The following is a 143,556-nucleotide window of genomic DNA, read 5'->3' as shown; positions in this document are numbered from 1 at the left end:
TTTGTCTTGTAGCCTAAGTTTCCATCAACACACTCACTCATCACACATCCCACTGGGCACAGACGTCAGTTCAACGTCTAGTTTTGATTGACATTTGGTTGAGTTGACAACTATCGTAAATTCAACGTGAAATCAACAACACTTGTCACAATGTCATAGGATTTAGTTTAAAAGTTGGATGAAAGTAATATCAAATGCCTTTACGTTATTGACTTTTAGATTTTGGGGGGGTTGAAATGAATTGGAAACAACATTGATTGAACCAGTTTTTGTCCAGTGGGATTGTAGGCTAAGCAAGCTAGAACCACAGATGAAAGGGAGTCAATTAAAAGTATATTTTCTTCTTTGCTATCACTGTTGCAACCTGGTCTCAGGGCAATTCGTAGGATTTGGTCCATAAACCTGTTCCATTCTATTAGTATGATATATTATGTTACGTTAGGTTATATTATGAATGGAATAGCAGTCATACAATGTCATATTAATTAGAGGGTGTATAGTATCATACATTTTACCCGGTCGTATAACAGCATAGGAATTGGATGAAGTAACCATGCAGGATGAGTGGAGCAGTGCACTAGTGCTGGCGGTGGCAGAAGGGCGGGGGAGGGGACTTTAAAAAAAGATTCCTTCATTCTGAGAGATTATGTAGTTTGAAGGACAATTCGTTGCATTTAAATGTACAAGAGAGAAACGAGACCAACAATTATATACAAAATACTTTGTTAAAAAACCCCACTACCAATCAAAAGGGCACTTTTTTCATAGGAGGGCAAAAAGTTTAAGAAATACATACACACAGCACAAAACTAGACAGAGATAATACAATAAAGTCAATTACTTATTTCCCTTGTGGTCCCTTGCTGTCATTTCCATTCTGGTCCATGTGGATTTGATATGTTTTTTATGACATAGGTGCTCCCCTGCTGCAAAGCAACTATTGCCCTCTCTGGGACAAACAATGCAGAAAGTTTAAACTTGAACTTGAGGCCCATTGAGTGTCATTAGATACAGTATTTTGCATGTCATGCATGTATCCACCTGACACCAACAAACACCCCATAATATCTGGCCCTCTGCCCTCCCTAAATCATGGCATTGAACGGTTCAGCAGACTTTTAGCCCTCTGCCCTCCCTAAATCATGGCATTGAACGGTTCAGCAGACTTTTAGCCCTCCATAACTGGCTACAAGACTATTGCAGCTCTGTGGGTGTAACATTTATTGACCATTTTGACACCTTCTGGAAACAAAGCTTGTATTATAAGGAGGATGGGATCCACACAAATTATTTGGATTCCTGGATCCTTTCACAGCATGATAAGGCTGCGTTGACAATGACTTACCAATGTCCAAGTCTAGCTCATTTAATCCCTACCATTGTGTCGCTGAGTTGTCATAATGATTCAGCAAATGTACACTATCCTAGGGGCGTTGAAAGACACAATGTAAATAACCTAATTTATGTCCCTCTTACTGCCCGGAATGCCTTTGCTGATCCTACAGCTATTGTATGCAGTACTCATATGCCATGAACAAGAGTAATACTGTTAGCACTGAGGTGGTGTGCCCTTGTAGGAAGTCCACTGTGTGCAGCTCACCCTGCACTAATAAAAATAACCCAAGTATGTCTACGTCTGCTAAGCTTCCCAGTAAAGCAAGAAAAATAATCAAGCATCCCAGAAAAGTGTTAAAAATAGCCCACGATAACATATGAAGCTTAAGAAACAAGGTTCATGAAATCAATAATTTGCTAGTAACAGATTACATTCATATTCTGACAATCTCTGAAACTCACTTAGATAATACCTTTGATGATACAGTGGTAGCAATACAAGGTTATAACATTTACAGAAAAGACAGAAATGCCAACGGGGGCGGTGTTGCGGTCTATATTCAGAACCACATTCCTGTAAAGCTTAGAGAGGATCTCATGTTAAATACTGTCGAAGTAATATGGCTACAGGTTCACTTGCCTCACCTAAAGCCCATTCTGGTGGGAAGCTGCTATAGACAACCAAGTACTAACAGTCAGAGTCTGGATAACATGTGTGAAATGCTTGATAAAATATGTGATATCAATAGAGAGGTATACTTTCTGGGTGATTTAAATATTGACTGGCTTTCATCAGGCTGCCCACTCAAAAGAAAGCTTCAAACTGTAACTAGTGCATGCAACCTGGTTCAGGTTATCAATCAACCTACCAGGGTAGTTACAAACAGTACAGGAATGAAATCATCAACATGTATTGATCATATCTTTACTAATGCTGCAGAAATTTGTTTGAAAGCAGTATCCAAATCCATCGGATGTATTGATCACAATATAGTAGCCATATCTAGGAAAACCAAAGTCCCAAAGGCTGGGCCTAATATTGTGTATAAGAGGTCATACAATACGTTTTGTAGGGATTCCTATGTTGTTGATGTAAAGAATATTTGTTGGTCTGTGGTGTGTAATGACGTGCAACCAGACGCTGCACTTGACACATTTATGCAATTGCTTATCCCAGTTACTAATAAGCATGCACCCATTAAGAAAATAACTGTAAAAACTGTTAAATCCCTGTGGATTGATGAGGAATTGAAAAATTGTATGGTTGAGAGGGATGAGGCAAAAGAGATGGCAAATAGGTCTGACTGTACAACCGATTAGCAAACGTAATGCAAATTGAGAAATCATGTGACTAAACTGAATAAAAATAAGAAGAAATGACACTATGAAACAAAGATAAATAACATAAAGAATTATAGAAAAAAGCTTTGGAGCACCTTAAATGAAATTTTGGGCAGAAAGGCAAACTCCGCTCCATCATTCATTGAATCAGATGGGTCATTCAGCACAAAACCCACAGATATTGCGAACTACTTGAGTATTTGTTTTGTCATTGGCAAGATTAGCAAACTTAGGCATGACATGCCAGCAACAAATGCTGACACTACACATCCATGTATATCTGACCAAATTATGAAAGACAAACATTGTAATTTGGATTCCGTAAAGTAAGTGTGGAAGAGGTGAAAAAATAATTATTGTCGATCAACAATGACAAGCCACCGGGGTCTGACTGAGGATAATAGCGGACGATATTGGCACTCCTATTTGCCATATCTTCGATTTAAGCCTACTAGAATGTGTGTGCCCTCGGGCCTGGAGGGAAGCAAAAGTTATTCCCCTACCTAAGAATAGTAAAGCCCCCTTAAGTGGCTCAAATAGCCGACCAATCAGCCTGTTACCAACCCTTAGTAAACTTTTGGAAAAAAGTGTGTTTGACCAGATAAAATGCTATTTTACAGTAAACAAATTGACAACAGACTTTCAGCACGCTTATAGGGAAGGACATTCAACAAGCACTGCACTGACACAAATAACTGATGATTGGCTGAGAGAAATTGATGATAAAAAGATTGTGGGGGCTGTTTTGTGAGACTTCAGTGCGGCTTTTGACATTATCGATCATAGTCTGTTGCTGGAAAACATATGTGTTATGGCTTCACACCCCTGCTATATTGTGGATGAAGAGTTACCTGTCTAACAGAACACAGAGGGTGTTCTTTAATGTAAGCCTCTCCAACAAAATACAGGTAGAATCAGGAATTCCCCAGGGCAGCTGTCTAGGCCCCTTACTTTTTCAATCTTTACTAATGACATGCCACTGGCTTTGAGTAAAGCCAGTGTGTCTATGTATGCGGATGACTCAACACTATACATGTCAGCTAGTTTTGTTTGATAAAATCCATTGTTATATTCAAATGTAGGAACTGGGTTCTACAGTTTGAACCCTTGCTGTCTCTGGCTCCACACCCACCCCACCCGGCCATCTAGATGTGTGAAAGTTAGTGTATAAGCTAATGATCCATCATGTATGACATTCCTGGGAGTGTGTAAACTTACATTTTGCATTACCGTATCATTTTTGTATGTTCTCTATAGTTATGTACTTGAAAATGTATCAATTGACCAATTCAGCACATTTGGGCAGACTTGATACAAAATAGTCCAGTATTGCAATGTCTCACTGGATCAGTCCCGTGTAGCTCAGTTGGTAGAGCATGGCGTTTGCAACACCAGGGTTGTAGGTTCGTTTCCCACGGGGGGCCAGTATGAAAATGTATGCACTCACTAACTGTAAGTCGCTCTGGATAAGAGTGTCTGCTAAATGACTGAAATGTAAAATCAGTCTGAAACTTTGCACACACACTGTTGCCATCTACTGGCCAACATCTATATTGTGCCTAAACTGCAATATTATATTGTGGCCTTTCTATTGCATTTCAAAGATGATGGAACAAAAAAAAAAAAAAAAAATGTTTTTTTTGTTTGTATTATCTTTTACCAGATCTAATGTGTTATACCTCCTACAAAGCTATTCGCTCCTCTGGCACCCCAATGGTGGAACAAGCTCCTCCACGACGCCAGGACAGCGGAGTCACTGACCACCTTCCGGAGACACTTGAAACCCTACCTCTTTAAGGAATACCTGGAATAGTCTAACAGTAATCCTTCTACACATTTACATTTTACATTTACGTCATTTAGCAGACGCTCTTATCCAGAGCGACTTACAAATAGGTGCATTCACCTTATAGCCAGTGGGATAACCACTTTACAATTATTATTATTTATTTTTTTTTGGGGGGGGGGGGGGGGGGGGGTTGGGGTAGAAGGATTACTTTATCCTATCCCAGGTATTCCTTAAAGAGGTGGGGTTTCAAATGTCTCCGGAAGGTGGTGAGTGACTCCGCTGTCCTGGCGTCGTGAGGGAGCTTGTTCCACCATTGGGGTGCCAGAGCAGCGAACAGTTTTGACTGGGCTGAGCGGGAACTATGCTTCCGCAGAGGTAGGGGAGCCAGCAGGCCAGAGGTGGATGAACGCAGTGCCCTCGTTTGGGTGTAGGGACTGATCAGAGCCTGAAGGTACGGAGGTGCCGTTCCCCTCACAGTTCCGTAGGCAAGCACCATGGTCTTGTAGCAGATGTGAGCTTCAACTGGAAGCCAGTGGAGTGTGCGGAGGAGCGGGGTGACGTGAGAGAACTTGGGAAGGTTGAACACCAGACGGGCTGCGGCATTCTGGATGAGTTGTAGGGGTTTAATGGCACAGGCAGGGAGCCCAGCCAACAGCGAGTTGCAGTAATCCAGACGGGAGATGACAAGTGCCTGGATTAGGACCTGTGCCGCTTCCTGTGTAAGGCAGGGTCGTACTCTCCGAATGTTGTAGAGCATGAACCTACAGGATCGGGTCACCGCCTTGATGTTAGCGGAGAACGACAGGGTGTTGTCCAGGGTCACGCCAAGGCTCTTCGCACTCTGGGAGGAGGACACAACGGAGTTGTCAACCGTGATGGCGAGATCATGGAACAGGTAGTCCTTCCCCGGGAGGAAGAGCAGCTCCGTCTTGCCAAGGTTCAGCTTGAGGTGGTGATCCGTCATCCATACTGATATGTCTGCCAGACATGCAGAGATGCGATTCGCCACCTGGTTATCAGAAGGGGAAAAGGAGAAGATTAGTTGTGTGTCGTCAGCGTAGCAATGATAGGAGAGGCCATGTGAGGATATGACAGAGCCAAGTGACTTGGTGTATAGCGAGAATAGGACAGGGCCTAGAACTGAGCCCTGGGGGACACCAGTGGTGAGAGCACGTGGTGCAGAGACAGCTTCTCGCCACGCCACTTGGTAGGAGCGACCGGTCAGGTAGGACGCAATCCAAGAGTGAGCCGCGCCGGAGATGCCCAGCTCTGAGAGGGTGGAGAGAAGGATCTGATGGTTCACAGTATCAAAGGCAGCAGACAGGTCTAGAAGGACAAGAGCAGAGGAGAGAGAGTTAGCTTTAGCAGTGCGGAGATCCTCCGTGACACAGAGAAGAGCAGTCTCAGTTGAATGACCAGTCTTGAAACCTGACTGGTTTGGATCAAGAAGGTCATTCTGAGAGAGATAGCAAGAGAGTTGGCTAAAGATGGTACGCTCAATAGTTTTGGAGAGAAAAGAAAGAAGGGATACTGGTCTGTAGTTGTTGACATCAGAGGGATCGAGTGTTGGTTTTTTGAGAAGGGGTGCAACTCTCGCTCTCTTGAAGACGGAAGGGACATAGCCAGCGGTCAAGGATGAGTTGATCAGCGAGGTGAGGTAAGGGAGAAGGTCACCGGAGATGGTCTGGAGAAGAGAGGAGGGGATAGGGTCAAGCGGGCAGGTTGTTGGGCGGCCTGTCGTCACAAGTCGCAAGATTTTATCTGGAGAGAGAGGGGAGAAAGAAGTCAAACTATAGGGTAGGGCAGTGTGAGCAGGACCAGCAGTGTCATTTGACTTAACAAACGAGGATCGGATGTCGTCAACCTTCTTTTCAAAATGGTTGACGAAGTCATCCACAGAGGGGAGGGGGGGGGGGGGGATTCAGCAGGGAGGAGAATGTGGCAAAGAGCTTCCTAGGGTTAGAGGCAGATGCTTGGAATTTAGAGTGGTAGAAAGTGGCCTTAGCAGCAGAAACAGATGAAGAAAATGTAGAGAGGAGGGAGTGAAAAGATGCCAGGTCCGCAGGGAGTCTAGTTTTCTTCCATTTCCGCTCAGCTGCCCGGAGCTCTGTTCTGTGAGCTCGCAATGAGTCATCAAGCCACGGAGCTGGAGGGGAGGACCGAGCCGGCCGGGAGGATAGGGGACATAGAGAGTCAAAGGATGCAGAAAGGGAGGAGAGGAGGGTTGAGGAGGCAGAATCAGGAGATTGGAGGGAGAAGGATTGAGCAGATGGAAGAGATGATAGGATGGAAGAGGAGAGAGTAGCGGGAGAGAGAGAGCGAAGGTTGCGACGGCGCATTACCATCTGTGTAGGGGCAGAGTGAGTAGTGTTGGAGGAGAGGGAGAGAGAAAAGGATACAAAGTAGTGGTCGGAGACTTGGAGGGGAGTTGCAGTGAGATTAGTAGAAGAACAGCATCTAGTAAAGATGAGGTCAAGCGTATTGCCTGCCTTGTGAGTAGGGGGGGACGGTGAGAGGGTGAGGTCAAAAGAGGAGAGGAGTGGAAAGAAGGAGGCAGAGAGAAATGAGTCAAATGTAGACGTAGGGAGGTTGAAATCCCCCAGAACTGTGAGGGGTGAGCCATCCTCAGGAAAGGAACTTATCAAGGCGTCAAGCTCATTGATGCACTCTCCAAGGGAACCTGGAGGGCGATAGATGACAAGGATATTAAGCTTAAATGGGCTAGTGACTGTGACAGCATGGAATTCAAATGAGGAAATAGACAGATGGGTCAGGGGAAAAATTGAGAATGTCCACTTGGGAGAGATGAGGATTCCTGTGCCACCACCCCTCCCCCAGTGGTGGTTGTCCCACTGGCTATCCTAAGTTGAATGCACCAATTTGTAAGTCACTCTGGATAAGAGCGTCTGCTAAATGACTTAAATGTAAATGTACATTAATTTACTTCAAAGTGTTTCCTTTCAAATGGTATCAAGAATATGCATATCCTTCCTTCAGGTCCTGAGCTACAGGCAGTTAGATTTTGGTATGTCATTTTAAGCGAAAATTGAAAAAAAGGGTCCGATCCTTAAGAGGTTAAACAGGCAGCCCAATTCTGAATTTTTGCCCAATTATGGGCAAAAGAGTTGACCTGATTGGTCAAAAGACCAATTTGTGGGAAAAAAGGATCAGAATTGGGCTGCCTGTGTAAACGCAGCCAGAGAGCAAGTGCGACTACATTATTAACTTTCCCTTCTCTTCAAAGGTCACCTCACTCTTCACCTTCCATAAACTACCGTACCAGGTCTGGCTCATGATGGTGAAGAGGCGTATGTTTCCTCTACTGATAGCTTCTGCTCTGGCAGTCATGGTCTACATCATCTTCACATTGTCCAGGTACCGTGAAGACTGCCGTACGATCAAGAAACTAAATAAAAGTGGTAAAAGGAAAAAATTGTCTTGGACACACATTTCTGCTGTAGAAATACAACATCTGTCCATGATTCCTCAGGTCACAGCCAGGCAACCACCAGCACCTCTATCCGCGCCACATCTCTGACCAGTCCATCACGCCTGTCAACGACACCAAACACTTCATGGTGGGGGCCTACAAGGAACATCGTGTGACGGGATGCTCCGTACGCATCATCAGTATCTTCAGACGAGACTCTGTCCAGCCTCTGTACTGTGTGTTCTACTGTGGGACTCACTGGGCTAATGGAACGAAGGCTGAAGTCCAGATGCACTCTGACCACTTTGGTACCTGCAATTTGCTATTTGGTTTTAGCCCTGCACTGACACACCTGAATCAACACCTGAATTAATGAAATAAGGGGCTTGGTGATTCGCTGATTAGTTTGTTGATTTAGTTTTCCCTATACTGTAAATATATGTGTCCCTGTTCTGTATTGGGATAAAGGTTTCCCCTTCGTGACGACCGACGTCCTTTGTCCGAATCTTCCCGACTGCAACCCGTCACACGTGACCCTCGCCACACAAGCTGACGCCAAGCTCGCTCAGAACCAATCCTTTCTCCGCATCCAGAACCTTGTGAAAATGGAGGAAGAGGAGTTTCAATTCAACTTCACTGTCTGTTGGTCCAATTTATTTGGTGATTATAACAACGTGCTTCAGGTCACCCAGACTCTGGAGATGTACAAGTGGGTATTGATTGAGTGATTGTTTGGTTGGTTGATTGATTGATCGATTAATCAACTGGTTGATTGATTGATTAATTAATTGCTATATTGCAGGTTGTTGGGAGTGCAGCATGTTGTGGTGTATAACACCAGCTGTGGACCAGACCTGGAGAGACTGCTACAGAGTTATACACAGGAGGGCTTTGTGGAGGTAGGAATTGATTGATTTGATGGATGGATTGATAGATAGATAGGATTAATTAATTGACTAATTGATTGACTGCAGGTGGTGCCCTGGCCTATCGACCAACACATGAGCCCGTCCCGTGGGTGGCAACCCATTGAACATGGAGGGGACATCCACTACTACGGCCAGTTGACCACTCTGAATGACTGTGTCTACAGACATATGTATCAGTCACGCTATGTACTGCTGAACGACATAGATGAGATTATAACTCCATACCAGCATCAAACCCTGCCCCAGATGATGGATGTACTTCAGAGGCAACACCCAAAGGTAGGGGGAGGACTCAGGGAAGTAGTGTGTATGTGTGTTAAGGAAGATCATTATGTGTGTAGTGTGCATGTTAGGCTGTGTTTACACAGGCATCCCAATTCAGAATTTTTTGCCAATTATTTGGCATATCTGATACAAATCCGATAATGTGTAAACAGGAATTTCTGATCTTTGGTGTTTTTGGTTTTTAATAGTTTTTTGGGCCAATCACATCAGATCTTCTCACAGCAGATATTTTTTTGCACTGAACTGATTGGTCAAAAGACCAATTAGTGAAAAAAGATCCGAATTGGGCTGACTGTAAACGCAGCCATGGAATCTTATCTTTTGAGTTCTGATACCACATTCGTCTGTGGTTCTCATCCTCAGTCTGGATGTTCAGATCAGAATTGTTGTGCTCTGAAGTGTTTGTTTTTGCACATGACCTGCCGTTACCAAGATAACCACCCCAACATTTAAAGAAACAGTGACAAGAAATTTGACATTTTAGTCATTTAGCATACGCTGTTATCCAGAGCGACATACAATTAGTGAGTGCATACATTTTTCATACATTGAATGAGGATTGTGTTTGCGTGCTATTTCGTATGCTACATCAGTGTGAATGTGCAAATCTGATATGGGTCAAAACACAATAAAAGTGTGGACAGTGAGAAAAATAGATTGGATATGAAGGAAAAAAATCTGAATTCATTCTCTCTCTTTCGCCTTCTCTCACTCCACCCGCATCTCCCCAGGCCGAAGTGTTCCTCATAGAGAACCACATCTTCCCTAAGTCCCAGTTTGAGCCCAGTGGAAAGTTTGAACGGCCCCGCTGGAGGGATGTTCCAGGGATCAACATCATGGAGCACATCTACAGAGAGGAGCCAGACTATCGCATCTACCACCCTTCCAAGATGATAGTACGGCCCAGGTTAGAATCTACCACTCCTCCAAGATGATAGTACGGCCCAGGTTAGAATCTACCACTCCTCCAAGATGATAGTACGGCCCAGGTTAGAATCTACCACCCCTCCAAGATGATAGTACGGCCCAGGTTAGAATCTACCACTCCTCCAAGATGATAGTACGGCCCAGGTTAGAATCTACCACCCCTCCAAGATGATAGTATGGCCCAGAGTAGTATACTAAGAAGCTAGCTAGATATACTCAGGGTTTTCTAAAGCTAGCCAGCTTCAGTTAGCTTCACCTTCCAGCTCAGGCTTCATCAGTATTACAGACTTGTAACTGCGCATGCATGTCACACGTGGCTAGTCGAACGCCAAACTCTTCATAAACCCCTTTCTGTGTTTGCAAGCAATGTCCTGCTTAACATAATGTTTGTGTCATCATCGCAAATCAACTGCATTACACTTAAAAAACACTTCAACTTCAACCAGTTAAATGGCTATTTTTCTAGCTTTTGCTACAGCCTATGTAAATGAGCGTTAGCATTCTAGCTAACAACTGCTGCATCCAAAATAGTTATTTTGCAAAGATCACAACCAAATATAATCTTAGCGGCTGTTCAAGCAATAATCAAACATCATTGTAACCCCAAAAAGTTATTTTGTTTAGAAGTAATAAAAACGTACTATGATGAATGGGCGCAGATGGCGATGGCTTTCTTACTGCAGCCAAGAGTCGTGCGCATCTGTGCGTGACGTCAGTGTGTCGTATAAAGGTGTATATTAAGACAATGCTGAAACATAAATCCATGGGCGAGTCAGTGTCACATTTTCATTATTTCCTAAATCAACATGAAAGAAAAGCTATCTTGCAAATTCAGCAGGTGATGTTGTGAAAAAGGTCATTAGAAGTTCTCTCTTTGTTTTATTACGTATCGTTAATGCCGTCTTTGGTGTGCTTATCAATGCACACGCACCTTTTTTCTCACTCTTATCGATAAAATAATTGTATAAAGTCATACAAAAGTTATACTGTGTGTGAAGTTTCAAATGCAGCCAGTCATTACTTAATGTGTAATGTGATAAGTATTTAATATTACGATTATTTTACACACAAAAAATACATTTGATTAATACAATATTTAATCAGTGGTCTTCTTCAAATGAAAGGGATGATGGGAACCTGATTTCATTGGTCCTCAACTCACGACTCAGACATTTCATTCAGGATAAGTAGAGTTAGCCCTGAGTTTGCCTGCCCCAGAGCAGGTTAGTTCTGAAGGATTCGTTGCCATAGAAATGTACCTGGCTAAAAGGTGAGCCACATTTGTGTTAGTGGTTATCTCAAGTTGAACTCAGAGTTCGTAGTATAGGGCTCTGGTTAGAATCTACCACCCCTACAAGATGAAAGTACGACCCAGGTTAGAATAGAATAGAACCTCTGTCTAACAACCCCGTTGTGTCTCTGACCCCAGGGCAGTGGAGCAGACATCGGTCCACTCTGTCTAACAACCCTTCTGTGTCTCTGACCCCAGGGCAGTGGAGCAGACGTCGGTCCACTTTGTCTAACAACCCTTCTGTGTCTCTGACCCCAGGGCAGTGGAGCAGACGTCGTTCCACTCTGTCTAACAACCCTTCTGTGTCTCTGACCCCAGGGCAGTGGAGCAGACGTCAGTCCACTCTGTCTAACAACCCTTCTGTGTCTCTGACCCCAGGGCAGTGGAGCAGACGTCGGTCCACTCTGTCTAACAACCCTTCTGTGTCTCTGATCCCAGGGCAGTGGAGCAGACGTCAGTCCACTCTGTCTAACAACCCTTCTGTGTCTCTGACCCCAGGGCAGTGGAGCAGACGTCGGTCCACTCTGTCTAACAACCCTTCTGTGTCTCTGATCCCAGGGCAGTGGAGCAGACGTCAGTCCACTCTGTCTAACAACCCCTTTGTGTCTCTGACCCCAGGGCAGTGGAGCAGACGTCGGTCCACTCTGTCTAACAACCCTTCTGTGTCTCTGACCCCAGGGCAGTGGAGCAGACGTCGTTCCACTCTGTCTAACAACCCTTCTGTGTCTCTGACCCCAGGGCAGTGGAGCAGACGTCAGTCCACTCTGTCTAACAACCCTTCTGTGTCTCTGACCCCAGGGCAGTGGAGCAGACGTCAGTCCACTCTGTCTAACAACCCCTTTGTGTCTCTGACCTCAGGGCAGTGGAGCAGACATCGGTCCACTCTGTCTAACAACCCTTCTGTGTCTCTGACCCCAGGGCAGTGGAGCAGACGTCGGTCCACTTTGTCTAACAACCCTTCTGTGTCTCTGACCCCAGGGCAGTGGAGCAGACGTCGTTCCACTCTGTCTAACAACCCTTCTGTGTCTCTGACCCCAGGGCAGTGGAGCAGACGTCAGTCCACTCTGTCTAACAACCCCTTTGTGTCTCTGACCTCAGGGCAGTGGAGCAGACATCGGTCCACTCTGTCTAACAACCCTTCTGTGTCTCTGACCCCAGGGCAGTGGAGCAGACGTCGGTCCACTTTGTCTAACAACCCTTCTGTGTCTCTGACCCCAGGGCAGTGGAGCAGACGTCGTTCCACTCTGTCTAACAACCCTTCTGTGTCTCTGACCCCAGGGCAGTGGAGCAGACGTCAGTCCACTCTGTCTAACAACCCTTCTGTGTCTCTGACCCCAGGGCAGTGGAGCAGACGTCGGTCCACTCTGTCTAACAACCCTTCTGTGTCTCTGATCCCAGGGCAGTGGAGCAGACGTCGGTCCACTCTGTCTAACAACCCTTCTGTGTCTCTGACCCCAGGGCAGTGGAGCAGACGTCGGTCCACTCTGTCTAACAACCCTTCTGTGTCTCTGATCCCAGGGCAGTGGAGCAGACGTCAGTCCACTCTGTCTAACAACCCCTTTGTGTCTCTGACCCCAGGGCAGTGGAGCAGACGTCGGTCCACTCTGTCTAACAACCCTTCTGTGTCTGACCCCAGGGCAGTGGAGCAGACGTCGTTCCACTCTGTCTAACAACCCTTCTGTGTCTCTGACCCCAGGGCAGTGGAGCAGACGTCGTTCCACTCTGTCTAACAACCCTTCTGTGTCTCTGACCCCAGGGCAGTGGAGCAGACGTCAGTCCACTCTGTCTAACAACCCTTATGTGTCTCTGACCCCAGGGCAGTGGAGCAGACGTCAGTCCACTCTGTCTAACAACCCCTTTGTGTCTCTGACCTCAGGGCAGTGGAGCAGACGTCGGTCCACTCTGTGCTGCGTAACTTCGGGCAGACAGTGAAGGTTCCTCCTGATGTGTGTCATATCATCCATGTCAGAGTTCCCCTACGAGGACGACTGACCAAGAAAGAGCTGCATGAAGACAAGAGGGTCTGGGACTATGAGAGACAACTGGTGCCTAATGTTGATAAAGCACTAGATCAAGCAGGACTACTAATCTGAGGGTAGGAAGGAAGGAAGGAAGGAAGGAAGGAAGGAAGGAAGGAAGGAAGGAAGGAAGGAAGGAAGGAAGGAAGGAAGGAAGGAAGGAAGGAAGGAAGGAAGGAAGGAAGGAAGGAAGGAAGGAAGGAAGGAAGGAGTAGTCAGAAATGGAAGACAAAGTGATACATCCCACTCAGTAATTTTTTCTGGTTCATATACATTCAATGAACTAATCAGACAAGACCCAGCTGCTATCACATTGGTGCCTATTGGTGCCTATTCTTGAGTAGACCAGAACTGTGACATTATTTTTCAATGGTAAACAGCCGGATAGGGTGACCAGATGTCCCCGATTTCTGGGGACAGTACCAGAGTCTGGTGTCCTGGGCTTGAGCTGTCCTGAAAATGTCCCCGATTAGCCCTTAGAAATAAAAAATCAACTCTGAAGTTTAAAAATACATGTCATCTATGCACTTAAATAGCGAATGGAGGACGCTTTTCCCGTGGTTCATTTTTGTGCCAGCCAGGTAGGCTATACTCCTGTTTTAAAGAGAAGCAATGTGCTTAATATAAGGAAGGTTGAGAAATAGATATAGTAGGCCTAGCCTATAGAATGCTGATGGGATCCTCCTCTTTTTAATAGAGGCCATCACTCTGTTTTCTCACGCAATCGCATAGCCTAAAGAAATGTTGCGCAACATGAGATCATGGGCTCTCATTAAGTGTTTGATTAGATTTGCGATCACATTTGCATTGATGTCAGAGTGATTAGAGGGACAATAGAATTCTGAGTACCAGGCAATTAGCAAGTTTGGTAGGCTTCTAATGACCATCAGCAGCATCAGAGTTTGGAGAAGCCTAATTACCGTGACTAAATGGTCACATAGAATTTGACTGCCATTTTGTATTTAGGTGATAGTCATTTACTCTGTGTAATTCTGTAATGTCACATGTATTTCATGTACACTGTAATTGAGTGTTAATCCTTTAGTCACTAATAAATCTTATTAGTTGAATTGAGTAAATGCATTCCACGTTTTACAGTCATTATTTGATTGACTATTTAGTAGGTCTATTGGTAGTTATTAGGGTCTTTCTATAAATAATGGGGCCAATGTGTGACTTTGGGATCAACACTTCAAAATGGGTTGAAACAAAAATAAAAATGATTTTCATGCAGATCCAGATGTGTACTTAGAGAAATAAAAGGGAATACATGCAAATTGGCCCATAACTCCACCTACAGTGCCTTCGGAAAGTATTCAGACCCCTTGACTTTTTCCACATTTTGTTACGTTACAGTCTTATTCTAAAATTGATTAAATAAATAAAAATCCTCAGCAATCTACACACAATATCCCATAATGACAAAGCGAAAACAGGTTTTTAGACATTTTTGCAAATGTATTCTAAATCCAAAACAGAAATACCATATTTACATAAGTATTCAGACCCTTTGCTATGAGACTTGAAAGTGAGCTCAGGTGCATCCTGTTTCCATTAATTATCCTTGAGATGTTTCTACAACTTCATTGGAGTCCACCTGTGGTAAATTCAATTGGTTGGACATGATTTGGAAAGGCACACACCTGTCTATATAAGGTCCCGCAGTTGAAAGTGCATGTCAGAGCAAAAACCACTCCTCAGTAAAAGGCACATGACAGACCGCTTGGAGTTTGCCAAAAGGCACCTAAAGACTCTCAGACCATGAGAAACAAGATTGAACTCTTTGGCCTGAATGCCAAGTGTCACGTCTGGATGAAACCTGACACCATCCCTACGTTGAAGCATGGTGGTGGCAGCATCATGCTGTGGGGAGGTTTTTCAGCGGCAGACCCATTTACACTATACACATAGCTTATGCTTCGGTTCCACCTTGACATCCCTGGTCTACTTGCCTCAATAAATGAATGCTAGAACATTGGTCACCAGGATTAGCTATTTGTAACAAGCCTCTTAATAATTGCATAATGGTGCAAGATAGACACGTTCATTATAGTCATACTGAGTTGTGATGCAAGGGTCGCTGCCTTGACTAAGATCCTCCAGAGAAGTACAGGGCCTGTTGCATTTATTCACATAATAATGAAGTCAGATTGATGAATGCAGTTTATTATATTCATCATCATTTTCATTAAATTACAGTATATACAGTATATCCTCTATTTTCATGTTGTGAAAAGTGTACTGCAATATACTTCATGAGCATATACTTGATTTTCATATCTCAATAAGTGTACTTCAGTATACATACAAAAAGTATACTTTCTTTTCATGTCTTCAAAACTTTTATTTAGTATACTTACAATAAATATACTAGAATATCATGTACTTCAAATTGTACTTCAGTGTACTAGATTTTCATGTAATGAGTGTGTTTACTAAAAGCAAGACCACCCTAGAAATCTGGAGAAGAATGGCATTTGTTGGTTCTTCAATGAGGAAATGCTTTCCAATATTCAACTACTTGTCTTTTCAAATAAAAAATATATATCTGAATACTTACTTCGAAATGTATGTGAAAGTAATTGAGATATTTTAAATAGTATTTGAACCCAGGTCTGGTTCCACCTATACAATGCTTTCAGATATACAAAAGTGCTTAGGGGCTAGGGGTTAGGGGCTAGGACCTAGGGGCTAAGCACTAGACCTCTGGAACAGAAAACATAACAAGTTTAGTTTTTATGCTGAGGCAAATGTCTGTGTAAACAGACAATAAAACGCTATCTTATCTGAAGTACTCCATTCATGGAAAATCCCATTGGGGTAAATCCCAGTAGCCTTAAAATAAATCTCTACTTGTCTGCGTTCAATCAGAGATGAGAGGTTTTTAGAGTAAACAGTGGAAGGGCTGCACCACACTGCCATCAAGTGGCTAAAGCCTGTGTGTGTCTTCCCGTCATCGTTTGCCCAAATCACCCATCTCACCACTCTTCCTCAAGTACTCCTTTTTATGCATTCTATCCAACCCTCACCAATTCCATCTCCGCTCGCCCACACTCTCCCATCTTCCCTAAAAACTACTCAATTTCAAAAACAAACTGCATCATTAGGAAACGATTTATTGAACATTTGCCACCAGACAAACAGTATCAGTTAAACACAGAGACAGCTTCAACCTGGAGCTGTTTCTATCCCTTCATCTTTAAACATCAGGGACAGACTCCTTTTACAAACCCTCCTCTCTCCTCAGTCATGCTCTCTGTAGCTACACACACACAGTGTGGGAATGTTACTTTTTGAATCCCAAACCGATCCCTCCCTAGTCCATCCGTTCCTACCCCCACGTCCAGGAGTCTATTTGGGATTCAGCAACTCTGTGCTTGAAGTTTTTTGTTGTTTTCTGTCTTCTAATAGAGAGTAGAATAGGGGTGCATCTCAATAATCTAACAAGGTTTCCTCTCCTCGCACAGCTCCCTTCCCTCCCTCTGCACTCATCTGTAAAGACTGGACAGGTGAAAGGACATACCCAGTAGGGTTAGAACATCATATTGCTTTCTCTTAAGAGAGGGAGACATTTGAGATGCACAGTAGGTAGTGAAAGCAGTCTCCGTTCTGAAAGCATGATTAAGAAGCTATAGTAGATGTAGGAGGAAGTTGCCCCTAAGCACTGGCACAGGGTCAGATACAGTGAGCTCCAAAAGTATTGGGACAGTGAATTTGTGTGTTGTTTGTTTTGGCTCTGTACTCCAGCACTTTGGATTTGAAATTATACAATGACTATGAGGTTAAAGTGCAGACTGTCATATAATAGAATATGGTTCTAAACACTTCTACATAAATGTGGATGCTACCATGATTACGGATAATCCTGAATGCATTGTGAATAAGGATGAGTGAGAAAGTTACAATGCACAAATATCAAACCCCTAAAACATGCTAACCTCTCACCATTACAATAACAGGGGAGGTTAGCATTTGGGGGGTATAATATTTGTGCGTCTAACTTTCTCACATCATTATTCACAATTTATTCAGGATTATCCATAATCATGGTAGCATCCACATTAATGTACATTAAAACATTATATTCTTATTTACAATAGAAGTCACTCCAAAATGAAAATACATTATTTACCATTCATTTCTATTGGGCACAAAATAATCTGAAACACAACCAAAACAAACAGCAAATGCATCCAACAAATATGTAGTCACAAGCTTGATGTAGTCATTGTGTGCTATGAATATGGGACCAAATACTTAACTTTTTACTACACATACGTGAATTTGTATCAAATACTTTTGGTCCCCTAAAATGGGGGGGGACTATGTACAAAAAGTGCTGTAATTTCTAAACGGTTCACCCGGTATGGATGAAAATACCCTCAAACTAAAGCTGACAGTCTGCACTTCAACCTCATAGTAATTGTATCATTTCAAATCCAAAGTGCTGGATTAGAGAGCCAAAACAACAACAAAAATGCAATACTTTTGGAGCTAACTATATTCTTCATCCCAGTAATAGTTAACATTAATATTGGGGAAAGGTAATCTGATCCTAGATATGTGGTTAGGGGCAACTTCTACCTTGAGCCTAATGTAAAGTAATCACATGAATATATATTATCAAAAATGGCAATTAGTCTGATAAACACCTCGTCTCCTCTACTTCTAACAAGACCAGGTGTGCGTTCAACAAGTAGGGCCGGGAAGATACCAGTATCACGATACTCGTTAGTATCGTGGTAAGGAAACAAAACACGAAGCGGATTTAACCTCTTTAGGAAAACAGCCCTAATGTTGGAAACAAATATCATTATGTTGTCACCTTTATTTATTTTCCAAGATATTGCACAGAATATTTTACATACAGCAGGTTTTTAAGGACCAGAGTTCTGTATGCTTCATGTTTCCATTTTTGCCATGGAAAATATATTGTCATACTGGTATTGTCACAGCCCGATCAACAAGATGGTCCCAAAACGTTAAATGTTGATTCAAACAATTAAACAGTACATAGGGATAACTAAAAAAGCTATCACATATTCAAATGTTTTTCAGCTTTTCGCCATTAAACATTCACTAACGTTAGCTAACATTTTAAAAGCTTACGTATTTCACTGCTAACATCAGCCTTGTTGAACGCACCTCAGGCGTATAAATTAAAACTGTCCGATAAAATCAAGCCTATATTTTACATTTCAATCTGGTAAAAGGTGCTCTACGATCATATGCCTTTTTGAATGTTGCTTCGTTGGAAGATCGGATGGCCTCTCCAAGGCATCCCTACACACACACGTGCAGACAAAAACACAGGAGAGAGGAGGCTGTCAGTGGACATAGACACCAGCACCAGCATCATAAACAATCTCACACCATAGGGTTAGTTAGAGATCTAATCTTTGTATCTGTCCCATTTTGGCTTCTGTGACAGCACGGGCAGTGCCATTGAGGCTATCTACATTTTGAAGTAGTCAATTTTCTTCTTCTTATTTTGTGTTTAAAAAAAGCATAAACCTTATAATGGTGATTTACCGCCACCTGCAGTGCTGGAGTCTTGAACCAAATCTTGTGTGTCATTCATTTATTGTGGACACTAGATGGCAGTGATACAGCTTAAAGCCATTTACAAACCAGGTGACCCAATTTGATGAAGAAGTCATTGCTCTGATCATTGGCTGATCCCTCCAAACCCATAGGGATCGCCACCCTGTTGTCGATTTGAAAATGGTGGAAGCTCTCAATGGCAATGTCCATGCAAAAACAGGTTATATCCAACTACAACTCTCTAACTATCTCTATGTCTCACACTGACACACACACACACACACCACTAGTGTACCTATCTGACGGTCTTGAAGGTCTGCAGAATGAGGTTGGTTTGGTGGATCAGTCTGTTCGCACTGATGAACACGTTGATCGCCCTGGAAACAAGGATGGTTCATTTATATTATTATTTAACAACTGCAAATAAAACAAAAATACACTGTCAGCAAAAAAGTTGTTTCAAAATAGCCCTGATATTTTAAACCTGCTTAAATAATTGGTTTCTCGTGGACATAGTAAAATAAACAGTTAGTAAGAACATTCCCACTACTAATATTCATAGATTTAATGCACACTGAACAAAATATAAACTCAACATCGAATCAGAAATAAAATAAAATCAAATGTTTTTTCTCACATGCGCCGAATACAACAGGTGTAGACCTTACGGTGAAATGCTTACTTACAAGCCCTTAACCAACAATGCAGTTCAAAAAATAGAGTTAAGAAAATACTTACTAAATAAACTAAAGTAAAAAATAAAATAAAATAAAAAGTAACACAATAAAATAATAACGAGGCTATATACAGGGCGTACCGGTACCGAGTCAATGTGCAGGGGTACAGGTTAGTCGAGGTAATTTTTACATGTAGGTAGGGGTAAAGTAACTATGCATAGATAATAAACAGCGAGTAGCAGCAGTGTAAAAACAAAGGGGGGAGGTGTCAATGTAAATAGTCCTTGTGGCCATTTGATTAATTGTTCAGCAGTCTTATGGCTTGGGGGTAGAAGCTGTTAAGGAGACTTTTGGACCTAGACTTGGCGCTCCGGTACCACTTGCTGTGCGGTAGCAGAGAGAACAGTCTATGACTTGGGTGACTGGAGTCTTTGACAATTTTTTGGGCCTTCTACTGACATGCCTAGTATATAGGTCCTGGACGGTAGGAAGCTTGGCCCCTGTGATGTACTGGGCCGTACGCACTACCCTCTGTAGCACCTTACGGTCAGATGCCGAGCAGTTGCCATACCAGGTGGTGATGCAACCGGTCAGGATGCTCTCGATGGTGCAGCTGTATAACTTTTTGAGGATCTGGGGACACATGCCAAATCTTTTCAGTCTCCTGAGGGGGAAATGGTGTTGTCGTGTCCTCTTCACGACTGTCTTGGTGTGTTTGGACCATGATAGATTGTTGGTGATGTGGACACCAAGGAACTTGAAACTCTCGACCCGCTCCACTACAGCCCCGTCGATTTTAATGGGGGCCTGTTCGGCCCTCCTTTTCCTGTAGTCCACGATCAGCTCCTTTGTCTTGCTCACATTGAGGGAGAGGTTGTTGTCCTGGCACCACACTGCCAGGTCTCTGACCTCCTCCCTATAGGCTGTCTCATCGTTGTCGGTGATCAGGCCTACCACTGTTGTGTCGCCAGCAAACTTAAAGATGGTGTTGGAGTTGTGCTTGGCCGCGCAGTCGTGGGTGAACAGGGAGTACAGGAGGGGACTAAGCACGCACCCCTGAGGGGGCCCAGTGTTGAGGATCAGTGTTGCAGATGTGTTGTTGCCTACCCTTACCACCTGGGGGCGGCACGTCAGGAAGTCCAGGATCCAGTTGCAGAGGGAGGTTTTTAGTCCCAGGATCATTAGCTTAGTGATGGGCTTTGTGGGCACTATAGTGTTGAACGCTGAGTTGTAGTCAATGAACAGCTTTCTCACATACAGTTGAAGTCGGAAGTTTACATACACTTAGGTTGGAGTCATTAAAACTCGTTTTTCAACCACTCCACAAATTTCTTGTTAACAAACTATAGTTTTGGCAAGTCGGTTAGGACTTTACAGCTTCCAGCAAAGTTTGATACTAGCCTACATGAGATTTCATAACTTTTAAAAACCATGATCAGAGAGCGACTGTCAAAGAATACAGCAAAGAGCTGCTGTTTTTATGAGTGAATTCATGTTAAAGTTTTTATTCAGCACTGTCAACACAGTTTTTATTCAGCACTATTACAAAACATAAAACGTACTCTGTACTACCACTCGCGCTGCAGCTGCAATGAATTAGTAGCCAAGTGTATCGATAGCCCTGCGTTTTTATTGTTATTAGCAGCTCGTCATGTCTATTTTAATATAGAGGAATATTTCACTTTCTCTGGTCATAGGAACAACATGAATTTGTGCATGAGGCAGATGAGCTGCGACTGGTTTTGCCATCAGGTGGAAGACGGTGTTCCCTCTCTCTGGTCAGTCTCACCTGAGGCAAGGAAGGAGAGAGCATGGACCGTGAGAGGCGGACCCGCTGCTGCTCTCTCCCTCCCTCCGCTGAGACTAATGCTGTGTTCAAAACAACAGGGAACTCTGAAAAAAACTAGATCCGACTGGGAAGAATCGTTTTGAACTGGGAATTACAAATCGGAAACTCGGGTATCTTTCTAGAGCTCAGAATTTCCGACCTGAATATCATGGACGTCATAATTGTACCTCGTTTTTTTCAGAGTTCCCAGTTGTCTTGAAAGCGCCATTGACCATCAGACGCAGGTACCATCAGTCCAGTAAAATAAAAACGCTAATTATTTCAATTTATGCTCAGCTGTGCCTCGCAAGTGCTACACCAACTGATCCATTCTGTTATCAAAGTTTGAGTTTTGAAATATAATATGGTCTGAGAAGAACAATATTGTCAGGCCAAGCATATCGCCAATATGCTGTGATAATGTATTAGGCCTACTGCACAAACCTCATTCCTACAGAACTGTTTTTATTAGGTTGTTACATTTTAAGTAATGTTTAAAACAAATCTGAGCTTGCTTTTGACTGCAAAAATGATCTTGACTCAGAAAAGGTTGGTGACCACTGATATAAGGAAATCAGTCAATTGAAATAAATTCATTAGGCCCTAATCTATGGATTTCACATGACTGGGAATAGATATATGCATCTGTTGGTCACAGATACCTTAAAAAAACAGGTAGGGGTGTGGATCAGAAAACCAGTCAGTATCCTGTGTGACCACCATTTGCCTCATGCAGCGCAACACATCTCCTTCGAATAGAGTTGATCAGGCTGTTGATTGTGGCCTGTGGAATGTTGTCCGACTCCTCTTCAATGGCTGTGGAAAGTTGCTGGATATTGGCGAGAACTGGAACATGCTGTCATACAAGTTGTTCCTGAGCATCCCAAACAGGCTCAATGGGTGACATGTCTCGTGAGTATGCAGGCCATTTTCAATTTCCAGGAATTGTGTACAGATCCTTGTGACATCGGTCCGTGCATTATCATGCCGAAACATGAGGTGATAGCGGCAGATGAATGGCATGACAATGGGCCAAGGTCTTGCCACCGTATGTCTGTGCATTCAAATTGCCATCGATAAAATGCAATTGTGTTCGTTGTCCGTAGCTTATGCCTGCCCATACCATAACCCAACCGCCACCATGGGGCACTCTGTTCACAACGTTGACATCAGCAAACCGCTCGCCCACACAACATCTGCCATCTGCCCGGTACAGTTGAAACCTGGGATTCATCCGTGAAGAGCACACTTCTCCAGCGTGCCAGTGGCCATCGAAGTTAAGCATTTGCCCACTGAAGTCGATTACGACGCCAAACTGCAGTCAGATCAAGGCCCTGATGGAGGACAACGAGCACGCAGATGAGCTTCCCTGAGACAGTTTCTGTTTGTGCAGAAATTATTCGGTTGTGCAAGCCCACCGTTTCATCAGTTGTCCGGGTGGCTGGTCTCAGACGATCCCGCAGGTGAAGAAGCCGGATGTGGAGGTCATGGGCTGGCGTGGTTACACATGGTCTGCGGTTGGACGTACTGCCAAATTCTTTAAAACGACATTGGAGGCGGCTTATGGTAGAGAAATTATCATTACATTCTCTGGCAACAGCTCTGGTGGAAATTCCTGCAGTCAGCATGCCAATTGCACGCTCCCTCAAAACATGACATCTGTGGCATTGTGTTGTGTGACAAAACTGCACATTTTAGAGTGGCCTTTTTTGTCCCAGCACAAGGTGCACCTGTGTAATGATCATGCTATTTAATCAGGTTATTAATATGCCACACCTGTCAGATGGATGGATTATCTTGGCAAAGGAGAAATGCTCACTAACAGGGATGTAAACAAATTTGAGAGAAATAAGCTTTTTGTGCGTATGGAACATTTCTGGGATCTTTTACTTTAGCTCATGAAACATGGGACCAACACTTTATGTTGCGTTTATATTTTTGTTCAGTGTATTTTTGCAATGGGATGAGTAACTTCTGTTTTGTGAAGAAGGAAAAAATCCCCCAATCACAATTCACTGCTTTCGATTTGCATCTATATATTCAGCGTCCTTATGAATCTACTCTACACGACTCACTTTCCATCTTTGAAGTATGTTTTGAGGGTGTCGCTGAAGCTTTTGGAGTATTTGACAAACTCCTTCTTCTGGTGCTCAAGAGCCTGAACACACAGAAAAGAGACAGACAGATGTGAACATAGCCTTCACAATGATATCAGCTCTCCTTGCAGCCATTGATCACATTACAGATAAGGAAGAAATACTCTGAGTGTACAAAACATTAGGAACACCTTCCTAATATTGAGTTGCAACCCCTTTTGCCCTCAGAACAGCCTCAATACGTCAGGGCATGGACTCTACAAGGTGTCGAAAGTGTTCCACAGGGATGCTGGCCCATGTTGACTCCAATGCTTCCCACAGTTGTGTCAAGTTGACTGGATGTCCTTCGGGTGCTGGACCATTCTTGATACAAAAACTGTTGAGCGTGAAAAACCCAGCAGCGTTGCAGTTCTTGACACACTCAAACCGGTGCGCCTGGCACCTACTACCATACCCAGGTTAAAGGCACGTAAATATTTTGTCTTGCCAATTCACCCTCTGAATGGCACACATTCACAATCCATGTCCTTCTTTAACCTGTCTCCTCCCATTCATCTACATTGATTGAAGTGGATTTAACAAGTGACATCAATAAGGGATCATTGCTTTTCACCTGGTCAGTTTATGTCACGGAAAGAGCAGGGGTTCCTAATGTTTTGTCCACTCAGTGTATATTCCACTTGCACGTCCCTGTGTGTGTCTTACCCTACGGTTCTGGTATTGGTATTTCTTAAAGACGTTATTGACTGTATCCAGGAGCTCCTTTATAGCGCTGGCGATGTCTCTATGGAAACCAACAACCAACACCAATCAAAAGCAGGATTTCAAGGAAATGCTAATGAAGGTGTGTGTGTGTTAGTGTATACTGTGTGCGTGTACTCACTTAATTGTCTGTAGGAAGCGTACCCTGTCGTTGATCTCGTCAGGTATCTTACTGAGGATGTGTTTCAGAGCTCTGGCTTTCTCATTTAGGTCCTGAAACTCCTGCTCTGGCCTGTCCACTAAGAACTCTACACACACAAATAAACACACACACACACACACACACACACACACACACACACACACAGGGGATAGGACATAGGAGTACATTTAATAAACAACTACAAACATGCTGAAGCCCTTGTAAGCAGATGCTTAGTGCTGGTACTTTTATACACACACACCTTCCACCTCATCTGCAGCCATGCGCAGCAGAGACTCTGTGTAGTTTATCTGAACGTTTTTCTTCTCCAGAATTTTCATTATGATGTCCTGAGTTAGGCCTGGGTTCTCCCTCTCCGCCTAGCAACACAAACACACAATTAGATCTGCTGATTATTCAAGCTGTCCATCCTTGATTTAGACTACTGAGATGCAAAAAGAGCCCAGGGGTTACGTAAGAGCAAAGGTCATATATTCATGAGGTAAGGGGTTAGAGGTCATGGGTCCTGTGTGTCTTACCTTGATGAAGGCTGCTCTCAGAGTCTGGGCAGCTGACAAGTTGATCCTCTCCAGCTGCCAAACCAACACACACACACATTGTTATTGGCTGCTGACAAGAACAAACACACTTGTCGAGGGGTCAACTTACAGGAATGCCCACTGGTCCGAGGAGGTTTTGGAAACCCTCCGGGCCAGTCAATCATCCACGTCAGTGGCTATATACACTATATGTACAGAAGTATGTGGACACCCCTTCAAATTAGTGGATTCCGCTATTTCAGCCACACCCGTTGCTGACAGGTGTATAAAATTGAGCACACCGCCATGAAATCTCCATAGACAAACATTGGCAGTAGAATGGCCTTACTGAAGAGCTCAGTGACTTTCAACGTGGCACCGTCATAGGATGCCACCTTTCCAACAAGTCAGTTTGTCAAATTTCTGCCCTGCTAGAGCTTCCCCAGTCAACTGTAAGTGCTGTTATTGTGAAGTGGAAACCTCTAGGAGCAACAACGGCTCAGCCGCGAAGTGGTAGACCCCACAAGCTCACAGAACAGGACCACCGAGTGCTGAAGCACGTAGCGCGGAAAAATTGTCTGTCCTCGCCTGCAACACTCACTACCGAGTTCCAAACTGCCTCTGGAAGCAACTTCAGCACAATAACTGTTCGTCGGGAGCTTCATGAAATGGGTTTCCATGGCCGAGCAGCCACACACATGCCTAAGATCACCATTCGCAATGCCAAGTGTCGGCTGGAGTGGTGTAAAGCTCGCCGCCATTGGACTCTGTAGCAGTGGAAACGCGTTCTCTGGAGTGATGAATCACGCTTCACCATCTGGCAGTCCGACGGACAAATCTGGGTTTGGCGGATGCAAGGAGAACGCTACCTCCCCCAATGCATAGTGCCAACTTTAAAGTTTAGTGGAGGAGGAATAATGGTCTGGGGCTGTTTTTCGTGGTTCGGGCTAGGCCCCTTAGTTCCAGTGAAGAGAAATCTTAACGCTACAGAATACAATGACATTCTAGACGATTCTGTACTTCCAACTTTGTGGCAACAGTTTGGGGAAGGCCCTTTCCGTGCACAAAGCGAGGTCCATACAGAAATGGTTTGTCGAGATCAGTGTGGAAGAACTTGACTGGGCTGCCCAGAGCCCTGACCTCAACCCCATCAAACACCTTTGGGATGAATTGGAACGCCGACTGCGAGCCAGGCCTAATGTCCCAACATCAGTGCCCGACCTCACTAATGCTCTTGTGGCTGAATGGAAGCAAGTCCCCACAGCAATATTCCAACATCTAGTGGAAAGCCTTTCCAGAAGAGTGGAGGATGTTATAGCAGCAAAGGGGGGACCAACTCCATATTAATGTGGTCCTCTGTAGCTCAATTGGTAGAGCACGGTGCTTGTAACGCCAGGGTAGTGGGTTCGATCCCCAGGACCACCCATATGTAAAAATGTATGCGCACATGACTGTAAGTCGCTTTGGATAAAAGCGTCTGCTAAATGCCATATTAATACCCATGATTTTGGAATGAGATGTTTGACGAGCAGGTGTCCACATACTTTTGGTCATCTAGTGTAATTTTACTCGTTTTTGTTATTAGTTATTCACAGTGTATTTATTCCTTGTGTCACTATTTCTATATATTTTTTTTATCTTTAAAGCTGCAATATGTAACTTTTTGGGTGACCTGACCAAATTCACATAGAAATGTGTGTTATAGATCTGTCATTCTCATGAAAGCAAGTCTAAGAAGCGGTAGATCGATTCTATAGGCGCTATTTCTATGCTTCCCGTTCTTAAGTTTCGTTTTTGCTTCTTTTTACTTTCGGTTTTGTACACCACCTTCAAACACTGCACCGGTACCCCCCTTGTATATAGCCTCCCTACTGTTATTTTATTTTACTTCTGCTCTTTTTTTCTCCACACTTTTTTGTTGTTGTTGTTGTTTTATTTTACTTTTTTATTAAAAGATACATGCATTGTTGGTTAAGGGCTGTAAGTAAGCATTTCACGGTAATGTCTACACCTGTTGTATTCGGCGCATGTGGCAAATAAAATTTGATTTGAACAGCTGAAAATACATATTTTTGGTTATGGAAAATATATTTCACAGCGGTTTAGATGGTAAAATGATTCTCTACACTATACTTGCTTGTTTTGTCACAAACTGAAATTAGGCGAACTATTAGAATTTTAGCAATCAGGAAATGCGATTTCTGCATAGTGCATCTTTAACTCTGCGTTGTTGGAAAAGGACCCGTAAGTAAGCATTTCACTTTTAGTCTACACCTGTTGTTTACGAAGCATCTGACAAATAACATTTGATTTGTAGTTTATTTTTATTGTATGGTTTCCACGTGTTGCCATTCCAATCTGAATAGTTTGCGAAGTGTTTGGTCCAAGCCTGCTACGTTAAGTTAAGCACAAGCTGCACATCTATAAATTATAAATGATTTGTGTATGGAGGGTAGGTTATTATAGGTTATAGGCTAGCTTGCTCAGCCCGCAAATTAAAGATAAAATCACCTGATACTTAAATTATGCACGCATTATCCACTATTCTTTGAGATCAATATGTTTTTCATTTGGGCTAGTAGCTTACAGGTCGCACTGGCCCGGTGTGCCACTGGCAAATTTACCTGAATCTATTAGACAAATACACTCACACACATTACCTCGTTAAAAACTGGGTACATGACAGCGTATAGCGTCATGGAGACCATGGAGTTTGTCTCGGTTTCAATCCTCATCTCTTCCATGGTCATCCTCCAAGGAGGAGCAGAGATAGGCAGCAACACACACTCACTTTTTCCTCTCTTTCACGCACTCACACACACAGAGAAGCTCCCAGAGTGACAAGAGCCTAGAGAGAGAGAGAGAGAGAGAGAGAGAGAGATTTGAAATGTCTTTATTCTTTTGAAACTTCTGAGTGTAATGTTTACTGTTAATATTTATTGTTTATTTCACTTTTGTTTACTATCTACTTCACTTGCTTTGGCAATGTTAACACACATTTCCCATGCCAATAAAGCCCTTAAATTGAAATTGAAATTGAATTGAGAGAGAGAGAGAGAGATTTGTGACCTGTTGCCACAAGGGCAACCAGTGAAGAACAAACACCATTGTAAATACAACCCATATTTATGTTTATTTATTTTCCCTTTTGTACTTTAACTATTTGCACATCGTTATAACACTGTACATAGCCATAATATGACATTTGAAATGTCTCTATTGCTTTTAAACTTTTGTGAGTAATGTTTACTGTTCATTTGATTGTTTATTTCACGTTTGTTTCTTATCCATTTCACTTGCTTTGGCAATGTAAACATATGTTTCCCATGCCAATAAAGCCCTTTGAATTGAGAGCGCTTTGTCTATGTTGTCACGTAGACAGACCTAAGGCGTTATTAACTTCCTCTTCTACTATGACATGATTAGCTACTGTACACAAGAACGTTACCATGTAAACATTTTCGGTTCCTAACAAGCTAGCTAGCTTAGCTGTCATACATGCTTGCTAACTTTGGTTACCAAAGTTTGGTAGCTAACTAGCTAGCTAGTTTGCCGATTATATGTGAATTTAGCCGGATCTTTAACTGTGAGAATCACCTAGGCATATGGCTAACTTACATTACCTATCAGTATCAGGCTACTGTAGCTAACATGTTAGTGAGGCTTGAGAAACTCGCAAATATGTGGCTAATGCACTGTGTCATTCAGTAGAGATGTGTCTAACGGTTAAATTGTGGTTATCTTAACTAACCACAGCTAGTTACCTTTCTTTTCACCTTTATAACTGTCTGGTTAGCTGCGCTGTTTTCATTAGCGTCTTGTCAGCGACACTAAAAAAGTACTTCCGGGTCACGGAATTTTGGAAACGTTCTAAATAAAAGTCCCCCACGTAATAGTAGAAAAGTGTCAATAACCTGTATTTATTCATGATATATTAAAAATAATCGTCTAAACATTAACAATGATTCATATTTGTTCATATTTATGCCCATGATTTTGGAATGAGATGTTCGACGAGCAGGTGTCCAATTACTTTTGGTAATTTCATGAGGATCTGAATAATATGGAGCATTGCTGGCCATTTACTGTGGTCAAACTGCTTAAAATGGAAACACTGGACACTATATGGTACAAATATTGCACTGTACAGGCAAAACAATCGACTGTGTGTCCATAAAACCATGGTCCAATCTACTCACTAGAGTGAGTATGAACAAAAACAAAGTCATAGCAAGTGTTGCTGGACTTTTAATGTGGTCAAATAGCTTAAAATGGAGCCACTGGACACTATCCAGTAGAAATATAGCAATGGGCAGGCAAAGCGATCAACAAACCAATCAGATCGCACGACATAAAGACTTGTGTCCAATGAGAGGCTATAGAGAGGCTGTTCAGTGTGTGTGTGTGTGTGTGTGTGTGTATGTGTGTGTGTGTCACTGTGTTACTGTGTGTGTGTTTGTGTGTGTGTGTGTGTGTGTGTGTGTGTGTGTGTGTGTGTGTGTGTGTGAGTGTGTGTGTGTGTGTGTTTGTGTTTGTCTGTTGCTTGGTTGCTCCTCTGGTGTTACATGGGTATGTGTTTTAAATGATTAATGGAACTGTTCTGGAAGCCAGTCTGTTTCTGCTGATTTACTTTCCCTTTTCTCTCTCATCCAGTCCTCTTTGTCCTGGACAGAAGATACTATCCCCACTGCTCCCTCTGCTGAGCCACTTGAAAAAGACCATTGGTCAGTGGTTTCAATAGCATACTCTGCTAGCCTACTCAAAAATGTTTGGCTATTTTTGTATTTTCTCCCAACTTCTGCCCTTCAACTAATTACCAACGGTCATAGGTCGACTTTGACTACACTGTGCTATATTTCCAGTCTGCCCTCCAGCACAGATCTAGGATCAGATAACCTTTCCCAAGTCCTGAACTCAAATCTAGCCATACTGTGAAAAAGCGCTAAACTGACCTTAGACTAAAGGAAAGGAATGGCTTAACATGACTGAACATGTCTCAGTGTCTCTAGAAGGTACCTGGTTAGTCTCCATACAACCTATTAACCCTTCACAACATCAGTCAGCATGTCAGCATTCCAGTTTACTGCCCTATCAGGTCACACAAGTAGGCCACTTGAAATACCATAGCAATCTATGGATCTGAGACTCACATGCACTAGGTCTACCCATGTCCTAACTTAACTAGATTCGTGGTCCTCTGTAGCTCAGCTGGTAGAGCACGGCGCTTGTAACGCCAAGGTAGTGGGTTCGATCCCCGGGACCACCCATACACAAAAATGTATGCACGCATGACTGTAAGTCGCTTTGGATAAAAGCGTCTGCTAAATGGCATATTATTATTGTGTTATCTCAAGCCAATGTGAATGTGATCAGATTTGGTGTATATTCACACTTCAGTGGCTAGGCTACCTAGGCCTTTTTAATCCAAAAATGATTGACTGGAATTAATCAATCAACACAATGGAGATGACATGCTGTATGAGTATCTTTTTAATTACAGATGCAAAGGTCTACACCAGCATTCCCCAACTGGCGGCCCGCGGGCCGAAGGTGCCCGGCGGGTGGTTTTATTTGGCCCCCCATGTTTTCTGAGCAAAAAAATATATATATTTATTTGGGGTTATATTTTCATTGTTGGGTATAAAAAACTGTAAAAACACCAGGAAATCAGCTTTTGGATCAGATTTGGGAAATCTGTTCCCAAGTATTTCCAAGAATAATAGAGAGACGTGATCATAAACAAATGTAAGCAAGGTTTGAAATTGTTATGTTTTATTCCAATATTATATCTGTTTGGGCTTCTTGCGGTTAATTTGCAGTCTACAAATTATTTGTAATTACGTTCCGGCCCCCTGACCATCCCTCAAGAAAAAATCGGCCCACAGCTGAATCTAGTTGATGATCCCTGGCCTACACCATGCAACCCTGCATACAGCTAGATCAGCCCAGTTCATTTTTGTCCAATCACAGTTGTTGTCAGGACAAGAACTGCGAGACCATTAAACCATATGACCTGATTAGAAAAATCATCTGGTTCCATTTTAGCCCATATAAAACCGTTTTTTTTGCAGCTGATTTAATACTATGTCATACACTACAACTAGGGAAGGGAGATAACTAGTCAGTTGTACAACTGAATGCATTCAACCCAAATGTATCTTCCACATTTAACCCAACCCCTCTGGTGCAGGGGGCTGCCTTCATCAACATCCACAGCGCAGTTGTGGGGGTTAACTGCCTTGCTCCAGGGCAGAACAGCAGGTTTTTCCACCTTGCCAGCTCGGGGATTCAAACAAGCAACCTTTCAGTTACTGTCCCAAGGCTCTAACCGCTACTCTACCTGCCGCCGGAGTTGGTCAACTAGTCCGGAGTTGATTAGGTTAGCCTACTACCAGATCAGGAAAAACTCTGGAAAACAATTCCCCCCCACCACCACTCTAGGACCTGTGGGAGGCACCTCTGAAATCACCACACAATCTTACAAATGAGAAAACATATACTACTTGTATGATTTACATTTTACATGTTTTGGGTGGTGGGGATGGGCTTGAATAGTTTTAAGTGACTCAGTGCAGCCGGTGTAGCTACCCAATGAGCATGGGTAAAGATTATGGATATAATGACAAGATACATGTCTCTCTGCCCTAACAATGTGAGTCGTTGTCCACAAAGCGGCATGGGGGGCTGTCTGGCTCCCGCCTATACCTTCTTTGGATTGGTGGATACATCTCATTATTGTAATCCATTTTTAAATGAGGCTTGTTGACATCAACCGCCTGTATTCAATGGAGAGAGATGCTATGCTGCTAGCCTCATGTCATGGATATGCATAGCCATCTCGAGACAACTCCGATATAAAGTGTTTTTTCTCAAAGTTGCCGGGTTGTCACGTGTCCTACTTATATCAGTACACTTGTAACAATTTAAGCATTATGAAACTTTTATTAGATCAAATAAACCTCTTTGCTTGGTGGGCGAAACAACAAAAAAATGCCTCCTGCTGGAGGGAGACAGATTTTCCACTTCCTCTCTGGCACAGGCTCCCCAATATACACAACACAGGAGGTTGGTGGAACCTTAATTGGGGAGGACGGGCTCGTGGTAATGGCTGGAACAGAATAGGTGGAATGGTATCAAATACATCAAACACATGGTTTGATGCCATTCCATTCGCTCCGTTCCAGCCATTATTATGAGCCGTCCTCCCCTCAGCAGCCTCCACTGATGCACAGGGTCCATTGTTAGCAAGGTTCCGTCAACCCTGTAGTGACGAATGACGTTGTTTTGATAGCTACGTTACTCTACGTGGCTATATTAGCTTCAACTATGGGTAGCTACCGCAAGAGTTTGGACTTCTGTTAACGTTACATCCTTGCTAACAATGGACCACATGCAAATTGGGTAGCCCGTTATCATGCTACCCAATTCGCACAGGGTCAATAGTGATGAATGACTTCCTTAAGGCTAAGGAAGCTAGCTGTTATGGAAAACTGTTTGTCAACAACCGGAAAATAACTAGCTGCTTCCGGGGCAGGGCAAAGGACACTGTACCAGTGTCCTAGCTAGCTAGCTACTTCCCTCGTCATAACATTAACAGAAGTCCAAACTCTTGCGGTAGCTACCCATAGTTACTGCTACCGTAGCCACGTAGAGCAATGTAGCTATCAAAACAACTTCATTCGTCACTATGGATCCTGTGCATAATAGGGTAGCCAGTGCTCATTGGGTAGCCACACCGGAAGCTAGTCTACTGCGACAATTTATACAGCTTTTTCAGGTAAAAGTTCAATAAAACAAGTCTCAAATATTAGGAAAATGTCTATGCATTTCAGCTGTTTCAAAAAAGATTACCATTTATACTGTAGGAGTGTTGGCTCAATGATGCAATTCTGTTCACAGTGCCCTGCTTCAAGTGGGGCAACTGTTGAATGACCTGCGCTACTTCCGGAGGTAGTGGTCGAGATGTAGCAAGTACGCACATTTACATTTTAGTAATATGTGTAGCCGACTGTATTTTTATGACATTTGCAGTAAGTGTGAAGAAGCTCTATGTTAGCCCACTGAGCTACAGCCTAGACATTTTTAGGGAGGTTACTCATTATCATATGAGCATGGTTAGCGAAGGTGAGTGAAGGACAGCATGTGTGGTCAGACCACATGTTGTCAGGGTGTGGTTGAGAGGCAGTAGGGAGGTGACTGGTTTGTCTAGTTTGCACACAGGATGGGCTGTGGTGGACGTGGACCTCAGTTGTGTGTGTGTGTGTGTGTGTGTGGAGGTTGGTGGAAATTATGTTTAATATAATAAGAAACTACAGTGAACAAAAATATAAATGCAACATGCAACAATTTAAAAGATTTTACTGAGTTACAGTTCAAAAAAGGAAATCAGTCAATTGAAATTAATTCATTAGGCCCTAATCTATGGATTTCACAGGATGTTGGTCACAGATACCTTAAGAAAAAAGGTAGGGGCATGGATCAGAAAACTAGTCAGTATCTGGTGTGACCACCATTTGCCTCATGCAGCGCGACATCTCCTTTGCATAGAGTTGATCAGGCTGTTGATTGTTGTCCCGCTCCTCTTCAATGGCTGTGCAAGTTGATGAATATTGGCAGGAACTAGTTGCTGAATATTGGCAGGAACTGGAACACGCTGTAACATGTACGCTGGGAGTCGGGAAGCAAGTACAGGGAGTGAATTTAATAATAAATAAAACATGGAACAAAACAAGAAACACGAGTAGCGTACAGACATGACACACAGGAACAGAGTCAATAATGCCTGGGGAAGGAACCAAAGGGAGTGACAGATATAGAGGAGGTAATCAGGAAGGTGATGGAGTCCAGGTGAGTCTCATAATACCGCGCAGGTGCTCGTAACGATGGTGGCAGGTGTGCGTAATGAACAGTCAACTGGCGACCTTGAGCGCCGGAGAGGGGGAGCGGGAGTAGCCATGACAGTACCCCCCCCCCCCCCCCGACGCGCGGCTCAATCCAACGCCGACCAGAGGGACGGTCCCGAGGACCAGGGTTGGATAAGTCGCTTCTCCTGAGACCCGGGAGCCAGTCGCTTATGCTGAGGCGTGGGAACCGGTCAAGCCAGCCGAGGCGAGGGAACCTGTCGAGCCAGCTGAGGCGCGGAAGCCTGTCGAGCCAGCTGAGGAGCCGCAGGATGACGCCGACCAAAGGGATGGTCCCGAGGGCCAGGGGAGGATAAGTCGCTTCTCCTGAGACCTGGGGGCCGGTCGCCTCTGCTGAGAACCGGGAACCTGTAGAGCCAGCTGAGGCATGGGAGCCTGACGAACCGGCTGAGGCACGGGAGCCTGACGAGCCGGCTAAGGCATGGGAGCCTGACGAGCCGACTGTGGCAAGGGAGCCTGACGTGCCGGCTGAGGCATGGGAGCCTGACGAACCGGCTGAGGCACGGGAGCCTGACGAGCCGGCTAAGGCATGGGAGGTTTGTTCGGCTGTGGCCTTCGGACCCGATGTCACCAACAAAAAACAAAACTCCCTGATGCTTCCCATTAGTGAGGCGTTATTCTGTAACATGTACACTCGGAGTCGGGATGCAAGTACAGGGAGTGAATTTAATAATAAATGAAACATGGAACAAAACAAGAAATACGAGTAGCGTACAGACATGAAACAAAGGAACAGAATCAATAACGCCTGGGGAAGAAACCAAAGGGAGTGACATATATAGGGGAGGTAATCAGGAAGGTGATGGAGTCCAGGTGAGTCTCATAATACTGCGCAGGTGCGTGTAACGATGCTGGCAGGTGTGCGTAATGAACAGTCAACTGGCGACCTCGAGCACCGGAGAGGGAGAGCGGGAGTAGACGTGACACACGCTGTCGTAGACATAGATCCAGAGAATCCCAAAAAAGCTCAATGGGTGACATGTCTGGTGAGTATGCAGGCCATGGAAGGACTGGGACATTTTCAGCTTCCAGAAATTGTGTACAGATCCTTGCTGTGCATTATCATGCTGAAACATGAGGTGATCACGGCGGATGAATGGCACAACAATGGCCTCAGGATCTCGTCACGGTATCTCTGTGCATACAAATTGCCATCGATAAAATGCAATCGTGTTCATTGTCCATAACTTATGCTTTGCCATACCATAAGCCCACCCCCACCATGGAGCACTCTGTTCAAAACTTTGACATCAGTAAACCGCTCGCTCACACGACGATGTGAATCTGCCCAGTACAGTTAAAACCGTGATTCATTTGTGAAGAGTTCTCCAGCATGCCAGTAGCCTTTGAAGGTGAGCATTTTCCCACTGAAGTCAGTTACAACATCGAACTGCAGTCAGGTCAAGACCCTGGTGAGGACGACGAGCACGCAGTTGAACTTCCCTGAGATGGTTTCTGACAGTTTGTGTAGAAATTCTTCGGTTGTGCAAACCCACAGTTTCATCAGCTGTCCGGGTGGCTGGTCTCAGACGATCCTGCAGGTGTGGCAGTCCTGTGGCAGTACTGGGCTGACGTACTGCCAAATTCTCTAAAACGGCATTGGGGGCGGTTTATGGTAGAGAAATGAACATTTAATTATCTGGTGGACATTCCTGCAGTCAGCATGCCAATTGCACGCTCCCTCAAAACTTGAGACATCTGTGGCATTGTGTTGTGTGACAAAACGGCACATTTTAGAGTGGCTTTTTATTGTCCCCAGCACAAGGTGCACCTGTGTAATGATCATGCTGTTTAACCAGCTTCTTGATATGCCACACCTGTCAGGTGGATGGATTATCTTGGCAAAGGAGAAATGCTCACTAACAGTGACGTAAACAAATTTGTGCACAAAATTCGAGAGAAATAAGCTTTTTGTGTGTATGGCAAATTTCTGGGATCTTTTATTTCAGCTCATGAAACATGGGACCAACACTTTACATGTTGTGTTTATATTTTTGTTTCAGAGTACATTCATTAATCGGACTTAATTATTATGTGAATGCTATCTAGCCAAGGTAGCGAGCCTTGCGTCACCTCTGAATGCTACTAAGAGGCTAAGAGACAAAAGAGCTAATATCTTGCAGTCAATGTCCTAGCATTAAATGAGTTAACCTTAGCTGCACAGTTAGAGGCCAAGCATTTTGGATGTTTTAATTTACCTTTATTTAACTAGGCAAGTCAGTTAAGAACAAATTCTTATTTACAATGACGGCCTACACCAGCCAAACCCGGACGACGCTGGGCCAATTGTGCACCGCCCTATGGGACTCCCAATCACGGCCGGTTGTGATACAGCCTGGAATCTAACCAGGGGGTCTGTAGTGACGCCTCAAGCACTGAAATGCAGTGCCTTAGACCGCTGCACCACTCGGGAGCCCACTCAGGAGATGTGTTGTGTGAATAACATTTACCATTAGACCATTCACCAAATAATAATACAAAGAATATTAGCTTCTCCGAAATACGAGGACTACGGTTCATATTCATTTAAAAGTAATCAGATTTATTACAGTTATGCAATAAGAATACAATTATTAAATGGTACATACCATACCAAAAGTCTTTAATGTCTTTAAAATATACAAAAATATCTAAAAGTCTATAGGCTAAGTTTAAAAAACAGACTATAGTGTAACAGAATGCTACACCAGGAGTTGGTTTACAATGTTTCAGTTTCAAGTTTTAATGTCACATGCACCAATACAGTAAAATGCCTTTCTTGCAAGCTCTAAACCCAACAATGCAGTAATCAATATCAAAGTAATACTAAAAATAACATAAGGTAGTACAAAAACACACGAGAAATAGAAATAAGAAGAACAGGAGAAAGTAAGTCAGCATACTATATACAGGGTCAGTCAGTTCCAGTACCATATTTACAATGTGCAGGGATACTGGAGTGAAATGGGTAGATATGGGCTGCTCCAGTTTCCACTCTTCTGCCTGCAGCTATGGAACCCTGACCGGTTCACCGGACGTGCTACCTTGTCCCAGACCTTCTGTTTTCAACTCTCTCTCTTTACCGCACCTGCTATTTCAACCTCTAAATGCCCAGCTATGAAAAGCCAAGTGTAATTTACTCCTGATGTACTGACCTGTTGCAACCTCTACAACCACTGTGATTATTATTTGACCCTGCTGGTCATCTATGAACGTTTGAACATCTTGGAGAAAAAGATTGCCTTAATGGCCATGTACTGTTATAATCTCCACCCGGCACAGCCAGAAGGGGACTGGCCACCCCTCAGAGCCTGATTCGTCTCTAGGTTTCTTCCTAGGTTTCTGCCTTTCTAGGGAGTTTTTCCTAGCCACTGTGCTTCTACATCTTCATTGCTTGCTGTTTGGGGTTTTAGGCTGGGTTTCTGTATAGCACTTTGTGACATCTGCTGATGTAAAAAGGGCTTTATAAATAAATGTGATTGATTGAATTTGATTGATATGTATAGGGGTAAGGTGACTAGGCATCAGGACATACAGTGCTGTGAAAAGGTATTTGCCCCCTTTCTGATTTTCTCTGTTCTTGCATATTTTTGATACTGAATGTTATCAGATCTTCAACCAAAACCTAATATTAGATAAAGGGAACCTGAGTTTACAAAAAAAAAAAAAAGGTATACTTATTTTATTTATTTAATTAACAAAGTTATGTGACACCCAATGACCCATACACACAATAACTGGTTGTGCCACCTTTAGCTGCAATGACCGCAACCAAATGCTTCCTGTAGTTGTTGATCAGTCTCTGACATCGCTGTGGAGGAATTTTGGCCCACTCTTGCATGCAGAACTGCTTTAACTCAGCGACATTTGTGGATTTTCAAGCATGAACTGCTCATTTCAAGTCCTGCCGCAACATCTCAATTGGGATTAGGTCTGAACTTTGATTAGGCCATTCCAAAACTTCAAATGTGTTGCTTTTTAGCCATTTTTATGTAGACTTGATTGTGTGTTTTGGATAATTGCCTTGCTGCATGACCCAGCTGCGCTTCAGCTTCCGCTCACAGATGGATGGCCTAACATTATCCTGTATAATTTTCTGATACAGAGCAGAATTCATGGTTCGGTTCCTTCTATTAAGGCAAGTCGTCCAGGTCCTGAGGCAGCAAAGCATCCCCAAACCATCCCACTACCACCACCATGCTTGACCGTTGGTGTGAGGTTCTTACTGTGGATGCAGTGTTTGGTTTTCACCATTCATAATGGGACCCATGTCGTCCAAAAAGTTGACTCAAGTTTGCCAAAAAGCACCTGGAAGCACCTGGATGATCCTCAAGACTCTTGGAAGAATGTTCTATGGACAGATAATTCAAAAGTATAACTTTTGGATGACAAGGGTCCCATTATGCCTACCGAAAATCTAACACTGCGTAGCTCTTTATGAACTTTTGAAACAATTCAAACATGACAATTTAATTCACACAGTAACATTCATTTAGTTGATTTCACGTTTTCATCTGTCTTCACACCTCCAACAGTGTCTGTGCTCCCAGGGTTCTGTGGGAACGTCCCTTCCTAGAGATTACCACAGATAAGGTGTGTTATACCCCTGTGATAGCCCACAGATGGTCAGCCATCCAAACAATGTCATAAATCATGATTGAGTCTTAACTCTAGGCCTCAGCGCTTGCAAGTCGCTAGTTGCGAGTATCACCTTCTCTCATTTTTCACTACGTGTGTATTGTGGTGAACCTCAGTGGAATAAACTAGAACAGGTGAGATGTCAATCTCTAAAGTTGTTCACACTTTAAAAGGGTAATATCCTTCAGCCCATTGTAGGGGATGGAAATTATCCAACCATTATGTAAAATGTATGTTGAATATATAGTAATAAACTACATTCATCAATCTGACTCCAATATTATGTGAATAAATGCAACAGGCCCTGTACATCTAGTCATGGTAGCTAGCCTTACATCACCTCTCAGCATGACTATAATGAACGTGTCTAACTTGCACCGTTATGCAATTATTAAGATAATCAAATCAAGCTTTATTTATACAGCACATTTCAGACATAGAATGCAATGCAATGTGCTTTACAGGAAAAACAAACAATGAAAAAACAATGAAAATAAAAGCTGAAATATTTACTACACAACAAACATAAGTTAAAAAAACAAAAGAATGACACAAACTGAACAACTAAAAATGACCTAAGGAAAAGCAAAGCTACAAAGATGTGTTTTAAGATGTCTTTTAAATATGTCGACAGTTTCGTCCCCCCTCAGGTTCTCTGGCAGGCTATTCCAGAATCTGGGGGTATAATAACTAAAGACTGCCTCTCCATGCCTCTTCGTCCTTGGCTTTGGGATAGTTAAAAGGCCAGTGCCAGAGGACCTGAGGGACCTATGGGTACATAACTTAAAAGCATGTCTGACATGTATTGGGTGCACAATCGTGGATTTAAAAACCAATAGAAGAATAATGAATCTTAAAATTAATTCTAACACTCACAGGCAGCCAGTGCAGATACCTTAAAACAGGTGTAATGTGTGCTCTCCGTCTGGTCTTGGAAAGTACGCATGCTGCAGCATTCTGTATGTTTTGCGGTTTTCTTGGGTAGACCAGACAGGAGAGCATTACAGTAGTCAAACCTGCTTGTATTAAAAGCATGGATGAGTCTCTCTGTATCAGCCTGAGAGAGAAATGGCCCCACCTTGGCAATGTTCCTCAGGTGGTAGAAAGTTAGTTTGGTCACATTCCTAATGTGTGATTCGAAATTTAGTTCAGAATCTAAAATAACACCTAGGTTTTTTACCTGGTGTTTTATCTTTATTGTCTGTGAATTAAAATGTGCAGCTAGATTCTCTCTGTGCTTTGGCTCCAACAATAATTACCTCAGTCTTGTCTTGATTTAGCTGGAGGAAGTTGTGAGCCATCCAAGTATTTAAATCACTAATACAGTATGTAATGTATCTGTGAAGCTGAAATCCTCTGGTGATAGAGAAATGTAAAGTTGTGTATCGTCTGCGTAGCAGTGAAAATGCTGTGCTTTCTGAAAATGCTGCCAAGGGCTAACATATATAAACTGAACAGTACCGGACCCAAAATCGAACCTTGTGGAACGCCATGTGATATGTATTTTCTCTGAGTTACGTTCACCAAGGGTGACAAAAAACTCTTGACCAGTTAAATAGGTCCTAAACCAATTTAGAACTGGACTGGGGAGGCCAAACCACCTCTCCAATCTGTCCAGAATGATATCATTGTCAACAACATTGAATGCAGCACTTAAATCTAAGACTACAAGGACAGAGAGCTGTTTGGCATCTGTGTTGACCGTTGGTGTGAGGTTCTTACTGTGGATGCAGTGTTTGGTTTTCGCCAGGCATAATGGGACCCATGTCGTCCAAAAGGTTGACTCAAGTTTGCCAAAAAGCACCTGGAAGATCATCAAGAGGCCAACCCACCTCTCCAATCTGTCCAGAAGGACAACATTGTCAACAATATTGAATGCAGCACTTAAATCTAAGACTACAAGGACAGAGAGCTGTTTGGCATCTGTGTTGGCTCTAAGATAATTTACCACTTTAGCTAAGGCTGTCTCTGTGCTGTGGTGGGCACGAGACTAGATACAAATAGCTAACCCTGGCCACCAAAGTTCTAGCATTCATTTATTGAGGCAAGCAGATCAGCGATGTCAAGGTGTTACCCAAGCATGTGCTATGTGTACAGTCGTGGTCAAAAGTTTTGAGAATGACACAAACATTAATTTTCACAAAGTCTGCTGCCTCAGTTTTTATGATGGCATTTTGCATATACTCCAGAATGTTATGAAGAGTGATCAGATGAATTGCAATTAATTGCAAAGTCCCTCTTTGCCATGAAAATGAACTTAATCCCCAAAAAACATTTCCACTGCATTTCAGCCCTGCCACAAAAGGACCAGCTGCATCATGTCAGTGATTATCTCGTTAACACAGGTGAGAGTGTTGACGAGGACAAGGCTGGAGATCACTGTCATGCTGATTGAGTTAGAATAACAGACTGGAAGCTTTAAAAGGAGGGTGGTGCTTGAAATCATTGTTCTTCCTCTGTTAACCATGGTTACCTGCAAGGAAACACGTGCCGTCATCATTGCTTTGCACAAAAAGGGTGTCACAGGCAAGGATATTGCTGCTAGTAAGATTGCACCTAAATCAACCATTTATCGGATCATCAAGAACTTCAAGGAGAGAGGTTCAATTGTTGTGAAGAAGGCTTCAGGGCGCCCAAGAAAGTCCAGCAAGCGCCAGGACCGTCTCCTAAAGTTGATTCAGCTGCGGGATCGGGGCACCACCAGTGCAGAGCTTGCTCAGGAATGGCAGCAGGCAGGTGTGAGTGCATCTGCACGCACAGTGAGGCGAAGACTTTTGGAGGATGGCCTGGTGTCAAGAAGGGCAGCGAGGAAGCCACTTCTCTCCAGGAAAAACATCAGGGACAGACTGATATTCTGCAAAAGGTACAGGGATTGGACTGCTGAGGACTGGGGTAAAGTCATTTTCTCTGATTAATCCCCTTTCCGATTGTTTGGGGCATCCGGAAAACACCTTGTCCGGAGAAGACAAGGTGAGCGCTACCATCAGTCCTGTGTCATACCAACAGTAAAGCATCCTGAGACCATTCATGTGTGGGGTTGCTTCTCAGCCAAGGGAGTGGGCTCACTCACAATTTTGCCTAAGGACACAGCCATGAATAAAGAATGGTACCAACACATCCTCCGAGAGCAACTTCTCCCAACCATCCAAGAACAGTTTGGTGACGACCAATGCCTTTTCCAGCATGATGGAGCACCTTGCCATAAGGCAAAAGTGATAACAAAGTGGCTTGGGGAACAAAACATCAACATTTTGGGTCCATGGCCAATAAACTCCCCAGACCTTAATCCCATTGAGAACTAGTGGTCAATCCTCAAGAGGTGGGTGGACAAACAAAAACCCACAAATTTTGACAAACTCCAAGCATTGATTATGCAAGAATGGGCTGCCATAAGTCAGGATGTGGCCCAGAAGTTAATTGACAGCATGCCAGGGCGGATTGCAGAGGTCTTGAAAAAGAAGGGTCAACACTGCAAATATTGACTTTTTGCATAAACTTAATGTAATTGTCAATAAAAGCCTTTGACACTTATGGAATGCTTGTAATTATACTTCAGTATACAATAGTAACATCTGACAAAAATATCTAAAAACACTGAAGCAGCAAACTTTGTGAAGACCAATACTTGTGTCATTCTCAAAACGTTTGACCACGACTGTATAGTGTATATAGCAAATACCAATAGACCTACTAAATTATAAGCTATAGTCATTCAAATAATTATTCAGTAAAACGAGGAATGCAATTACTCAACTCAACAAATAGCATTTTTAGTCATGAAAGAATTAACACTCAAACAATTACAGTCTACTCAAGAGTAAATGACTATCACCAATAGGCTGATTTAACATTACACCTGTCTTCAATTCAGAATAATCTCTTAAAATAAAAAACGATGTGCATCAAATCAAATCAAATCTTGCGACTCACTAACTGTACGTGGCTCTGGATAAGAGTGTCTGCTAAATGACTAAAATGTAAAAATGTAATACACACAGGAGCTTGGTATCAAGTTCTCAAAGTATTAACAAATTCACTGTCCTTTAAATTCAAGCAGAAACTCACCCCCAACCTGAATTAACATTTCTTTGCACTTTGCTAGTAAAAACAAAAGACAGGAAAACACGCCCAGATTCTAATATAATCAACTCAATTTAAATGATAGGAGGGCACCGCTGTGTCGCTCCGTCTGGACTATCTGCCATCCAATGAACAAAATAACATAGTTTCTCTGTAGCAATATATCCATAGCACCTACAGTACAATAAAACATATACAAATTACTAGCTCTTTATGAACTTTTGAAACAATCCAAAAATGACAATTTAATTCACACAGTAACATTAATTTCATCTGTCTTCACGCCTCGCAGGGTTCTGTGAGAACGTCCTTCCCCGGAGAAAGACACAGATAAGCTGTGTTTGACCCCCTGTGATACCCCACAAATGGTCAGCCATCCAAACAATGTCATAAATCGTGATTTAGTCATCAGGCTGGGCCTCCTGCGCCTGCAAGCCACCAGTCGCGAGTATCACAGCTGGAGGAAGTTGTGAGCCATCCAAGTATTTAAATCACTAATACAGTCTCATAATTTATCTGTGAAGCTGAAATCCTCTGGTGACACAGAAATGTAAAGTTGTGTATGGTCTGCGTAGCAGTGAAAAGCAATGCTGTGCTTTCTGATAACGCTGCCAAGGGGTGACATATATAAACTGAACTTTACCGGACTCAAAATCGAACCTCATGGAATGCCACATGTGATAGGTATTTTCTCTGAGTTACGTTCACCAAGGGTGACAAAAAACTCTCGACCGGTTAAATAGGTCCTAACCCAATTTGGAACTGGACCGGAGAGGCCAACCCACCTCTCCAATCTGTCCAGAAGGACATCATGGTCAACAGTATTGAATGCAGCACTTAAATCTAAAAGTACAAGGACAGCGAGCTGTTTGGCATCTGTGTTGGCTCTAAGATAATTTACCACTTTAGCTAAGGCTGTCTCTGTGCTGTGGTGGGCATGAGACTAGATACAAATAGCTAACCCTGGCGACCGAAGTTCTAGCATTAATTTATTGAGGCAAGCAGATCAGCGATGTCAAGGTGTTACCCAAGCATGTGCTATGTGTATAGTGTATATAGCAATTACCAATAGACCTACTCAATTATAAGCTATAGTCAATCAAATAATTACTACGTAAAACGAGGAATGCATTTACTCAACTCAACTAATAGCATTTTTAGTCACGAAAGAATTAACACTCAAACAATTACAGTGTACATGAAATACATGATACATTACAGACTACTCATAGTAAATGACTATCACCAATAGGCTGATTTAACATGGTTACACGTGTCTTCAATTCAGAATAATCTCTTAGAGAAAAAACTATGTGCATCAAATGAAAACTTGCTTTTGATACACACAGGAGCATGGTATCAAGTTCTCAAAGTATTAACAAATTCACTGTCCTTTAAATGCAAGCAGAAACTCACCCCCAACCTGAATTAACATTTCTTTGCACTTTGCTAGTAAAAACAAAAGACAGGAAAACACGCCCAGATTCTAATCTGATCAACTCAATTTAAATGATAGGAGCGCACCGCTGTGTCGCTCCCTCTGGACTATCCGCCATCCAATGAACAAAATAACACAGTTTCTCTGTAACAATATATCCATAGCACCTACAGTACAATAAAACATATACAAATTCGTAGCTCTTTATTAACTTTTAAAACAATCCAAACATCTGTCTTTAAGCCTCCCAGGGTTCTGTGAGAACGTCCCTCCCCGGAGAAAGACACAGATAAGGTGTGTTTGACCACTGTGACACTGCACAAAAGGTCAGCCATCCAAACAATGTCATAAATCGTAATTTAGTCATCAGGCTGGGCCTCCGGCACCTGCAAGTCACCAGTCGCGATTATCACGTGCTTCAAGAGTGACGGTAACAAACTTTTTGATTCACATCAGTTTAACATTATTACGACACCATGATCTGATTGTGAAATACAAAAAAGCACAACATTGTCAGATACACTGATCAATAAAGCCTAGTAATTGTTCTTCTGAATAACAATGTCCGAGAGTGTATTAGCAGTAATAGATATTAGATAATAATAAGATATCCTTTATCAAGTATTATTTTCCATAAAGCACAAGTCAACTGCTGAAACACGTTAGGACTACTTGAATTATATGACATAATAATGTTTTACGTCTATTTTTTTCCTAATAGCAAGACTAGTCTAATTTTACTGGCGTGTACTGGGTGTACAGATATGTAAATGTGGGTATAGAAAATATTCGCCTCCCAAAGGTTATTTTGCATAGACACTCCTCTGCCTACAAGTAGCCAGTCCGGTTCTACAACTAAGCTATCTATATATGAACGGGGCTCTACATGAGATCCTCCTGCACTCGCAACGGCACTACTGGAACGTCACATCTTTATTTCACTTCGGCTTACTTGACGAATTGAAGAGGTCGGGCTGCGCATGAGAACAAGCGATTTACTAGGCTATTAGATTAAATATAACCAAAAATCGAAACAAGCAAGCCATCAAATCAACGAAGAACCGTCCGTAACCCGTTAGTTGTTTAGGAAGGGAAAGTTCCATCTTCATCTCCAGACTAACGCAAGGCCAGAGAGCTGTTTGGCATCTGTGTTGGCTCTAAGATAATTTACCACTTTAGCTAAGGCTGTCTCTGTGCTGTGGTGGGCACGAGACTAGATACAAATAGCTAACCCTGGCGACCGAAGTTCTAGCATTAATTTATTGAGGCAAGCAGATCAGCTATGTCAAGGTGTTACCCAAGCATGTGCTATGTGTATAGTGTATATAGCAATTACCAATAGACCTACTCAATTATAAGCTATAGTCAATCAAATAATTACTACGTAAAACGAGGAATGCATTTACTCAACTCAACTAATAGCATTTTTAGTCACTAAATAATTAACACTCAAACAATTACAGTGTACATGAAATACATGATACATTACAGACTACTCATAGTAAATGACTATCACCAATAGGCTGATTTAACATGGTTACACGTGTCTTCAATTCAGAATAATCTCTTAGAGAAAAAACTATGTGCATCAAATGAAAACGTGCTTCTGATACACACAGGAGCATGGTATCAAGTTCTCAAAGTATTAACAAATTCACTGTCCTTTAAATGCAAGCAGAAACTCACCCCCAACCTGAATTAACATTTCTTTGCACTTTGCTAGTAAAAACAAAAGACAGGAAAACACGCCCAGATTCTAATCTGATCAACTCAATTTAAATGATAGGAGCGCACCGCTGTGTCGCTCCCTCTGGACTATCCGCCATCCAATGAACAAAATAACACAGTTTCTCTGTAACAATATATCCATAGCACCTACAGTACAATAAAACATATACAAATTCGTAGCTCTTTATTAACTTTTAAAACAATCCAAACATCTGTCTTTAAGCCTCCCAGGGTTCTGTGAGAACGTCTCTCCCCGGAGAAAGACACAGATAAGGTGTGTTTGACCACTGTGACACTGCACAAAAGGTCAGCCATCCAAACAATGTCTTAAATCGTAATTTAGTCATCAGGCTGTGCCTCCGGCACCTGCAAGTCACCAGTCGCGATTATCACCTGCTTCAAGAGTGACGGTAACAAACTTTTTGATTCACATCAGTTTAACATTATTACGACACCATGATCTGATTGTGAAATACAAAAAAGCACAACATTGTCAGATACACTGATCAATAAAGCCTAGTAATTGTTCTTCTGAATAACAATGTCCGAGAGTGTATTAGCAGTAATAGATATTAGATAATAATAAGATATCCTTTATCAAGTATTATTTTCCATAAAGCACAAGTCAACTGCTGAAACACGTTAGGACTACTTGAATTATATGACATAATAATGTTTTACGTCTATTTTTTTCCTAATAGCAAGACTAGTCTAATTTTACTGGCGTGTACTGGGTGTACAGATATGTAAATGTGGGTATAGAAAATATTCGCCTCCCAAAGGTTATTTTGCATAGACACTCCTCTGCCTACAAGTAGCCAGTCCGGCTCTACAACTAAGCTATCTATATTTGAACGGGGCTCTACATGATATCCTCCTGCACTCGCAACGGCACTACTGGAACTTCACATCTTTATTTCACTTCGGCTTACTTGACGAATTGAAGAGGTCGGGCTGCGCATGAGAACAAGCGATTTACTAGGCTATTAGATTAAATATAACCGAAAATCGAAACAAGCAAGCCATCAAATCAACGAAGAACCGTCCGTAACCCGTTAGTTGTTTAGGAAGGGAAAGTTCCATCTTCATCTCCAGACTAACGCATTCCACGGTAGGTAGACTAAAGTGCGTAGGCTTTAAGTGCGTACTATCAAAGTTCCGCAGGATCTACGATGCTAATATCTGTGCATACATAGGCTACTCTCCAGAATTGTGTTTTGTAGGTATAGATGTCACCGATTAGGCTGAAACTCCATGTCATGAATTCACAATCTAAAGGTAATGATTTCTAATTTTCAGCCATCAATTTTCTGTTTGTTTCCTGTAGCCTACTTGTCACTGGATCAATTGCTTTCATTTTACGCTGGCGACTCTATCCCAGTCTTGCCTGTGCCATTAGTTTTTCCCCGTTAAACACTCCAGTAATGGCTGACATAGGCTCAATGGAATACAATGTTTGTTTTGCATCTCAGACGATTTTGGGGGTAGCCCATGCCGGCATTCGAACGCGGGCCCAGCGACTGTGAAGCCAACACCTGTAAATCGCTACGCCAAAAGATCCGAACCTCTTGACAAGGTGGCTAGGCATTTACATTTTACTCATTTAGCAGACGCTCTTATCCAGAGCGACTTACAGTTAGTGAGTGCATACATTTATTTATTTATTTTTCATACCCCCCGTGGGAATCGAACCCACAACACTGGCGTTGCAAACGCCATGCTCTACCAACTGAGCTACATCCTTGCCGGCCATTCCCTCCCCTACCCTAGACGACGCTGGGCCAATTGTGCGCCGCCCCATGGGTCTCCCGGTCGCGGCCGGCTACGACAGAGCCTGGATTCGAACCAGGATCTCTAGTGGCACAGCTAGCACTGTGCCCCTCGGGAGGCCCGAGGCATTCGTTAAGGTCGCTACATTACTTTCTTCTGGAGAGCTGTCCCCACGCTTCTCTATACCAGTGGTACCCAACCTTTTTCGGTTATCGGTTACCAATTTAATTTTGCTCCGCCCGGAGTACCCCTGAAGTACCCCCTCGTGCATTTTACCAGTAGGCCTATGTCTCATGAGTCTTCTCAAGTACCCCCTCTAGAAAGGCCAAGTACCCCCAGGGGTCCTAGTGTAACAGTGTTGCTTCCGTCCCTCTCCTCGCCTCTACCTGGGCTTGAACCAGGGACCCTCTGCACACATCGACAACAGTCACCCTCGAAGCACCGTTACCCGTCGCTCCACAAAAGCCGCGGCTGTAGCAGAGCAAGGGAAACAACTACTTCAAGGTGAGTGGCGCAGTGGTCTAAGGCACTGCATCGCAGTGCTAACTGTGCCACTAGAGATCCTGGTTCGAATCCAGGCTCTGTCGAAGCCGGCCGCGACCGGGAGACTCATGGGTGGCGCACAATTGGCCCAGCGTCGTCCAGGGTAGGGGAGGGAATGGCCGGCAGGGATGTAGCTCAGTTGATAGAGCATGGCGTTTGCAACGCCAGGGTTGTGGGTTCGATTCCCACGGGGGGCCAGTATAAAATAAAAAAAATGTATTCACTAACTGTAAGTCGCTCTGGATAAGAGCGTCTGCTAAATGACTAAAATGTAAAAATGTCTCAGAGCGAGTGACGTCACCGATTGAAACGCTGCTAGTGCGCACCGCTAACTAGCTGGTTGGGAACAACACCTCTTTACCAAGTCCCTCCCCATTGGGCAAAAACTGGTTGAATCAACATTGTTTTCACGTCATTTCAACAAAAATAAATAAATGTAAAAGTTGAATCAACGTGGAAAACTGATTGGATTGCATTTGTAAAAAGTCATCAATGTAAGGGAATTTCATATTTTTTTCACGTACTTTTTCACCTAAATCCAAAGTCATGGTGAAATGTTTTGTTGATTTCACGTTAGTTGACAACTCAACCAGATGTTAATAAAAAATAGACATTGAACTGCTGTATGTGCCCAGTGGGTCACGTGTACATGCCTCTGCCAGGGCGCCATCCCACATCTGACACCAACTTTACCCCGGGTACAGTGACTGTCTAACAAACGCTTTAACCGTTAGGACAAGAGATCTGAACCTCTTGATGAGGTTGTGTTGGGTTAAGGTCATTACACATCTATTCAACCAGCTCTTGGTCGGGGATTTAACGCGCCATCTCGACACTTAGGCTAAATCACACACAAAAAAACCAGAAGAAAGATAACTTTATTTTGTATTGCTGTGTATCGATTTTTTTGTGCAATTGAAACAAGTAATACTTTAATACATTTAAAATGTTTACAAATTAGGCTACATGCGCTGAAATGAAAGCACCTTCCGAGAAGGAACACTCGGAATTTAGTGATGATCTGATCTGGCAAACAATAGGCCTATGTAAAGTAGGCCTATGTAGGCTCTAGATAGGTGTAATCTAGAGCCAGGGGGGAAAAGGGATTATAAAGAGAAAAAAGTTAATTTGACAATTTTGACAGTGTTCCGGAAATAACTTGAATACCTGAATTCCACCAAAATGCCTGATCTCCACTCATTATTTGTTCGTGCCAGTAGGCTACAATGTTTTATGATATCTTACTCCATTGTCTTAACTGTTACAGTTGTCAGAATTGTATTTTTAACCTTTCAACGATTTAGACAGCCGTTGCTAATATACAGTAAGTAGGGCCATAAGCCCCAATTCAATTCTGAAGTCTATTAGGCCTACATCCACAGTGCGATTTCAACAGATTTAGCTGTTTATTCTAAAATTAATTAATTATTGTCTTTTGTCGAAATTATAACGACATTCCAACCATGTTCACCATTATCCAGTCCAATTGTGGCATGATTCCACTATTTATATCAGTTTGCATCAGTTTCAATGCAGGACTTTTATTATGAAGGCGAACCGCTAATTCCACAATTGTTGCTAAACGCTACTGTTGTTCACTTTACGGTGGTAGCTTGTGACGCATTACTTTATCTCTACTCCGCCATGATAAATGGTGCGTTCATATCCCGTCGGAGTTATCGGAAGTGCAGTGTTCCGACAGATGTTTCACTTGCACGACCCTCCAAGTCGTAATTATAAGTGGGAAACTGAGAAAATGTTGTTATTCAAGTTGTGACGTTTCACCACTGACCTTTCATATTTTCAACCAAAAGATGACAACAAATCCGCTTTTGACAATTAGCCTCTAAACGTATCAATGTGGATAATGTAGATAGTTTGACCATATTGTCAATGTTAAGCAAGCTAGCTAACTTTTTAATTTGCAACATTGGCTCGCTTATCAAGCTAGCTAAAATCTTGTTGGTTGAAGAATTGGTCTGAATCCTAAAGCACTTGAACACAGTCCTGTTGGATTTACAACTTCTCAGTTTCCCACTTCCCACATGAATGACCAATACAATTTCATGGGTGAAGGAAAATTCCCTAAAATGTGTTGCTTTTCCGATAGACCTATAATCAATTCAGTCTATAGTTATTTTTCATATTTTAATATATTTGCGATATTTAGGGAAATTAAGTTATTCAAATAAATCAATGAAGCCAAAGAACCCCTAGGCTAACCCTAGTGTTCATTTCTCCCCTAACTGTGCTGTTGCACACTCTCTCTCTCTGTCTCTATATCTTTCTCTCTCTCTGTCACTCTCTCTCTCAAGACTGCAGTCATGACTGAGAACATTCGTATCAACAATCCCAATGTGAAGTACACAGACACACACATCGAGGCTCAGTACAGCTACCATACTACAGCTGTACGCAGGGATGAAGACACACTCACAGTAAGTCTCACACACACTTACACAAACACACACTCCACCAACATCACATATCTCCTTTCTAACTGTGTAAATCTCTCCACTCCACCCCTCCAGGTGACCCCGTCCGTTAGTGAGCTGGCGTTCCGTACTGAGCGACGTGTCCCCAGGCTGGGGGTGATGCTAGTTGGCTGGGGAGGAAACAATGGGACCACCGTCACCGCTGCTGTCCTGGCCAACAGACTGGGACTCACCTGGAGAACCAAAACTGGAGAACAGGTAATGTGATGTGTGTGTGTGTGTGTGTGTCTCATTGATCCTGCTTTGTGACAGTTTTATGGCCTATTTTCCAAAGATATGTCTCTCCCCTGATACAGAGCTAGCTAGCAGAGCCTCATTATACCCCTGATACAGTGATGGGTTCACACACACACACACACACACACACACACACACACACACACACACACACACACACACACACACACACTGATATGATGGGTTTAGTGGAGTGTTAAGGGCTTAACATTGACTGAGGTAAAGGCAGTCCTTTACCTTATATGTGCATCATTACTTCCCCGAATGTATCACTTTTTATAAGTAAAAAAAAAATCCCTCAAATCATTCTCCATTTAATGCAGTGATATTCAAAGTTGGAGCCATGACCCGAGTGGGGTCCCGGGGGAATTGCAGTGGGCTCGCCAAAACAAAACATTTATTAGTACAGATTATTGTATTGGATAATATACAAACGTTTTTGAGAAAGATCATTTGAAAAATAACATTTTATTGAGTAAATGTATTTATTGGTTCTCTTAATTTTGATAAGAGAGATGAAAATGTAGTGAATTGAAGGTTATTTGTTGATGTAAAAAATCAAAATGTACCGATTTTAAGGTTGTCGTTACATTTTGGATGGGGTGGGGTTGGCAGAAAATCTGGTGGGAAAAAGGGGTCCCCGCTGAAAACGTTTGAATACCACTGATTTAATGTGTTGTTATTTTTCAAGACTTGTTATTTATTTTTGTTCTGTCTCTGTTTTTTTACCCTCTCCCCTTTTTCAAACCCCTCTCCCCCCTCCCAGAAAGCCAACTACTACGGTTCCCTCTTCCAGTCCTCAACGGTGTGTTTGGGGGCGGGGCCAGATGGAAAGGAAGTTAACGTTCCGTTCCGTGACCTCCTACCCATGGTGCACCCTGATGATATCGTCTTTGATGGTAAAGGAGTGTATGTGTGTCTGTGGGTTTGTGTGTGTCTGTGTGTAATCAGAGAGGGAATGCTGACCCTAGGTCAGTTCTTCAGGGGCCACTCTGTGGAAAAGGAAAAGATAAAAGGCTCCATGTGGAATGTCTTGTCTGCCAGGCTGGGTATTTAACCTCCTGTTTAACTCTGTCAGTCTATCTAGCACCATTACTCAGCACTGCCCTGGAGACAGAGGTGCAGTACACACCTCTGGTCCTCTAGTCTAACTGGTCCTCTGTGTGCACTTGGGCTTGTCTGGAGGGTTTTGTTTTAAGAGCATTAGGTGTGTAAACTTTAGCTAACAAATTCAACAGAGAGTGTGTGTGTGTGTGTGTGTGTCAGGCTGGGACATCTCGTCCATGGATCTGGGCAGTGCGATGGAGAGAGCCGAGGTCCTTGATTGGTCCCTCCAGGAGAAGCTCCGCCCACACATGAGCCACCTCCGACCCCGGGCCTCCATCTATATCCCGGAATTCATAGCTGCCAACCAGGCGGGCCGAGCGGACAACGTTCTGACAGGGACCATGGCCGAACAGGTAGGCCCAATCCAAAGTAGTGTGTGTGCCCCATGCTCCTTGTCCCCCTAACCCCCTATCTCTTACCCCATACACCCTAGACCCTATGTGTCTGAGTAGTGATTCTTCTATCTCCCTCCAGGTGGAGCAGATCAGAGCAGACATTCAGGACTTCAAGCATTCAAGCGGCGTGGACAAGGTCATCGTTTTGTGGACGGCCAACACCGAACGTTTCTGTGACCTCACAGCCGGGGTCAACGACACGGCCAAGAATCTCCTGGCTGCCATACAGGTAGAGATCTGACAGATCTATTAAATCTATATACATCTATACTATTCTGTCTCTCTCTTTTTCTCTATCTCGGCTTCTCTCTCTTACACTCTCTCTCTCTCTCAGTCAGGTGGGGAGGTGTCTCCCTCTACTTTGTTTGCCGTAGCCAGTATCCTGGAGGGCTGTGCCTACATCAACGGTTCTCCTCAGAACACGTTTGTCCCTGGGGCCATAGAGCTGGCTGTGGAGAGAAACGTGTTCATAGCAGGAGACGACTTCAAGTCTGGTCAGACAAAGATCAAGTCAGTCCTGGTCGACTTCCTGATCAGTGCTGGGATCAAGGTGAGAGGTCGACCCAGTCCAGTCCATTTGATGTTTCATTCACTTTAATAGGACTTCTGTTATATGAACAGTCCCAGCTCCACTTGTATAATGTCAATGTACATAATTATACAATTACTAAGTTATTATGAAATTACTATACAACATGTTAAAACACTGTTATTACTAGAGTAATTACAACGTTACTACCCAGGTATAATGGCAATTTCGTGTGTAAATACTAGGTTAATACAAGACTGTACAATAACGTGTTGCTGTCTGTTGCCATGACAGCCCACCTCCATTGTCAGCTACAATCACCTTGGCAACAATGATGGTATGAACCTCTCAGCACCACAGCAGTTCCGCTCCAAGGAGATCTCCAAGAGCAATGTGGTTGATGACATGGTCAACTCCAACCCTATACTGTACCGCAAAGGGGAGAAACCTGACCACTGTGTAAGTATGTGCGTGGGTTCCGCGTGTGTGTGTGTGGTAACACAGAGAAACCTGATCTGGGTTAAGAGTTGAAAATGTGTATGTGTGTTTTTTCATACCTGGTAGCTATCAATTGCATTGCATTTATTTTACTAAGTGGCAGAAAGCATCCATAGTTTTTCTTGAGAAATACTTGACTCAGTTCTCTTGCTGTGTGTGTGTAGGTGGTGATTAAGTATGTTCCGTATGTGGGGGACAGTAAGAGGGCGATGGATGAATACACCTCTGAGATCATGATGGGAGGAACCAACACTATTGCAATGCACAACACCTGTGAGGTGAGTCACACACACACACACACACTTACACCTCAACCTGCTTTTTCTAACAGAGGTGTCTCTCTCCAGGACTCTCTGCTAGCCAGCCCTATCATCCTGGACCTGGTCCTCCTCACAGAGTTGTGTCAGCGTGTGTGTGTCCGGCCCCAGGGATCAGAGACCTTCCAGTCCTTCCACAGTGTCCTGGCTATCCTCTCCTTCCTGTGTAAAGCTCCCCTCGTCCCCCCTGGGGCCCCGCTGGTCAACGCCTTCTTCAGACAGAGAGCCTGCATCGAGAACATCATGAGGTCAGAACACATACCACCCTGTCTTGTTAGGGATTTGTCTTAGTGGTCACCTATCATAATGGTTGTTACTGAGCTTCCTGTCTCTCTTGTCCAATAATAACGTTGTGCCTGTCTCTGTGGTGATATGCATTCAGTTTTGCAACTGACTAGGTATCCCTTTTCCCTTTCAGAGCGTGCCTTGGTCTCCCCCCTCAGAACCACATGCACCTGGAGCACAAGCTGCAGAGGGGCTTCCTGCCTCGCCACGACAACCGTATTTACGAAGATGTGGCTACCAAGACCAAGATGGTCCTAAGCAACGGTTACCACGCCTCCCAACAGAATGGTGTCTGCACACACGTGGTGAAAGAGGCAACGATTGGATAATGGCTGCAGATTAGGTCTCTGTCATCATGGGGAAGATTCTAGGAGTGTCCACAGCTATAGAGAAACAATTACATCCATAGTTTAGTTTACTTACTGTAAGTCGCTCTGGATAAGAGCATCTACTAAATGACTAAAATGTAAATGTATTAGGATCCCCATTAGCTGTTGCACATGCAGCAGCTACTCTTTCTGGGGTCCACATAAAACATAAAATACATGATAGAGCACAGAACAGTTATGGACAAGAACAACCTAAGATATTATTACATTAAAATGTAAAGTAACATATTGTAGAGGCACCAAGAGATAACAATGTTTTACTATTTCCATACTATTCATATATACATATTCAGATACTTATATACAGTGCAGTTAAATTAGATCCATAGAAAGTTAACCAAACTCTTTATACAGCATACTGTATGATGATCATGTTTTATTTAGCCGATTTGTGTAAGATACATACAGTAGGGAAGAAAAAAAAAACTATAGTTGGCTCTAACGATTGTAACTTTTGGATGACCAGTTTAATATTCTGTGGTTTTAGACTCTTATTGCTCATATACATACAAACTGAACCAAACTCTGTTCTTGTATTTGTTCCAATGACATGTAACATGCAATGTTACCCTACCATACCCTACCATCCCTACCCTGATTGGAGTAAACTAACGGACAACACTACTTATACTGCTACCTGCAGCTATTTTCGCTCACATCTACGGTACCTGTATTTAAACAATTATACATATATTCCTAATTTCCTCTTTCTGTAAGTGCTGGATTTTCACCCACAGTGGCCAATCCGCCATTCATTCTGACCTTAACTCCAACCCTCCAATGTCCACAGGTTAACTCATCTTCCCAGTATAACACCATTTTGCTATTTCGTTTTGCAGTACATCCCTCCATTTTACTATGATGTCTTATGAGTGTCCTGAACCTCCCTATTTGTAACATTTCTAACGATATTGCCCCAAAAATAAATACTTTACCTGAGAGTATAAATTATATTTCCCCTTGACTGATCGTGGTTTTTCCAGATCTACCAATACAGTTTGCAGGTCCCTGATATTATGACATAACAACCATGCCTGGACCTGACTCCAAAAGTGACCCACCGATGTACAGTACCAGAAAATATATTCTAGTGATTCTGCTTCCTCGTGGCAGAGTCTGCACAAGGCTGACTGTTCAATGCATCATATATTGAGCATTCATTTTGTAGCAAGTATTTTATGTAATAGCTTAAATTGAAATGAACGGATTGATGTGTCAATTGTTGTTTTATATGTCAGTTCATAGACCTGATGCCAAGGTATTGGGACTTCAAAAACCTGTTAGCAACGTGACTTGAATTATATACGGTATTGCTGTCAAACCTTTTGACTTCATTCAATCATTTTAAGCCATTTATGATTTTTTTATGGGGACAGACCGACTAATTCGTTAATTTCTTGTTTAAGTAATTGTCTCTTCCAATTTTGTATTGAGCATACACCTCCATACACTGTTGTTAGTTGTTTGTGTGACAATTTTATCGTTGTCCTTCATAAATATTATACCCTTGTACATTTCTTCCAAAAAAAAAGTATATATCTCTATCAGTACATTGGAGTTCAGCCATATTATTTGCTGTAATATTAGATCTGCCTTTTCTGGAGGACGAAATTGTAACCAACTCTGTAAGACTTCATTTAAAAAAAGGAGGATACTTTAAACAGGGATCCATTGTCAATCCGACAAAAATGTAAGGTTTTAATATGTAAAAAGACAAAGAGCCCACTCAAAAACATTGGATGGCCCTCTCTTAGTAGCTTGCTAGAAAACCAATTTGGATTTAGATACAATTTCGGTACAATGGAGGCTTTAAGAGAGAGATTTAATGCCGTAATAATTAATAGTTTTAACCCTCCAAACTCATGTTCGTTATACAAATATGCTCATTTAACTATCTGGTTTGCCATTCCAAATAATGTAGGAAAAAAGTTTTTACTCATGGTTTGAAAAAGTATTCTCCTGGAGTCGGTAGAGCCATGAATAAATATGTAAACTGCAATATCACTAGATAATTAAATCAGGGTAATCTTCCCTTAAATGGATAAGTGATTCCCTTTCCACGGTTTCAAGATTCTATCTATTTTGCTTTCGATCGAAGTTAATAGTTGCAAGATCGCTCAACCTTTCCAGGATATGTACATGAAGCACATAAACTTCACCATCTGCCAATTTAATCGGGAGACCACATGGCAATTTAAAGTTTGTATCTTTTAGAGACCCAATCTGTCTTGCTCAACCTTTCCAGGATATGTACATGAAGCACATAAACTTCACCATCCGCCAATTTAATCGGGAGACCACATGGCAATTTAAAGTTTGTATCTTTTAGAGACCCAATCTGTAATGTCTGGGAAGGAAATCTGACGCAGGGGACGAAGAAGGAGTGAAACTGTTTCTGTTGCTGGAAGGACTTGTATTTTTCTATTGCAACTTAGTTTTTCCCTTTTCCTCTCCTTTCCTTTCCACCGCCCTAACGGATCGCATTCCGCGGAGCAGCTGCGCTTTAATGCCCCTACGCACTCGAGGAGGAGTGGAAGGAGAGAAGAGCGAGGAAGAAGGAGAAGAGAGGGAGGGAGAAGGAGAGCAGAGGCCTGACTTCTCGGAAACCCCGCCGCCGCCCCTCACGCCTCTCCCCCGTGGCTGACTGTCCCCTCTTCCCACCTGGCCCTGCATGGACGGGGATGGGGAGAGCCGGATGTTGTTACCGCGGGGCTGAGCGCCTCGCATCCCCGCCGAGGGTGCCCCGCCTGCGACCGTTGCTGCTGCTGCTCCTTGCTCTCTGCTACGGGGCTCACAGAGGTGGTAACTAGATAACTTCGGATGTTGTTCATTCTCGGTAGCCTAAATCGGGACCTAGTACCTTGTACGCGGATAACTTCAGCTCGAGCGCTGCAAATGTGCCATAACAGTTATAGGCTAATAAATAGTTAATAATGACAAAACTAAGAATGTCCCACTGGACACAGATGTCAATTCATCGTCTATTCCACGTTGGTTCAAAAAACGTTGATTCAACCAGTGTGTGCCCAGTGGGGTGGGATTGGAATTAGTCTTCCATGTGGTTTAAGGGGTGCAATAGTGTATGTCCTATAGGCCTGTGTGTGTTGTAGCCTATGGGAGTGTATTGGAATTGGACCTCCTGTCCTCTATGTGTTATTGTTTGATAGTGCCCTGTGTGTGTGTGTGAGTTAGAGAGGGGACTGAAACGGAAGTGTCTCTGAAGCGGAGGCCAGAGCAGCTGTGTATTGTCCCACAGTCAGTCACAGTTATCAGTATGTTCAGACTAGACTCACTGCACAAAGACCTGTGTGATCAGAAAGCACTGGAGACGTACATGTGTTTGGCGTAGAGGTTTAATCTCAAGATTCAGCCTGAGAATTAAAATGTGTTTAGTTGTTCACTGTATCTGTGGGTAACTGTCCAGGGTAGGGGAGGGAATGGCCGGCAGGGATGTAGCTCAGTTGATAGAGCATGGCGTTTGCAACGCCAGGGTTGTGGGTTTGATTCCCACGGGGGGCCAGTATAAAAAAAATATATGTATTCACTAACTGTAAGTCGCTCTGGATAAGAGCGTCTGCTAAATGACTAAAATGTAATATGTAATGTAATATAGTTGGGTTTTAGTCCAGAGAAACTGGAGAAATTATCCAGGTCCTCAATGAGTCCTTTCAATGTTGAAGATTGAGGACTCAAGAGAACTTGAGTCATCAGCACACATTGATACTTTTGTCTCTAATCTTAACTTCTAGCCCCTTAATGTTATCATTAGATCACATTTTTAAAGCTAACAATTCAGTGGCCATAATAAATAGGTATGGTGACAGGGGGCAGCCTTGTTTTATGACTCTTGACAATTCAAAGTTCTCAGAGAAGTAACCATTATTTATTATTTCAGTAGTTCATAAAAAGTTGATATCTATATTGGAATGCCAGAGACCAGGGGTTTTCCCCATCTGAAAGGAATCAATTGCCAACCATAGTTCATCATGTGTAATTAGACTGTCACAAAAACAATTGTGTTGCAGATAGTTTAACATGATTTTTTTGGAGAAGGATATCACAAAACATATCCTCAAGTGAGGTTGGAGAAACTTGACAAAATAACATTTGTTTAAACTATTTTACATCATCATTCAAAATCTCTATTGGTGAGATAAGGATTTCTCCATGTTTCTAAGAAATTGTTGTAAGTTATTTTTGGTCACAGTTCTATATTGAAGGTTTAGGGAAAAGTTGGTGCATTTTTTGCCATTCTCCATCCAATTTGCAGTTTTGTAGATAAATGAAACGCGATCTTTCCTGAATAAGTTCCTCAAACTCTTTTTGTTTTGCATCTGGATTATTCAGTGCTTCTGTATTACATTTATTTACACTATTGACCGATACTGTTTTTGGGATGAAAATGTAATTGAATGGCCTCTAAGGGTACATTTAAAGGCATCCCATAAGATACGTTGGTCCGCTGAACCTGTATTGTGCAAGAAAAAGTCGGTTATGAATTCCTTAATTTTTGTTAAGAATTTTAAAGTAGTGTCAGTCAATAAATCCTGGTTACATTTCCAATATCCCTGTCCTCGTGGAAAGTCTGTCATAGTTACATGGAGGGCTATAAGATTATGGTCTGATCGCATTCAATCCCCAATCCGTACTTTTTTCACTTTTGGCACCATATAAAAGGATACCAGAAAATATATATATCAGACTAGATTGATTAAGCCTCCTCCAAGTACAGTGCCTTCGGAAAGTATTCAGACCCCTTGACTTTTTCCACATTTTGTTAAGTTACAGCTTTATTCTAAACTGGGTTAAATAAATACAAATCCTCAGCAATCTACACACAATACCCCATAATGACAAGGCAAAAACAGTTTTTTTGAAATGTTTGCACATTTATTAAAATTAAAAAAACAAATACCTTATTTACATAAGTATTCAGACCCTTTGCTATGAGACTCGAAATTGAGTTCAGGTGCATCCTGTTTCCATTGATTATCCTTGAGATGTTTCTACAACTTGATTGGAGTCCACCTGTGGTAAATTCAATTGATTTGACACACACCTGTCTAAGGTCCACAGCTGACAGTACAAACCAAGCCATAAGGTCGAAGGAATTGTCAGTAGAGCTCCGAGACAAGATTGTGTAAAGGCACAGATCTGGGGAAGGGTACCAAAAAATGTCTGCAGCATTGAAGGTCCCCAAGAACATAGTGGCCTCCATCATTCATAAATGGAAGAGGTTTGGAACCACCAAGACTCTTCCTAGAGCTGGCCGACCGGCCAAATTGAGCAATCGGGGGAGAAGGGCCTTGGTCTGGCAGAGCTCTAGAGTTCCTCTGTGGAGATGGGAGAACCTTCCAGAAGGACATCCATCTGCATCAATCCACAAATCAAGCCTTTATGGTAGAGTGGCCAGACGGAAGCCACTCCTCAGTAAAAGGCGCATGACAGCCCACTTGGAGTTTGCCAAAAGGCACCTAAAGACTCTCAGACCATGAGAAACAAGATTCTCTGGTCTGATGAAACCAAGATTGAACTCTTTGGCCAGAATGACAAGCATCACGTCTGGAGGAAACCTGGCACCATCCCTACGGTGAAGCGTGGTGGCAGCATCATGCTGTGGGAATGTTTTCAGTGGCAGGGACTGGGAGACTAGTCAGGATCGAGGCAAAGATGAACGGAGCAAAGTACAGAGAGATCCTTGATGAAAACCTGCTCCAGAGTGCTCAGAACCTCAGACTGGGGCGAAGGTTCACCTTCCAACACGACAACGACCCTAAGCACACAGCCAAGACAACGCAGGAGTGGCTTCGGGACAAGTCTCTGAATGTCCTTGAGTGGCCCAACCAGGACTTGAACCCGATCAAACATCTCTGGATAGACCTGAAAATAGCTGTGTATCAACGCTCCCCATCAAACCTGACAGAGCTTGAGAGGATCTGCAGAGGAGAATTGGAGAAACTCCCCAAATACAGGTGTGCCAAGATTGTAGCTTCATAACCAAGAAGACTTGAGGCTGTAATTGCAGCCAAAGGTGCTTCAACAAAGTACTGAGTAAAGGGTCTGAATACTTATGCAAATGTGATATCAGTTTATTTGTAATAAATTTGCAAAAAATTCTACACACCTGTTTTTGCTTTGTCATTATGGGGTATTGTGTATAGATTGATGAGGGGAAAAAACAATTTAATCAATTTTAGAATAAGGCTGTAACATAACAAAATGTGGGAAAAAGTCAAGGGGTCTGAATACTTTCACTGTATATCTTACGAGATCCGGGTTTTTAAGCTTCCAAATATCCATCAATTCTAACATGTCTATAATATTCGTAATCTCTTTGAGCGCCAGAGGGTGATAGTTGGTAGTAGTATGATTGCCTTTTGTCACGCCCTGGCTCTGGGGACTCTTGTATGTTGAGCCAGGGTGTTAGTTTCTTTGTGTAGTGTCTATGTTTCATTTTCTATGTTCTGTTCTAGGTTATGTGTTTCTATGTTGGCCGGGGTGGTTCTCGATCAGAGGCAACGAGAATCAGCTGTTGCTTGTTGTCTCTGATTGGGGACCATACTTAGGCAGCCTGTTGTGCACTTGTGTTTTGTGGGATCTTGTTCTGTATAGGTTTGTGTTGGTGAACCTGTAGACTTCACGTATCATTTTGTTATTTGGTTAAAGTACTCATTAAAAGATGTACGCATATCACGCTGCGCCTTGGTCCAATCATTATGACGATCATGACAGAAGATCCCACCAATACAGGACCAAGCAGCGTGTCCAGGAGCAAACGCCGGAGGTAACGTTAGTGGATGTCCTCCTCGGTTGGGGGCAGATCAACTTGATGGGGCTCCTGAGTGGCGCAGTGGTCTAAGGCAGTGCTAGCTGTGCCACTAGAGATCCTGGTTCGAATCCAGGCTCTGTCGTAGCCGGCCGTGACCGGGAGACCCATGGGGCGGCGCACAATTGGCCCAGGGTAGGGGAGGGAATGGCCGGCAGGGATGTAGCTCAGTTGGTAGAGCATGGCATTTGCAACGCCAGGGTTGTGGGTTCGATTCCAGTAAAAAAAAATATGCACTCACTAACTGTAAGTCGCTCTGGATAAGAGCGTCTGCTAAATGACTAAAATGTAATGTAATGTTGATCACAGGGCCTTATAATTAAAAAGACCATACACACATGGAAGAAATCATATAGGTGTCCAATATGGAATAAATGCTTTGCCTACCTGAGCCATTTAAAATACCATATGACTGTTCACACAGGGGACAAATGTTACTGTGGACAGAGTGGCAATTGCTTCTCTTTCAAAGTAAACTTGAGAAGACATATGAGATGCTTTCACAACAAATAGAAAACTGTCACTGTGTCATAATTTTCTGTATTTTCTGTGTTCGCATATCACAACATGAATACGTTATGAATACATGAGTAAAGACGCTAAGGTCTGAACTCAGCAGGCCACTAATTTATCTCTTTTTACGTGTGACAACACAACACTACAGATGTAGCAAGAAGATGACAACTTGATAGTGCCCCTGTGTGGAGGGAAAAGCATCAGCTAGATCCAGATTTGTGTGGAGGGAAAAGCATCAGTTAGATCCAGATTTGTGTGGAGGGAAAAGCATCAGTTAGATCCAGATTTGTGTGGAGGGAAAAGCATCAGTTAGATCCAGATGTGTGTGGAGGGGAAAGCATCAGTTAGATCCAGATGTGTGTGGAGGGAAAAGAATCAGTTAGATCCAGATGTGTGTGGAGGGAAAAGCATCAGTTAGATCCAGATGTGTGTGGAGGGAAAAGCATCAGTTAGATCCAGTTTTGTGCGGAGGGAAAAGCATCAGTTAGATCCAGATGTGTGTGGAGGGAAAAGCATCAGTTAGATCTAGATTTGTGTAGAGAGCAATGCATCAGTTAGATCCAGATTTGTGTGGAGGGAAAAGCATAAGTTAGAACCAGATTTGTGTGAAGGGAAAAGCATCAGAATCAGATTTCTAAGAACATTCTACCTTCCACTTGTAGTGACACTGCTGGCTTCTGTTAGCCCACACCACTGTGTCTTACTCAGAATATTTAGTGATTTCTTAAGACTGCAGTTCCTGCGACATATGTACAGAAAGCCCACCAAAATTGCTATTTGTTTAGAATACAGTAATTAAATGTCACATCTGTTTTTGACTCAATTCAGCAAAGTACATATCTTGTTTTATTAAAGTTGCTTTTTAATGGTTGTCGTTTGAATGCCTCCCTTTATTGTAAATTATTACTATGATGGATAACATTGGACATGTTTGATCATATCTTTATTATTTGGTGTGGTTGGTTAAAACACTGAGATCTGCATCCTATTCCTCAACTGTTCGTCTTGTTATGTTAAAGCAAATCAATCAGATTTATTCAAGTACTTTTTGTGCACAAAAATAGCCTAATCTGTTCGCTATACATTTTTTGCATTAGCAGTAAAACGTTTATTTTGAAATTCATGAGAAAAACCCACCGGAAGTTCGACCTGGTGTTGTTCTAATCTTCCTGCAACGAAGTCCACCGCCCATTGCACGTTAGAACCTTATATACCTCAATGGTTAGAAATCATGTTTGCTTTTGTCCATTTGTGAGAAGCTCTTCAACTGTTGAAAGAGATTAAAATGGCAGATGAAGACAAGCTTCGGCCGTTAATGTTCCTAATGACCTATTTGCTGATGAAGCGCCGAAGAGACATAAACAACGCGGATACACAGAGACGCAATGAGGTGCAGAGACGTATCCGCCACAGACAGTACTTCTTACAAAGGCAGAGGCGAATGCTAATGGTACTGTAATCTGATAAAGCTAAACCAAGCAATTTCTATTACAAAGTCCATTAGACTGCATTCCACGCTAACCTGGAAAGCTCACGAATAGCTAAAAGGGGGAAAGCACACAAACAAAGCAACAAGCTCTTACAGTGTCACGTCAGACGTTCAACCATGTTTCTCAAACGTCAACTTTCGAAGTGTTTAAGGTTACGTTTAGGCATTAACTCCGAATTTGTAAGGGTTAAGTTTAGACATTAACTCTGAATGGTTAAGGTTTTGGATAGGCTTAAAACAAAAATATAAAAAGCAACTTTCTATCACTGGATTAAAACATCCAACCTTTAGCACTAGAGGCAGATACTTACCCGTCCACAACGACCTAGCAAAACCTACTTAAAGGTAACAGCGCTCACTGTTGCCCATATCGGCCAATTTCCACGCCATCTCCCGACGTCCTCAGACATGGATGGCCTTCTAATTAAGCAATAAGGCCCGAGGGAGTGTGGTATATGGACAATATACCATGGCTAAGGGCTGTTCTTATTCATGACGCAATGCGGAGTGCCTGGATACAGCCCTTAGCCCTGGTATATTGGCAATATACCACAAACCCCCAAGGCGCCTTATTGCTATTACAAACTGGTTACCAACATAATAGAGCAGTAAAAATAAATGTTTTATCATACCCGTGGTATAGGGTTGATATACCACGGCTTTCGGCCAATCAGCATGCAGGGCTCGAACCACCCAGTTTATAAGACTGATTTGTATCAAGGGTGACCTGGCTGAAAGCCGTGGTATATCAACCCTCTCCCTTGCTCTCTCTCCAGATGCTGACAGCTCGAGACGTGCGCTGCAGCTGTGACATCCGTACCCGACCCTGGACCAGCACGGAGTGCACCGATTGGTGGGAGCGGGTAGTGATGACAGAGTTCCAGCCCTCTGATTGGCTGGAGAAGTTCCGCATGAGCCGGGAGACCTTCTTCTTCCTGTGTGGCAAGCTGAAACCCCGCCTGGCTCGCCAGGACACCCACTTCCGCCGGGCGCTTCCGCTGGAGAAGCGTGTGGCGGTCGCCCTGTGGCGGCTGGCGTCCAACATTGAGTACCGCACCATCAGTGGGCTGTTTGGCGTGGGCAGCTCCACGGTGTGTAAGTGTGTGAGGGACGTGTGTCACGCCATCGTCACGCTACTCCGGCCCGTCTACCTACGCTCGCCCAGCGAACAGGAAGTGGAAGACTCTGCGCGTCACTTCCTGTCTCGCTGGGGCTTCCCTCACTGCGTGGGCGCCGTGGCAACCCTCCACACCGCCATCCTCACGCCATCCGCTAACGTGACCAACTATGCCAACCCAGATGGGTGGCTCTCTGTGGTCTCCCAGGTAGGACAGGACCTCTGCTGATGCTGATAAAGAATTATAAGCATCTTGCTAATTACTGAAAAATTCCAATTAATAGCCCGGGTGTTTATTTGCTTCAATCGCTGAACACAACCGGCAACAGGCTTCTATTTGAGTCAGGCATCTATTTTTGCTCAATAAAATGTTGAAAAGGCTACCACACCGTTTATTGTGACCAGTATGACCAGTATAAACATTAGAATAAAAAATCCTTCGCAGATCAGACTTGCAAAGACTAGGCTGCCTATCATACACCCCCCGATTTTGCGGTTCAGCACCATGGAGAGCGTGTGCCGATAAACAATTCATTTGGACACATATTTGCTGAAATGTGTGCCGATGCCCGGCTATTGAAAGGGACAGGTGGCTATTTGAGACTGTCTGGTAGTAACACTCATCTGTCTGTCTGTCTGTTAGGTGACTGTGAATGGCCTGGGTCAGTTCTGGGACGTCTGCGCTGGTTTCCCCGGCAGCACTGAGCCGACGGCCATCTTGCAGAACTCAGCACTTTGGGCGTTGGCCTCCGAGGGCGGGCTGTCACCTGACCCACCCCCGAGCTTCATGGGAAAGCCCCTGAGGTATCATTGATGCTATTATTATTATTTACCTTTTTAGATAGTGCTATCATTATTACTTGCAGTAGTATAAGCAGTAGCAGTAATAGTAGTCCAGTGCTACAATTATTCTGGTTATCCCTCCGGTGACCTGTGTCGTACCAGCTGAGTTGACTGAGAGCACATTGTCTTGTCCAGATATGTGTTGTTGGGGGAGCCAGGGTACCCCCTCCAGCCCTGGCTGATGAAGGCCTATTCCAAGAAGGAGGAGGATGATGTGGAGGAGGAGGAAGGAGGGCTCACGGAGTCCCAGAGGGTCTTCAACCAGGCAGGTTTTATTTTCAACAACGCAAAACAGAATCACTCCAGGATTAAACTCAAAGAAGTAACGTGTTTAAAATAAAAAATTCTGTGAACATTTCACACGTTTTACACAGTTGTGAGCTAAACTTACACATTAGACTGTAGTAGACCGAGTTTTGGTGCAGTAAAGCAGTTTTAAAAAGGAGTTTATCAACATTAAACCTGGTTACTTTGTGTCCTGCTGTAGCGATTTGTGCGGGCGTGGTGCGTGGCGGAGGTGTCGCTGCTTCGCCTGCGGGCGCGGTGGCAATGCCTGAGCAAGAGGAACGACTGCAGCTTGGACGTGGTGCCCACCATGATCCTGGCCTGCTGCATCCTGCACAACGTGTGTGAGGCCCATGGAGACGTGCTCCAGGGGGAATGGCAGGGCGAGGTGACCCAGGGAGAGAACCCCCAGCCTGGTCACACTGCGGCCCGCGCCCCCTCCCCCCCTGGAACTTCAGACCACCTCCAGGGTGAGGAGGTCAGACAATTGTACTGTGACTTCTTCCAGCAGCCGCAACTACAACAACAGGACTAACGGAATGGACGGTGTTGTGATGTGGAAGAAGGGAACATTTTGTTTTGGGGGATTCACAAGATTCTCACAACAGTATACATAGCCTTGGCCAGCATTCCAGTTACTGTTCCTACAATCTCTATCAGCCTGTATTCATAAAGCGTCTCAAAATAGAAGTCCTGATCTAGGATCAGCTTGGCCTTTTAGATCATAGTGAACAAGAATATATGGACGGGGGGGACCTGATCCTAGGTCAGCACTCCTATTCTGAGACACTTTCTGTATACGAGCCCTGATCTCTCTCTCTTTTGAGTGTAACTACTCTCTGTTCTGTTACTGTTTTTTTGGTTTTGTTCTCTCGTAGGTTGTTTTTGTATCTAAATAGTTTTGTAGCACAGTGTTTATGTGCATTCTGTACATATGGTGTATATAGTCATGCTTTTTATTGATGCACAATACAAGTTACATTTTTTATCAAAATGTATTCTGTTCTGTCTGTCACTACATTTGTTTCTACGGCTGGTTACATTGACATTGTTGTATGCCCTGATTAAAAAATACAACCTTTTTCTATTTACCTAGTACCTACACTATACTTTCTGTAGCTGTAAATAAGATCTATGGTCTCCAATCTCTGTCTCTCCCTCTACTGGAAGAAATCCTATGGGAAACACATAGCAGAGAATGTGGACATTCTTGTCTTTCTGAAAAATAACTTTAAAGTAGAATATAAGCTGAAGCTGAGCAGGCCTACAGTGCATTCGGAAAGGATTCAGACCCCTTCACTTTTGCCACATTTTGTTACGTTACAGCCTTATTCTAAAATTGATCCCCACATTTTTTTTACTCATCGATCTACACACAATACTCCATAATGACAAAGCAAAAACAGGTTTTTATAAATTCTTGCACATTTATTAAAAATAAAAAACAGACTCAAAATTGAGCTCAGGTGCATCCTGTTTCCATTGATCATCCTTGAGATGTTTCTACAATTTGATTGGAGTCCACCTGTGGTAAATTCAATTGTTTGGACATGATTTGGAAAGGCACGCCTGTCTATATGAGGTCCCACAGTTGACAGTGCATGTCAGAGCAAAAACCAAGTCATGAGGTCGAAGGAATTGTCCGTAGAGCTACGAGACAGGATTGTGTCGAGTCAGATCTGGGGAAGGGTACCAAAAAATGTCTGCAGCATTGAAGGTCCCCAAGAACGCAGTGGCCTCCATCATTCTTAAATGGAAGATGTTTGGAACCACCAAGACTCTTCCTAGAGATGGCCGCCCGGCCAAACTGAGCAATCGAGGGAGAAGGGCCTTGGTCAGGGAGTTTGCTAAAAGGCACCTAAAGGACTCAGACCATGAGAAACAAGATTGAACTCTTTGGCCTGAATGCCAAAAACGTCACATCTGGAGGAAACATGGCACCATCCCTATGGTGAAGCATGGTGGTGGCAGCATCATGCTTCATGCTGTGGGGATGTTTTTCAGCGGCAGGGACTGGGAGACTAGTCAGGATTGAGAGAAAGATTAACGGAGCAAATTATAGAGAGATCCTTGATGAAAATCTGCTCCAGAGCGCTCAGGACCTCAGACTGGGGAGAAGGTTCACCTTTCAACAGGACAATGACCCTAAGCACACAGCCAAGACAACGCAGGAGTGGCTTCGGGACAAGTCTCTGAATGTCCTTGAGTGGCCCAGCCAGAGCCAGGACTTGAACCCGATCTAACTTCTCTGGAGAGACCTGAAAATAGCTGTGCAGCGACGCTCCCTATCCAACCTGACAGAGCTTGAAAGGATCTGCAGTGAAGAATGGGAGAAACTCCCCAAATACAGGTGTGCCAAGCTTGTAGCGTCATACCCAAGAAGACTTGAGGCTGTAATCGCTGCCAAAGGTGCTTCAACAAAGAACTGAGTAAAGGGTCTGAAAACTTATGTAAATGTTATATCCGTTGTATTTTTTTTATATATACATTTGCAAAAAAAAATTAAAACCTGTTTTTTCTTTGTCATTATGGGGTAGTGTGTATAGATTGAAGAGGGGGAAAAAACTATTTAATTCATTTTAGAATAAGGCTGGAACGTATACAAAATGTGGAAAAAGTCAAGGGGTCTGAATACGTGTATGTGCTGGTGATTTGAATTGATTGTGGTCTACTGCAGTTAAATGTATGTTGTAATGAACATGATTTCCCTCCTGTACCGTACACCCGTTATACACCTAGACTAGACCTTTTTACATTTGAGTAATTTAGCAGACGCTCTTATCCAGAGCGACTTACAGTTGCAATTAGGGTTAAGTGCCTTGCTCAAGGGCACATTTTTCACCAAGTCGGCTCTGGGATTCGAACCAGCAACCTTTCGGTTACTGGCCCAACACTTAACCGCTAGGCTCCCTGCTGCCCCAAAGCTGTAAATAAGGTCTTTGGTCTCTAATCTCGCTCTCTCCCAGGATTGAGTACAGCATATTTGTCTATTATATTTCTCCAGCTTGAATCTGGCCTCGACCCCAGAAGACATGGTAATACTAGACTGATACACATAGACATCATAGTTTGGTATGTCCCCCCAATCCTCCTTGGAGAATTTCACTGCCCATTGGTAGGTCTCATACTCCTTAAAGACGAGTTTGCCTTTGGAGTAGAAGCCAATACAGGAGTAGTAGAAAGCGTCCTTCCATTGATCAAAGGACTTCCTGATGTAGAGTCGAGCGCAGGCGTTTCCATCTTTAGCACAGCTGCAGACTGGCTTCACAGAGCGATAAATAAAAGGGATCCTCCCCACTGGCATCGTGAAACTCAGGACCTCTCCATATCGCCTCCATGGGGGTGGACCACCAGAACCAGTGAGAGTTCTCCTGGTGCAACCTGACCTGCAGGCCGGGATTCAGGAGCACTGAGGTGCCGTAGCTCCCAGGGGCCCCACCCCTGACCGCGGTGTAGTCAGCCTCTCTTGTTCTTATAAAGCACCAATATTACGACATGGTCCAGGAGCCTTCTAGGGATGTCCGTCCATCTGATCTGGGCTCTCCCTCTTTGTGTGGTCTTTATTACCATAGTGCACTATAGGTATGCAGGTGAGTTACGTCCTCTTAATTCCCATTGCTCTAACCCCCAAACCTAGTGGCCTATCATAGCTGAACTAGGTGCAACTCCTTTGCCCATGAGGCCCTGCATGATAGTCCTAGACCTAGAGGGTTGCTACAATATATACAAATATATAAAGAAGTATAAACTATATAGAAAATATAATACCGGTACCCTGAATCTCTTACCTAGTTTATGTCTGTAGATTGTATACAAATAGAACAAATATCATACCCAGGTCCCATACCCATCATTGATAGGTTTATACACACTGCGTCTTTCACTTGGCCTTGATTCAAATGTGTTTGTGTGTGTGGGTTTGTTACCTTGACTCAAATGTGTGGTTTATATTTTATAGCTCCTGCTGTTAATATTCAATTTGTTATTTATCTCAGCTTTTTCAGGGACCCCCGAAAGCTCTCGAGGTCCTGCCCCGTTCGAGACTGTAATTATGCAATATGGCCACACGATGTCATTACATTTATTCAAACATTTTTGCTCACTACATTTGCTTTATCTTCGTTATGATTCTATTTAATTATTTATTCTGTGTTTGTTTTTTTATTTGCTGTAATGGTCTCCACAGAAATTGTCATCAGTGTTCAAACCTTTATTAATAATAGGGTATTAGGGGGTAACTAGCGCCCTAGGGTAACTTTTTTTTTATTTTTTTATTTAACCTTTATTTAACTAGGCAAGTCAGTTAAGAACAAATTCTTATTTACAATGACGGCCTACCAAAAGGCAAAAGGCCTCCTGTGGGGAAGGGGGCTGGGATTAAAAATAAACACACATCAAGACAAAAGAGACACCACAACACTACATAAAGAGAGACCTAAGACAAAAACATAGCATGGCAGCAACACAACATGACAACAACATGGTAGCAACACAACATGGCAGCAGCACAACATAGTAGCAGCACAAAAAATAGAACAAATATTATTGGGCACAGACAACAGCACAAAGGGTAAGAAGGTAGAGACAACAATACATCACGCAATGCAGCTACAACTGTCCAGTAAGAGTGTCCATGATTGAGTCTTTGAATCAAGAGATGGAGATAAAACTGTCCAGTTTGAGTGTTTTTTGCAGCTCGTTCCAGTCGCTAGCTGCAGTGAACTGAAAAGAGGAGCGACCAAGGGATGTGTGTGCTTTGGGGACCTTTAACATAATGTGACTGGCAGAACGGGTGTTGTATGTGGAGGATGAGGGCTGCAATAGGTATCTCAGATGGGGGAAGTGAGGCCTAAGAGGGTTTTATAAATAAGCATCAACCAGTGGGTCTTGTGATGAGTATACAGAGATGACCAGTTTACAGAGGCGTATAGGGTGCAGTGATGTGTCCTATAAGGAACATTGGTGGCAAATCTGATGGCCGAATGGTAAAGAACATCTAGCCACTCGAGAGCACCCTTACCTGCCAATCTATAAATTACGTTGGGTAGGATGGTCATCTGAATCAGGGTTAGTTTGGCAGCTAGGGTGAAAGAGGAGCGATTACGATAGAGGAAACCAAGTCTAGATTTAACCTTAGCCTGAAGCTTTGATATGTGCTGAAAGAAGGACAGTGTATCGTCTAGCCATACTCCCAAGTACTTGTATGAGGTGACTACCTCAAGCTCTAAACCCTCAGAGGTTGTAATCACACCGGTGGGGAGAGGGGCATTCTTCTTACCAAACCACATGACCTTTGTTTTGGAGGAGTTCAGAACAAGGTTAAGGGCAGAGAAAGCTTGTTGGACACTAAAAAAGCTTTATTGTAGAGCGTTTAACACACAATCCGGGGAGGGGCCAGCTGAGTATAAGACTGTATCATCTGCATATAAATGGATGAGAGAGCTTCCTACTGCCTGAGCTATGTTGTTGATGTAAACTGAGAAGAGTGTGGGGCCTAGGATCGAGCCTTGGGGTACTCCCTTGGTGACAGGCAGTGGCTGAGACAGCAGATGTTCTGACTTTATACACTGCACTCTTTGAGAGAGGTAGTTAGCAAACCAGGCCAAAGACCCCTCAGAGACACCAATACTCCTTAGCCGGCCCACAAGAATGGAATGGTCTACCATATCAAAAACTTTGGCCAAGTCAATAAAAATAGCAGCACAACATTGCTTAGAATCAAGGGCAATGGTGGCATCCTTTAGGACCTTTAAGGTTGCAGTGACACATCCATAATCTGAGCAGAAACCAGATTGCATACCAGAGAGAATACTATAGACATCAAGAAAGCCAGTCAGTTGATTATTGACAAGTTTTTCCAACACTTTTGATAAACAGGGCAAAATAGAAATTGGACTATAACAGTTAGGATCAGCTTGATCTCCCCCTTTAAATAAAGGACGCACCGTGGCTGCCTTCCAAGCAATGGGAACCTCCCCAGAGAGGAGAGACAGGTTAAAAAGGTCAGAGATTCAGTGCCTTGCAAAAGTATTCATCCCCCTTGGCGTTTTTCCTATTTTGTTGCATTACAACCTGTAATTTAAATGGATTTTTATTTGAATTTCATGTAATGGACATACACAAAATAGTCCAAATTGGTGAAAGGAAATATAAAAAAATAACTTGTTTAAAATCATTCTAAAAAATAAATAACGGAAAAGTGGTGCGTGCATATGTATTCACCCCCTTTGCTATGAAGCCCCTAAATAAGATCTGATGCAACCAATTACCTTCAGAAGTCGCATAATTAGTTAAATAAAGTCCACCTGTGTGCAATCTAAGTGTCACATGATCTGTCACATGATCTCAGTATATATACACCTGTTCTGAAAGGCCCCAGAGTCTGCAACACCACTAAGCAAGGGGCACCACCAAGCAAGCGGCACCATGAAGACCAAGGAGCTCTCCAAACAGGTCAGGGACAAAGTTGTGGAGAAGTACAAATCAGGGTTGGGTTATAAAAAAATATCTGAATTTTGAACATCCCACGGAGCACCATTAAATCCATTATAAAAAAATTGAAAGAATATGGCACAACAAACCTGCCAAGAGAGGGCCGCCCACCAAAACTCACGGACCAGGCAAGGAGGGCATTAATCAGGCAACAAAGAGACCAAAGATAACCCTGAAGGAGCTGCAAAGCTCCACAGCGGAGATTGGAGTGTCTGTCCATAGGACCACTTTAAGCCGTACACTCCACAGAGCTGGGCTTTACGGAAGAGTGGCCAGAAAAAAGCCATTGCTTAAAGAAAACAATAAGCAAACACATTTGGTGTTCGCCAAAAGGCATGTGGGAGACTCCCCAAACATATGGAAGAAGGTACTCTGGTCAGATGAGACTAAAATTGAGCTTTTTGGCCATCAAGGAAAACGCTATGTCTGGCGCAAACCCAACACCTCTCATCACCTTGAGAACACCGTCCATGTTTTTCATCGGCAGGGACTGGGAAACTGGTCAGAATTGAAGGAATGATGGATGGCGCTAAATACAGGGAAATTCTTGAGGCAAACCTGTTACAGTCTTCCATAGATTTGAGACTGGGACAGAGGTTCACCTTACAGCAGGACAATGACCCTAAGCATACTGCTAAAGCAACACTCGAGTGGTTTAAGGGGAAACATTTAAATGTTTTGGAATGGCCTAGTCAAAGCCCAGACCTCAATCCAATTGAGAATCTGTGGTATGACTTAAAGATTGCTGTACACCAGCGGAACCCATCCACCTTGAAGGAGCTGGAGCAGTTTTGCCTTGAAGAATGGGCAAAAATACCAGTGGCTAGATGTGCCAAGCTTATAGAGACATACCCCAAGAGACTTGCAGCTGTAATTGCTGCAAAGGGTGGCTCTACAAGTATTGACTTTGGGGGGGGGGGGGGGGGGGTGAATAGTTATGCACGCTCAAGTTTTTTGTCTTATTTCAAATCAAATCAAATCAAATCAAATTTTATTGGTCACATCCGCCGAATACAACAGGTGCAGACATTACAGTGAAATGCTTACTTACAGCCCTTAACCAACAGTGCATTTATTTTAAACAAAAAAAGTAAGAATAAAACAACAACAAAAAAAGTGTTGAGAAAAAAAGAGCAGAAGTAAAATAAAGTGACAGTAGGGAGGCTATATATACAGGGGGGTACCGTCGCAGAGTCAATGTGCGGGGGCACCGGCTAGTTGAGGTAGTTGAGGTAATATGTACATGTGGGTAGAGTTAAAGTGACTATGCATAAATACTTAACAGAGTAGCAGCAGCGTAAAAAGGATGGGGTGGGGGGGCAGTGCAAATAGTCCGGGTAGCCATGATTAGCTGTTCAGGAGTCTTATGGCTTGGGGGTAGAAGCTGTTGAGAAGTCTTTTGGACCTAGACTTGGCACTCCGGTACCGCTTGCCGTGCGGTAGCAGAGAGAACAGTCTATGACTAGGGTGGCTGGAGTCTTTGACAATTTTGAGGGCCTTCCTCTGACACTGCCTGGTATAGAGGTCCTGGATGGCAGGAAGCTTTGCCCTAGTGATGTACTGGGCCGTACGCACTACCCTCTGTAGTGCCTTGCGGTCAGAGGCCAAGCAGTTGCCATACCAGGCGGTGATGCAACCAGTCAGGATGCTCTCGATGGTGCAGCTGTAGAATTTTTTGAGGATCTGAGGACCCATGCCAAATCTTTTTAGTCTCCTGAGGGGGAATAGGCTTTGTCGTGCCCTCTTCACGACTGTCTTGGTGTGTTTGGACCATGATAGTTCGTTGGTGATGTGGACACCAAGGAACTTGAAGCTCTCAACCTGTTCCACTACAGCCCCGTCGATGAGAATGGGGGCGTGCTCAGTCCTCTTTTTTTTTCCTGTAGTCCACAATCATCTCCTTTGTCTTGGTCACGTTGAGGGCGAGGTTGTTGTCCTGGCACCACACGGCCAGATCTCTGACCTCCTCCCTATAGGCTGTCTCATCGTTGTCGGTGATCAGGCCTACCACTGTTGTGTCGTCGGCAAACTTAATGATGGTGTTGGAGTCGTGCCTGGCCATGCAGTCATGGGTGAACAGAGAGTACAGGAGGGGACTGAGCACGCACCCCTGAGGGGCCCCCGTGTTGAGGATCAGTGTGGCAGATGTGTTGTTACCTACCCTTACCACCTGGGGGCGGCCCGTCAGGAAGTCCAGGATCCAGTTGCAGAGGGAGGTGTTTAGTCCCAGGATCCTTAGCTTAGTGATGAGCTTAGAGGGCACTATGGTGTTGAATGCTGAGCTGTAGTCAATGAATAGCATTCTCACGTAGGTGTTCCTCTTGTCCAGGTGGGAAAGGGCAGTGTGGAGTGCGATAGAGATTGCATCATCTGTGGATCTGTTGGGGCGGTATGCAAATTGGAGTGGGTCTAGGGTTTCTGGGATTATGCTGTTGATGTGAGCCATGACCAGTCTTTCAAAGCACTTCATGGCTACAGACGTCAGTGCTACGGGTCGGTAGTCATTTAGGCAGGTTATCTTAGAGTTCTTGGGCACGGGGACTATGGTGGTCTGCTTGAAACATGTTGGTAGTACAGACTCAGTCAGGGACATGTTGAAAATGTCAGTGAAGACACTTGCCAGTTGGTCAGCACATGCTCGGAGTACACGTCCTGGTAATCTGTCTGGCCCTGCGGCCTTGTGAATGTTGACCTGCTTAAAAGTCTTACTCACATCGGCTACGGAGAGCGTGATCACATAGTCATCCGGAACAGCTGGTGCTCTCATGCATGCTTCAGTGTTGCTTGCCTCGAAGCGAGCATAGAAGTGGTTTAGCTCGTCTGGTAGGCTTGTGTCACTGGGCAGCTCGCGGCTGTGCTTCCCTTTGTAGTCTGTAATAGTTTTCAAGCCCTGCCACATCCGACGAGCGTCAGAGCCAGTGTAGTATGATTCAATCTTAGACCTGTATTGACTCTTTGCCTGTTTGATGGTTCGTCGGAGGTCATAGCGGGATTTCTTATAAGCGTCCGGGTTAGAGTCCCGTTCCTTGAAAGCGGCAGCTCTACCCTTTAGCTCAGTGCGGATGTTTCCTGTAATCCATGGCTTCTGGTTGGGGTATGTACGTACGGTCACTGTGGGGACGACATCATCGATGCACTTATTGATGAAGCCAGTGACTGATGTGGTGTACTCCTCAATGCTGTCTGAAGAATCCCGGAACATGTTCCAGTCTGTGCTAGCAAAACAGTCCTTTCGTAGCAGTCTATTTACCACCACAAACCGATGCTGGCACTAAGACCGCACTCAATGAGCTGTATAACGCCATAAGCAAACAAGAAAATGCTCATCCAGAAGCAGCGCTCCTAGTGGCCGGGGACTTTAATGCTGGCAAATTTAAATCTGTTTTACCTAATTTCTACCAGCATGTCACATGTGCAACCAGATGAAAAAAAAACTCTAGACCACCTTTACTCCACACACAGAGACAAATACATAGCTCTCCCTCGCCCTCCATTTGGCAAATCTGACCATAATTCTATCCTCCTGATTCCTGCTAACAAGCAAAAACTAAAGTAGGAAGTACCAGTGACTCGCTCAATACGGAGGTGATCAGATGACGCGGATGCAACGCTACAGGACTGTTTTGCTAGCACAGACTGGAATATGTTCCGGGATTCATCCAATGGCATTGAGGAGTATACCACCTCAGTCACCGGATTCATCAATAAGTGCATCAACGACGTCGTCCCCACAGTGACCATACGTACATATCCCAACCAGAAGCCATGGATTACAGGCAACATCCGGACCAAGCTAAAGGCTAGAGCTGCCACTTTCAAGGAGCGGGACACTAATTCGGACGCTTATAAGAAATCCCGCTATGCCCTCAGACGAACCATCAAACAGGCTAAGCGTCAATACAGGACTACGATTGAATCCTACTACACCGGCTCGGATGTGGCAGGGCTTGCAAACCATTACGGACTACAAAGGGAAACCCAGCCGCGAGCTGCCCATTGACACAAGCCTACCAGAGGGGCTAAATGCCTTTTATGCTCGCTTTGAGACAAGCAACACTGAAGGGAAACCCAGCCGCGAGCTGCCCATTGACACAAGCCTACCAGAGGGGCTAAATGCCTTTTATGCTCGCTTTGAGACAAGCAACACTGAAGCACCAGCTGTTCCGGACGACTTTGTGATCGCGCTCTCCGTATCTGATGTGAGCAAGACCTTTAAACAGGTCAACATTCACAAGGCCGCGGGGCCAGACGGATTACAATGACGTGCACTCAGAGCATGTGCGGACCAACTGGCAAGTGTCTTCACTGACATTTTCAACCTCTCCCTGACCGAGTCTGTAATACCTACAGTGAGGGAAAAAAGTACAAAAACATCACTGCTCTAGAGGAGATCTGCATGGAGGAATGGGCCAAAATACCAGCAACAGTGTGTGAAAACCTTGTGAAGACTTACAGAAAACGATTGACCTGTGTCATTGCCAACAAAGGGTATATAACAAAGTATTGAGAAACTTTTGTTATTGACCAAATACTTATTTTCCACCATAATTTGCAAATAAATTCATTAAAAAATCCTACAATGTGATTTTCAGGATTTTTTTTCCTCAATTTACCTATATACTAGGCTGTGTCAGAGGAAGGGTAAAAAAATTGTCAAAGTCTCCAGTCACTCAAGTCATAGACTATTTTATGTTTTTATTTTACTAGGCAAGTCAGTTAAGAACAAATTCTTATTTACAATGACGGCCTACACCGGCCAAACCCGGACGACACTGGGCCAATTGTGCGCCGCCCTATGGGACTCCCAATCACGGCCGGTTGTGATACAGCCTGGAATCGAACCAGGGGGTCTGTAGTGACGCCTCAAACACTGAGATGCAGTGCCTTAGACCGCTGCACCACTCAGGAGCACACTATTCTCACTGCTACCGCACGGCAAGCGGTACCGAAGCGCCAAGTCTAGGTCCAAAAGGCTCCTTAACAGCTTCTACCCCCAAGTCATAAGAATGCTGCACAATTAATCAAATGGTTAATTTAGTTTATTTTGTAAATATATTCTCAACTCTATTTCTTGAACTGCATTGTTGGTTAAGGGCTTGTAAGTAAGCATTTCACGGTAAGGTCTACACCTGTTGTATTCGGCGCATGTGACAAATATCATTTGATTTGATTTGATATAGCTAGATAGCTAGCTATGTTTTTAAGAGAGAGCTTTTCAATTGGCATCTCTCCCCCTGTTTTCAGTCACAGGTGGGGACTGGATTAGGTGTGAGCAGTGCAGGAGGTGGGCTCATGAGTTGTGCTCCACTTTTACTGGGGATAGCTTTATTTGTGACCTATGTACAAATTAGAATTGTGCAATAGCAGAGCATAAGAGAGTTTCCAAATCAATATTACACTGAATGAATTAGTTACGAGTTATTGCTATTACATTTTATATTCCAGTGTTATTTAATGTTATTAGTTATATTCCATTCCAATATTATATTCCAATGATTTAAAAATATATGTATTAAAAACAACTATTGAAAACCTTTTGCTCCTGACTGTCATTGTAAAGACTGCTGGGATTTTAAATCTTGCATTTTTCAAATAATATTTAGTGCAATTGTACATAATGGATTGTATGGAAAAGGACCAACAAAGAAAATTAATGTGCAGGTGAGTTAAAAATAGGAACTTTACATCAAATCTCCTCATAGTGCGGATATTAATGGTGACGTGCGGATATTAATGGTGACGTGCAATTTTGTGCGAATGTTGCTTTTTTGTATCAGCAATTAGATATTGTTCTGGGGGGGGGGGGGGCGCTAGTTACCCCCTAGTACCCTAACGTCCATAAACTCCATTATCTAATAGCTTGCATTTGCAGTGAAAACCCGCAGATCATGAGTGGGTGGGAACTGCGATATAAATCCGTTGATCCCTATGCCATTGAAAAAACACTACCGGTAATCTCCCTAAATAGATCCATTATGAACTCATAAGGCAATATGGCAAAAATCTGAAATATTTGTCGTTGACTTCTAGCTGTATTTTATGTGTCCCGTTTGTTGAATGCATCGACTAACTTTAGTGGTTCTCAGAATCCATCTCCAGAATTAAAAGACGTCCCGCCCCTTTTCCCGCTCATGTAACGCGCAAACCCACTGTCACTCACTTTGGTTGCCTAGTACCCTCTTGGCATCAATCTAGAGTGTGCCATGCCCACGGTTTTCCACAGAAACGGAGACGTAACGATCTGCTAGCGAGTGATGGATCCATCTTCTTGAACGAAGGCCACCAATACCCTTAAAAAAATAAAAAATAACTAGCGGCTGTGTTTTCATGGGAAATGTATTAGCAAGCTGACGTTAGATAGCTCGATAACTGCGCCAAAAATGATGCGAGATTCAATCGAATGCGGCAATGCTAGCTAGTCGGCCAAATCTGACTGGGGAATGATCATTTCTCAGTTTGCCAGCATCACAGCTCTGACACATCACGAAGCCGTTCAGCTAACGAGACATAATAACGCTGGAACCTAGCTAGCGTTTAGTTGGATAGAAAAAGAGGACGAACATTTGCTGGGAAGCGGGGACTGTGCCATTGCAAGACTGGCCATATGGATGCAGCGCCTTCGTGTGCATTTTACTGACAATTGTGGCTTGGCTCTAGCTAGGGGGCGGACAGCGCAGAGAAGGCGGACAGTTGGCTATATTAGCTAACTAGCTTGTTGTTGGATGTCGCGACAGTGCAGTTAGCCCCGTTCGTTGTGTCAGGCCAGGGACCAGGGACGCACGAACCGAATCAGTGGACAGGGGGTATCGCAATCGAGGCGGGCTAAAGGGATAGTTAGCTAGCCAGGCAGCTAGCTAGTTGTCCAACTAGCTAGCTAACGTGAGAAATCTAAAACAAGGCTTGAAGCGAGCATCAACGGAGAGAGGCCCTCAACACACCCCCTCGCATCGACACTGCCCCCTCTTCCCCGATCCTCCCGTGATTTGCTGAGATCCGTACACGGGTAAAGTCGGACAGTTCTCGGTTGGGGGACAACTTGACAGCGAGGCCCCTAGCTCCCCTCCCCCCATTCCCATCCAAGACCCCTCAGTCCACCTCCTCGTCAGACATTAATTAGAAGCAAGGGTAGGGATATTAGATACCTAGCTAACGTTAACCCATCCAACCGAAGTCTGTCATCCAGATAGTCCCTTCTAAACCGCGGGCTGCCAAAACCAGGAGGGATGACTTTGGAGTCGATGATGGCTTGCTGCCTGAGTGAAGAGGCGAAGGAATCGAAACGAATCAATGCGGAGATAGACAAACAACTCCGGCGAGACAAGCGGGACTCGAGGAGAGAACTGAAATTGCTCCTTCTCGGTAACTCAAACTGTCAACTATATTTTGGGGTTTATTTTAACCATAGTTAGCTAGTTGACGTTTTGTGTAATATCAATTTAGCTAACAATATAGGTTAGCTAGATAGCTTCAGGCCTCCATTTTTCCCCAAGTGAGCTAGCTAGCTAATGTTAGCTAACCAGTCAATATGTATTAGTTAGTTAACATTTGCTAGCTAGATATGTGTTTGGTTAGCCAACGAGTTTGTTAGCTAGTCAGATGTGTAGGTAACTAGCTACCTTCTGTTGCTAGCTAAATCACCAAGCCACTCGACAACATCTGGTCGCTTTTGGTGTTAGTGCTAGCTAACCAACTAGCAACCTGACGTTTGCATCTAGCTATTTGCTGGCATTGCATGCTTGCTAGCTAACTGTGTATCCTGCTTACCATCCACTCACCCCTGGTTTAACTAGTCAATTAGCCTAGCTACGTTTAGCTAGCTAGCTAAGTGCTAGGCTTCAATTTAATTATTAGAACGGGAGAATGGTTCATAATCAAATCAAGTGGTTATGCTAACTATGAATTATTAGATGAGCAACGTTAGTGTGACCACATTGTTGTATCTGCTGACGATTACTGAATCCAAGTTCTACTAATACTATTACTACAAGGACTGGAGAGGGCCATTTCAGAATGAATCTGATAGTGAAAAGATTTTAAGCATATATGGTCATGTTGATGGTACTGTATTGCAGAAAACAGATCCCTCCCGGCTATTTTTATGTTAACCCCAGCCCCAATGAATGATCCATTGGAAGGTGAAAGATTGTTACAGTTGTACAGCTAAATAAAGCATACAGGTGAGCTGAATGGATGAATAGGACTAGGGGGTCACACATTGCACAACCTGGCAGGTACAATTCCTATAACTAGGCCTAGGCTCTATATGGGAAAGAGTTCTGGTGTGCTCTCTGAATTAAATGTATATCTGAAACATTGGGTGCAGCTTCTCAACATCAGTCAGAAGCATGAAGTAGAATATAATTGTGTGTGTGTCTGTATATGTGTCTCTGTGCTTTTATAGACCCTCACGACTGAGAGCATGGAGGCAAAATCAGGAGAAACTCTTTTAAACACTCCTGGCAGTAGAAGTTGTCCTTAGACACAGGTCTCTAGGATCAGTTTATCTTTCCTAAATCCTAACCTTAGCCACTGGAGAAAAATAAATAACTGGCCTTAGATTGCCAGCATCTACCGGTCTTTTAGACTTTTTTTTTTACTTTTAGTGTTTCTATTGGACAAGTTCAGTTCGGTTAGTAGGCTACCTCTGTTTCAGAAACGTTTGCTCCCGTTTCACGCTTACAAAACATATCCCAGGTTGTCTGACACGTATGATTGCCCCTCTCTCCAGTCGTTTCCCTGTAGACCCTGGCTCAGTTCTGAGAAATAGGCCAAACCAAATCACACAGAGAGACACTATTCTATTGTAGGCTATTTTGTCATTTTTCTATTTAATCACATTCCATCCTACTGGATTCAATTTTGTTTGATTATATTGTGTTGACTTGAACCTGTAGGGAGCATATTAGGCCTAGATCATGTAAAAATATAAATATATATGTCACACTTAACAAAAATATAAATGCAACGTAAAGTGTTGGTCCCATGTTTCATGAGCTGAAATAAAAGATCCCAGAAATGTTCCATACACACAAAAAGCTTATTTCTCTCATTCTGTGCACAAATTTGTTTACATCTGTTAGTGACTATTTCTCATTTTGCCAAGATAATACATCCTTGCCAAGATAATACATCCACCTGACAGGTGTGGCATATCAAGAAGCTAATTAAACAGCATTGTCATTACACGGGTGCACCTTGTGCTGGGGACAGTAAAAGGCCACTAAGATGTGCAGTTTTGTGTCACATCACAATGCCACAGATGTCTCAAGTTTTGAGGGAGCATGCAGTTGGCATGCTGACTGAAGGAATGTCCACCAGAGCTGTTGCCAGAGAATTTAATGTTAATTTCTCTAAGCCACCTCCAATGTAATTTGAGAGAATTTGGCAGTACGTCCAACCAGCCTCACAAGTGCAGACCACGTATAACTACGCCAGCCTAGGACCTCCATATTCGGCTTCTTCTGCCACCTGGACAGCTGATGAAACTGGGTTTGCACATCCGAAGAATTTCTGCACAAACTGTCAGAAACAGTCTCAGGGAAGCATTTGCATGCTTGTCATCGTCACCAGGGTCTTGACCTGACTGCATTTCAGCATCGTAACCGACTTCAGTGGCCAAATGCTCACCTTCGATGGCCACTGATACGCTGGAGAAGTGTGTTCTTCACAGACTAATCCTGGTTTCAACTGTACCGGGCAGATGGCAGACACTGGTGTATGGTGACGTGTGGGTGAGCAGTTTGCTGATGTCAACGTTGTGAACAGAGTGCTCCATGGTGGCGGTGGGGTTATGGTATAGGCATGCATAAGCTATGGACAACGAACACAATTGCATTTTATCGATGGCAATTTGATTGCACAGACATACCTTGACGAGATCCTGAGGCCCATTGTCATGACATTCATCCAATGTACACAATTCCTGGAAGCTGAAAATGTCCCAGTTCTTCCATGGCCTGCATACTCACCAGACATGTCACCCATTGAGCATGTTTAGGATGCTCTGGATCGGCATGTACGACAGCGTGTTCTAGTTCCCGCCAATATCCAACAACTTCGCACAGGCATTGAAGAGTGGGACAACATTCCACAGGCCACAATCAACAGCCTGATCAACTCTATGCGAAGGAGATGTCGCGCTGCATGAGGCAAATGGTGGTCACACCAGATACTGACTGGTTTTCTGATCCACGCCCCTACTTAAAAAAAAAAAAAAAGGTATCTGTGACCAACGGATGCAAATATGTATTCACAGTCATGTGAATTCCATAGATTAGGGACTAATGAATTTATTTCCATTGACTGATTTCCTTTGATGAACAGTAACTCAGTAAAATCTTTGAAATTCTTGCGTGTTGCGTCTATATTTTTGGTGCGCACGCACACAAAATCTATCCAGTATGCTCGGTTGGATTACTGTTCCCCACTTGCATGTCTCAATTCTACTGCTTCAGAGTGGAGCACAGAGATGATGGATGTGTGGGTTGGGACTACTCACTTCATCAATATATCTCTGTTTATACCTACTGACTATTCCTACTCTTGTGATGCAATGCTGTGTGAGTCGAGGACCAGGGCTGGAACTAAAACCAGTACTAGTTCTGCAGGACCAGGCCTGAAACTATAGCCAGTTCTAGTTCTGCAGGACCAGGCCTGGAACTATAGCCAGTTCTAGTTCTGCAGGACCAGGCCTGGAACTAAAGCCAGTACTACTTCTGCAGGAACTAAAGCCTGTGAAGACCAGGCTAGCCCTGATCAGGGATCAGTGGAGAAGTCTACTCCCTGTATCAGATTTTCAGATTTTAGTCAGTCAGTGGGACTTCCGTGAGAGGCAGTGTGTGCCTGTGCCTCTGTGTACCCAGTGATCAGTCATGCTGGAAACAGACTATTCTAAGTGAGTTAAGGCTGTGTATTTGTGTGTCTGAGCGGGGATAAGGAGGTGTAAGGAAGGATTAGTCCAGGTCAATAATAGGCTTTGTTAAACATGGCTAAAGCTTAGACTGATATGTCACTGACTCCTATTAGTCACACGTTTCACTAGGGCTGAGTGTGGTTTTCCAGGTCAATTACATTGTTTTTATATGCTCCATAGTTCTGCACGCTCCTGTTAAATGCATGATGTTACGAGTACAACAGTCCGAAGCTGTTGCATCTATCAGGAGTTGATTGTACATGCAAATACTGTGGTTTCCTATGGCTCAGTTGGTTGGAGTATGAAGTGCTTGTATGACCAGAGTTGAGTTGTAATGCCTGAAGATGGGACAGGCTATGGCGACCTCACTCACTCTCTACTGCCCCCCTCCCCCCATCTCCCCTGTAACATGTGCTGCTGAGGGCCATATCAGGCCATGGGACCAGCCATGCTCCACAGCTCTGGTGGTGTTTGCCTCTACTTGGTCAAAATACAGAGAAGGCTCTGCGCTGGCTCGGCTGGGGGCTGCTGTTGCCAGGCTTGGGGCTGTGTTGGCTGGGATGGGGGCTGCTGTAGCTTGATTTGGGGTTGGCTGGCTGGCCTGGGGGCTGCTGTAGCTTGACTTGGGGTTGGCTGGCTGGGCTGGGGGCGGCTGTTGCCTGTCTTGGGGCTGTGTTGGCTGGCTGGGATGGGGGCTGCTGTTGCTTGACTTGGGACTGGCTGGCTGGCTGGGCTGGGGGCTGCTGTAACTTGACTTGGGGTTTGCTGGCTGGGCTGGGGGCGGCTGTTGCCTGTCTTGGGGCTGTGTTGGCTGGCTGGCCTGGGGGCTGCTGTAGCTTGACTTGGGGTTGGCTGGCTGGGCTGGGGGCTGCTGTTGCCTGACTTAGGGCTGTGTTGGCTGGCTGGGATGGGGGCTGCTGTAACTTGACTTGGGGTTAGCTGGCTGGGATGGGGGCTGCTGTGTTGACTGGCTGGCTGGGATGGGGGCTGCTGTTGCCTGACTTGGGGCTGTGTTGGCTGGCTGGGATGGGGGCTGCTGTAGCCTGACTTGGGGCTGTGTTGGCTGTGCTGGGGGCTGCTGTAGCCTGACTTGGGGCTGTGCTGGGGGCTGCTGTAGCCTGACTTGGGGCTGTGTTGGCTGTGCTGGGGGCTGCTGTAGCCTGACTTGGGGCTGTGCTGGGGGCTGTGTATCTGTGGCCTGGGTGACCTGGGCTGTTGGCTAAATTAACTGTTACCTACTCAGTCACTTTCTTGCCCTGCTGCTTCGCTCCAAATGGGAGGGGTTTCCATGTCGGGCTAGCAGGGCTCAGACTCTCCCGATGGAGAAGAAACTAGCTCAGATGAAGTTCGATTTGGGTGGTCACTCACTAGCCAGGGGCAGGCTGAGGGGTTTAGTTCTAAACCCTGGTGACGGTCAGAGTGGAAATAGCCTGGAGAAGAGGAGACTCAGGTGTTCTCTCCTTATTTTGGTCATATAAGGGAATGTAGTCATGCTTCTTGAGCTAGTTTTGACAGCCGTGTGTGTGTGTGTGTTAAATCCCTCCATGCCAAGGGTCAGGTTTAGGGATAATCTGACTTGCATTACATAAAATTACCTAAAATTACATAAATACTATTACATAAAAATCGCATAATTCTATAGCGGCCATTTTTGCACCTCCTAGGCCATCAACACGGTGTCCAGGTTCACCCAACTTTTTCTATGATTCTGACCCACAGTGACTGACTGGCTGGTTCACAGTCCGACAAACACACACACACACTCAGAAGCCAGCCTATAAATACTTTCCCTGATGCTCACCTTGTTAATGAAGAGGATTTTAATCGAGTGTGCGTCCCACAGCCGCCAATCCTCATGAAACACCACACACACACACACACACACACACACACACAGCCCAAACGGGGTCATGCATTTCTCTCTGGAGATGTAGGGGCGTTATGAGGCAGGGCTCTAGACTAACTTCTTTAATTCTGGTGGCACTGGTGCTACCAACTTTTTCAGTTGATGGCACCAGCACATGGTTTGGTCGTTCCAATTTTTCACCACTGCTCGGCGGTGTCCCGTAATGAACCCGCGTTCCATACAGAACCTAATAATGGTTAGCCGTCTTTTATATTAACATGCCTTTGCAGAGCTTGACATTCAGGCACATTTGCCAGTGGCACACCGGGCCAGTGCCAACTGAAAGCTACTGGCCCGAATGAAAAGAAAACTGGCCAGGGAAAGCGGATGATGTGCGCATCATTTAAATGTTATCTTTAATTTGCAGGCTGAGCAAGTAACCTATAGCTTATAATGACCTACCCCCCCATACACAAATAATGACATTTTAACTTGACTATCATATTTACATTGATAGTTTTTTATTTATATTTATTTTTTTAACCTTTTATTTAACTAGGCAAGTCAGTTAAGAACAAATTCTTATTTACAATGATGGCCTACACCGGCCAATGGGACTCCCAATCACAGCCGGTTGTGATACAGCCTGGAATCGAACCAGGGGGTCTGTAGTGACACCTCAAGCAATGAGATGCAGTGCCTTAGACCACTGGCCACTCGGGAGGAAAAATTGCGCAAAGATTTTATTTTATCTCAAAAAGGGTGTTATTGTTACAGATTTTTGAAGTCACTTTGTAGGGTTTTAGTTTTATCTTTTGGTAAATTCAGTTCTCGCTGTTTTATTTTTCTAGGCTTCTGAGTTATCCTCGTTTTTTCAGGTTTTCACTCTCAATCACTTTTTTTTTAATAGAAAAACTACAGAAATTGAATGTTCTAAGTCCACAACGATGCTTGAAACACATCAGGAGAACAAAAACAAAATGGTAGGGTGTAGTTGCCCTTTTATTAATTTGTACCTACTAGCAAAGAGACCATTGTTTGGCTAGTTGTTTTTACTGGAGGCTACAGTGTACAGTGTAGGCTACATGTGATGGCAGAGTTTGCTAAACAAATGTCCCGCCATTGGTACAAATCATCATGATATCATTCTGCCAGGTAGGCCTACTTTTCAGTCAACATTTTAATTGGGAAGGTTTTTTGGGGAATGCCTCAATCAATCACATTTTATTTATAAAGCCCTTTTTACATCAGCAGATGTCACAAAGTGCTATACAGAAACCCAGCCTAAAACCCCAAACAGCAAGCAATGAAGATGTAGAAGCACAGTGGCTAGGAAAAACTCCCTAGAAAGGCAGAAACCTAGGAAGAAACCTAGAGAGGAACCAGGCTCTGAGGGGTGGCCTTGGTCGTCAGTTGAACGGTGTTTCCTCCGACACATTGGTTCAGCTGGCTTCCGGGTTAAGCGAGCGGGTGTTAAGAAGCGCGGTTTGGCGGGTCATGTTTCGGAGGACGCCTGACTCGACCTTCGCCTCTCCCGAGCCCGTTGGGGAGTTGCAGCGATGGGACAAGATAGTAATCACAAAAACTTTGGAGAAAAGGGGGTAAAAATTACAACAACAACAAAATATTCATTCAAATAGTGCATGATGACTGAATTGCGCATCGCAAAGATTCAACCAAGACTTCGGACCAAACTTTTTGAATACCTGGTTTACATACATACCCATTGCTATTTTGAATAAATCTTAATAATAGTTTGAAAAGCTAATTGTGAACCAAAGACTAACGTGACCAACTACATTTCTTTTTTCACTTGCACCCTAGCGACCATTGAAAAATCGGTGTCGTACTGCCAAGTCAAATGGTTGCAAATGTAAGTGTTTTTTTGGTTGCAGTTTTGAGCCTTGTGAGGGTAGAGGGGAAAACTGTCCCATTTACTACGCCTTGTCAGACCCAAGGGGCCAGGGTTTTGTTCTAGAAGCACGGTTTCGACTGCTCCTACAGCTTTGCTTCGGTACTGCAGTTTACTGACGCCTGGCACAGAAAGGTAATTTACATAGACAGCCATATAGAGAAGTCAGATCAGAAAATTCCTAAAAAGCAGGCCTCGAATTTCCCGGCAGTGGCCGTCGACGCCCCCTAAAAAAATCCATGCCTTGTGGCCATTGTGCCTTTGGGCTGAATACAGTAATTATTCTTCCCTTCTCCCAGCTGACAATCGCCATGCTCCGAAGCACCTCTCACTCACATGGCTCTCTCAGATAATTAAATTCATATTAGCCAATGCCTGTCATGTGATTGGGTCCTTCTCACAGGCATCGCAGCTCCGAAGTAGGCTACAAGTGAAGACGGACCCATCAGGGATGCAACCGCGCACCATTCTTATCGAATTCAGAGGCGCATATTGAAGATGTTAGAACTGTCCACATTTACTTTCCGCCAGCCAACAGGATAAGTAGGCCTAACGAACAGCAAAAGCACTAGCCTATGTCAATCTACTATCCCCCATAGTACACAAGTTGACCTATTCTATAAATATCTCAAACATACTCTGGGACAGTTGTGGGACACAATAAAATTTAAATTAATACAACCACTGTACATCAAAAAATAAATAAAAGCAATGAGGCTGATGCAACAGATCAGAACGTTAAGCTTAAAATGTTGATCAACTATTATTTTTCTTCACATTATAAGCGCAGCAATGCGCACACGGCAGGAAGGCTATAAGCATGAATGTTCCAAAATGCAATTAGCGGCAAAAGTGCACTGCAAATGCGAGTGGTTTCATATGACCTTCTGCTACCATTTCTGTCAAGCCATCTAAGCATACAGTTTGACGCATACGTTCGATAAATCCAACCTATGCACCACACAGAACTCACTGCAACTGCCTCTGCAACGCAATGCTGCATGGCAAACGCAGCGTTCCATTGGAAATGAATGTACTTTTGATGTACCAAAATGCAATGACGCTGTCGGTGTGATCGAGGCGTTGGGAAGACCTAAAGACGCATTGGTTGTTAATGACTAGGATTGTGTCTTTGGCTGCTGGACAACGAAAGAAAGTTGAGAACATGAGACACTGGTTTCAATGGCATATGAGGAAGTGTTTATAAAAGAATCCCCTTAACATGCCTATGGTCAGAACATGTTAAGAAATGCCTCATAAAATTATAAACTTCCAGGTCCCTCAAGTATGTCGACAGAATCAAGCCTTTAGATAGTAATAATGATCCTACATTATATTTATCAAACATGACTGGCGTTTAGCCTATATATGTAATTAAGTCTCTCAAAGTTCGGCTACATTTTCAGGCGCCTCCCTCATGTCAGCATCTGTCTGGACATGACATGCTGTAGCCAATACGCATAGGCTATCACCTGCACTTCGACATGTAGGCTAATTATTTATGTACATTTACATACTTATGTTTTTCTTAACAGAATAGCTAGTGTTTTTTTTCGGTTTTCAAACCAATTTAAATTGGCTATTTTGGTTAATGGCCATGGTGCCCTGGCAGATTGGGCACCTCTTGAAGGCCAAAAGGCCTTGCCCCTAAAATCACGAAATTACGGGCCTGCTAATAAGACCCTTTAGTCATCACGTTTGTGCACAAAAAATACATTGAATTATAAAAATAATTGTCGCTGAGGCATTTTTTCTTTTTTCTTCTTTTTTTTTTTACATATATATATTTTTTCCATCACTCATAGCCGACGATATTAACATTTTATATTCATCCAATGTCTGCCATATTTTTGGATAACGTGATGACGTCGTTGCTGCTCCATGTGTGCACCAAGTGCTAGTGCACGTGATGCTGGTCCATATAAACCGGATGCAATCCGGCTATAGGCGGTTCATGAATCGGCGTATGCGAACGTGAGTAGATTACCTTGAAAACAACGGGCGGACATCTTGGACGCAGTCTCCAGTTCTTATTATACCTCAGTGGTCAGACCCACACGTGTCTTTCTCCCCCTCTCTCTGTATCCCTCTCCTTTCTCTGCACCCCCCCTCTCATCACGCCCTTTTTCTGTCTCTTTAGATTCCCTCCCTTCCTCCTGTTGATGATGTCAGAACGGAACTGATACACTGGTACATGCGTTTGTTCCCCCTTCTTACCCTAAGCTTGGGGGGGTGTGTGTGTGTTTGTTTATGTAGGCCAAGTAAGGGAAGTGGGTCATCATAGCGTAGGTAAGATTGACTGGCCTGGGGCTGACCACAGGATCCATATAACCACAGTTGGTAGGCAGCTGGTTGTGTGTTGTATGCCTTACCATCATACAACAATACCATCATGGGGGAAAACGAATAGAAAAATACCCAGACACTAAGAAATAGTTTAGTGTTTGTCAGGTGTGAGACATTGTAGACTAAGCTTGGGCAGCATCTATGATTACGTTCCCATCCCACAGTGGGGAAGTCCAGAAATAAACCACAGATAATCAACCACAGTTTACCACTGGTTAACCTCACCTAGCCTGTTATCAGCAGTCTGCTTCACCACAATGCAAATGTCTACCTCTGGATTTACATACACACTGATACACACACATAGATCACTAGGTAGGGCCCTATAAAAACAGAATCCACACGTGGAAACGGAATAAAAAAACAAACCAATGTAGTTGAAAAGGAATTACCTGTATTTAACTTAATAGTAAGGTAGTTAAATTGCACTAAACCGTCAGCAGAGGAAATCCATTCAGAGATATTACAGGTTGTGGCTGCATGTGCAGACTTTGGTCTGGTTTGTTGGGGTTGACTTTCTTTTTGTATTTCTTTTGGAGATATTTACAATAAATACACACACACTACTCAAGTTCAACACACAACACATCGTCCAGATTTTTAGCTGACCTCATCCTAGCTTTCTGTTTCCCTGAAGAATTGCATGATAAACAAATGCATTCAATGTTTTTGTGTGCATTTACCAAATAATTATTCAAATATAGTGTTTAGTGTCCGCTAGAAATCAGGACTGTGCGTGTGTGTTTGCTGAGGTATCTGTGCTATGTTCCCCTATTACTCTGCTCTCTGGCCAGCATCATATCTGATACCACATACACCCCATCTCTTTACCAGACGTGTGTGTGTGTGTGTGTGGGCGTAGCCTCGTGGGCGTTTTTCTAAGCGCTGCTTTCTTTCTCGCGCTACTAGCTGGAAAGACCCAAGTAGTGTCAGCTAGTAAAAGGTGTGTGAGTGTATATGTAAGCGTTGCTCTCGTTCGCTCTCTCTCTTTGCCGACTGGGAAGGAAAGCGTTATCAAACCCAGTAGTGTGATCTATTAAAAGGTGACCTCGTTTTTCTAGGTCGGCACCAAAAAAAGAATGGACAGATTCTAGTTTTGAATATCCCAAATGCTTGACAGGGAGGAGAATGAGAGAGTGAGGGGAGAGGCGAAGGGAAGAGAGAGGAAGGGGGAGGTGGATGATAATGGGGGAGGTGGATTTCCAGCCTCAGGGAGTAGGAGGGAGACGAAGATTAGGGGCATGAGAGGAGAGATGGAGTAAGGGCGAGGCTGGGGGAAGAGAAGGAGAGGGGGGAGGGAGACAGAGGCTGGTAGTGTGCTCTGTAGAGGAGAGGAAGCGACAGAACAGAAGAGGGATGAAGGGAGAGATCTTATGACAGGGTCACGAGAAATAAATCAGACCTCAGACTGATCTTTCACTGAGGACACGGGCCGTGTTCCAGTACTGTAACAGCCTCTTCCTCTCTCCTTGGGCAATGTCCCAATACTGTAACAGCCTCGTCCTCTTTCCTTGGGCTGCATCCCAATACTGTAACAGGGGAAAATACAAAACTGACCTTACATCAGCAGCGTCTAGAGACAACTTCATCCTCCTCCTCAGTACTGTATCTAACAGACTGAAGAGAGGAGCAGGGCCCTTCTACATAGCAGCAGAGCGGGATGGAGAGAGAGAGCCCGAGGCACAGTTATATTTACTATCCGCTAGGAAAGAGAAGAAAAAGGGAGAGGAGAGAAGAGGGGTTGCCATGGCAACCGAAATATGGCTGCTCTTCAAAAACCTTGAATGTAGGTGGTGGTGTTTCTTTCTCTCTGTCTCTTTCAGTTTGCAGATATGGCAGATCTGTGTTTAGGGATTGACATGGCAGTAGCCTGCCTCAGGGTATATGTGTATTTCTGGGCATATGGTGCAGAGAGGCTGTGAAATATGGGTTACCAGCAGCCCCCTTGGCTAGTGAGGGTTTAGCCAGCGAGTGAAGTAAATCTAGCTAAAATGGTTACTTTGCCAAATGTGTGTTTTTGTGAATTCTCATAAAACCACTGCATCAGAAAATGAATGTGTGATTGGACAAGTTCAGATAGTACCTCCCCGTTTCACTCAGTTTCTTTCCGTCTCATGTGGACTAGACACGACCCAGGTGAGGACAGTTGGTGACACAAATCAATCAGTTAATTACCAGGGAGAACAGAGAACCACCAGTACTGTGGACCTCTAGGCATGGAGGGGAACACCCCTCCTTTAAAAGACAAGCAGCTCAACATTCAGATGTAGGACAAGTTCTTTAATCTCACCCAATGATATGGCTGTTATCGTCTTCCATAACCCCCTGTCCCCCATCTTCTAGGAATCCCAGAATGTATTATTTCCTCTCCAGCTCTCTTAAATGGCTGTAGTATTGGGACAAAGAGCCTTTGACATATCTGACAGCATGGACAGTTTAGCGAAATCAATTAGATCTGTTCCCAGTACTGTTTTGTAATGCATGTTGTCTGGCTGGGCCCTGGAGAGGCTTGTATTAGCTAAAGGAGATGATGGTATGGCAGGGTCCCGTGTTTCTCCTGGAAAGACAAGGGTCTACTTCTGGCAGTCAGGTCATGTGACAGTTTTGTTTGAACCAATCCCCTGCCTCCCCTGGATTATATACGGAACAAAAATATAAACGCAGCATGCAACAATTTCATTGATTTTTACTGAGTTACAGTTCATATGAGGAAATCAGTCAATTGAAATAAATTAATTAGGCCCTAATCTATGGATTTCACGACTCGGAATACAGATGTACATCTGTTGGTCACATATACCTTTAAAAAAAATGGGCCTCACAATGGTCCTCAGGATCTCGTCACTGTATTTTTGTGCATTCAAATTGCCATCGATTTAAAATGCAATTGTGTTCGTTGTCTGTAACTTATGCCTGCCCATACCATAACCCCACTGCCATCTCTATTCACAATGTTGAAATCAGCAAACCGCTTGCCCACACGATGCCATACACGTGGACGTACTGCCAAATTCTCTAAAACGACATTGGAGGCGGCTTATGGTAGAGAAATGAATATTAAATTCTGGCAACAGCTCTGGTGGACATTCCTGCAGTCAGCATGCCAATTGCACGCTCCATCAACTTGAGACATCTGTGGCATTGTGTTGTGACAGAACTGCACATTATAGATAGGCCTTTTATTGTCCCCAGCACAAGGTGCACCTGTGTAATGATCATACTGTTTAATCAGCTTCTTGATATGCCACACCTGTCATGTGGATGGGTTGTCTTGGCAAAGGAGAAATGCTCAGTAACAGGGAACATTTCGGGGGTCTTTTATTTTGGCTCATAAAACATTGGACCAACACTTGCGTTTCTGTTTTTGTTCAGTGTACAGTGGGGGGAAAAAGTATTTAGTCAGCCACCAATTGTGCAAGTTCTCCCACTTAAAAAGATGAGAGGCCTGTAATTTTCATCATAGGTACACGTCAACTATGACAGACAAAATGAGAATTTTTTCCAGAAAATCACGTAGGATTTTTAATGAATTTATTTGCAAATTATGGAAGCCACTCCTTCGTTGCCCGGGCGGTGTGTTTGGGATCATTGTCATGCTGAAAGACCCAGCCACGTTTCATCTTCAATGCCCTTGCTGATGGAAGGAGGTTTTCACTCAAAATCTCACGATACATGGCCCCATTCATTCTTTCCTTTACACGGATCAGTCGTCCTGGTCCCTTGGCAGAAAAACAGCCCCAAAGCATGATGTTTCCACCCCCATGCTTCACAGTAGGTATGGTGTTCTTTGGATGCAACTCAGCATTCTTTGTCCTCCAAACACGACGAGTTTAGTTTTTACCAAAAAGTTATATTTTGGTTTCATCTGACCATATGACATTCTCCCAATCCTCTTCTGGATCATCCAAATGCACTCTAGCAAACTTCAGACGGGCCTGGACATGTACTGGCTTAAGCAGGGGGACACGTCTGGCACTGCAGGATTTGAGTCCCTGGCGGCGTAGTGTGTTACTGATGGTAGGCTTTTTTACTTTGGTCCCAGCTCTCTGCAGGTCATTAACTAGGTCCCCCCGTGTGGTTCTGGGATTTTTGCTCCACGGGGTGAGATCTTGCGTGGAGCCCCAGATCGAGGGAGATTATCTGTGGTCTTGTATGTCTTCCATTTCCTAATAATTGCTCCCACAGTTGATTTCTTCAAACCAAGCTGCTTACCTATTGCAGATTCAGTCTTCCCAGCCTGGTGCAGGTCTACAAATTTGTTTCTGGTGTCCTTTGACAGCTCTTTGGTCTTGGCCATAGTGGAGTTTGGAGTGTGACTGTTTGAGGTTGTGGACAGGTGTATTTTATACTGATAACAAGTTCAAACAGGTGCCATTAATACAGGTAACGAGTGGAGGACAGAGGAGCCTCTTAAAGAAGTTGTTACAGGTCTGTGAGAGCCAGAAATCTTGCTTGTTTGTAGGTGACCAAATACTTATTTTCCACCATAATTTGCAAATAAATTCATAAAAAATCCTACAATGTGATTTTTCTGGATTTTTTTTCCTCATTTTTGTCTGTCATAGTTGAGGTGTACCTATGATGAAAATTACAGGCCTCATCTTTTTAAGTGGGAGAACTTGCACAATTGGTGGCTGACTAAATACTTTTTTTCCCACTGTATGTCATTGGTTGGATAAAGCCTCATTTGAACCTATTCCTCTGTTATGATTCTTACTCTTCTCCCTGAAGTGTGCACTCATTCATTCCACTTCATGGATTGGAAAGGAATGGACTGGTGAAAGAAGGAATGTGAAGGCAGTGGAAACTCCCTGTAGCCCATGCCTACACCAAGCCAATGCTTTTAAATTCATGAGGTGGGAGTGAGCAAGCACTACTTTGGAAACTGTGAGGGGAGTCTAACTGGTGGTCACACAGTCGTAGGATTTCACAGTAACCCCAAACCGTCCTATGGTTTGTAGTTGACCATAGGGGTGAATGGATACTGCAGTGCAGGTTGGGTTGAATGGAGCTCTGGGTGGTGCTGGCGGTGGTCTGAGGAGGACATGGCTGTGGAGCTCTGACAAGCATCTGGTTCCTTCTGTTAGAAGCTGTCTGCTGCTGTCATAGCTGTTTGTGTTAAGGAACGACACTATTGAAACAGATCTCACTGGATTCCCCTTCACACTGGCACTCACAGCACAACTCCCTCCCTCGCTCTCTCTCTATCTCGCCCTCTCTGTCTTTGTCTGTCTCTCTGTCTCTCTGTATACTATGCTCTCCAGTGATGTATTGCAGGGTTAACGCAGTTAACACACCTTTTTTATTTTATGAATAGCACACCCCTATCCCGCTAAATTAGCGCAACTGTTGCACAGCACAGGGTGTTGGTAACTGTGTGGATGCATTTGCTGTTTGTTGGATCCATTTGCTGTTTGTTTCGGATTATTTTGTGCCCAATAGAAATGAATGGTAAATGGGCCTCCCGAGTGGCGCAGCGGTCTAAGGCACTGCATTGCAGTGCTTGAGGCGTCACTACAGACCCGGGTGCGATCCCAGGCTGTGTCACAACCGTTAAAGTGTTTCCTCCGACACGTTGGTGCGGCTGGCTTCCGGGTTAAGCGGGCGGGTGTTAAGAAGCAAGGTTTGGCGGGTCATGTTTCGGAGGACGCATGACTCGACCTTCACCTCTCCCGAACCCGTTGGGGAGTTGCAGCGATTAGACAAGATCGTAATTGGATTGCAATTGGATATCACGAAAAGGGGGTAAAATACACCCCCCAACAAACAAACAAATGTTACATTTAATGGTAAATAATGTATTGCCATTTTAGAGTCAATTTTATTCTAAATAAGTATAGAATGTTTCTAAACACTACTACATTAATGTGGATGCTACCATGATTACGGATAATCATGAATAATGATGAGTGAGAAAGGTGCATATGCACTAATATCATACCCCCAAGACATGCTAACCTCTCACCATTACAATAACAGGGGAGGTTAGCATTTTTGGGGGGTTTGATATTTATGCCTCTAACTTTCTTACTCATCATTATTCACGATTCATTCAGGATTATCCTTAATCATGGTAGCTTCCACATTTTAATGGAGAAGTGTTTAGAAACATTCTGTTCTAAAATACTGACTCCAAAATGACACAATACATTATTTTGTGCCCAATAGAAATGAATGGTAAATAATCTGAAACACAACCAAAACAAACAGCAAATGCATCCAATTTGTAGAGTCACAAGCTTGATGCAATCATTGTGTGCTATGAATATGGGACCAAATGCTGAACTTTTGACTACTTTAATACACATATAAGTGAAATTGTCCCAATACTTTTGGTCCCATAAAATGGGGGGGGGGGGGACTATGTACAAAAATAGTTGTCATTTCTAAACCATTCATCCAATATGGATGAAAATACCCTCAAATTAAAGCTGACAGTCATTGTATCATTTCAAATCCAACGTGCTGGAGTACAGAGTCAAAACGAGTACCTTTTGGAGCTCACTGTAAATGTGTGTCTCCAGGTACAGGAGAGTGTGGTGCTAACAGTGGGTGTTCTATGTGTGTGTCTCCAGGTACAGCAGAGTGTGGTGCTAACAGTGGGTGTTCTATGTGTGTGTCTCCAGGTACAGGAGAGTGTGGTGCTAACAGTGGGTGTTCTATGTTTGTGTGTCTTCAGGTACAGGAGAGTGTGGTGCTAACAGTGGGTGTTCTATGTGTGTGTCTCCAGGTACAGGAGAGTGTGGTGCTAACAGTGGGTGTTCTATGTGTGTGTCTCCAGGTACAGGAGAGTGTGGTGCTAACAGTGGGTGTTCTATGTGTGTGTCTCCAGGTACAGGAGAGTGTGGTGCTAACAGTGGGTGTTCTATGTGTGTGTCTTCAGGTACAGGAGAGTGTGGTGCTAACAGTGGGTGTTCTATGTGTGTGTCTCCAGGTACAGGAGAGTGTGGTGCTAACAGTGGGTGTTCTATGTGTGTGTCTCCAGGTACAGGAGAGTGTGGTGCTAACAGTGGGTGTTCTATGTGTGTGTCTCCAGGTACAGGAGAGTGTGGTGCTAACAGTGGGTGTTCTATGTGTGTGTCTCCAGGTACAGGAGAGTGTGGTGCTAACAGTGGGTGTTCTATGTGTGTGTCTTCAGGTACAGGAGAGTGTGGTGCTAACAGTGGGTGTTCTATGTGTGTGTCTCCAGGTACAGGAGAGAGTGGTGCTAACAGTGGGTGTTATATGTTTGTGTGTCTTCAGGTACAGGAGAGAGTGGGAAGAGTACATTCATCAAGCAGATGAGGATCATCCATGGGGCAGGCTACACAGAAGAGGACAAGAGGGGTTTCATCAGGCTGGTCTACCAGAACATCTTCACCTCCATGCAGTCTATGATCAAAGCCACAGAAAACCTCAAGATCCCCTTCAAATACGAACAGAACCGGGTAGGAAGTACTAACGCAACCATAAAAACTACTGCCTTCCACACACACAACCAAAACCAGATCAAAACCGCTTACGACACACATAAACACACACACGACCAGAGCCTGGTCTGAACTAATCTACAGTCACTCACACAAACACAATCCAGTACCATTGCACTCAATCTTCCCTTCTGTCGCTCTCTCTCTCTCTCTGTCTCTCTCTCTCTCTATGTCTCTCTCTCTCTTTCTCTCTGTATGTCTCTCTCTCTCTGTATGTCTCTCTCTCTCGGTCTCTTTCCCCCCTCCCTCCCCAGTCTAATGCCATGTTAGTGAAGGAGGTGGACATAGAGAAGATCTGTGGCTTCGACCAGCCCTACATCAGCGCCATCAAGACCCTGTGGGCCGACCCTGGGATACAGGAGGCCTACGACAGACGCAGAGAATACCAGCTTTCAGACTCCACTAAATAGTATGTCCTGGTGTGTCTCTGTGTGTAAGAGGTTGTTCGGGTGGGGGAGGGGTGGATGTGAGTGCACGTGGGTGTGTGTGTTGGGGTTAAGGGGTATGCGTGTGGGTTTTGGTGTGTGTGGTTTACTGTGGTGCCTCTTGACTGGTTGCCCCCACTCCAGAGAGCTGATGGCTAGAAATAGAGTGAGCGGCTGAGACTCAGTCACACACACACACACTACAGTTCACACACTCTGCTCTCTCCACCCCTCACACTCAGCTAATTGAACATACACCATTGCTTTGCCTCTTAAGAGGTGCTGGGAATAAATCTCCAGTACTTATTAATCAATAAAATGACGACTGCACACGCATTTACCATTTACACAATCTATTGCTGACCTTTAAGTCAAGTCAAACCTTAGAATAAAGTGAATTGTGTGAGTGTAATGTTGATCTCTGATTCCTGATTGATTGCCTGTTAATGTTATGAGAGGACACCATCTCTGCTGACAACCAGCTAATCGGACGTCAGGACCTTGATAAGCTGAATTGGGTGTGTTTGAGCTGGACTAGGCTGGAATGAACGCCTGCACACTCAGGGCATCTCCAGGACCAGGGCTGAAGTCTCTCCCAGCGCTGCCCCCTGGCAAAGACCCTGGTGTATTACAGCTAATCAGTCTCTTCTTCCCTTGATGCGTGTGAGTGTGTGTCTGCGTGTGTGTGTGTGTGTGTGTGTGTGTGCTACTGTCAAGTTACTTTAGTGATAGACAGTGTGTGTCTGTGTGTGTCTACAGTTACCTTAGTGATATAGACCGTGTCACGGCGGGGGGATATGTTCCTACTCAGCAGGATGTGCTTCGTGTCCGGGTCCCCACTACGGGAATCATAGAGTACCCGTTTGACCTGGAGAACTGCATCTTCAGGTACCGTCACGGTACTGCGGCGAGGGACTGCTCCTTCTCTGCCACTGCTGCTGCCACCAACGTCTTCACTATGTCACTGTCCTGCAACACACTGACACACACACACACACCCAGGTCCCCACATAGCACCTCTCTGAGACTGGGCCCATTCAGGACAACCCAACTGTTATGAAACTGTTGCAGACCCCCAAACTAGAAATGATGCGAAATAGCATCAAAATGGCTTGTTGGCTTGATGCAAAAATGGCAACAACTAAACTAAAGCCTCAAGGTCTTTTATTGTGAAGGTAAAGACCTGAAACGGCTGGTCTCAGAGTTGCTTTGGTGGATGGGAGGGTCTGTGTATGGCGCTCGGGGTGGTGGTGGAAGCCTAATACGGACCAACACCACTGTTCTCCTAGACTTGGTACGGTCTCCTAAGCCTTCCTCACTGGACTGATCCACCTTCTCTGGATTGGTAGGGGTGTGTGGCGGTAATGCTTACTGTCTACCGTGCTTTATATGACTGTCTGTCTGTCTCTTTCTGTCTCTCTCTCTTTGTCCCTCGGTGTGTAGCTATCTTACTGATCTGGACCGTATCTCAGACAACAACTATCTGCCCACCCAGCAAGATGTTCTGAGGGTGCGAATCCCCACCACCGGCATCATAGAGTACCCCTTCGACTTGTCAAGCATCATTTTCAGGTAGACAATGCTAGCGTGCTATCATTAGCCTAGCAAATGCATCATAGTCAGGTGGAGTAGCTAACATTAGCCTAGCAAATGCATCATTTTTAGGTAGACAATGCTAACGTGCTAACATTAGCCTAGCAAAAGCATCAGTCAGGTGGAGCCGCTAACGTTAGCCTAGAAAAAGCATCCTATTGAAGTAGAAGAGGCTAACGTGCTAACATTAGCCTAGCAAATGCATAATTCAGGAAGGGAATGCTAGCATCAGCATCAGTGCCCTTGTGAAGTCATGTTAACCAGTGAATCATCCCATGGCCATGCTCTAATACGTCTTAAAATGCATCCTCCTTTTCTCAAAGTAATCACAGCTTTGGCATGAGAGCATAGGTGAAATGTAGGGTCCCACTTTAAGCTTTCAACGATCCAGTCATGTCATTGATTAGTGGTTACTTCAAGGAAGGATGCATTTATTTATCAGTATTTGGATAGGGCATACTGATGTGTGTGTACATCTCGCATGTCATACGTTCCGGTTGTTCCATAACTATCATTGAACTCAGCAGTGGACAGAGCTGTAATGTGTTATAGGCTTGATCTCCACCATTACGGCCCGATCTCTCCTACTCTCTCTACTCATACACTCACACACATCCTCGTGAGTCCAAAGTCCTACATTCTGGCGCCCGTCTTTTTAAAATGGGTCACCCTCTCTTTCTCCTCTCCTCCTCTCTGTTAATCCTGGCAGAGGAAAGGAGGTCGTCCTCTCTCTCTCCCGGTGAAGTTATTTTGGGGCCTGGGGTCCTGCAGGGCTCTGATTGGCTCTTGGTCTCTGTAGACTGCAGTACCCCATGCTTACAGCAGGAGGGCGTTTCACCTCAAATTAAATCACATCCATTCACTTCTATAAATGAAATGTTTTTTAAAAAGACAATCTGTTTAATTCAAAGACAGGACTATGCAAATCTAGGTCTCGAAGACCACAGTGTTGCTGGTTGCCTTCTAGTTGTTAAATCATTGATTAATATCACTGACTTAGAACAAGTCTCACCTGGTCTGAATCAGTTCCTGGTACATCATGTAACTTTATCAGACAGACTAATTGCATTACTTAACTTTACTTCTACTTGAATCATTTAACACAGAAGAATGCTTAACAAAACCTAAAAGATAACCTAGGACGACAGTGGCAAAGAAAAACCGGAAGGAAGAAACCTTGACATGCACACTCACTCACACACACTCACGCTCCAGTCAGAACTACTCGGAGGACACACTCCTGTCGTTCACCCAGCAAAGGAATCCCGCCATCAGAGGTGCCTTCTGTATCCCTCCATCTTCTTCTTCCTTTTTTTCATTCTCCTCCTTTCCTCAGTCCTCATCTGCTCTTCTTTCTCTGTTCCTAGTCCTCTCTCTACCTCCTCTCTCTCTGTTCCTAGTCCTCTCTCTACCTCCTCTCTCTCTGTTCCTAGTCCTCTCTCTACCTCCTCTCTCTCTGTTCCTAGTCCTCTCTCTACCTCCTCTCTCTCTCTCTGTTCCTAGTCCTCTCTCTACCTCCTCTCTCTCTGTTCCTAGTCCTCTCTCTACCTCCTCTCTCTCTGTTCCTAGTCCTCTCTCTACCTCCTCTCTCTCTGTTCCTAGTCCTCTCTCTACCTCCCCTCTCTCTGTTCCTAGTCCTCTCTCTACCTCCTCTCTCTCTGTTCCTAGTCCTCTCTCTACCTCCTCTCCTGTTCTGCTCTTTTTGTCTCGCCTCAACCTCCACCAGGTTTGCACGATTGCGCTTGGCTGATGCTTCAGGGACACAGACACACACACTAGGGAACGGTGGGAGAGCTGATTAGCTTTTTTTTGCCCTCCCATCTTGCCGTAGTGAACCACGGGGTGGACTAGTAGAATTTGCCTCCATCCACTGATCCAGGATCTGATATGCCTTCATCCCCCTTATGGTTAATGTTTGGAATTGGGGTAAGGTTATCTGATCCTAGATCTGAGGTTAGGGACAACTTGAGAATGGTGATGGGCACAGCTCACTCTTTACTGATGATACAATCACTGGGTAACACTTTATTGATACAAAAGGTTATAAACTGCCTATAACCTAGGCCTACATCAACTAAATGATGTGATGATAATAAGCAGTTTTAAAGGCAGATCTTCAAGAAGTAAAGTGTTACCTACGTTTGTTTCCACACTGTATATTACATATGTCCGTTTATGTTCTATATGTGTGTGTTTTCCACCGTAGGCTCGCCTTCTAACTGTGACCTCTCAGGGCCATAGATGAGGCAGAGTTCAGCAAACAAACTATCCTCCATGTTGCCACCAAACGTTCTCGTTTAGATTCTCAGTGGAATGGGATTGTCTTGGAACGTTAGGTGCCAAAATGGCGCCCATTAGGATTCTAAATCTCAAGTTCACTTTGAACCATCTCAAACCAAGTTTGCCACCATCCTCTGGATGTGTGTGGTTTTGGGCTAAGTCTTCATGTAGCTGTTAAATCCATCCATACATAACTGTAAGTGCCGTTAAATCACAGACATAGAAAATCAATGAGGACTGATTGGCACCAACCCTTCTGCATTGATGGATTCAGGAAGCCATTTTAGCGTTTTTAGACAGCCTTATTAGTTGTTCTCCAAACACAACAACACTGTTTAACATCTCTCTTGTCCTCCGTGTCCTGGCACCTCTCCTCCCTCCATCCGTGCTCCAGGATGGTGGATGTAGGGGGTCAAAGGTCAGAGAGGAGGAAGTGGATCCACTGTTTTGAGAACGTCACTTCCATCATGTTCCTGGTGGCCCTCAGCGAGTACGACCAAGTCCTGGTGGAGTCTGACAACGAGGTGTGTACACACATACGCATGCATGCACATCTTTACACACACACACACACACACACACACACACACACACACAAGGGAAAGTTGGGAGAGATGGTTGTTCACCTTTTTGCCCTCCCTGTTTCCCATAGTGAAACACTGGTGGACTAGGTAGAATTTGACTCATCCACTGATCCAGGATCTGATATACCTTTATCCCCCTAATGGTTCATGTTTGGAGTTGGGGTAAGGTAATCTGATCCTAGATATGTGGTTATTATGTCACCGATACCACACACTTGCCCGCACGTGTAACCAGTGTGAAATGGCTAGCTAGTTAGCGGTGCGCACTAGTAGCGTTTCAATCGGTGACGTCACTCGCTCTGAGACCTTGAAGTAGTTGTTTCCCTTGCTCTGCAAGGGCCACGGCTTTTGTGGAGCGACGGGTAACGGTGCTTCGAGGGTGACTGTTGTCGATGTGTGCAGAGGGTCCCTGGTTCAAGCCCAGGTAGGGGCGAGGAGAGGGACGGAAGCAACACTGTTACACACGCATAACGACACACTCACTGTACACGCATCAAACACCCTTACTAACTGTCCTCTGTCCCTCTGTCAGAACCGTATGGAGGAGAGTAAGGCGTTGTTTAGGACCATCATCACCTACCCCTGGTTCCAGAACTCTTCAGTCATCCTGTTCCTCAACAAGAAGGATCTGCTGGAGGAGAAGATTGCATACTCCCACCTGGTCGACTACTTCCCTGAGTTTGATGGTGAGTGCGTGTGTGTGTCTACAGTTACCTTAGGGATATACCGTGTGTCTGATGGTTTCTGACTACCGTGATGCGGTATTGACTGTGTGTGTTTGCCGGCCCCAGGTCCCCAGCGAGATGCCCAGGCAGGCCGGGAGTTTATCCTGAAGATGTTTGTGGACCTGAACCCGGATAGCGATAAGATCATCTACTCCCACTTCACCTGCGCCACGGACACCGAGAACATCCGCTTCGTCTTCGCTGCCGTCAAAGACACCATCCTGCAGCTCAACCTCAAAGAATACAACCTGGTCTGAGAGACTCTTGCACGCACGCACACACACTCCTCCCAGTTGCACAGCTTAGCCTACACACACACACACACACACACACACGGATACCTATGAAGCTTACACATACCTACACGTCTAGTTGATCTTTCCCCCTCCTGCTTTTCACTCCAGAGATTTAAGACCCCTCTCTTCCTATATCTCTCCTCCCATTCGCTCTCTCATTCCTTCCCTCTTTCTACCCTTTTGCCATAAGCCTGTCCTCTCCCTCGTTCTCAGCATCTTATCAGTCTCCTCTTCTCCACACCACACACACACACACACACACATGCCATGCAGTATACAGTGACTACGGGAGGGAACAATGGGATGTGTGTGTCTGTGTGTGCGTCTGCGCCTGTGTGTGTGTGTGAGAAGGTGAGGAAGAGGACCAGTGCGGTCAGTGAACTGTGGGTCTTTAACCCTTGAACCCTCAGTCAACTGGCCTGAGATCACGTCCTCTGATTGGTGGAAGGAGTGAACCAACCGCAAGGCAAAAACCACCTGAGGGGGTGACGTTTTACACTCTATGAGGGAGGGGCTAAAGACTGGGAGGGGGATGGAGACAATGAGGTAACAAAGGAAGCCACCAGGACCCGAGCAGGAAGTGATGTCACACACAGAAGTGAGGGGGCAGACCAAGGATCCTGTTTCCACCTCGCATCGATGAATGTATACTCCGAGTGAGCGTTGCAAACGCAAAAAAAATATATAATTAAATATATATGTTATAAAGTAATTACGTATGTAGACAAAATACACTAAGACTGAAAGCACCAGAGAGAGAGGGAAAAGCAAATCTATGAAATCTGTGTATCGCTGAGCTTTTTTACAAACCGTTTTTAATAATAGTAACTCGTTGCTAATAAGTCGTTTGAAAGTTTTAGAAGCGGTTAACAAAACAAAATCACTAAATCTCGTATTTAAAACATTTGCAAAATAGACAAAATATCACAAAAACAAGATGGTAACCAGAAACGGACTCTAATTTTATCCTTTACAGACGGCTGTGGTTGTTCATGTTTAGGTTTGATCACATCGCTTCCCTCCTTCACTGGTTTACTGACTGATAGACCGAAACCTTCCGTTTGACATCCACAGTACCACGTTCTGTTTGATACACGCTATGTTAAGATTACTGAACATCCGATACTCGCTACTATGGTCTGATTGGACAGTTGCTGAGGGGGAGGGAGTCATGTATGGATGATGTCATCAGCGTACGGTACATCAGTCTGTGAAAAATGACATCACGCATTAAGTCGCCCAGTGACCCAATCAGATGTGCTCTGGAGATTCTGGGCAATTCATCCCCACGAATGACACGGTGGCATCCATTATCCCAGACACACAGGAAGCTTTACGTTGTTTACCTTTTTTTACTGTATAGACACTTTTGTTTGTTGATGAGAGGTGGTTGTTGATTGGTGGGAGCAGGAGAGGTATGATCCTGTCTCTCCCAGATGGACAGACAAGCCACTCTGAAGTCTACAAAAAGTTATTGTTTGTGTATATTTCTGTTTGTAAATACATGTACACAGAAACGCTCCTGTACAAAAACACTCTGTGGTACAGTACACCATCTTTGGCAAAACAAAAAAAAATCCTTTTTTTTTTTCTCGATAGTGTACTGTTTTTGTTTTCCTATGAATTTACTAGTATTTATACTGTGATTCTGGATTTCTTTGATTATTGATAATCAGTTGATTTATAAGAGGACTACACACACAGAGGGCTGCAGTGAGAGGAAAGGAACGGTATCAGAACGGAGGTTCTAAACAATCAGGAGCCTTCTATTCTAGAACCTTTTAGAACATTCTAGATCCACGGCACTCCTCTGCAGCTTCTCCCTACTAACACTAGAGCAGATTAGTTATTCACAATATGTTGACAAAAGACATGATATTAAAAGAGTAACTAAATAAAGATTTGTTTTTATTTATCTAATAATTTATGGAACCAGGTTTGAAGGTGTTGATAATTTGACTGCTTTCGTTTCTATCATGTTGAAATGCGGTCTGGCTAGACTTGAGTCTAAACTGCTGTAACAAAACAAACGTCTACTATAGTATGGACTAAATCTCTGCTTTCTTTTTTTCTCTTAAGACATTTCCAGATGTACTTTGTCATTCTATCTATATCCATGTTAAATTCTATGGGTTTCTTCTCACATTAAGTCACTTTGTTTCGTTTCAATGATAAACTTGTATTTCTCCTCTTGGGGTTTCTAATAGGCACAGCGCTGTAACTGCATACATAGGAAATGTACCATATGAACGTAGGTGGATTTTTATAACCAGTGATTGGAGACCAGTACGGTCTATGCTTGCTCGTATCGTTGTAATTTAATCACAGTTTGCGTCGTCGTTGGTTTGAGTTGTTTTAGTTCCAGGTCCGAGGCTTTGCTTTGATAGAACCAGTGACATTGCAGATCTACTTTTGAACCTCTTTCTACGGGCGACTTTTTTTCTTCATTATTCTCATTAAGGGCTATCGCCACACATCAGACAGGCAGGCAGATGGGGGAGATGACTAGTATAGGACAGGGCTCAATTCGGTTTTCTATTATTGAAGTGAGTTGAAATTCAATGAGTGAATTCAAAAATCCTAGAAAACGATGGGCTGTAGAGGACAAGGGTGCACGGCTGCGTTCTGTCCTCAAGGGCTGCAGTCCTGCTGGTTTTTTTTCTGTTGCTTAATAACCAAAAATGAATTTCTACATGCGAAATCAGGTGTTTGCAATCTCCAGCCAATTGGTAACATTCATTGATCAAGTAAATGCCAGGGAGAAATTAAAACCAGCAGGAATGCGGACTTTGAGGCGCTGGGTTGTGCACTCCTGGTTTTAGGTTCACGGTCAACTAAGCCATTCACTCATGCGTGTTTGTGGGGATCATTTGTGTTCAACAAAGACCGTGTGTGAATGCAACTGTGGTAGGATACATGACCAACACTACCATAAGAAGGTTAATTTTTTTGTTTTTATTTATCTGGATCAACAGTGGATCACACAAGCTTCCAGCTCCAAATGAGGGAATCTCTCAAGCCCCAAGTTACCTACTTCACTGTTTGATGTGTTATCATCAGGGGTGGGATCCTGGATCAGCTTACCCTCCCTCAATGCTAACCTTAAAGGCCCTTTGACTGCATCAAATTGGATTTTCCTGTTTTATATATATTTCCACACTGAGGTTGGAATAATACTGTGAAAATAATTATAATGCTATTTGTGTAAGAGCTGTTTGAAAAGACCACCAGAAATATCTGCCTGTTTTGGTGGGATGGAGTTTTGGCCTGCCTGGTGATATCTCCATTCGGTAAATTAGTTAATAAACCAATTTTAAAAAAAGTTTCAAACCTCTCTGCCAATAACAGCAAGTTTTCAATTTTCCCCTCCCCACTCAGACCACTTCCAGACAGTCCTAGCCAAATTCTTGCTTGAGAAATTGCTCTTGCTAAGAAGCTGTTTTTGTTTCTTTTTGACAATTTTGAGTGAAAACAATCGCAGTAAGGTACTTACTTAATTGCTACCCAGAAATGATTTGATATTGAGGTAAAAACGTCTGCATTGGGCCTTTAACCATTAAGGGGGAACGAAAAACTGACCTTAGATCAGTGTTAAGGGGAACTTTCCTTCTACTGTCATACTGCAAGTTTGACCATCCAGGGGTGTGTTCTGTGCTTGTTGAGGAGATTTTGCACATTGTCGTTAGACACTCCTACAGTAGAGGCAGGGTGTTAAACCAGGTGTTAAAATGCTATTCCAAGTTAAAGCAGAGCTGCGCAACACACAGCTCTAGCACACCTGTGCAGGCTTTTGTTCCATACCAGCACTAACACCCCAGTCAACTGATTGAGAACTAATCATGGTCTTGGATTTAGACTGCAACTACTTGAACCAAGTGTGTTAGTGTTGTACTGGAACTAAAGCCTGCACACTGCAGCCAGTATTAGAGGATGTTATCCAAGTATGATATTCAGTATTTAATTCCGTGTTGACCTGCCCACAAACAATGTGTTGAATACAACTCGCACATCAAACAGACAAGCACTTGGGCTCCTGTACTGCCTCAACAATGCAGGATGAAAACATCCCTAACTACAATCATCTGACTTGGTGATCCAATCAGTCATTTTTATAGGAAACACTACTAATCTATTATTTACCACTTCCTGTGGGTTAATTGGTTGGCACTCCTGAAGTGTCTGCACATTAGGGCCCAGAGTTTTTCCTAGGCTGTAACTAGGACCCAGCGTTTTACCTGGTCAGATTAACATGGACATGGTGCATATTGAGAACTTAGCTTGACTTCTTTCCTTTAAATCTTTTTTGTAAGATAAAAAAAACATTACCGGAACACTATTGTATTTAGGACCACTTGATTTATTTTTTAATCTAAGGAAACCTGAGGGTTAAATGTTTTAGTTGGTGTATAAAATATAAAATGCTGTTTTTGTTTTTGTTTCTTTTGTATGTAAACCAAATGTAAATGATGTATTATACTGTGTGCCAACCCCACTCTCTCTTGAGCCAGGCTCTTTCTCTCTTAAGTGCCAACGCTGACATCATCATCAGAGGACAGTAATCTCGGATGGTCCCCTTTTTAAGAACACACCAGAGACTAAACACGTGGCATGTTCGACTACGCCACCCCTAACAAAAACTAGAAGTACACATGAAAAAATTGACTTTATTCTGTATTTAAGAGTGAAGAAGATTAAAAAATAACCTGCTGGATTTTTTTGTTGTTGAAATTGTGTAATTATATAATTGCATGTATTGTTTAGTGTTGGGAGGAGGTGAAGGCTCAGAAAAATGTATTGGCTGATGCAGAGCCTTTGATGAACGGGTGGAATCGGTTATTGATTGATCGGTTGGTTATTATGGATTATTGATTTGCATTACTCTCGCCATATTTCTTTTTTTTTATGTGTTTTCATGCATTTGTTTCAACCACTGTTGCCTGATCCTCATTCAAACATGAACATGATTTATTACGATCATCGCCGCCTTCTAAGAGAGAACATAATGACAAGGTATCTGTTTTAAATTGAAATAAATTTGTTCGTATACTTGCTGATGGTGTGTGTGGTTCATGACTAGTCTGGCATATGCCAATGTCTAGAAACAACCCAAGCCCTTCTCCTCTTGCCACTATGCACTTGTGTAGTTCTCAGATGATTTGATAAGTAGGCCTTCAAGTGCCTATGATTAGGAACAATAGGGGTTGTTTCTGGACCTGGCCATTGTTCCATCAAAGAGGGTCTATACAATATGGCTCTTGGGTCTATATAGAGGTTTTCCATCCTCTCTTGGTATTATTGAAATGCTGTCATCTCAGAATTGTCAGTTGTCATTTTGTGACTTCTGATAGTGAAATAGATGGAGTGCCACAGAATATAAATAATCAGTGATGGCCATATTTCGTCAACATTATGAGGATCATGATTATGAAGTTATGGGAATGGGGTGATTATACATTAAATGAGTAGGCTATTGTTATGAGTGTTAGGGAACCACCACATCACACATTTGTGGACGTAGCTAGTATGTGCGTGCATCATCAGGGGACAGTTCTGCACACCTTCCACCGGGGGCACACGACAGCAGCAACACTTCCGCAAACTGTAATTTTATACATTTGACATCTAAAATGGGCCTTCGGAGCGCCACCTCATTCTCTCATCACATGCAACGGCCGCTCATCGATGACTCGTACATTTTGTAGCGCAAGGGTTGGTTACAGATAGTAGTGAACCAAGGCTTGTTGTGTGTGGACATTAGCTAGCCAGCCAGCTAACGGTAGCTAGCTAGGTTGCTAACATATTGTGGAATTGAAGACGCTTTTCAAGAACAGATTTTCGACACACGATTGCCCCACTTGACAGTAGCTAGAATATCTACGAGGAACTGGACAATATATAAATCTGCTAGCTACGCTTACGGCGTTGGCTCGCTTCTCTTTGCTAAGATTTAGCTAGTTAGTTAGCTAACAAGAAAGGATATTCCTGTGACTTAGTCAACATTAATCATCTACCTAGCCAGATTTATTTTAAGATTCCTAGTAATCGGTGCCATATTATCTAACGTTACACGTCTTGGTGTTGAGCCTTTTTGGTACAATTTGTTGATTTTTTTATCAAGGAACCAAATCAAAACCAACGCTAGCTAGCCAACGTTGGTGAAACAATCACGACGCGAGACCGGGTAACTGATTTCCTAGATAACGTTAAGATAAATAGCTAGCCAGCTAACGTTAGTTAACGTAACTGTCTAAAAAGCAAGAAAGGAAATACGCTATAGTTGTCCAAAATTGGGGTCTAGATATTTTTTATCCTGGTTGCTGAGGGACACCGATAAATCCATTGACATGATGTTTCCACAATCAAGACACTCGGTAAGTAGCTAACGTTAGCATAACTAGCTAGATGATAGCTATATTCTAGCTAGTTACAGTAGCAATTCAGCGTTATCAATGTAAGAATAAAGGGGGATATCTACGATGGGCATAGTTGTGGTATGTTTTCATTTGTGTTGATGGATTCAATCTATTGTCTGTCACGCGCCCCCGGCATTTGTTTACATTCCAGGCTAGGTCCTACCTTAGCTAGCTAGCCAAGATTACTAACGTTAGCTACAGTAGTTTTCATTATGATCTTTACAAATGGATGTTTACCTTTATTAGCTAGTCTATAATACTATACTAAACGTTTGCAACTCATTAGTAATGTGACATACTGGAACAGGGATATCTCAGCTAGCTAGGTAAAGTGGCATGTGCTAACAAAACGTAGCCTAGCCAACGTTAGCTAGCTACTGGTAGCAAGCTCGCTAGATTGTAGAAACCTAACACTTCTTAAGGGCATGTGGGATTAAGTCAGTTAATTCATACAATCCATGATTAAAAGTTATCCATTGAATCCTCAATCAAGGATTTGTCTTCAATGTAATCAAGGATCCAAATCAAAGTCCCAAGGACTTCCAGCAACTATGCCATGTGGGATCACAACAGAAGTGGATGTAATATACAGTAAAATGTGCCATTTAGCAGAGTATTTTATCCAAAGCAACTTATTCATGCGCACATTTTATGTGTGTGGCCCAGGGAATTGCATCTACAACCCTGGCGATGCAAGCACCACGCTCTACCAATTGAGCCATACAGGATTTTGGAGCTATATAACTTAGGCCTAAAGGTTTTTAAATTAATACTGGTACGCTAATGATGATAGTGGGTGGGAAATAATGTAGAATGTACCCGATTTGTTATGGTTGAGCCTATTTCGGTGCCTCTTCTTTCTCTTTGGCGTCCTACAGCCCCCTAGGCTGGGATCCTAGTTCACACTATCAGGGTTTGACCCTGCATAAACTTGTCCTCTCTCAATTCCAGGGATGACCAGCCCCTCCTGGAGAGCTGTGTGTGCTACTGGGTGTGCAGGCTTTTGCTCCAGCCCTACTAATCACCTCATCAGGACCTTGATTAGCTAAACCAAGTGTGTTTGTGTAGGGGCTGGAGCAAAAGCATTCACAGCCAGTAAGTCTCCAGGATGGTAGTTGTAGATCCCTGGTGTAATTTGGGTGGTGGCCTCCTTCCACCAGTCTGGAGTAGTAAAGCCTTGATGAGAAGATTAACACTGGATTATGGCTCTGACTCAGCCTGGGGTCATTCTAGTCAGTTGGTCACCTCTGGAAACTCTCATCTAACCCTGACCATACTCACAGACACACACATCCTCTCATCCTGTGCTGTAAAAGCCCAGAAAAACCCCTGCTATAAGGTTAATCTCAGAGCTCAATCCCTCTGTTACTAAACAAACAATACCACCCCCATCTGTCTCATACACACAGTCACAAACCGTGCCCGCCTCCTTTCTATCACACACACACACACAGATGTACGTCCCTTCTGATAAACATACAGTCCCACATACAGGGGGAGTGAAGAAATGCACATACAGAAGGGTAGGGAATTGAAACGCAGCTTCTCGCTGTTGATTGTCTGACTGTTTGTTGTTGTTGTCTTGGGGATTCTGACTTTTGCATTTGTTATTGTTGTGTTGTCCCCCAGGCTTCCTCCCAGTCCTCCCAGCCTCTCAAGTTCACCACCTCCGACTCCTGCGACCGCATCAAGGACGAGTTTCAGTTCCTACAAGCACAATACCATAGGTAACACTGAAACACACACGCTCAAAATACCCACCTACACAATCCCACAAACACTCACGTCACTTACACTGTATGCACTCAGATTCCAACATGCACACACTCATATATGCACACAAACACAGACATGTCCCTAACCAAATGTTGTCTCCTATCGAATCAGCTTGAAGATGGAGTGTGACAAGCTAGCTAGTGAGAAGTCAGAGATGCAGCGTCATTACATCATGGTGAGTGACCTCTTCTTTTACTTTTAGCCTACCTAGGATACACCTTGGCTATCGCTCCAATTCTCTCAGATATACACATGTGCATTGAGGGCATTTGGAATTCTGCAGTAGGTTAAAGTATTACGTCACAAACCCCCCAATCTTCTTTTTGCAGTACTACGAGATGTCTTATGGGCTGAACATCGAAATGCACAAACAGGTCAATTATTTTCTCTCATTCTCTCCCTCTGTTTTAGCCCTCCTCTCTCTTTCCCCTTCCTCTCTCCCCCTCATTCCCCCCCCCCCCCCCCCCCCCCCCTCTTTCTTTATCTCTCCCTCTCTCTTTTCCCCTCCTCTCTCTCCTGGACTGTGTCGTATGGTAAAGCCAGTGTTGTATTCTGACCATAGAGATAGTTAGAGTGCGCAACATTGTATCCTTCCCATTATGGCGTCTGTGAGAGCATTGGCACCATTGAGGCCATCTCCATTTTGAAGTAGTACATTTTCTTTTACTACTACTTCTGAGCTGGTTAACAAACTGAAAGGGTGCATACGGCCACATAGAATGTGTTGTTTGAACGGGTATAAAGCCAAGGTTGGCGATTTACTGCCACCTGCAGTAATGAAACGTTTCCTCACAAGTATAATTAATTGGCTGATCCCTCCTGATGACCTGGATGGAATTATGTGATCCTTCCTTAATCCATAGGAAGTCCCACCCAGCTGACTACTTCATAATGGTGAGAGTCCTCAATGGCGCTGGCCATGCTAAAACGGCCTTTGGGCACTAGAATCCTCTCTCTATGATTCTGACTGTCGGTCTGTCTCTTCTTCTCCCCAGGCTGAGATCGTGAAGAGACTAAACGGGATCTGTGCTCAGGTGCTCCCCTACCTATCTCAAGAGGTATTACACCCTCCTCACTACACTATTTTCCTAGGATAACATAATCTCATATCAACATGCTGTACAATGTCAATCTATTTCATTCTGTACAATAGCTAAATGTGTTTAGGGATGTAGCTCAGTTGGTAAAGCATGGCGTTTGCAACGCCAGGGTTGTGGGTTCGATTCCCACGGGGGGCCAGTATGAAATAAAAATGTTTTTATGTAAGTCGCTCTGGATAAGAGCGTCTGCTAAAAATTGACTTTAAAAAAAAAAGAAGCCTTACTCCTGCTCTGACTGTGTAAAATGCTTCACAACATCAACTGAGCTAAAACTTCATCAGAGAACACACACAGGAGAGAAGCCTTACTCCTGCTCTGACTGTGGGGCAAGTTTCTCTCAACTTGGCAACTTAATCCTTCTACTCCCCCTGACCCCACCCGAAAAATTAAAAAATAAAATATTGTAAAGTGGTTGTCCCACTGGCTATCATAAGGTGAATGCACCAACTTGTAAGTCACTCTGGATAAGAGCGTCTGCTAAATGATGAAAATGTAAAATGTGTTTGGATGTGTGTGTGTTGCAGCACCAGCAGCAGGTCCTAGGGGCCATAGAGAGAGCCAAGCAGGTCACTCCTCCTGAGATGAACTCTATCATACGGGTAGGCTGGTGTGTCTATTGACCGTGTGTGTGAACCGTGTGTATGAATATGTGTATAGGCCTCCTGTAGCTCAGTTGGTAGAGCATGGCGCTTGCAATGCCAGGGTTGTGGGTTCGATTCCCACGGGGGGCCAGTATGAAAAATGTATACACTCACTAACTAAGTTGCTCTGGATAAGAGCGTCTGCTAAATGACTAAAATGTATATAACCATGTATATCTGTGTGTGCGTTTAGCAGCAGCTCCAGGTGCACCAGTTGTCTCAGCTTCAGGGCTTGGGCCTCCCAACGATGGCCCCTCTCCCCATGGGTCTGTCTGCTCCTAGCCTCCCTCCAACTTCCAGCGCCGGACTGATGTCCCTGTCCTCCATCCTGGCCTCGCACTCCCACTCACAGGCAGCACATGCACAGGTAACACACACACCCACACACCTGACCCAGGTGGCACACACACCTCACATGGGTAACACACACACCTCACATGGGTAACACACACACCTCACATGGGTAACACACACACCTCACATGGGTAACACACACACCTCACACGGGTAACACATACACCTCACACGGGTAACACACACCTCACATGGGTAACACACACCTCACATGGGTAACACACACACCTCACATGGGTAACACACACACCTCACATGGGTAACACACACACCTCACATGGGTAACACACACACACCTCACATGGGTAACACACACACCTCACATGGGTAACACACACACCTCACATGGGTAACACACACACCTCACATGGGTAACACACACACCTCACATGGGTAACACACACACACCTCACATGGGTAACACACACACCTCACATGGGTAACACACACACACCTCACATGGGTAACACACACACACCTCACATGGGTAACACACACACCTCACATGGGTAACACACACACCTCACATGGGTAACACACACCTCACACGGGTAACACACACACCTACAAGTAACACACACCTCACACAGGCAACACACTCCTCCAGGGCTCTACAGTGTGACCATTTCACTCGCATATGTGACTAAAAATAAATGTGCGCGAACGGCAAAAATGAAGTATCCGTGCGAGTGGCGATTTCTACCCTCAAAACCAATACTGTCGTTTTGTTTCGTGGTTGGTAATCGCACAAAGAACTACGAATACCATAATGCAACACACAGCACAATTAGCTAATCGTAGCTTAATGTAGTCAGTAGGCTGGAAACGCAAGGCTTTGAATAGCTACCATGAGAGGATCTGCATTGGCTTCTTTCAGGAGAAGGATGAAGAGGATCACCATTTATTTTAAAGCTGCACTATGCAGAAATCGCTCAACCTGGTTGCAAACATTTTAATTGTTTGCCTCATTTCAGTTTGTGACAAAACAAGCAAGTATAGTGTAGAGAATCATCGTACAATCTAAACCGCTGTGAAATATTTTTCATAACCAGAAATATTATATTTTCAGCAGTTTTGAAGCTGGTGTACAAAACCGAAAGTAAAAGATGCAAAAAACTAAACTTAAGAACGGGAAGCATAGAAATAGGGTACATAGAACAGATCTACCACTTCTTAGACTTGATTTCAATGAGAATGTCAGATCTATAACTCACATTTCTATGTGATTTTGGTCGGGTCGCCCCAAAAGTTACATATTGCAGCTTTAAGCGACAAGCTCAACAACAGGAGCCCGATGAGTCTGCCAGTGATACTGATGTTGACGTGGATGTGGCTGAGCCCATGGTCGTCGAGCCACCAGCAACACAAGAAGACCAAGCTAGCACTAGTAGTGACGTTAGCACCGATGTTGCTCTGCTAACCAGTGCCACTGCCAGCTGGAAGCATACAAGTACAGCGAACAGTGGGAAAAAGCTTTCCCGTGGTTGGAGTTTGAAGGTGAATCAAAGCTTATGTTTAGCAAGTATTGTAAATTGGTTGATGATGTCATTGGAAACCCTTATCTTCCTCTCTCTTTTTCTACCATTTACATTTACATCATTTAGCAGACGCTCTTATCCAGAGCGACTTACAAATTGGTGCATTCAACTACCAAACATAGAAATGCGCTATTTTCACATGTTGGTATAGTGCTGGAGATGATGAATATGAAGTTGAAATATTGTGAAGTGGAAAGACACTGTTAAACACAACACGTCAAAAAGCACATCTCATCAAGACCAACAATACTCGGGGCGCTTCAATCGGCTGTGAGGAGGCAGGTGAATATTTCAGAAGAAGAGATAAGAATTAAAATGTAAATTCAATATATTGTCCATGAGTAATTCTTGTGGTTCCATGATGAGGTCATTGTGCCAGCCCTAGAGACATCCCAACACTACCTCCACTACTTTTCATTGGACGCCTACATTTTCTATTTAGGCCCACGTGTTTTCTTTGTATAAAATGGCAGCGTAGAGCCCTGACCTCCCACACTGAACACACCCCTACAGGTAACATACACACACCCCTACAGGTAACATACACACACCCCTACAGGTAACATACACACACCCCTACAGGTAACATACACACACCCCTACAGGTAACATACACACACCTCTACAGGTAACATACACACACCCCTACAGGTAACATACACACACCTCTACAGGTAACATACACACACCTCTACAGGTAACATACACACACCCCTACAGGTAACATACACACACCCCTACAGGTAACATACACACACCTCTACAGGTAACATACACACACCCCTGCAGGTAACATGCACACACCTCTACAGGTAACACACACACACCCCTACAGGTAACATACACACACCTCTACAGGTAACATACACACACCCCTACAGGTAACATACACACACCTCTACAGGTAACATACACACACCCCTACAGGTAACATACACACACCTCTACAGGTAACATACACACACCCCTACAGGTAACATACACACACCTCTACAGGTAACATACACACACCCCTACCGGTAACATACACACACCTCTACAGGTAACATACACACACCTCTACAGGTAACATACACACACCCCTACAGGTAACATACACACACCTCTACAGGTAACATACACACACCTCTACAGGTAATAAACACAAATGACAGTTTACGACTCTCTTCCACTCCTTGTGTTTTGTTCTCTGGTCTCCTCCCCACTAGGCTCAGGCCCAGCTGGCTAAAGAAGACAAGGCCAGAGATGCAGCAGAGAGAGAACAGAGGGAAGAGGACGGAGACAAGTCCGACTGATGGAGGAGTGTGGATGGGGAGGAGTGGAGAGAAGGGTGAGGGTGAGACAAGTTGGACTGATGGACAACCAGGAGTGGATCTACTGTGGGAGGGCTAAGGGGAGGGGAGGGGACTGAGGGTGGGTGAGAAGGTAGTTGAGTGTTGGTACAGTAGGTGTCACCCTGTGGTTCAGCTCTTTAGAGTAACTCTCTGGGCCTCCACTCCACTCCATCGCTTTCTTTTCTTTCTTTTTAATCTTTTCTTATCATCTAATCAGTTTGTGTCACCAAGCCTGTTGGACAGGTCTCCCCTGTTTTGATTCCTTCCTCTTTTTCTTTCCTCCTCTGTTCACTATTGCCGCTGACAACCCATTGCCAACAGATACTACCCTGACCTTTAACCCAGAGATGCGGACTCGAGTCACGTGACTTGGACATTCTATGACTTGAGACTTGACTTGGCAAAAAGAAACAAACACTTGCCACTCGACTTCGACTTCAGCATCTATGACTGGAGATTTAACTTGGATGAGCTGAATGAGTCGAGAGACTCGATTTGTCATCTCCCTCACAATGTAGGCCTATCTGTCCTACATATCTGAGTGCTGCAGGTTCTTTGCGTTTTGTTCTGTCTTCACCAATCATTTTCACGGAAATCACAGCTCTCGCAGGCCGGGCAAAAGCACGTTGTCTAGCAAAGCGCGCGGCGCTCTCCACTGTCCTGCGGTATTTATTTAGCAAACGTGATAACACATCACTCCTGACAAACACAAGCAAAAACTCTAGACAGAAATGTTACAGCAGCCTACACCTAAACTGTATAGGAAGAAAATGAGATGATTTCTCAGTCTGATCAACTAGGCTACTGATAATAGCTGCAGCCCACAGCTGCATAGGCTACAACCAATGTGCCCTGTCCCCTCTTGCCAGGGTAAACAAAGTGCTAATGTTACATAGCCTATTTATAGCCCATTTATTTGTGTTAGGAGAAAATGTGAATGTGATCACATTTGGTTTAGGCTATATTCAAACATGGACTGGCTAGGCTACCTTGACCTTTTTCAATCCAAAATGATTAATTGAAATTAATCAAACAATACTACTGATAAAATGGACTGTGTGAGTTACTTTTTAATTATAGTTGCAGAGGCCTACACGATGCAAACCTGCATAAAGCAAGCTCAGCCCAATGAGTTCTATTGTCCAATTGCAGTGGTTGTCTGTGTAAAGGAAACCCCCCTGTTAATCTAGTTTTTAAATATAATTCATATGAACAAGTACAAGGATTCTGCAGTTTGACTGGGTTTTCATCCTCCCTAGGGCCAGGAGTCTTTTTAAAATAAAACAAAAACAAAAAACATGTGGCCTGATTAGAAAATCTTGGGTCCCACTCCCATCATTGCCCATATAAAAACCTTTTTACAACTGATGAATCACTGTCATACCCTATAAAGTCCTGCTTTATACCTGGTTAGGTTACCAGATTAGGAAAAGGTCCAAGCCCCAGGGAAAACCATTTACCCCTCCACTCTGGGAACTGTGGTGCCACCTCTGCATCAGGGCATCATCTGGATCAGTCCCAAAACTTGTTGCATTCGGTTTCAAAGACTGTGGGAGTGGGGGGGGGGGTGACAGTTTGTAAAACACTGCAATGAAATTAGCATAAAACACTTAACCATTGACTTGAGGACTCGAAACCCAAAATTAGGGACTTGTGACTTGACTCGACCTGAGCTGTGGGAATTGACTTGAGACTTGCCCGTTATTTCTTGGGACTTGACTCAAGACTCTAAGCTTAAAACTTGAGACTTGCTTAGGACTTGCAAAATTGTGACTTGGTCCCATCTCAGCTCTAACCCTTTAACCCCTAACCTCTATTCCTCTTCTCCTGGTATATGTTGCCCTTAGGCTCAGATTTAAACGATCAAAACCTTTGATCAGTGTCTAGGGACACCTTCCTCTTCCTCCTGTAGGTCTCTGCTGATTGGATGCAGAGTTAGTGCTAACTCTGCTCACTGATCTCATAGACAGTGTTCTGAAAGGGTCACTTGATTAAGACGCAGTCAAGTGTAAAAGTCATAGGAGCTAGAGTGAGTGTGTGTGTGCAAACGTACGTTTTATTTTTATGAAGCACCTTTCGTATTCTCCCTCCCTCCCGCCCCTGTCTGTCCACTCTCTTAACTGACCAAGTCTATGGTCCAGTCCCAAATCAACCCCTAGCCCCTAGGCACTTTCCCCTAGACAGAGGAAGTGTCCGAGGGGTAAGGGTTGATCCTGGACGGGGCCTAAATCTAACGGGACCTAAACTTCACTTCAATCATGTGCTCATTCAGATCAGATCCTATTGGTGGAAAGGGAGAGGAATACATTTGCCTATGTCGTTCTGTTGGTTAGCATAGCACTTGGAGCTAGAATGTGTGGTGAGCGAGCATGGTGCCAAACCGTTGAGCACAGCCGTAGCGCACTAACCTATAACCTACCCGGAGACGCATAACTGTGTCTTTCTAATTTGAGGCGATAAGGTGTAGTTCTTCTCCAGGACAGTAGGTGGCAGCAATGCCAAACCAGACCCAGGGCTGTATTCAATCAAACCCCCATTTCAGTATTTACACAGAAGCTATTTCCCCCGATGGGTTAAATTGAAATCACAGGACCCGAAATACCTACTACTACTGCCAGGTAGAGTCCCCTTACAGGTAGATGCTTCAAGTTTTCAGAATAAGAAGTGTGTTTTCGGGCAGTAGTTTGTAAACCAAGACACTGTAAACTTTGCTATGGCAGGTTTGATTGAATTTAGAGCAAAACTCGGACATGAATGGTTTGTGTGTTTCTGTTGTGAAGGGCCCATTTATATACGTATATAACTATATCAATATACATATATACTTTTTTAAGCATTTTTGTATGTTTCAAAGCTGCTTTTAGTGTGTATGCGTGTGATGGAAGACGACGTTTCAGTGTAGCGTGTGTATTATGCGATGTGCTATGGAAAGAGAGGTACTATCCAATAACCCCCCCCCCCCCCCCCCTCCTCCTCTCCTGCCCCCTTGACAATGCTGAGGAAATGTCGCCTCCTTGTTGAGCTTTGTAAATGTAATTTTAAAAACTCTTTATTTTGTCGTTGTATGTGAAACTTCATAAGCGTGTACTTGCCAATAATGTATGTCATCTGTGTTATGGAAAAACCAATACTTATAGCTTCATTTAAAAGAAAAGACGTGGCGGGGAAAAGTCAAATCTAAAGTAAACCAACCAAACAGAAACATTGACTACACAACATGACTGAAAGAAGCACTCAGCAGTAAGGAAATGTCTATGGTGCCTTACAAATAAATGACTCAACGGAGACTGTTTCTAGTGGTTTTTGTATTTGTGTGTCTGTATTTGTTTGCCTGTTTGCATACAAGAATGCCTGTGGGGCTACTACAAAGCAGTATCAATGAGTTAGCCAGGTAACCTTGATAAACAACCATAAATAGTTGTTGATTTTTGAGTTTATTAACATTTTACATTTACATTTTAGTCATTTAGCAGACGCTCTTATCCAGAGCGACTTACAGGAGCAATTAGGGTTAAGTGCCTTGCTTAAGGGCACATCGACAGATTTTTCACCTAGTCGGCTCGGGGATTAGAACCAGCGACCTTTCGGTTACTGGCACAACGCTCTTACCCACTAAGCTACCTGCCGCCAAATTTAAGAAAGCTTAAATTAACTTGCAAAAGTATTGACCCCTTGGATTTCTTCACATTTTATTGTTACAAAGTGGGATTCAAATGTATTTCATTGTAATTTTTGTCAACAATCTACACAAAATACTTTGTCAAAGAGAAATGATAAAATGTAATGACCAAATATAGTCGTTGCATAAGTATTCAGCTCCCTGAGTCAATACATGTTAGAAACACCTTTGGCATCGATTACAGCTGTGAGTCTTTTTTGGTAAGTCTATAAGAGCTTTGCACACCTGGATTGTGCAATATTTGCCCATTATTCTTTTCCAAATTCTTCAAGCTCGGTCAAGATGTTGGGGATCATGGCTATACAGCAATTTATGTCTTGCCATAGATTTAAGCAGATTTTAAGTCAAAACTAACTTGGCCACTCAGGAACCTTCAATGTCTTCTTGGTAAGCGACTCCAGTGTAAATTTGGCCTTGTGTTGTAGGTTATTGTCCTGCTGAAAGGTGAATTCCTCTCCCATTCGCTGGTGTGAAGCAGGTTTTCCTCTAGGATTTTGCCTGTGCTTAGCTCCATACCATTTTATTTTTATCCTGAAAAACTCCCCAGTATTTGCCGATGTCAAGCATACCCATACCATGATGCAGCCACCACCATGCTTGAAAATAAGGAGGCACTTACTCCACGATGTTGTGTTGGCTTTACATTTAGGCCCCAAAATGTATTCCTTTGCGGTGTTTCTTTGCAGTATTACATTAGTGCCTTGTTGCTCACAAGATCCAATTGCCTCATGGTAACATCCCTGAGCAGTTTCATTCCTGACCTGCAGCTGTTCAGAAGGACGACTGTATATTTGAGGTGTCTGGGTGGCTTAATACATAATCCACAGCGTAATTATTAACTTGACCATGCTTAGAGATATTCAATGTCTGATTTGTTATTGTTACCCATCTACCAATCACTGCCCTTCTTGATGAGGCTTTTGAAAAGCTCCCTGGTCTTTGTAGTTGAATCTGTGTTTGAAATTCAATACTTGACTGAGGGACCTTACAGATGTCGTATGTATGGGGGACAGAGGAAGGGTTAGTCATTCTAAAATCATGTCAAGCCCTATTATTTCACGCAGAGTGAGTCCATGAAACAAGTGATTTGCTAAGCCAAATTGTACTACTGAACTAATTTAGGCTTGCCTGAACAAAGGGGCTGAATGCTTATGCAATTACTATATTTTAGTTATGAATTTTTTATCCACTTTGACAGTCTTATGTAGATTGTTGACAAAAAATGACAAATATTTTAATCCCACTTTGTAACACAATGTGAAGAAATCCAAGGGGTCTGAATACTTTTGCAAGGCACTGTGTTTTTGGTTGATGAGTCAATTATAGTGCCTTCAGAAAGTATTCATACCCCTTGACTTATTCCACATTGTGTTACAGCCTGAATTCAAAATTGATTAAATAGATTTTTTTTCTCACCCTTCTACACACAATACCCCCATAACGACGAAAGGAAGACATGTTTTCAGAACTTTTTGCAAATGTATTGAAAATGAAATACAGAAATCTCATTTACATAAGTATTCACACCCCTCCGGTGCATCCACTTTTCTTAGATCATCCTTGTGACGTCACTACAACTTAATTGGAGTCCACCTGTGGCCAATTCAATTGTTTGGACATGAGTTAGAAAGAAACACACCTGTCTATATAAGGTCCCACAGTTGACAGTGCATGTCAGAGCAGAAACTATACCCTGAAGTCCAAGGAACTATCCGTAGATCTCCTCAAAATAACTGTGACGAGGCATATATATGGGGAAGGGTATAAAACTATTTCTAGAGCGTTGAACGTTTCCAAGAGCACAGTGGTATCCATCATTGGGAAATTGAAAAAATATGGAACTACCCAGACTCTGCTTAGAGCTGGCTGTCTGACCAAACTGAGGAACCAGGCAAGAAGGACCTTGGTCAGGGAAGTGACCAAGAACCCAATGACCACTAACAGAACTACAGAGTTCCTTGGCTGAGATGGGAGAACTTGCCAGAAGGACAACAGTCTCTACAGCACTTCACCCATCTGAGCTTTATGGGAGAGTGGCCATATGGAAGCCATCCCTGAGAAAAAGGCACATGACAGCACACCTGGAGTTTGCAGAAAGACAGAGCATAAGGCAAAAGATTCTGTGGTCTGATGAGACAAAAATGTAACTCTTTGGCCTGAATGCATATTAACACCATCCCTTCCGTTAAACATGGTGGTAGCAGCATCATGCTATGGGGATGCTTTTCAGAGGCAGGGACTGGGAGACTGGTAAGGATAGAGAGAACAATAAATGAAGCCAAATACAGGCAAATCCTTGATGAGAAGCTGCTTCAGATTGCAAATGACAGACCGGGGGCTAAGATTTACATTTCAACAGGACAATGACCCAAAGCAATGCTGGAATGGCTTCAGAACAAGAATGTGAAGTCATTGAGTGGCCCAGCCAAAGCCCAGACTTGAATCCCATTGAAAATCAGTGGAAAGACTTGATTGTTGTTCACCACCGCTCCCTATCTAATTTAACAGAGCTTGAGAAAATCCCCAAATCCAGAAGACAAAGCTGATAGACATACCCAAGAGGACTCAGAGCTGTAAATCGCCACCAAATGTACTTGCTTCTACAAAGTATTGACTCAGGGGTGTGAATATTTATGTAAATGGAATTTTCTGTATTTCATTTTCAATATATTTGCAGACATTTCTAAAAGCATGTTTTCACTTCGTCACAAAGTATTGTGTGTAGATGTGTGAGAAACAATTGAATCCATTTTGAATTCAGGCTGTAACACAAAGTGGAATAAGTCAAGGGGTATGAATACTTTCTGAATGCACTGTAGCGAATGCCCATTTCAAGCTTATCTTAATAAAAACCTGAATAAACCTTCTCAGGATATTGACGCAAATTAGCTGGCAAACTCATTTATTCTGCTTGTAGTATACCCCTACGGAGTTTGTTTTCCAACTGACAGAGGTATCCCACAACCCCCCCAGTCTGGACATGCCTGCAGCATCTTGGAGTTCCACTGTTGTCAACAGGATAGTGTTTCACCTGAGTACATCCAAGTACATGTTGGTGTAGCAATTTTTTTTTTTTAATGCAGGTTGGAATAACTAACATAGCAGGTTAGGAGAACTAACGTGGCAGGTTAGAATAATTAACGTAGCAGGTTAGGAGAATGAGGTTAAGGTTAGGAAAAGGGTTAGGCCTAGCAAATATTCTACAGTTGTCAACAACTTAGCCCCAACGAGACATCTAGATGGCTAAGCACTGGTAGCCACAAACGTACAAACCATCAGTATCATGACACTGTCTGTTCTTACGAGGAAGCGCATAGAGTATACAAGAAGAGAGTCTTTGTCTGCGAGGACCACCCAAACGAACATCTTTTTTAAATCATGCCCAGGGCTTTATAGCAACCCTGGTTGAGGTACAGTGAATTTATACCTGCACCTTTTTCAGCAACTATTCCCTCATTAGGCTACAGAATCCACTAACACACACTCGCTTTAATAAACATTTTCAAAAATCAGTCAGATGCAAAAAGGGCATATTATTTCATCTTTATGTATAAACTACAAAAAAAGCAATGGATAGAAATAAAACAAATTGAAACAAAGCTATGACAACGTGTGCAATGTCTTCTACACAGGGTCTGGTGTGCTATCACTCCAACCAAACATTTGGAAAGTCCTAGTGAATGACTTGGATGAATCCATGAAGTTGAAGACGTCCTATCCATTCATTTCATCCGTCTACCCATCCCTCCACAGCAGTAACTCTGTGGTTCTGCATGCACTTTCGTCACAGCATGAGTTGTCCGATTATAAAGGAAAGTCACTTCAATAAAATCAAGTTCCATTTTCCTCCTCATCAAGTAGAAATACACACAGTTGATTGCAGCTACAGTTTCAGTTACAGACAAGCTTATTAAGGATTAGTGTGGATGCAATCACAATAAAATACACTACATGGCCAAAAGTAGGTGGACACCCCTTCAAATTAGTGGATTTGTCTATTTTAGCCACACCCATTGCTGACAGGTGGAAAAAATTGAGCATACAGCCATGCAATCTCCATAGACTGGCAGTAGAATGGCCGTACTGAAAAGCTCAGTGACTTTCAACTTGGCACCGTCATAGGATGCCACCTTTCCAACAAGTCAGTTCGTCAAATTTCTGCCCTGCTAGATCTGCCCCGGTCAACTGTAAGTACTGTTATTGTGAGTGGAAACATCTAGGAGCAACAACGGCTCAGCCGCAAAGTGGTAGGCCACACAAGCTCACAGAACGGGACCGCCGAGTATTGAAGCGCCTAGCGCGTAAAAATCGTTTGTCCTCGGTTGCAACACTCACTACCGCATTCCAAACTGCCTCTGGAAGCAACATCAGCATGAGAACTGTTCATTGGGAACTTCATGAATTGGGTTTCCACACAAGCCTAAGATCACCATGCGCAATGCCAAGCGTTGGCTGGAGTGGTGTAAAGCTCGCCGCCATTGGACTCTGGAGCAGTAGAAACGCGTTCTCTGGAGTGATAAATCACGCTTCACCATCTGGCAGTCCGACGGACAAATCTGGGTTTGGCAGATGCCAGGAGAACGCTACCTGCCCGAATGCATAGTGCCAACTGTAAAGTTTGGTGGATGAGGAATAATGGTCTAGGGCTGTTTTTCATGGTTCGGGCTATGCCCCTTAGTTCCAGTGAAGGGAAATCAATGACATTCTAGAAATTCTGTGCTTACAACATTGTGGCAACAGTTTGGGGAAGGCCCTTTCCTATTTCAGCATGACAATGCCCCCGTGCACAAAGCGAGGTCCATACAGAAATGGTTTGTCGAGATCAGTGTGGAAGAAGTTGACTGGCCTGCACAGAGCCCTGACCTCAACCCCATCGAACATCTTTGGGGTGAATTGGAACGCCGACTGCGAGCCGGGCATAATCGCCCAACATCAGTGTCCAACCTCACTAATGCTCTTGTGGCTAAATGGAAGCAAGTCCCCGCAGCAATGTTCCAACATTGTGTAATGGTTTTTCAGAGAACATATCAGTGAGTGATTCAATCATTGACACACTGACGATTGTCAACGTCAACATTTCAAAGGCGGCACATGGCATCATGATCTCACAGGACCTAGTGTGTGTGCATACATACAGGTCATACACAGCTTTATATATAATAAACTCGAGTAACTAATACAAGTTGGGTCAATAACATTTAAAAAACATCACAGTGGGCTAGTAGTGGTATTACATTCTTAGAGATACGACAGAAATAAACCAAATAAACAGAAAGTAATGATCTATGCAACACTGTTATACATTCCATATACTGTACATGACTTCTACAGACATGCTAGGTATCAGTAGGCCTAATATTGAACACCACAGACCATTGGTCTTCCCCCTCCTGGAGAACTACAGGATGAGTACACTTTGGTTCCAGCCCAGCACTAACCCACCCGATTCAGCTAATCATGGTCTTAACGACTAGTTAAATCAGGTAGGTTGGTGCTGGGCTGAAACAAAAGCCTGCAGCCCTGTAGCTCCCCAGGACGAGGCATGGAGACCGCTGTCTTGATGGATGAAGTATGAGAGGGTTAGCTCCAGTGTATGTAACAAAGGGATCAAAGACACAAAAAATACAAACTAATTTACAAATACAAACTAGACTAGAGGGTGGGTTAAAAAAGAACTACAGGACACAAAGAAAACCTACAAATCCCAGGAAGATAACCTGGTTGATGCTGCTGCACACAGGAAATATAAATGAATCATAAAAATGTTTTAAACAGTTGTTTCAGTGTTTCCTGTTAACATAATTGAAATCTAGGGAACTACACAGTAATTATTTATCTCTGTTAAAACTGTCTAATCCTCCATACTTTTAGTACATTGTAATAAAATACAAAGTTAAAATGCATGTGCATGTGAGTGGTCATATAGACATACATATCTACTCATATACACCAGTGGCGGCTGGTGGGAGGAGCTATCGGAGGATGGGCTCATTGTAATGGCTGGACTGGAATAAATGGAACAGAGTCAAACGCGGTTTCCATATGTTTGAGGTGTTTGATACCGTTCCATTAATTCCATTACAATGAGCCTACACTGATGTACACACTTCTCTCACACAGACAGCCCCTCGCAGGGGCGTAGGCATGGGGAGCGAGGCCCACCCAATCACATTGAGCAAAACAATTTATTTTTTTACTGCTCTTTCCTTGTCATTGTTCAAAATGGGACCTTATTTGTAGAGCCCGACCGATATTATCGGCCGATATTAGCCTTTCACAGAAATATTTTTAGCGGCCTTTATTCCACAGATAAAGCGCCAATATTATATACATAGAATAAACAAATACGTCTGCTCCATTTTCAATGGTTGCCTGAAGAGGGCACTCTACCAGCATCTCATTAAACATCATTCAGCCCTAGGCCACAATGTGAGAGACAGTAGGCATGGTGGTTTGACGGTGAGTAGCTTGCCACAGCCAGCATAAGTAAATAATCAAAAGTACACTTCACCAAGCAAGCAGCCCTGTCCTCATCACATTCTCACTTCGTTAACGTTAGCTGGCTAGCTAGCCAGCAAGGTAGTTAGCTTAGCACAGATTGCTAGCTAAGTTAGCTATGTATGTGCCAACACTGGACTGGCGCCAAAGCAAACACTTGTCCTTGATACAAAAAGAACACTGATACTGTCAGGGCCTATTATGTTAGCTAGTGGGCTAATTTAGTTAGTTTTCCAAAATATGCAATCTTCAAAAAGCAAGACAGGTGGCGCAGGTCTATCATTCAGGCCATGTGCTTGCATTCATTATGAGATAAGTAGCTAATGTTAGCTCGCTAAACTAGAATGTGACAAAAACCAGTGCAGCAAGAATTTGCCTGTATAAACATTTTCAGTCATCAGCGCATGCCATTTGCAGTTGAAATTTATAGCCAATACATTTTGTATTGAATAACAGTGTAATGTACATATGGTTTCTTTAAGAAAACATTGTCGTAATGAACAGCTAGCTTGTGCTTGTCGTAACGTACTCTCATTGCAAGGTTGCCATAAAGTGTTTGTTTACATGACCTTTGACTGTTGTAAACACTGTATTAAATCTACTCACCCTTACTGTGGTTTAGCACAAACAGTTTTTCATACTTATTATCCACTGCCATAGATAGACATTTTGACCTAAGAAGGTCAACTAAACAAGTTTTGTATTCACTGTCATATTTATAGAGAATATAATTGATTTTTGGTGGATATCCTGTAAACCAAATACAATGTTCTTAAATAATGTTAATTCTAATATTTAGTTAAGAAATCATCATTTAGAGTACCTGTTAATCCTTTGAAGCACAGTTTGTGAAAAAAATAATAATTTGTTTTTCATTCAACCTCTAAAAAACAATATCTGTGACTTCTACCTCCCTAAAATTGGTATCGGACCCAAAAATAAAATATCGGTCGGGCTCTAATTATCTGTCTTTTTACCTAAACGTGTAAACACCAACAATTCATAGCAAGCTATTAAACTGTACATTTTCCTCTGCCCCATGGCAAACTTGCATGAAATTAGCTTTCAAAACAGCAACATTTTCTTTCAGTCTCACGGCAAAATTTGTAGAATAGCATGAGATTAGCTATAATACTGCACATTTCTCTCTTTGCCCCATGGCAAAATTACAGGAAGTTAGCTCCTTTCCCCAACAACAACAAAACATTATAATATTTTTTTTTAAAGGCCCACCCACCGAATTTCTGTCTACGCCACTGCCCCATGGTTGCCGTGATTGTTGTGTAGAGTTGTGTAGTGGTTGTTGTGTAGTTGTGTGTCTGTGTTCAGGCTGTGGTAGTGGTGTAGTTGTAGTGGTTGTTGTGTTGTGTGTCTCTGTTCAGGCTGTAGTTGTGTAGTTGTGTGTCTGTGTTCAGGCCAGGTTTGGCCTCTAGGTCTTCGTCTTCAGCTGTCTCTGGTCGTAGGCAGCGAGGAGGGGGGCGGAGCTTAAAAAAATCAGAGACGTAGCAAACCTGAGAGAAAAGGATAGTTTATAGTCAGTAGTGCTGAGCGATTACTGCTTTTTGAGGTCAGTTTGATTATTAAAAAATAATTATGTTTTCGATTTCGGTCACTATTGTTTTTTAAAACATTAAATGCACTATGCATTGTGGGTTGAATGCTGTAACACAGATTAAAACAATTAATAAAAGTCCCATGATGGTAGTGACTGCCCATTACTGCTCATCACTTATTAACCATAATTTATTCACATTACTTTAATAAAATCTCAGATGTTGTGTATATTACATTTGTTTTATTTGATGACTTTATTATTTCATTCCAAGTCATCATCTCATCTCTATAGAGCTGCTGCCTATGCTGTCTGACAAAATCCCTATTTTAGTAGTTCTTCAAAGTAAATAAGGCATACTTTTCTGACTGCTGAATACCAACTATCAATCACTTAGATCATGTCTTTTCTGGAACCTACAACTCCCTACTACATCGCACAGTTCGGCTTGATCTGATTTATCTCTAGAGAAACTGCGCAATGTGTGCATTGAGCTAACAGAGAAAAAAAAAACGAAATGGAATTCAAATAATTGAACCGACATCAGTCAATTAGTTGTTCAAAAACCGAAAAATTACAGACATTTCGGTTAATTGCTCAGCACTAGTAGTCAGACGTGTACAAACACACAGACACACACACACCTCCTACAACCCCCTATACACACACTCACGTTGAGCACAGCGATGAGAGTTCCCTGCAGCAGTCCCACCAGTACGTCGCTCCAGTGGTGTTTGTAGTCGCTAACCCGTGTGTATCCAACATACACCGCAAACGCCACGAGGGAGAACTGCACTGTGGGTCTGACCAGACGAGTCCACTTCCCCTGCATACGGGCTTGCACATACAACTATACACACAGGACATATACACAGACATGAATCGTCATCTCACGTGTGTATGAAACTCACACAAATATAAAAAAACACTCACCGCTAGAAACAGCATGCTGTACATCCCGAAGGCAGAGTGTCCGGAGTAAAACGACAATCTGGAACACAGAGGACATAAACTCACGTTGACATTGTATGACATAGCAAGAGAAGAAAGAAAGACGGACAGAAAGACGGACAGACCTGGACTCTGTGACGTTTCGAGGGTTGCCAGTACAGTTGAGTTGCAGCATGTACCCAGAACACACCGTGGGATTACACACAGACAGGAAGTTAGGGCGTGGCCTGCCTATGGTGAACTTGGCCAGGTCAGTCAGTGATTGGCTCACAGCTGCTCCAAACAGGAAGGTCCCCACCACCTAGTAGAGGCACAGCACAGGCCAATTTAACCACTTTCCCAAACCAATGAAATTGGGAAGAGGCAGCTAGCCAATCCAAGCTAAGACCACATATTGTCGGCCCAAAACTATGGCCTGTGTTCCAACTGACCTTATAGAGAGCTGACATGTACTGGTTAAAGTTAGAGTTGGAGTGGAGACGCTTGGAGTACACCAGGTACGCTTCTCCTGTAGTTATCTATGGAGAGAGAGAGAGAGGCAAACTCATAGCATAGTGTGCCATTTTGTACATAACCATCGAGTTGTTCATCAAACTTACTATGACCATGGAGGAGGTGATGGTGACTGCAGCCATTGCCCTGTGAGAGATGGTGTCTCTTCTGTAAGGATATCTGATGCTCTCGTCATCACAGTAGATACCCCTCTGGTACGGACTGAACATCAACGTCAAGACCGCTGACGGAAGGGCCGCTGGGAAGGAGGGAGAGAGATAGGAAGGGGCAAGGAGAGGCAGAGAGAGGAGGGGTGTCAGAGTGGGTCAAGGGAGACGGTATCAACATGGTGCTGAACTTGTCTCTGTATAGGCCTAGGTGAGGTTGAGGTTTAAGAAACTGGCTCAACAGGCTCTGACAGACATGTTTAAATCTATCAGCTGGACAGGAACTGTGAAGGCACATCTAGGCACTTATTGGTCAGCAGTATATCAGTGACCTCTGTCCCCTGGAGAGGAAGCTGCTAGCTGCTAGCTATCACCACACACACGCGCTCCAAAGATTGTATCGTATGACGATGCCTAGAAACTGCTTCTCCAATAGAAATCCCCAATCACGCTTGTAGGCGATGTCATGGCAACATTGGCTAGCTAAGCTCAGAAACGTCATCGGGTCTAACGGTCGTCTCGATCCGAACTGCGCATTTGCAGGCCGTCAAATCAAAATCACTTTCACACAAGGTTGGAGTAATAACACGTTCAGCTATTTAAGACATCTAGGTTGTGCCTTTAGATTTAGAGAAAATTAACAGCTAAGGAAGCATTTTTCACTTCTCCCATTGACTTCCCAAACCCCTGTCTGGTCTGTTGAGTCTGCTTGGCGAAAGCGTTCCTGGAAGTATTGCAACGTTAGGCATCTGGGTTTAGATCATCTCTGTGTGCGCTCTGATGCTCATGCACACACACACACACTCCCACACAAACACATCCATCACCATAGATACGCTGTTAGGCATAACAGCCTTAAACTTTCCCCACTGAGCTCTGCTGACAAGGGCATGGGAGCTGACTACCGGACGTGACACACACACGCGCATGCATGCACACACAGAGAATGGGACATTCATTGTGTATTTATTTATGCACAAAGTTATCATGAGAAATTCCCTTAAACTGATCTCTCACGGAAGAGACCTTGGACTTTTCCTTTAACCTCGCTCTCTCTCTCTTTCTTTCACTCCCTCGCTCTCTCCCCATAGTTCAGTGACTCACAGACCAGAGCAGAGAGACTGGCACCAAGATAGTTTTATAGTCTGTCTCTTAACTGACAATACAATGGTGTACACACACACACACACTCTCTCTCTCTCTCTTAAATCTGACAGGACAAAGGTTTTAGACACCCTGATGCCAGGAACTCTGTAAACTTTAAAATCCTTTTCCTGTTTTCATGAACCCTGTCACTAGACAACATGCTCCCCTGATGCAAACTGAACTTCCACCAGTCATATACTGAACAAAAATATAAACCCAACATGCAACAATTTCAAAGATTTTACTGAGTTACAGTTCATTGAAGGAAATCAGTCACTTGAAAGTTGGTGGAGGAGTATTTCTCCAAATCAGTAAATTGAAATCAATTCATTAGGCCCTAATCTATGGATTTCACATGACTGGGCAGGGGAGCAGCCATGGGTGGGCCTGGGAGGATATAGGCCCACCAACTGGGGAGCCAGCCCCACCCAATCAGAATGAGTTTTTCCCCACAAAAGGGCTTTATTACAGACAGAAATACTCCTCAGTGGGTGGGCCTGGCTCCCAAGTGGGTGGGCCTATGCCCTTCCAGGCCCACCCATGGCTGATCCACTGCCCAGTCATGTGAAATCCATAGATTAGAGCCTAATGAATTGATTTCAATTTACTGATTTGGAGAAATAATCCTCCACCAACTTTCTTCCACACCGATCTCAACAAACCATTTCTGTATGGACCTCGCTTTGTGCACGGGGGCATTGTCATGCTGAAATAGGAAAGGGCCTTCTTCAAACTGTTGCCACAATGTTGTAAGCACAGAATTTCTAGAATGTCATTGATTTCCCTTCACTGGAACTAAGGGGCCTAGACCGAACCATGAAAAACAGCCCCAGACCATTAATTCCTCCTCCAATAAACTTTACAGTTGGAACTATGCATTGGGGCAGGTAGCGTTCTCCTGGCATCCGCCAAACCCAGATTAGTCCGTCGGACTGCCAGATGGTGAAGTGTGATTCATCACTCCAGAGAATGCATTTCCACTGCTCCAGAGTCTAATGGCGGCGAGCTTTACACCACTCCAGCTGACGCTAGGCATTGCGCATGGTGATCTTAGGCTTGTGTGCGGCTGCTCGGCCATGGAAACCCATTTCAGGAAGCTCCCGACGAACAGTTCTTGTGCTGACGTTGCTTCCAGAGGCAGTTTGGAACTCGGTAGTGAGTGTTGCAACCGAGGACAGACAATTGTTTACGCGCTTCAGCACTCTGCGGTCCCATTCTGTGTGCTTGTATGGCCTACCACTTCGCGGCTGAGCCGTTGTTGCTCCTAGACGTTTCCACTTCACAATAACAGCACTTACAGTTGACCAGGGCAGCTCTAGCAGGGCAGATATTTGACGAACTGACTCGTTGGAAAGGTGGCATCCTATGACAGTGCCACATTGAAAGTCACTGAGCTTTTCAGTAATGCCATTTTACTGCCAATGTTTGTATATGGAAATTGCATGGCTGTGTTTCTATGGTTATAATAAAGTGCATTCGGAAAGTATTCAGACCCCTTGACTTTTTCCACTTTGTTACATTAGAGCCTTATTCTAAAATTGATTAAATTGTAGTTTTTTTCTTCATCAATCTACACACAATACCCCATAATGACGAAGCATACAGGCTTTTTGAAATTTTAGCCTTGTGTAGGTCTACAATCTTGTCCCTGACATCCTTGGAGAGCTCTTTGGTCTTGGCCATGGTGGAGAGTTTGGAATCTGATTGATTGATTGCTTCTGTGGACAGGTGTCTTATACAGGTAACAAGCTGAGATTATGAGCACTCCCTTTAAGAGTGTGCTCCTAATCTCAGCTCGTTCTGTATAAAAGACACCTGGGAGCCAGAAATCGTTCTGATTGAGAGGGGGTCAAATACTTATTTCCCTCATTAAAATGAAATCAATTTATAACATTTTTTACATGCGTTTTTCTGGATTTTTTGGTTGTTATTCTGTCTCTCACTGTTCAAATAAACCTACCATTAAAATTATAGACTGATCATTTCTTTGTCAGTGGGCAAATGTACAAAATCAGCAGGGGATCAAATACTTTTTTCCCTCACTGAATGTAAATACGTTATTTCTGTTTTCTATTTTTAATACATTTGCTAAAATTTCTAAAAACCTGTTTTCGCTTTGTCATTATGGGGTACTGTGTGTAGATTGATGAGGAACAACATTAATTTAATCAATTTTAGAATAAGGCTGTAACCTAAAAAAATTTGGAAAAAGGGAAGGTGTCTGAATACTTTCCGAATGCACTGTATGCGGACCTAAGCTTGTCGCCTGCATTCCCGCCTTTGGGACAACAACTCACATTGTTAGGGCGGAGACATGAGCATCTCGTCATTATATACAGATCTCTGGTTTCAGCCAGTTGCGAATTAGAAAGGAAATAAAATCATTCAAAATACTTTACCAGAGAGCTTGACTTAGCCATAGAGGATCATTAACTTGTTTTAAAAACAAAATGTGGAATGTTTCAAATCAGAAGTGTATAGGCTATTTGGGAAGCCATCAATCTGGGCAGCGCATGTGGCAATAGGCTTAGCGAAAAGCATCTATAATGTGTTTTGAGTATAATTTAAAATGTTGAGACAAGAAGAAGGGGAGGGGTGTGTTGGGGAGATATGGGCATCTCTCTCCAGAATGCATGCACTCAGCTCTCCAGAATGTGCTCCTCTGTCTCCCACCAGTTCTTGCACATTCATTGTTTCATTTGTTTGCCCTTTGTTTATTTTGATAAATTCCCCATTACAATTTGTAACCAGTAGGACTAGTAAATTTACCATTAATCCCCGTCATTTGGTTACATACATTTCTGTTAATGCATGTACAGTGCCTTGCAAAAGTATTCATCCCCCTTGGCGTTTTTCCTATTTTGTTGCATTACAACCTGTAATTTAAATGGATTTTTATTTGGATTTCATGTAATGGACATACACAAAATAGTCCAAATTGGTGAAGTGAAATGAAAAAAAGTACTTGTTTCAAAGAATTCTAAAAAATAAATAACAGAAAAATGGTGCATGCATATGTATTCACCCCCTTTGCTATGAAGCCCCTAAATAAGATAGTGTAACCAATTAACTTCAGAAGTCACATAATTAGTTAAATAAAGTCCACATGTGTGCAATCTAAGTGTCACATGATCTCAGTATATATACACACCTGTTCTGAAAGGCCCCAGAGTTTGCAACACCACTAAAAAGGGGCACCACCAAGCAAGCAGCACCATGAAGACCAAGGAGCTCTCCAAACAGGTCAGGGACAAAGTTGCGGAGAAGTACAGATCAAGGTTGGGTTATAAAAAAATATCAGAAACTTTGAACATCCCACGGAGCGCCATTAAATCCATTATTAAAAAATGGAAAGAATATGGCACCACAACAAACCTGCCAAGAGAGGGCAGCCCACCAAAACTCACGGACCAGGCAAGGAGGGCATTAATCAGAGAGGCAACAAAGAGACAAAGATAACCCTGAAGGAGCTGCAAAGCTCCACAGCAGAGATTGGAGTATCTGTCCATAGGACCACTTTAAGCCGTACACTCCACAGAGCTGGGCTTTATGGAAGAGTGGCCAGAAAAAAGCCATTGCTTGAAGAAAAAAATAAGCAAACACATTTGGTGTTCACCAAAAGGCATGTGAGAGACTCCCCAAACATATGGAAGAAGGTACTCTGGTCAGATGAGACTAAAATTGATCTTTTTGGCCATCAAGGAAAATGCTATGTCTGGCGCAAACCCAACACCTCTCATCACCCCGAGAACACCATCCCCACAGTGAAGCATGGTGGTGGCAGCATCATGCTGTGTTGATATTTTTCATCGGCAGGGACTGGGAAACTGGTCAGAATTGAAGGAATGATGGATGGTGCTAAATACAGGGAAATTCTTGAGGGAAACCTGTTTCATTCTTCAGGAGATTTGAGACTGGGTCGGAGGTTCACCTTCCAGCAGGACAATGACCCTAAGCACACTTCTAAAGCAACACTTGAGTGGTTTAAGGGGAAACATTTAAATGTCTTGGAATGGCCTAGTCAAAGCCCAGACCTCAATCCAATTGAGAATATGTGGTATGACTTAAAGATTGCTGTACACCTGCGGAACCCATCCAACTTGAAGGAGCTGGAGCAGTTTTGCCTTGAAGAATGGGCAAAAATCCCAGTGGCTAGATGTGCCAAGCTTATAGAGACATACCCCAAGAGACTTGCAGCTGTAATTGCTGCAAAAGGTGTCTCTACAAAGTATTGACTCTGGGGGGGTGAATAGTTTGCACGCTCAAGTTCTGTTTTTTTGTCTTATTTCTTGTTTGTTTCACGATTAAAAATATTTCGCATCTTCAAAGTGGTAGGCATGTTGTGTAAATCAAATGATACAAACCCCTCCAAAATCAATTTTAATTCCAGGTTGTAAGGCAACAAAATAGGGAAAATGCCAAGGGGGGTGAATACTTTCGCAAGCCACAGTATTAGTAATTTACCATTCTCATTCTCAGAGTGGAAACGTTGTTTGCAGAGTTCAACCTGCTACACTTGTGAGAAACAAGTTTTTATTTATTTCATAACCATAATTTAGGGAGCGCCCACGCCTGAGCACACCAACCTGCTGAGTTGATACAATGTTGCACTTCACTAGCCATAGCTCAAATCAAGACTGATAGAAAGGCAGGCAGAGTAGAGATTCATGCAATTGAAATAACCAGAATTTTCATCAGGATATGTTCTACTGTTTTTATTTTGTCGGCTTTAGGCCTATGTATTTTACTTAGTTGATGATGGAAGTTATTGGCCTACTTGCTGCATTGGCCTATAGGCTATCTCTGAGTTCCATGCGCTCATTTCTTCCAATGGATCACGTTGTAGCCTATCAATGTGTCCATATGGCAAAGGCTGGCGCTCTTGCATTAGTTTAATTTTAACTTTTAGATTTTTATTACGATTTTTAATGATGAACCATGTGACAATAGTTTTGAGAAACGAAAAACGTTATTATTGAAATGAAACTGTTCCACGAAAATGCAAATACAGTATAAAAATCATAACTGGCACGCAGATAGGTAGAAATTGTATTACTTGTAAGCTTCCCCAAACTTGAAACTCACAAGCTGTCTTTATCATAATAGGCCACCATTGTAAATAATAATTTGTTCTTAACTGACTTGCCTAGTTAAATAAAGGTTCACTTTTTTTTTTTTTAATAACAACCATTAACAACCTTTGTGCAAGTGCGTGCACACAGGAGGTCCCGTGAAAAAAACGGGCCCGCCTATAGAAATCAAATGCCCATCCAACTGATTCGTTCTGGCGCCGGCCCTGCTCACACTGTCACTCATCAGCGGCTTATGAACAGCATGACTATTTGGTCAACCTTAATTCCGCTAGGTCAAGCGTGCACTCAGCCACTTTGAAGTGTACTAACTGGTATTTACTTTGAGGTCATGTCGACTTTGTAGGGTGCTAGGATAACAGTTAGATAAGACAGCTCTCTGGAGAATAGTGGTGAGGGTGAGGTGTGAGTGTGCATGTGTGTGTATGGGTGGGTGGCACTCCGCTGCAGTGCCAGAGAAATAAACACACACAAACATATAATTTTTGTAATCTCCAGTTTTATTCCAGTAAGGTTGTTGCTCCAGTGTTATTGTAGCCAAGGGTTGGGTTGAACCAAGATTGTTCCTCTCTCCAGAGAGTGGGCTGAGCTGGCTTTGATAAAACAAGGGAGGAGAAAGGGGAGTGTGTGAACAAATAGATGCAAGATTAAAACGCCAACACTATTAAGACAATGTCGTAACAATTGATTCAGTAAATCTGGAACTGATTTTGAACAATTCAACCCTGTTGAATGGCATATATTGTAACAGAACTGGTGACGACCTGTACCTGGGATCCAATGGTACTGGAGACGTTTTAATGAACCCAAAGGAAAACTGATTCAAGTATTCTCTTCGGTATCTTCTGAAGAGGTTAGTTTGTAGCACACATCTCTACCTTCCTCAGCGATGTAGGAAGAACAACGATGTTGCACAGACTCAGAGGGCTGTGCGTTTGTGTGTCCAGTAGAAGACACAGGAAGGAGAGTCCATAGTCTGTCTTCTTTAACCACCTGCCCCACACAGTGATCTTGGCCTAGGGAGTATGTCTTCAGTAACAGAATGGACAGCGCGTTCAGAGAGAAAGAAGAGGGGATAACATTGTTTCACTCTTTCACAATCTCATCTGGCTAGATAGAAACTTCCAGATTCCTCCCTGAGAAAACAAACATGGAGGAATGTCTAGTGAGATATGACACATGATCAACTTCCTCCTGACCTCTGTCCTCACAGGAAGGAGGAACCTAAGAAGTGTTCCTGTTATTCTCCAGACTAGAAGCCAAAAAACGTACACAACCCTACTGTCCTACTAGTCACATCCAACAGCTACAACACACACACTCACACACACACACACACACACACACACACACACACACACACACACACACCGCTTGATTAAATCTAGACAATAGAGAGATTCCAATAGGGAGACAGATCAGGAAGAGGATCAGTACTCTATGGCTGTAGTAATCCCGCTGTACTGTCAGAATCCTGGTTATTTTCCACACAGGAAAAGTCTACACCCCCCCGCTTCCCTCGCTCTCTCACACACACACACACACACACACACACACACACACACACACACACAAATAGTTGTCAGAGAGATGGTGTGTGTGTGTGTGTGTGTCAGTAAAACAGCAGGAGAGTATCTTCTGTAACTCTAGTTGTCAGCAAAACCCAGAAAATCAAACAGATAAATAACAAACTAACAACAAGTTGGTATCAGTCTATAGTTTGATGCTGATGCTCTTCTTAACCCCAAGTCACATAAATAACAGTAATAACTCAGACAGAGCAACGGCAGCTGTTTTAGGTCTCATATTTCACTTCCAGAGAAAGTTTGATGACCCAAGGTCTTTAAAGGACTGTGACCCCCATCACAGCAAAGTTCCGGGAAGAAAGTGAAAAACATTGACACAATGTGAAACTTCCTTAATTTAGATTCCTTAGAATGACCCTTAGAATGAACATGATCATTGTCTTCCAATCACATTCTTCCAGAGTGTGTGTACAGGTCTTACATCAGCAATCTGACCCATTCACACAATCATCAGTCAATATTGAACGATCTAAAAGGTCCAAATGAAGGATGGATATGTCAGGCCCTGTTGTTATGCACATATCAGCAGAAGGGATGATTGCTTGGTTTGGGTGGCATTTGGTTGGTATTTTTGTTGAAAGACTGTTGCAGAAAGAACTCAATGTGCCTCTGTGTGTGCGTGTGTGTGTGTGTGTAAAGTGTCTGTCTGCAGTGATAACAAGGCAAAGGACAAGGGGCAAAGGAGAGGAGAAAATAGTAAAACAGAGAGAGAGAAAGAAAGTGGATCGAGAGACAGTGAGTAAGAGAGGGAGGAGAGGGAAAGAAAACATGAGAGAGGAAAAGCTTTGTCAGATCTGCTCCAGTTTGTGGACTCAGCACATTCCTACCATATTAATTACACAGTGAGGAAGCTGGGCTATGCCCTTCAAACACACACTAACAAAACACACATGTATGCACACACACACTAAATAAAACACACACAACCCTGTCTTACTCTTATCTGAACTGGGAATAAAAAAATCCCAATAGTTTTCTTATCACTAATTGTAGACTGATTACTGCTACCCCTTAGACCACTACAGAGAGAGAGAGAGAGAGAGAGGGGGGAGGCAGACGAGATGAAAGGAAAATAAGATGGAGAGATTGAGGGAGGAAATAATGAAAGAGGAAAAGAGAGGGAGTGATTTTACTGTCGTCAGACCCCAGCCCAGACACAGCCCTCAGTGTCAACAAACATGGTTATGCCACAAGGTGATGTCGTCTTGCATTACCCATCTCATATGTATATACTGTATTCTATACTATCTTAATAATGTTTACATATCTTGGATTACCCATCTCATATGTATATACTGTATTCTATACTATCTTAATAATGTCTACATATCTTGCATTACCCATCTCATATGTATATACTGTATTCTATACTATCTTATTAATGTTTACATATCTTACATTACCCATCTCATATGTATATACTGTATTCTATACTATCTATTGCATCTTAGCATATGCCACTCTGAGGACATTGCTCATCCATATATTTATACACTGCTCAAAAAAATAAAGGGAACACTAAAATAACACATCCTAGATCTGAATGAATGAAATAATCTTATTAAATACTTTTTTCTTTACATAGTTGAATGTGCTGTCAACAAAATCACAAAAATTATCAATGGAAATCAAATTTATCAACCCATGGAGGTCTGGATTTGGAGTCACCCTCAAAATTAAAGTGGAAAACCACACTACAGGCTGATCCAACTTTGATGTAATGTCCTTAAAACAAGTCAAAATGAGGCTCAGTAGTGTGTATGGCCTCCACGTGCCTGTATGACCTCCCTACAACGCCTGGGCATGCTCCTGATGAGGTGGCGGATGGTCTCCTGAGGGATCTCCTCCCAGACCTGGACTAAAGCATCCGCCAACTCCTGGACAGTCTGTGGTGCAACGTGGCGTTGGTGGATGGAGCGAGACATGATGTCCCAGATGTGCTCAATTGGATTCCGGTCTGGGGAACGGGCGGGCCAGTCCATAGCATCAATGCCTTCCTCTTGCAGGAACTGCTGACACACTCCAGCCACATGAGGTCTAGCATTGTCTTCCATTAGGAGGAACCCAGGGCCAACTGCACCAGCATATGGTCTCACAAGTGGTCTGAGGATCTCATCTCGGTACCTAATGGCAGTCAGGCTACCTCTGGCGAGCACATGGAGGGCTGTGCGGCCCCCCAAAGAAATGCCACCCCACACCATGACTGACCCACCGCCAAACCGGTCATGCTGGAGGATGTTGCAGGCAGCAGAACGTTCTCCACGGCGTCTCCAGACTCTGTCACGTCTGTCACATGTGCTCAGTGTGAACCTGCTTTCATCTGTGAAGAGCACAGGGCGCCAGTGGCGAATATGCCAATCTTGGTGTTCTCTGGCAAATGCCAAACGTCCTGCACGGGGTTGGGCTGTAAGCACAACCCCCACCTGTGGACGTCGGGCCCTCATGGAGTCTGTTTCTGACCGTTTGAGCAGACACATGCACATTTGTGGCCTGATGGAGGTCATTTTCCAGGGCTCTGGCTGTGCTCCTCCTGCTCCTCCTTGCACAAAGGCGGAGGTAGCAGTCCTGCTGCTGGGTTGTTGCCCTCCTACGGCCTCCTCCACACCTCCTGAAGTACTGGCCTTTCTCCTGGTAGTGCCTCCATGCTCTGGACACTACGCTGACAGACACAGCAAACCTTCTTGCCACAGCTCGCATTGATGTGCCATCCTGGATGAGCTGCACTACCTGAGCCACTTGTGTGGGTTGTAGACTCCGTCTCATGCTACCACTAGAGTGAAAGCACCGCCAGCATTCAAAAGTGACCAAAACATCAGCCAGGAAGCATAGGAACTGAGAAGTGGTCTGTGGTCACCACCTGCAAAACCAGTCCTTTATTGGGGGTGTCTTGCTAATTGCCTATAATTTCCACCTGTTGTCTATTCCATTTGCACAACAGCATGTGAAATGTATTGTCAATCAGTGTAGCTTCGTAAGTGGACAGTTTCATTTCACAGAAGTGTGATTGACTTGGAGTTACATTGTGTTGTTTAAGTGTTCCCTTTATTTTTTTTAGAAGTGTACAGTGAGGGAAAAAAGTATTTGATCCCCTGCTGATTTTGTACGTTTGCCCACTGACAAAGAAATGATCAGTCTATAATTTTAATGGTAGGTTTATTTGAACAGTGAGAGACAGAATAACAACAAAATAATCCAGAAAAACACATGTAAAAAATGTTATAAAGGGGGTCAAATAAGTATTTGACCCCCTCTCAATCAGAAAGATTTCTGGCTCCCAGGTGTCTTTTATACAGGTAACGAGCTGAGATTAGGAGCACACTCTTAAAGGGAGTGCTCCTAATCTTAGCTTGTTACCTGTATAAAAGACACCTGTCCACAGAAGCAATCAATCAATCAGATTCCAAACTCTCCACCATGGCCAAGACCAAAGAGCTCTCCAAGGATGTCAGGGACAAGATTGTAGACCTACACAAGGCTGGAATGGGCATAAGACCATCGCCAAGCAGCTTGGTGAGAAGGTGACAACAGTTGGTGCGATTATTCGCAATTGGAAGAAACACAAAAGGACTGTCAATCTCCCTTGGCCTGGGGCTCCATGCAAGATCTCACCTTGTGGAGTTGCAATGATCATGAGAACGGTGAGGAATCATCCCAGAACTACACGGGAGGATCTTGTCAATGATCTCAAGGCAGCTGGGACCATAGTCACCAAGAAAACAATTGGTAACACACTACGCCGTGAAGGACTGAAATCCTGCAGCGCCCGCAAGGTCCCCCTGCTCAAGAAAGCACATATACAGGCCCATCTGAAGTTTGCCAATGAACATCTGAATGATTCAGAGGAGAACTGGGTGAAAGTGTTGTGGTCAGATGAGACCAAAATGGAGCTCTTTGGCATCAACTCAACTCGCCGTGTTTGGAGGAGGAGGAATGCTGCCTATAACCCCAAGAACACCATCCCCACCGTCAAACATGGAGGTGGAAACATTATGCTTTGGGGGTGTTTTTCTGCTAAGGGGACAGGACAACTTCACCGCATCAAAGGGACAATGGACGGGGCCATGTATCGTCAAATCTTGGGTGAGAACCACCATCCCTCAGCCAGGGCATTGAAAATGGGTCGTGGATGGGTATTCCAGCATGACAATGACCCAAAACACACGGCCAAGGCAACAAAGGAGTGGCTCAAGAAGAAGCCCATTAAGGTCCTGGAGTGGCCTAACCAGTCTCCAGACCTTAATCCCATAGAAAATCTGTGGAGGGAGCTGAAGGATCGAGTTGCCAAACGTCAGCCTCGAAACCTTAATGACTTGGAGAAGATCTGCAAAGAGGAGTGGGACAAAATCCCTCCTGAGATGTGTGCAAACCTGGTGGCCAACTACAAGAAACGTCTGACCTCTGTGATTGCCAACAAGGGTTTTGCCACCAAGTACTAAGTCATGTTTTGCAGAGGGATCAAATACTTATTTCCCTCATTAAAATGCAAATCAATTGATAACATTTTTGACATGCATTTTTCTGGATTTTTGTTTTGTTATTCTGTCTCTCACTGTTCAAATAAACCTACCATTAAAATTATAGACTGATCATGTCTTTGTCAGTGGGCAAACGTACAAAATCAGCAGGGGATCAAATACTTTTTTCCCTCACTGTATATTCTTATTCCATTCCTTTACTTAGATTGTGTGTATTAGGTTTTTGGTTGTGGAACTGTTAGATATTACTTGCTAGATATTACTGCACTGTCGGAACTAGAAGCTCAAGCATTTCGTTACACTCGCAATAACATCTGCTAACCATGTGTATGTGATCAATACATTTGATTTGATTTGATTTGTTAACAAGGACCAGCTTGCTTAACTGTTAAACAACCCTACTCTCTCACTCACTAAATACCACGGGATAAAGAGTTAAATAAAGCTTAAATAAAAAAATAAAATTTTGAAAATAAAGATAGCAAAGGATTGTGGCAGGAAGACAAAGAGTGGGGGATTGGGGGAAGAAAGAAAGGGATGGAGAGGGAAAGAGGTGGATGGAGTGGGAGATGGAGAGAGGGAAGGAGACTGTCCACCCAAATATCTATTCTAAACTACAGATCCTGTAGACTTGAGAGTCCAGTGCAAGTCCCAACATGCAAACCCCGGCTCTACACACAGCAACCACACTGGATGCCACAGGGCAAAGCCCAACAAACAGGACACTTTCCATGGAAGGCCAGTCAAAATAACAGGTATTCCGTTACAAACGCGCGCGCACACACACGAGCCATTACAGCTTATTTTTAAATGGTCATCATAAATGTATTTTAACTGTGAAATAGTAAACTTACAATCATAGTAATTGTGACTATGCATGTTGTGTTAGTATCCCATGCTGACTGATGACTTTAGCCTACAATCTATTTGAATCAATAAAGATCAATGTTACACCACTCCACCAGGCACTGTGAACACCTGTAATGTGCTGACAGACAACGAAAGAATCAATGAAACAAGATATAACACGAGCAATGCTGACTCTCTATTCCTATTACAATACTATTGCAGTGTGTGTGTGTGTGTGTGTGTGTGTGTGTGTCTTTCTGTGTGTGTGTCTGTGTGTAACACAGAACACCTGTTCTTCTTACTGGAAAGTGTCCTGCATGTTGGGCTTTGCCCTGTGGCTTGTGTGTGTCGCTTGCCTAAACATTGTTTACAAAGTCCCCCACCTTCTCAGTCTTATCCAGTATTTACCCAATAAACAACTATTTGATTGATTTATCGGTGGCTAGTGCTACCCTATTGCGTTGGGCATGTAGACGGCGGAGAGAGCGTGGTGTCCTTCGGTAATACAACAAATAATGTTATATCAGCCATGTTATTAGAGAGAGAGAAATAGGGCACTTACCGACAACCACACAGAGAACATCAACTAGAATCAGCATATTTTTCTTGTGAACTGGTAGTTCCGTCATCTTCACTCTTCTACTTTCTCAGAAGAAGAATGATCAAAATTGCATAAACGTTATTGGGAGAAGTTTAGTTGCAGAGGTAAGATAAAAATAGTGTGAACAAAGAGATTTGCTTGTTCTTCCGGATTTCGTTCCCGTAGCCTACCTGGCCTACCTGTTTAGGCCTACGCTCTATAGGTGAGTCGGGGAAAGACGCGACTGCAGTCTACACCACACACACTGAGTGTCCAGCGCTGTCAACGCACGGAAATGTGTGGGTAGCGCATTGTCCACACGCAAGCAGAGATAACAAAAAAATGAAATCGTTTCCTTTGTGGAAAATTGAGAATGGGCTACTTTTTCCTAGTGAAGGTGTGTGTGCGTTTACATTCTCTCACTCTCCACTCCCCAGATCTGACGTCAGCGCTATTGTGAAATGAAAAGTGAATCGGGCAACAGGGAGGAGTCAGAGGATGAAGAGATAAAGCCGTGTTGCAGCAACATCCAGAAAAAAAGAAGAAATAAGTTGCAAGATAATTGAGATGGATCATGGAAGATTTAGGCTTTCTGATAATATATCAATAATTATAAATAAATTAAATGACTTTTACCCCCCACACCCATAATTGTTTTTGTTGCCTCAGGGCAACGCTGTGCCATTAGGGTAGGCTAAAACACCAAGGAAAATCAGATACAGAACATTTGTTAAGTGAAATATAGTAGAAACAAGCACTCTTTTCATAAGAAAATACATGTTGGGCATAACCTAGTATTTCACTGCTTTTCCAACCTGATTCTGGGGTACATTCTTCTTCGCTGTCACTGTCCTCAAGCTGACTGTCCTCACTATCAGAGGGTATGATCCTACTGCTCCATTATGCTCCTTTCGCCCATAGAATGTCCCTGTGTCCATTGCCTGTACATGTCAGTGGTTATGTTGGCAAAAACATTGACCAAGGCCATCATTTTACATCAAATTACATATCTTTCATTGAGTATGATATTGCATTGAAAAGTAGCCTAAACTCAACTTAAAAACGGGAAGCATAGAAATAATGCACATAGAACAGAT

The 143,556-nt window shown here is 43.5% G+C and overlaps 7 protein-coding genes across 15 annotated transcripts in view; 5 read left to right on the top strand and 2 right to left on the bottom strand.

Moving 5' to 3' along the window:
• The window catches only part of LOC311114067 (uncharacterized protein), a 20,552-nt gene extending 7,122 nt beyond the window's left edge, over positions 1-13,430 (top strand). The window contains exons 2-8 of the mRNA XM_084189339.1: positions 7,710-7,840; positions 7,956-8,203; positions 8,364-8,604; positions 8,698-8,794; positions 8,870-9,103; positions 9,841-10,016; positions 13,204-13,430. Of these exons, the coding sequence (XP_084045465.1) occupies positions 7,710-7,840; positions 7,956-8,203; positions 8,364-8,604; positions 8,698-8,794; positions 8,870-9,103; positions 9,841-10,016; positions 13,204-13,420 (1,344 nt within the window). The 3' untranslated portion in view covers positions 13,421-13,430. The remainder of the gene's footprint in view (positions 1-7,709; positions 7,841-7,955; positions 8,204-8,363; positions 8,605-8,697; positions 8,795-8,869; positions 9,104-9,840; positions 10,017-13,203) is intronic.
• Positions 13,431-16,445: 3,015 nt separating this feature from the next.
• LOC311114075 (programmed cell death protein 10-B-like) lies at positions 16,446-28,782 on the bottom strand. Of its 4 annotated transcripts, none has more exons than XR_014611072.1 (10): positions 28,698-28,782; positions 27,594-27,781; positions 24,934-24,987; positions 24,657-24,774; positions 24,374-24,500; positions 24,196-24,274; positions 23,470-23,552; positions 19,185-19,266; positions 17,937-18,628; positions 16,446-17,002 (listed from the first exon to the last, which is right to left on the bottom strand). XR_014611072.1 is itself a non-coding variant. In XM_084189352.1 (9 exons), exons 2-8 carry the CDS (start codon positions 27,681-27,683, stop codon positions 19,185-19,187), a joined length of 633 nt encoding a protein of 210 aa, XP_084045478.1. In that variant the 5' UTR covers positions 27,684-27,781; positions 28,698-28,782; the 3' UTR covers positions 16,446-18,628. The 4 variants fall into 4 exon arrangements, 2 of the variants coding, with proteins under 2 accessions (XP_084045478.1, XP_084045479.1); XR_014611073.1 differs by having other exon boundaries at positions 28,710-28,779; XM_084189352.1 differs by having other exon boundaries at positions 16,446-18,628.
• Positions 28,783-46,563: 17,781 nt separating this feature from the next.
• On the top strand, positions 46,564-55,804 carry LOC311114068 (inositol-3-phosphate synthase 1-A-like). 3 transcript variants are annotated; one of them, XM_084189340.1, is made up of 11 exons: positions 46,564-46,828; positions 50,346-50,468; positions 50,562-50,723; positions 51,529-51,661; positions 52,029-52,222; positions 52,344-52,493; positions 52,599-52,814; positions 53,088-53,252; positions 53,456-53,569; positions 53,639-53,856; positions 54,027-55,804. In XM_084189340.1, the coding sequence occupies exons 2-11, from the start codon at positions 50,355-50,357 to the stop codon at positions 54,220-54,222; spliced, it is 1,662 nt and encodes a 553-aa protein (XP_084045466.1). In that variant the 5' UTR covers positions 46,564-46,828; positions 50,346-50,354; the 3' UTR covers positions 54,223-55,804. The 3 variants fall into 3 exon arrangements, with proteins under 3 accessions (XP_084045466.1, XP_084045467.1, XP_084045468.1); XM_084189341.1 differs by having other exon boundaries at positions 46,576-46,995; XM_084189342.1 differs by lacking the exon at positions 46,564-46,828 and adding an exon at positions 48,685-48,728.
• A 6,974-nt stretch (positions 55,805-62,778) lies between these two features.
• On the top strand, positions 62,779-66,449 carry LOC311114066 (uncharacterized protein). Its single transcript, XM_084189338.1, has 5 exons — positions 62,779-63,074; positions 63,890-64,438; positions 64,874-65,034; positions 65,209-65,338; positions 65,561-66,449. Exons 1-5 carry the CDS (start codon positions 62,910-62,912, stop codon positions 65,891-65,893), a joined length of 1,338 nt encoding a protein of 445 aa, XP_084045464.1. The 5' UTR covers positions 62,779-62,909; the 3' UTR covers positions 65,894-66,449.
• A 12,099-nt stretch (positions 66,450-78,548) lies between these two features.
• LOC311114071 (guanine nucleotide-binding protein subunit alpha-11-like) lies at positions 78,549-102,911 on the top strand. 2 transcript variants are annotated; one of them, XM_084189347.1, is made up of 8 exons: positions 78,981-79,209; positions 96,109-96,293; positions 96,590-96,744; positions 97,520-97,648; positions 98,204-98,332; positions 101,028-101,157; positions 101,750-101,903; positions 102,009-102,911. In XM_084189347.1, exons 1-8 carry the CDS (start codon positions 79,074-79,076, stop codon positions 102,197-102,199), a joined length of 1,209 nt encoding a protein of 402 aa, XP_084045473.1. In that variant the 5' UTR covers positions 78,981-79,073; the 3' UTR covers positions 102,200-102,911. The 2 variants fall into 2 exon arrangements, with proteins under 2 accessions (XP_084045472.1, XP_084045473.1); XM_084189346.1 differs by lacking the exon at positions 97,520-97,648 and having other exon boundaries at positions 78,549-79,209.
• A 4,931-nt stretch (positions 102,912-107,842) lies between these two features.
• LOC311114069 (TLE family member 5-like) lies at positions 107,843-118,681 on the top strand. Of its 2 annotated transcripts, none has more exons than XM_084189343.1 (8): positions 107,843-108,609; positions 110,281-110,378; positions 110,539-110,602; positions 110,757-110,801; positions 111,423-111,485; positions 112,052-112,126; positions 112,362-112,535; positions 115,269-118,681. In XM_084189343.1, the coding sequence occupies exons 1-8, from the start codon at positions 108,583-108,585 to the stop codon at positions 115,353-115,355; spliced, it is 633 nt and encodes a 210-aa protein (XP_084045469.1). In that variant the 5' UTR covers positions 107,843-108,582; the 3' UTR covers positions 115,356-118,681. The 2 variants fall into 2 exon arrangements, with proteins under 2 accessions (XP_084045469.1, XP_084045470.1); XM_084189344.1 differs by having other exon boundaries at positions 107,844-108,609; positions 112,365-112,535.
• A 5,380-nt stretch (positions 118,682-124,061) lies between these two features.
• On the bottom strand, positions 124,062-142,900 carry LOC311114073 (phospholipid phosphatase 2-like). 2 transcript variants are annotated; one of them, XM_084189349.1, is made up of 8 exons: positions 142,660-142,874; positions 142,442-142,525; positions 128,674-128,825; positions 128,506-128,592; positions 128,200-128,375; positions 128,057-128,114; positions 127,797-127,973; positions 124,062-127,082 (listed from the first exon to the last, which is right to left on the bottom strand). In XM_084189349.1, exons 2-8 carry the CDS (start codon positions 142,506-142,508, stop codon positions 126,897-126,899), a joined length of 903 nt encoding a protein of 300 aa, XP_084045475.1. In that variant the 5' UTR covers positions 142,509-142,525; positions 142,660-142,874; the 3' UTR covers positions 124,062-126,896. The 2 variants fall into 2 exon arrangements, with proteins under 2 accessions (XP_084045475.1, XP_084045474.1); XM_084189348.1 differs by having other exon boundaries at positions 142,442-142,900.
• Between the last annotated feature and the right edge of the window lie 656 nt (positions 142,901-143,556).

This window comes from Coregonus lavaretus (genome assembly GCF_964263955.1).
Source record: "Coregonus lavaretus genome assembly, contig: HAP1_SCAFFOLD_854, whole genome shotgun sequence".
In the NCBI taxonomy this organism is placed as follows: Eukaryota; Metazoa; Chordata; class Actinopteri; order Salmoniformes; family Salmonidae; genus Coregonus; species Coregonus lavaretus.
Note: the sequence above shows the minus strand (reverse complement) of the source record. Positions and strands in the feature narration are given on the sequence as shown.

What these genes read in the sequence shown, in the direction of transcription:
- LOC311114068 (XM_084189340.1), top strand. Translation starts at nt 50,355, where the DNA reads ATGACTGAGAACATTCGTATCAACAATCCCAATGTGAAGTACACAGAC. An exon ending in GAACCAAAACTGGAGAACAG is followed by an intron (nt 50,724 to 51,528) that starts GTAATGTGATGT and finishes CCCCCCTCCCAG; the next exon opens with AAAGCCAACTACTACGGTTC. An exon ending in CAATGCACAACACCTGTGAG is followed by an intron (nt 53,570 to 53,638) that starts GTGAGTCACACA and finishes GTCTCTCTCCAG; the next exon opens with GACTCTCTGCTAGCCAGCCC.
- LOC311114066 (XM_084189338.1), top strand. Translation starts at nt 62,910, where the DNA reads ATGGCAGATGAAGACAAGCTTCGGCCGTTAATGTTCCTAATGACCTAT. An exon ending in GGCAGAGGCGAATGCTAATG is followed by an intron (nt 63,075 to 63,889) that starts GTACTGTAATCT and finishes CTCTCTCTCCAG; the next exon opens with ATGCTGACAGCTCGAGACGT. An exon ending in TTCATGGGAAAGCCCCTGAG is followed by an intron (nt 65,035 to 65,208) that starts GTATCATTGATG and finishes TGTCTTGTCCAG; the next exon opens with ATATGTGTTGTTGGGGGAGC.
- LOC311114073 (XM_084189348.1), bottom strand. Translation starts at nt 142,508, where the DNA reads ATGACGGAACTACCAGTTCACAAGAAAAATATGCTGATTCTAGTTGAT. An exon ending in TGTTCTCTGTGTGGTTGTCG is followed by an intron (nt 128,826 to 142,441) that starts GTAAGTGCCCTA and finishes CCTCCTTCCCAG; the next exon opens with CGGCCCTTCCGTCAGCGGTC. An exon ending in CTCTCATCGCTGTGCTCAAC is followed by an intron (nt 127,083 to 127,796) that starts GTGAGTGTGTGT and finishes CTTTTCTCTCAG; the next exon opens with GTTTGCTACGTCTCTGATTT.
- LOC311114075 (XM_084189352.1), bottom strand. Translation starts at nt 27,683, where the DNA reads ATGACCATGGAAGAGATGAGGATTGAAACCGAGACAAACTCCATGGTC. An exon ending in TGTACCCAGTTTTTAACGAG is followed by an intron (nt 24,988 to 27,593) that starts GTAATGTGTGTG and finishes TTGGTTTGGCAG; the next exon opens with CTGGAGAGGATCAACTTGTC. An exon ending in TGAGAGCAGCCTTCATCAAG is followed by an intron (nt 24,775 to 24,933) that starts GTAAGACACACA and finishes TTGTGTTGCTAG; the next exon opens with GCGGAGAGGGAGAACCCAGG.
- LOC311114069 (XM_084189343.1), top strand. Translation starts at nt 108,583, where the DNA reads ATGATGTTTCCACAATCAAGACACTCG. An exon ending in ACATCGAAATGCACAAACAG is followed by an intron (nt 110,802 to 111,422) that starts GTCAATTATTTT and finishes TCTTCTCCCCAG; the next exon opens with GCTGAGATCGTGAAGAGACT. An exon ending in TCCCCTACCTATCTCAAGAG is followed by an intron (nt 111,486 to 112,051) that starts GTATTACACCCT and finishes TGTGTGTTGCAG; the next exon opens with CACCAGCAGCAGGTCCTAGG.
- LOC311114071 (XM_084189347.1), top strand. Translation starts at nt 79,074, where the DNA reads ATGACTTTGGAGTCGATGATGGCTTGCTGCCTGAGTGAAGAGGCGAAG. An exon ending in TCAAATACGAACAGAACCGG is followed by an intron (nt 96,294 to 96,589) that starts GTAGGAAGTACT and finishes CTCCCTCCCCAG; the next exon opens with TCTAATGCCATGTTAGTGAA. An exon ending in CTACTTCCCTGAGTTTGATG is followed by an intron (nt 101,904 to 102,008) that starts GTGAGTGCGTGT and finishes TGCCGGCCCCAG; the next exon opens with GTCCCCAGCGAGATGCCCAG.